We start from the raw sequence: 127996 nt of genomic DNA, 5'->3' as shown, positions 1-127996 counted from the left end.
CGGAATGAGCGCATAGAGATGGACTTTAGACGCATTTCTTCATAAACAATAGATGCTAATAGATTGTTGTAATTAATTTGAGGTGAAAATGATATTAAATTAGTATGCAGGACTTGGCGCTGGCTTTTAATAGCTATGTTAAGTAAAGGATAAAGTCACAAAACGCAGATTTACTGATATGTCCCTAATAAAGGTTCTAATACAGTGGTGTGGGACACTTTGGTGACCTAGACTAAAGCCGCATATTGCATACGGTTCATTACATTTACAAAAATGTCAGCACTCTAGTCACGGAATACAGTTTGGATTACACTGATCAAATCTAAACTAATCAACAAGACCTGATACCTGGTGCATTTATCCTTGTATACCTAGCAAAGATGAGCCTAAGATCGAAATACTACATGATGATACGATGCGACAAAGTGGGTCGAAATCGCCCATCACGTTGTCGTCAATGCAACTTCCCGTATTTCCGTTGACACGTGGATGAAGCGGTGCCTTTTCAAATCTGTTGTGCTGCTCTGGATACAAATCTTACTTTGATCCTCGATCTGTGAAATGAACAACGAGTTTCCAATTAAACATGACTTAGTATTGAACCCAAGATTCAAGACACGCAATCCTCAGAACACAAGGCCATGGTTTAAAAGTATGTCAAAATCAAGTTTCAAACCATCCAAAATTAAAGGAGATTTAAAAGATCAACCAGACAAATAAACCCAATACCCAACACATTGCGGACTAACGTCTTAAAAAAGAGCTAACAAAGATGTGGAAGCAAAGCGATAAAAAGACAGTTGTAAAAGACAAAAAAAAATGGTATGATGGATTAAAAAGAAGTCCGTCGAATGAATGCGGAGTCATAATAAAAAATGAGAAATTTAAAAGCACAGCGACATGGTGAGGAGGGCACAGACCTGGTCAAAAAAAAAATAATAACAACAATAAGAAGTAATAAGAGGAAAGAGAGATAGGCACACAATTGAAGAACAGAACGGAGAAGAATCGTGGTGTGGATATTTAATATTGACGCGTGTTCGAGAGTAAAAATATATATATAAATTTTAATAATAATATCCCATAATATCATATGAATTTTCCAGGAATTGAATGCATGTTGAATTTTATAAATCATCACAGCAATCTTTCTACTTCTTCTGCTTCTTACTTACTTACTTTTTCATAGAATTCAATTTTAAAATCTCAATTTTCAAGTAATTTTTTAAAATTTCTTTATGGAAGTCATCAGGTAGCGATTATACATGCCGCGTAATTAATAATAGACATATTGTTGTTAAAGCCTATCAGACAATCTGTTGGGATTTCAAGAAACATCAAGAAAGATTTATGATTGATAATTTCTGTGCGTTTAATTAGAGACATTGTAATCCTTTGCTGGATATTTACGCAATTATTAAAAGAGAACCTCAATTAAAGGCTTGTTGAAACAGGATGGATTCATGAGGAATGGGACGTGATAAGTATGACCGGATATTTACCAGACTGAGCATTAATTTCTGTAATCAAGTTGAAGATCAATTATTGAAAGATATATTTAGTTCTATCCTGAACAGTGCATGTTGTACGTTAGGGTGTCGCTGTTTTAACGGTAAGGCACGAAGTTGTTCTGATGGAGCCGTGACGGTTTACGTCGATCCATTTTTAAGGAGAAAATTGAGGTTAGCTGAATTGTGTTACTTGGGTATAAATCTACATATCTGGTCAGAAAATATTAATTAACAAAGATACGCTAGATCATTCAGAACATTTTTGGACAAGTCTGGAGCTACGTCACAGAGACAATATCGATCTAAAACTCTTCATGTGCCGCTCATTACATCTACAAGTTTATGATATGAATCTAGTCAAGTTGTGGGCAACCTGGCTCGGATGATTTTTTTGAAAATGCTATGGACCGCATGCCGTGTGTGGTTTCGATTGTGGCTTACCTTCAAGGTATACCGTGGCACAAATAAGGTTGCCTACCACTGATCTAGTCTATCTGATCAACTATCCATTACTATTAAGGAGAACGCTTTAGATTCTTCTACTGCCTTCTACTCAAATCTCACAACTTGTTTAAAGACCATTCCAAATTCAAAGTATTTTTAACAATTCGATCCAAAATTAAAGTTCCAAATCATAAAGACGAAAACAGAACGATCTTTTCAGTCTCTTAACCCACAAATTTATTGAAATGAGTTTTTCTTGATATGAGTCGCCTAAACAAATTCCATAAATTCCACAAGAACAACTATTAAGCTAATTCTGGAATATATTTTGCTGGTCAATAACAACAAAAAAACTTGCCTCAAAATTTGCAAGAAAATAAAATAAACAGAAAAGAAATACGCAAAGTATTAAAAGCCACATTAAACCTTCAAGCTTTAAATAAATTGGAGTTATTAAGATTTCCTTTATCAGCGCAAATTTACGCAACGTGCTCAGCCAATTCAACGGAATTCATTGAGAAATGTGACTTAAAAAACAGTCTGAAATTGTCATGTTCACATTTTGTACAACCTTAAAAAACTCCAATAACAATTTATATCGTCCATAATTTGATTTTATTTATATGGATATATAAGATGTCGCAAAAGATGTTGAAAGTATCATATCGTCATGTATTTTTATATTTTTAATCATCGATTGCTGTTGATCTCGCCTCGAAAGATGCTAACAAACGAGATGTGTATAATCAAGTCAAACTGTCGAACCCTAATAATCATCACCAACCATTGCATTATGTTAATGAAAGTGCAAATGAACAGTCATACCTGATGGAAGAATATCTTTAGTGTCTTTAATTTCAAATTAATGAGTATTGAATAATTAAAAGTAAACAGTAGCTTGAGTTTGGAAAGAGAAAACAATGAAAGTTTAGGTACAGACTTTAAATTTGATAATAAAACAAGTGAAACACGCTCATTTAAATTACTCACGTATGAATGGGGGGTTATTTATAAATTACGTCTACACATAAAGTAGGTGGAGCATTACTTACTTAATTACTGGAACAATGCAACATCTTGACAACTTTGTGGGAAATTGGCATTCTGGATCTAAAGCATATGTAGACAGAGCGATGGCCATAGCATTGAATCATGCAGTCTGGTTACAAACTCCCCCATTTCTCCCCGATCTGTATATCATTATCGAACAACCCCTCAATGTACGCTAAAGAATGATAAATAATTTATGTAAAAAAAGCAAAATTGATTGTAAGTTTCTATCAAATCTCTGGCGCCAATGATTTTTTTATTCGATCGCTTTCGACATTGATCGCATTTTCTCTTTCATGAATAAAAAAAAAGAAGTAAGAAGTAAGGGAGATAGAGAGACACAGACAAAAGAGAAATGAAAGCTTTTGCTGAAGAAAACAATTTAATATCAGGTGCTAAAGATTGATTATTATGATTCGAAGCGACTGTAAAGCAAGGTAAATGACTGTGAAGTGATCAAAGAAACTGCTAATGATCTTGATCCTCACAATCCAGCTCTATATCAAAAATGTTCTTTTTTTGGATCTTAAAAGCGATGTTTTCTGTGGATAATAATAGAAATGTATCTCAGTGTGGGCAACTTACATAAATGATGTGGTAAGTTGAGATGACTGTATAATGACTTATAATGCGTTCCGCACACACAATCTATAAATTATGCCTGTCGTTTTTCTAGTAGCCAACAAGTTATAAAATCGAATCAACAGGGGTCATGCGTAGCATAAATATAATTTTTTTCATGACTCTATACATACACCCAGCATCCATGTAACTCTATAAATTTATATTAATAACAAAGTCCGAGGTAAGAACCGTTAATGAAGTTTTTTGGTTATCATGCTACACTTTTTTTTTATTACATTTTCATTTCATTTAAATTTTTTTTGTATGTAGGAATTTTAAAAGATTTCTTTTTACCTCCGCACCTTACATGAGCAACCGAGCGGAGTGACGGCAATAGAGAGAGAAAAAAAAAGAATTAATTTGCAATCGACACCTTCCAATAAATAATGTGGAGAAATAAAGCTCCTCGTGCATTCTTAATTGATCAATCTATTGAAAATAGATGGAAGTGAGAAAAACATTTTGAGGAATAATGAATGAAATGTAGTCGATTAATTAATTACTGTGGCGCATTTTTCATTTTCTATTGAGAGAAATTGATATATACAGCAATAGAGCATCATAAAGTATTTAAATTGATTGAAATTCCTAAACAAACTGAAGTTAAAATACTCCTGAACGAACAATCGCCACAGGAATACATTTAGCACGCCTTTATGGCGTTTAGAGTTTTATTTCATTTTTTTTTGTGCTGTTTGAGTTTATTTATTGCAGTTGATAGGAGGATTGAGCTGATTTTTTTTACTTGCTTTTGTAAGACATGAGGCGGTATTACTTGTGGCTTTTATATCACTTTAAACAAGGATTGGAGACTAAACTTAATTTAATAACTTTACAAGACCTGTTAGGTATGCTGCATCATCAGAATCATCAATATGTATGGAGATGCGCTGTGTCTACTGATGCTGGACCATAGGTTCAAAATGACTTCTAAGATACAGGAAGAAAACTAGTTTTGACATAATTCTAAAGCTTAATTAGATAAGCAGTGACTAACGACTATTCAGAACAGACAATGAACATGCTCTCAGGGTAATGTAATGCAGTGGCTTATTCGACTCAAAACCTCATTTGTCTGTAAAAAAGCACCGTTTAGGAGGGATGAAGTAGCTAGCCGGTTCATAATATGTTAACGAACCAAATCCAGTTCTTCAAAGTCAACTAAAATCATGATATCATAACTTTTACTAAATGTCATAAGCAGTCATAAGTAGAAATACCTCAAAAATACCCCCGATACCACATTAATTACACCATGCATCTAAAAGCTATGAAATTAGATTCAATTCTAGTCTTTTCCACTCCCAACGTATTTTGAGCAACAAAGTAATAGTTTTAGGCAGCAAACTTCTCCAATTTACATTAAAAAAATACATAAATTTAATTAATCGTACATTTTTATTATTCAATTATGGCAAGGTGCAAAGAATTCCGACTAACTCCATTATTGTCATAACTTTATTTCTTCATTCACCATCCATTAAGGAACACAAATTTAATGCAACACTTAAACATTTGCATTCATATCGCAAACCCCACGACAGTTGATTATTCTGGAACAGAAATAATAAATAAAGAACAGATTGAAACAAGATACATCCATAAACTAGACAAAGTAAGTATAACTAGATAATGAGTATGCGCTATAAAATTGTAGTTAAATGTCTGACTTAGTTGTAGAGAAGTCAACTACGAGTAGTTAATGAATTAATGGATGGATGAATGAAAATGACATTACAACTTCAAGCCAAGTGCCATTTAGACTTCTCGCTTCATATTTAAAAGAAAAACACAACTGTAGTTTATGCCTATGGGGAAATGATATGTAACATGAATCATATAATATATGACATGTATGATACCACGCACTTTCAATATTTATACTTTTTTTAAGCTTAACATCCCACAAAATTACTGTAGTTTAGCATGTGATATAGAAAAACTATATCAAAAAAATGTTGAAATTTTATGGATTGCAAAATTACACCATCGCCCACTGACAATGCTCGTTACATGATTTTTAACATCGATAATGGATATTCTCTTATGAATTTAGTACCTGGAAAATAGAATTAATATTCATACATGCTCGCAGACTTGCTTTTATTTTCAATAAAGACCACACAGTTTTTCGTCTAAGTAGCTACTTAGTATCAAAATATTCAGTCGAATAATAAACACACTCTAGAAAATTTTAACTCCAATAATATATAAAATATGAGAAGAACAGATGATCAGAATGCACTAAAATATTTATAGCAGACGTTTAAATATGATTTGTTGTCTCATTCAAAAAAATTGTTTCAATTTAAGCATCCGCATATTTGCAAAATTGATAGCACCAAAGCTCAATTTATCTCATACAATGTGGCTTTTTTATTTCGTGTGCTCTAATATCGGCGTGTGTGCAGTTGCGAGTCGTATTTTGAAGGGCGGATTTTTCAGATTGAGTTCTGCTGAATTTTGGTGCAGTTCTGTAGAATTTGTCCTGTATTATGAGATTAGAGTTCGATTCATTAGCAGCATGGTAGTTGTTTACTTACTTACTTCGCTGGCGGCCGTACAGAGCAAATGTGATTCATGTCCTCTATCTCAGATGCCACCTGAAACTGGCCCCATCACTGGATTCCGCTTCTAGTTAGGGCAAGCTTGAAGACTGTAGCTAGTAGGGCTAAATTCCCAATTCCAACTTGTTCCTCATCGATATTCACATGCAGCATTATTATTCCCATTTCACAAAAAATTCTAAAGAACTAGTAAACAATTCTATTGCCACAAATCAACCTGAACAAATACAAAAATGATACATACACGTGTAAGGTAATTGAAATTAAACAGGCATGATTTTACTAAATTTAATTGAATTCTGCATGTGCGATCAGACTGTGCCTATATCAGTCATATTGCCAAATTAGTCATCATCAAGTGACTCTTCTGTAATCTTATGCTTGTGTTCCAAACTTTGATTTATGGGACTTGTCACTGACTTTCATGTTAACGTCAGGTTAAATATTATTACAAAACCTTTAAATTGGACTCTTTTGTGATATGATAGCTCGTGCATATTGACTTATTTCAATTTTCTGGAATAAAATAAGATTATTCACAAATTTTTGGATTCTAGTATAAATATCCAACTGAAAATTTAGTATCTCATCAGTTGCTTATTGGGTTTTGAGACAGTCAAGTTCCAAATCAAGTAATAATTTTAAAAAAAATGATCAAGTTTTTAGTTCTTGGAACATTTATCTTCTTCAGCAATATTGATATTGCATTTTCTGGATCTCCAGCTTTCATCCCGACAGTCCCTCTCCCAATATCACCAATCAAGATACCAAGCATAATACCATCTGTTAATTTGGTGCCAATTAAACATCCTGTAGTAAATGATTATATCGAAGAAGCGGAAGCTGAAATAGAAGCTATTACAACCAAGAAACCACAAAACCTTCTGAACGATCCAAAAAACTTCCTTGGCACAGGCCTAAAGCCAAAAAAAAAGTTGGCAAATGTGGGACTAAATGCTGATTTGGATTTGGATCTAGGTTTGGGATAACAAGTTAGTTAGTTACGGCAAGTGGAACAGGGTTAAGTGTCATAAATGAAGAAGGCTTTGCCACGCAACTTTAAAGGCTGAGATAAACTTCTTTTATTGATACCAAATGGAAACCAACTTTTTTTGACAGTCATATGGACGTCGAACATAGGCGACTTCCATTCGGTGTTAATAAAAGAGGTTTAGCGGACCCTTTTAAGTTCCGAAGTCAAGCCTTCTTCATTTGTGTAGCTCGGGATGTTGCGATTAGTTGACCTCATATCTAGTTAAAGCCTTGACAATTGTAAATCATTCCATTAAATATCAATTTCATAACCAGACATTCAGAAGACTATCACAGCCTGTTCCACTCGCGCACATATCAAATAATTGTGAAAACTTTCATTTAATTCAACAAAAAATTTATTCAAATTTCTTCTAAATGATTCATGCTTCTTAACAGCTTATAATTTTCCACTTACTTCTATCTAAATATCATTAATCATCCCAATAACTATAAGTTCCAACTAATTTGAATATGTCTATCTATACCAGTATATGTACCAGCAAAAAATAATAAAACACATTTCAATTGAAATAAAGAATGACAAAAATTTACATAATTTACGATAAAAATGAAAAAAAAAAAAAAATCATCATAGTACCCACACAGTTACAGAAGAATTTCCAACAATGGTACATTGCGGTGCTCGAAATATATATACACACGGTTCCACCGTCGAAAAAAAAAACATTCCATTCAATTTTCATGACATCATTTCCGTTGTTCATTAATTTGCGATTATCGTTATTTTCATACATTTTTCTCTCTCTTCTTTACAATGACGGCCATTGACTGACCACAGTCAGCATTGCTTTTTTTTAAATGAATCAACTTCAAGCATTAAATTGTTCTGAATATGTTTTTTTGTGTTTCGTCGTCGTCGTCGATAAGCTTGCTCGTTTCAATAGGTAAATACTTCACTCGCTTTTGTTTCAAAAAATAAAAAATCATAAAAATTTCCTCTCGTGAGCATAAAAATTTATGCAATTTTATTTATGAAAATGAATTATGAGAAATTGGCAACGTTGCCTTAATTTTTTTTTTTTTTTTTTGTTAGAAAGAATTTATTTGGGATTCTTCACACTTTATCTTTACACATTTTTGATAGTTATTTTCTGGCTTAACTGTTGACTAGTGCGGTGAGCAACATGCTTTGTAAATTTATCATGAATTAACCTTTTAAGTGAACAGATAATAACGTTCATTCTACGAATTCCCTAGTTAGCTGGGCAGCAACTGGGCAGTGAGAGAAGTGTTTTAGAAAGTTTTGGAGATTTTGGAGGTTAGAATGGGTGGTTAGGGCGCATTTGATTATGCTTATTGGATTATTGATTGGGAGGAATTTAGTTTGAAGAATTCTTGACATGATCCTCAAAAATGTTGTACAAATTATGAACTTGTAAGATGTCTATGATCACATGTGCAAATATTGTTCTAGCTTCGAATAATTTGATTTTTCCAGTCTTTGCATATGAAAAATTCCCACAAACTTCGATCTCCGACCAGACGTCATAATTTTTTCAGAAGGCACATGGAACCGGACTCGATGACCTGGTTAAGTAAAAATTGTTTCACAAAACCGGCGTGACTCCTTTGTGGGGGCCAGATTTCAGCGAACCCAGCTCCAAGCCAGAGTATTTAAGGTCTGGGATAACATTTTCCCCTATTCTTTGTCATCTGTTTTCCGGATAGTCTAAGCAAGTCATGGACAACCTGTGTGTAGCCAAAAATTTTTCGGAAATACCATGAACCGTGTGGAGTTTTGATCGATACTTACCATCAAAGTGTGCCGCGATAAACAAATTTTTGTCCACAAATAGTCTTAGGTGTCAACATGTCAATACTGTTAAGATCACGTTTACCATTCTTAGTCGTTTTTGGCACGTAACCCATTTAACACACCAAAATAATCCAAAATTATAGCCAAATAGTCATTAAAACAAATTTATTATACCTTTTATCATAGCAATCTAGTCTAAAAAATTAATAATTCCGATTAAAATAACCATATCAAGTCATACCATCTCAAAAAAAACCCACCATTAACCTCCAAAATTCTAGCTAAGAGATCCATTATAAAATTTTTTTGTGTGCGTGTAGTCGCTCTCTCACTTCTTCTTGGTTGATTAAATTTGCGTAAACATAGACAAATACGCAAAACGCGTATTCTTCTTCTTATCAGCTCATTTTCTTCGGACATTAGTCACAAAGTATTTCTTATGCTCTCTCACATGAGGAGAAATAGCAATAAAACGCCTTTTTTTTTCTTTTGCTCGAGAAATCCGGCATACATGATCGCATTTTTCTTCTATTTTTTTCAATTGATGATCACATCTTATTGGATCTCAAATGGATTGGCTTTAAGAACATCAACCATTGTCGATTATGCGTGCTTATGATAAGAGATGATGAGAATTCTTTATTTATTTCGTTTTTGGAATTGAAGATGATGTGTACAAATATGTGACGTTGTCAAATATATGCGTAATTATTTATTGCGACAAGTAAATATTTGGAATTTTGTTGATTCTGTCGACAAATTCTAAGAACAAATTCTTTTTTGGTATGTATTTATTTTGTGGAATTGATTGTATGGTAGCTGATTAGAGTGTGATATTGAGTGATCAGATTGATTGTAGTATTTGAATTGGATGTATTTACACTTTTAAGACTGTTTGAAGGGCAGGCAAATTCTGAATTTGATCAAGTTTGTCAAATTGCTTCAAGAACTCAAGAGGATTGTTCACTATTGATCCAATTAGAACCCAAATGGCTCAAGTGAGTTAATCAATCCGAAATCCAGCCCTAAACCAGCGTCACTCTAGTATTATCTCGGATTTAAACCAAATCCAGTCCAAATCCGTAGCCAAAACAAACATTTGATCGATTAACCAATTTGTACTGTTCAGAAGTATACAATCCAGGATACAACATCAATTCTACTCCAAAAATCCACTAGTCATCTCCAAAGCACATCAATAAACATTCCAAAATAAATCGTTTCCTCTCCAAAAACATTTCTAAATACCTTTCAAAAAAAAATATCCACAAAAATAAAAATTCCTGCTGAAAGAATTTCACGATAATCTAAATGGAACCAAGCTATATAGATAAATCATGGTCAGTGCCTATCCCTTCAATATATATATTCTTAACATTTTTTTAGCATTAACAGACACACAAAATTCAATGCGGCATTCTAAAAAAAAATGTTTGTAGACTCTGGGAACTTTTGCATTTTTTTCTGTTTTATGTGAGACATAAAAATATACACATCGAAATGAGGACCGGAAGTTAAAATCAAATAATCGTATGTGAGCATATTTCATATGTTGAATGCAGATTTCATTTCCCTTCCAAAAACATGCATTTTTTTCAACATCAGATGCAGAGCTGGAAGTTGAGTTGAATGATATATGCCCGAGTGACACAAATGAAGAAGGTTCAGGCACGGACCCTTTAATACCTCTTTTATGAACACAAAATGGAAGCCGCATATTTTTAGCAGCCATATGGACCAAACCGAGGAATCTTCCACTTGATGGAACAAAGCCTTCCTCAAATGTGTCGCTCGGGATGGAGTCGAGCTGATTTTCCATACGAATTTCGACTCGACTTCGAATTCTGATCAGTGCATGCACATGAATCACGATTCAAGTCATACACTCTTCATGATTCCATAAGCAATTTTGTACCGTCAAGAGACATAGCAATGTCCATCCATAAATTGCTGTTCATTGACCCAATATGTATCTAGCTGACGGCATCAAAATGGAAGTGTAAAAGGCATTTGAAAGACCTTTCGGAATTTACATTTTCATTCATAAAAACTGCATTCGTTGCCTCAATTTCAGCTAAGCTTTATATAAAAAAAAAATAAATAAAAATATTTTCGTTGCTGTTTCATGCATTGTAATTTTCTCAACCTCAGCTATTATCAAGTCATACACAAATATTGATGTTGGGTTGAACGACACCTGAAAAACTATATTATGTATGTAGTTATCGATCAAAGTCCAAACATGCAGTCGCATATCATAGAAAAAAAAAAATGATTTAAGTCATAAATGGAATTATTATTTTTTTGAGGGCGCACTTATTGGATTCATATTATTTTACAATTCGAAGCATCCTCAATAATATTTCATATAAGCAATTTCCGCTTTCCCACGCTCTTGAACCATCACCATCATCCTGTAAGCTAAAAAAGCGACATTATACAGCATAAAAAAAAGTGAACAGCATAAGGTTTTATTTTTTCAAAAAAAAAAAGTAGAGGAGAGGAGAAGAATGAAAGAACACATTGTATGTAGGCTTCGGATGCATCGATCGTATTTTTTAAGGAAATGAAAACAAAAGAACAAACACCCTCACATATCCCGGAATATGAGATCGTTTACATGTTCGTAGAAATTTTTGTTTTATTTTATATTCTAGAGATTCTAATGGATCGAAGATTCGCTTCCCATTTGGGATGGTTTTGAGGTAGTTTGAGGATGTGAATTGATGATTGTTTCGTGAGATACAGGAATTGCATCCTTTTGAGGATTTTTTGGAGATTGTTCTTTAATAACCATGACTTTCTTTTTAATCTGTGGGAACTAGCTGAAGTTGGCTATCAACTAACTTTTAACAATTGTAATTATTGTAACGTTTATTTGAGATTTGAACTATATTTATTGTGCATAGTTGAAAACCCCTTTTCATACAAAAGTTCAATCTGTATTTGAACTTCGATGAATAAACAACTCATTTAGGAATTTAATAATCTTTTAGTAAGTAATTTTAATTGTACTTTACCAACAATTAAGCAGTTAGTGATCTCAATAGCAATTTCTTTGAAGTTTAACTCTTCAAATTCAAGTCAACACAAAGTAGGCGATAGTAGAATCTTGATAGAATTTATTGAAAATCCACACAAAGCCTACTTGAGTTCCGATCTACATTTGTCTTCGTTATGGCTGTTGATTGGAACCTTATGTTGTCCGGAAAATGATAAAACACATCTGGAAGATCTGCAACTGCAAATTTAAAGATTCAATCATTTTCAACTCATTTAAACTGTTGAACATTTCCGGAAACTGAATATGCTTTGCCAAATCGGTAAATCTTTAAATCCAGCATTAAATCATCACTCAAAGACTCCAACATGCTGTAAAATCTCTTAAAAATCAATTTATAACAAATGAGGCTTGTTTAAACATCCACAAATGTTGTCAAAAGGTCTTAACATATCCTAAAAAAAATTCTCATATCTCAAAATATCCTAAAATAAATCACAAAGAATAGGAAATGCCTATTTCTTGTTTATTTATCTTAAAAATGTTAAGCAAAACATTAAGATACCAAATTTTCGACACATATTTATAGTTTATACATCCGCTTCTCTTATTCCAGTTAATCCCTTTGGTTAAATCAACAGCATTGTCAATAATCTGTTTAATCGAAACCCCTAAATTCATCTCCATGCTTAATGCTTATCTCTTGTACTGGATTTTTTTTATTGTTAATTAAATTAAAGGTTTCAATTTTTTATCCTCCTTCTATTCTGCTGCATATTTAATTGAAATGAGATTTTTTGTGTTGTTATAAAGAGGAAACTTCATCTGCATTAAATTGTTAAGCACTGCCACATTAAATCTCCATAACTAATTTGTAAATTTCCCATCTTCAATCATCACAATCGAACTCAAGAATGCATGAAATTAAATTCTTTTTTGGGAATGAGACGAGAATATTTTGATTGTTGTTGTTGTTATTGCCGGTTTATGTATATAGAGATTTAAAGATGAATTGGAGTGTCCATAAGTGATGTTTATTAAATAGACTCGATCGGTGCATATTCAAATGTTGACAGCGCGGCGACGAGACGACAGTATAGTTAGGATTAAATTGCAGCCACTTGGCAAAAGCAACCAAGTTTGGCATGATGGCCTGTCACTTGGTTTTAAGTATACTGCCGCCATGTCCCTATGCTGCCAACTTTTCAAGATGTTTCAATCTGACGGCTTTTCCGGATGTCAACAACATCTCTTCCAAAGACTTCAAATATCAAATGTTGGACATCACCAATGAACAACTCCTATGTAAAATTGATGGTATTTGATGTGGTAGGGACTTCCACACCTAGTTTGACACTTGAAATTCTTTTATTTCTTAAAAGGATTTTCGTCTCTAAGACAGATTTTTAAGATGATGAATAAGAAGAAGTAGAAAAAAAAATAAATAAAATTTTATAAGCAGATAAGTTGTACAATAGCTTGTTAGTTCTCATGAATAAATTTTCATTCTTTCGAAATAAAAGAATTAGAAACGGAAGTGAAACTTAGAGAATTTAGAGATGTACATGAATAAGGAAAGTTCTTTAGTAGAGATTTTCAGATTTTGTACATCTTGGCATAGTAATAATAATAAAAAGAGAAGGAATTAAGTGAGTTGGTGGAAGTATCTTGGAATGTGATTGATGGCGCATATTAGTGACTTAATGTAAGTGACTTAACTTAAGATTTTTGTAGTTTGGAATGAAATTTGCTTCATATTTGACATTTATGAGCAAGTTCTTGTAAGATATCGTCTCTAAATCTGTAAGTTGCAACTTAAAGTAGGATTTTAGACGTACCCGATCGACATTAGAGTATGATACTTAGAGCTATGTGATTAATTTACCTATTTGGTGCTTCGGTACCAATCTATCAAATCGTGAATCAGTGATCATCATCCTAGAAGTGACAAGTTCCAGTTAGATCAGTTAGCAATCAAGTGAAAGTCAAATAGAGTTCAGAAACTATACAGACCATCTTTAAATTCTTTACCATACATAGTAATACTCAGGTATATCTGCTTCATATTGTTCACATACCGAAAATCCCAGAAATAACAAATAATCTCTGGAAAGTTCCAGTTAATTCTCCATAAATCTCATTATTTCACCAATTGTAATCACCTTAAATTCCTTTACCAAGCATATCATTCAGCAAGTAAATAACAAAATTCTCAGCCAAGAATTTATCATTCTAATAAATATTTATTTATTCCAAATATCTCAGAAGGCCATGACTCACGCGATATCAAATGACAATATTCCAGAAAATTTATGGTAACTGAGTCGAAAAAAAAGCAATTTTGTTTTTTGGAATGGACAGTAAGACTCGACTCGACTAGTAGAAAAAATAATAGCCAATAACACAATCATCTGTGAATGGTCTTTAAAAGAAAAGAGTAGAGAATGGCTGAATACAGAAATAACAAAAGAGTTAAGTGGAATAGACAAAGTATAATAATAATAATGAAAGAAGAAGTTAGGAAGAAAAAGAAGTAAGAATGCGTAAAATTAAAACTCATTGTAGAAAAAAAATAAAATAAGAATTCACAGACGACATTGACATCAACCAAAGAGTTCAATTCATGGAGAGAGACGGAGAATGTGAACGAATGTTTGAGAAACTGCATCATCACATTCACAGTAGCTTCGACTAGAATGAGATGTTATTGCGATGCGAAGTGGAATTTAATTAATATACAATTAAAACGCCGACTAAACTGAATTAATTAAGACTTATGATCAAAAATATTTAATTGGATACGATAACGATGTTTGGTTAACAAGGCATTGACTGACCGGAGGATGGAAAGATGGAAGAAGAAAACAAAAAATAATGATTGCATCATCATCATCACTATAATCATTAGTTCTTGTTGAAATAAAATACCCCGAATATTCTTCTACCTTCCATACACAAACATATCGTTATAAATTCCCTTGTACACATATACTTGTGACCTTGGTCATATGTAAGAACCATAAAAAAATACATCATCAAGCGTTAAGCGTCCCCTCCGTCTTGAACGTGTAAAGATTTTCTCTTCATCATCATTATTATAATAAGAAATTTTTGTGTACATAGAGTATGTATGAACTCTCAATTCTCTCATCTTAATATACATATGTATGTAACATAGACAGTATATCTATCGAATATTGGAGGAGCGTTAAAGAAATTTAATCTTGTTGTAAAAGAGAAAAACTATTCCTCTGATGTTGATGTTGCCTGCCTGATCTTCATGCTGATGATGACGATGATCCACGTGTGCGTGAGTACGAGACTAAGAGTGTATATGAAATAAAGGGAATGAAAAAGAAAAATGAATACACATAATATGAACGATGAAATGTTACGAGGTCGTGGAACTTCTTATTTCTTTGCTGGAGTTATTACATGTAATTTTACAGATATCTTTTCTTTTTTTCTTTCTCTCTCTCCCTTCCTTTTTTCTTTCTTTTCCGATCTTTTAAGAAAGAAGCGTTCGAGAAAGTGTAAGAAAAAGTCACGGGAGGTGAATGAATGGAGAGCATTTCTACTGGATTATTGGATTAATGAAGAGTATTTCTTTCTTTGTTTTTTGCTTTTTGCTTACAGTGAATGCTACCGATCAAGCTGTTTTATCAATGATGTACGATATTTTATAAAGTTGAGATCAATCCTTCGTCCTCAGCATGTAATGAAGAACGTTATTAATTTTTATTGAGGAATCTTTCTGTACTTCATTGATGATGAAAATTGGAACTTTTGAATGAGGAGGATAGGAATGTTTGTGATTGAAGTTGGTATGTATGAATCGAACATAAATCGACTATGATGTTACTACGACTAAGACTGCTTTGGCTAGTACATATGTCGTTCCATTGAAGTGCGTAGGCATTGAGATCGCTTAGAGCAGACACAAAGTTTAAGTAAAATACTGAAAAAACTTGATTTGATTAGATTTCGACAAAATCAATACGATCAGAACAGAACCTATTACTATATATCAGCACCTGTCCTGGAAGGCATACGATGTTGTAATGCTCGAAAATCTGGCCTTAGGTCATTATTATTCTAGTTCCAGTCCAGATTCGATGAAATCTGGCCTTAAATGAGAATCAAGTCAGCCTAAGGTCATGTTTTCGGCCATTGCTATGTCGTGTGCTTTCCGGTTACTAACTTACAGTACTCATGTTCGAATCTGGAGCTTAGGTTACAACAAAAGGTTTTCCATTTGACTCTATTGCTGTTTCTGTCACCTAGTTTGACAAGTTATCTGTCTGCACATTTAATTTTCATTCTTTCAGTGCTTTTAGGATGTGAACTCTATACCCTATTTTGTGTACCACAATACCAACTCTGAAATATTTGAAATATCAGGAATATCAATTTTTAATCAATCCTGATTATCCATAACCTCGCCTAAAAGGTTGTCAAATTATTCAAAAACTACTAAAAATTTTTATGTCCCCAGACATTTCGCTGGAAACTTGTTCGTCCCAAAAACCAGTATCCCAGGCGAAATTTATTCAGCTAAACACAGTAGTTCTGATTGATCTAAAGCCAGTATAATGAGATGAAATATGAGAAATCATAATACTTCCAAAAATATCTCCAATGGAGGCACTAAAATTACTCATCATAATTTTTTATTTACCATAAAATTTTATTGCAAAAATGGGAAATTATGAGTTAATAAATTATAGAGTCAGTTGATACCGATTCATACTTGATCTTACCCAAAGCGATCATCAGCTTTAAAGCCTTGCATCAGTTTAAAGAGTTCCAGAGACACTGACACGTCTCATTTTGGTGTTATGTACAATTTTCTTATGCATTGAAGCAGTGGTGGGCAACATGTGAGTCGCGACACACAGGAATTGACTTGAACGGTATGACATGTGTAATATCGGTCGTGGAAAGGCTCCAAGATGTGCCACGAAAAACAAAAGGTTGTCCACCACTGCATTGTAAGCAAAAAATTACAAAAAAGGGAAAAAAGCATTACTTATGCATAAAGCAGAGGAAAGAGAAAGTAGCAAGAAGAAGACAAAAAAAAAAAATAAATGAGATTTAAGGCTGGAAAAACCGGAAATGACGTTTCATTATTGCATGCAATTAAAGCATCTCTCTCTGTGTGTTAATGCACATCCATTCAACTCTTTATATCTTTTTAAACACAATATGTGCCTTTTTTAGAAAATGCAAATTGATTTTGTGTTTGCGCATGCTAATGTGCACTTTTCATTTAATTCATTGAATAATGTAACGGCTGTATTGTTGCTTGCTACTCCAAAATGTATGCATTAAAGAAAGAATCTTTTTTTATATTTTTTTTTGGGTATGGAATAAAGAGTGTTAGAGAGAAACCTGAGGCCAATATAAATTTTATGTATATACATACTTTTTTGTTTGTCATACTGATTTTCGATCGCATGATATCGAATGAGGACTGAGGAAAATAAAGTTAAGAAAAAATATCGTTATAATAAAACATTGTTAAGGAACATTATAAATTTAAATTTAATGAAACCTACACACTCAACACGCTTATATATTTACATCTTGAAACTCACATGATATTTCATTAAACAAAAATTGGAGTTCCTGGCTAGAGGTTCCCTGATCGTGTGAGGATCGTTTGATTCTTAATTATTTTAGAACTTTGATGAACTTAATCACTTTCTTTAGCATACAAATAGCTGCTTTCATGGCACAGACATACCATGACGGTACATAAATAGGGTCTCTTTGCCTGTTTGTATTCCGAATCTTTCATTCAACTAGAGCAGTGGTGGGCAACTTCTTGTTTCACGCAGCACACCTTGGTAATAAGCCTCAATTAAAACTGTACATGGCTTTTGGTCGGGGACATATTCAATGTAATGTGTGCAACTGTAATGATGACACTAGTGTGCCACGACATACAAGTTGCCCTCCACTGAACTAAAGGATGTAACAAGAATAGGTACAGCACTTTACTACTTAAGAGTGAACTAACAAACGGTAGCCTGCGTAAGAGCTAGGTTCAAGCGACATCATGTATCACAATTTATCTGGACGGTCAGAAAAGTGTAAATAGTTAAGAATGACTTAGTTTGTAAAGATGATTGATATTTCACAAATCTACACAATTGTTGGAGTGACCAGAAACAGCACAAAAGCACCCAAATTAGAGTTTCTCTGGAATCGAAGCAAGGTCTTCAAAGCATGAAGCTGGCCACCACTATTAACTTGCAGTTAGCTTGGCGAAAACACGAAAAGTGGCTGATACTTGATTCTAAGCGCGCCGATCGGGTATGGAGTCGAATCGACTAGCCTCGACCTTTCCATACGAAATCTAAATCAACTTCGAGCTCTGATTTCAGCTTCCTGTATCTTCGTATAACTTGAATACTTTGTTGTTTCCAAGATTAGAAAATCCATAAAGTATTATAATGTGAAATGACATAAAATTTATTAATAATGTGGTCATAAAAATTTATCAAAAAATTGTTTCAATTTATTTAGTCTCCGGATAGAAACAACTACTTTACTAGTTTAAATAACTCAGTGAGCTATGCAATAAAAAATTTTGTTTTTCCGTACATTATTAGCTAATTTTAGATTAACGGAGTTCAAATTAGTCGTTAACTAGTTTCTGCTTAATTTTACAACCTATAACAGGAGTTGTTACATCATCGACATTTCCATAACATTGTGCGTGGTTTTATTGCTTGTCAAAATCGGGGAAAACCCCGTCAAATTAATTTTAAAAATAGCCAAAAACACTATTGTTAAACACAGAAAATTCTTGTTAAAACAAAAGCCAATTTAAGTCATTCTAAAAATAAACTTTAACACGTTTTCCAAATTACAGTCGATCAAGACCCCTAATCCGATCCTCAACCAAAACTCCATAGGCCTAAACTCGTTTCTTTCATAATTTTTCTCATTTTCTGAATAAATTTTGTTTATAAAAAAAGAAGTGAGAAAAGAAGATCTTTTTAGCGCATTTTTGAAATTTTTTTCAAAAAGGTAGCTTAATAAGACACTTTGTTCGTTCGGTCGGCTGTGATCGAGATCTCGAAAACTAGACATCGTAGAAAGCTCAAGATTGTTTTAATAGTTCAGTTCCATCGAGTTATTGGGTTATCGGTCATTTAGAAGTTTCAAATCAACACATAAATGCTATAATTAACAATTTTTCATTTTCATATACAACAACAACAAAAACAACAACACGTCTTTTCATTGTTTTCCAGTGTTCTTCAATGTTTTTCGATGTTTTAACAGTGTTTACTGAACAATGTTTGAATTTTTTTTGACCGTTATGAGGTTTGAATTATGAAAATCCGTTAAGGGATGAAGTTCTTAAATTTGTGGAAGTTATATATGGATCTTGTTTTTTAGGCCTGGAAGTGACCTGGATCTTACTGGATCTTGGTTTTTAGGTCTGGAATTGACCTGGATCTTACTGGATCTTGGTTTTTAGATCTTTATCCTCCTGGATCTCGTTTCGTGGGCTAGGAAGTGCCCTGAATCCTACTGGATCTTGGTTTTGAGGTCTGGAAGTGATTTATTAATCAATTATTGATCGCTGGGACAAAAATGCGCTTAAGTCCCTCGATTAATAACACGAGGACTTTTGTAATTTTTTTTTTTGAATTAGAATGAGCCGAGAATGAATATATTGTAGATTATAAAGAAGAAGTCATGCAGAAGAAGATTTCTCTTTTATCTAAATTGACATAGAGGTTTGTTCGTAAATGATGTTGAACATTTTTTTGGGAGCAGTGGGAATTTTGAATTGCGTAAATGATTATATAGGAATTAAGCAAGCACAAGTGTCAGGGTTTGGATTTGATCAAGCCATATACTGCAATATTTAGCCAGTTAAAATGGAAATGAAATCCGATTCCAGGATGGCGTGATTCTAGGATGGTGCTAAATTAAAGAACCAGTGTCAAAATCAAAGTCACCGGACTCTGAGAGCTATGAACCAGCATAACAGAACCTAAATTCTAAGTTTCATCAAACATCATTAATAGACGAACCCCATAAAGTAGTAAAGAAAAAGAAAAGAAGAAAAAAAATCAAACATAACCTAAAAAAAAAAAGTTTGAAAATCATAAAAGTCTCTAATTGATCACATTATGCATGAAAATAAAAATGCATTGAAAATTTATCATTGAACATATCTGCTCTTGCAATACGCGCGAGAGATCGAGAGAATGAAAAAAAAAATGAACCTAACTGAACTCACGTTATACTAATATGTACGACGATGCGGCGAAAGGAAGTGAAAAATTATGAATGATGGAACATTATTTCATTTCAACCACGGATGTCGCTACGCTGTAAAACTTGTTTTTAATTTTCGCTTAATTCATCGAAAATCATCATGCACATCTCGCGATCTCCTTTGGCAACGAAAAAAAAAAAAAAAAACATTAAAAATAATGATGATGACGCTGAATATATCTCGCGTCTCTCCCCCAAAATAATAATAATAATATATACCATATAGTAAGAGATATTCATGCATATATGAGTGTAAATATTCTATATGAAAAATGTGTGCACCATGATGCAATTTTTTTTTTGCGCTGCCTCGTGTTCTAATTTTAACACTTATAAAACAACATGCATGTACGACATAAAGCGTCTAACTCCTCCAGAATGTGTCTTCTTATTTCAATTAATATCTGTAGCTGTAGCTTAAAAATCATTTACATTTTTTCAAGGAAATTTTCGATCGAATTTTTTTTTTTTTCACTTGAATTTTTCCATTTTCCATATGCACGGGAAATAAAATTAAGTGCATTTTCCACAAAGTAGGTATTGAATAATATTTTAAATCCAAACAAAATTCTTCTGTTAAAGTAAACAATTTGAAGTTTAAATGTTAATATTTCATGAAAGATAGGAGGTGATTATCTCAGGAATTCCAAGTTCAACCAGACAATTCAGTAGAGAAAAAAGGTAATTCATTGAATAAATCTTCTTGCTGTGTCAATTATGACCCCCGCACTACTAAAATTTGAAGTAAAAATAAGATGTAAACTGTGTCTGGTGTTTATTATTTTAAGATCTAATTAAAGAGTTTATGCTGTCGTAAAACTACATGAAAATTGGGATATACCCCCTAGAAATATTGAAATTTTTTTGTATTAATGTCTCCCTTGATGTACAGTCTAAATGTACCCCAAGTGGTACTCTAAGTATTGTAGTTTTGATTTGTACCCCAAACAGACAAGGATTATGCTTATAAAATTTAGCATGCTCAATTATTCCGTACATGCAAGGTGCATTGTTATGAATACGCTCACGAAATAGAGCATGCTCAACTATATTGATTGAATGCACCCATGAGTTAGCTCATTTAGGTGAGTATGCTTATTAGTCTGTTAGGGATTGATTGGAAATATCGTCAACTCGCTAATTTAGATGAGTATGCTTTTTGTCTGTTAAAAATTATTGATAATCAGCGTTGATTTTCGATCAATTGGAAGAGTCAGACACAATCAAAGGTGCATTCGCCTAATTAGACAAAAAAAATTAATCCAGAGCTACATAAATCAAGTATGTCCGTATATTGTCATGGATACATTTGGACATCAAATGGAAGTCACCTTCTTGGGGATGCCAAAAAAATTGAACCCACATAGCGGCTAACGAGCAAAACTAAATCGAGTAATCGATCAAAAATCCGACTCCAGATCATTGGAACTCTGACTTGGAGTCGGATTCAGTTTTAATTCGGCATCATGTCAGAGTCGCGCCGCCCTGATACTGAATAGTTAGCTTTGCATTTAGTATTGGACATAGTCAGACAGGAGTCAGCAATAGAATCAGATTCAGGTGACATCTGAGGGAGATTATGAATCACAATTAGGGTTCGATTAAGCACCTTAGCACCTGCATTTCCTGCATTTTAGATGTGCAGGGTTCTGCTGTACCTTATAGCTCGTCCAAGACTGCAGCCTGGGATTTTTTATTTAGTCTGCAGGTCTGAAGTTTTAAACGAACGCTAATCACAATGGATCTGTATGACAAGCGTAAGTAAGCAGTAAGTAAGTAAGTCCACATTCTGTAAAAATTCCTTCCATTTAAATTCTCAATTTTTCATTATTAAATAAGCAATCAACGAACTCCAAAAAAAGAGAAAAAAGAAGCACTCTGATAAAGTTGACGACACAAAAACTTCATTCAGTAGCACAATCGTAATCTCAAAAAATGTATCACAAGTCAATTGACAATTTAGAAAAAAAACCGGTCAGCAACTGAAACAGAAATCACCACGTGTCAGTGAACGGTCAATTTGTGACATGACAGTAGCCTGATAAATTTCTTCTTTCTACTTTTCCTGTCATAAAAACCTCATCGTGAGAGGAAATGTTGAATGTAAACTTATCATGATCATATCAGTTAATATTATTATGGAATCGAATTCACATACGAGGAAGTGAGTCGACAGTAAGAAACACGTCAGAGAAGTGAAAATATTTATTTTTCTTTGAATAGAAAAAAAGAAAATTTTTTTTTAAAGGCAGGGAAAAAAAGTTTTGAGGATGAAAAAGAAGAAAAATTGTTTGTAGCCTACGTAATGAAAATGCCCTGCTTTATAAATAGCTTTTCGTATTTTTATTCAACGATATTTTTTACTCTTTCTTCTTTTCATATATCTTTTGCCATCATTGTAAGACTTTAAATATATATATTATGTATGTTTACATGGAGGAGATGAGAATTTTTTTTTGTTTTATAAACTTGAATTAAGAGAATGTATATCCATAGAAAATATATATATATAAAATTTTGAAAAACACAAAGAAAATTTTTATTTTCACGAGGATCTCACAGGCTGTCGTTGATCTAAAAAATAAGAAGAGAAATGAAAACAAATAGAACAAGTTTTAGAGTTATTGGATGTGAGGCTTGATGAGACGTTTTGTTGTTTAGTTTGGCTGGCTTTCAATGGAATATTTATAATAAGAATTGTGAATTACGTTACTAAACACCTTGAACTGTAGAAGGAAGTAGAATTGATCAAATGCTATAGAAATATAGAAGGAGTTGCTTTAGCATATTGAACGGCTAGACAATTTTCAAATGATTAAGATAAAGTCTGGATTATACTTAGCCCGTTAATTACTAGCGTAACACATATGTAACGCTAACTTTTACGTTAAATTCTCTTTTAATATTGATTTAACTTATGATCTGCTTAAAAGTTATCATGTATTAATGCATAAACTTGCATATTTACTAATTTAAATCACTGCAATATGCATATTAGTAAAGTTAATTAAGTTAAACTTTTGTGTTGCAAAATGTATGATTTTCAAACTCAAAATTTTTGGCCTTTAATCCATATTTTTAACCAGAAATCAAAAGAATATTAAAGTATAACGTCGATTATTATCAAACACAACTTAAAAACACACGAATAGCTTAATTAAATACATTAACTATTCGCTGATAATAAATGTAACATATATGTAACGCTAGGATTTTGACGACATTTTGCCTGTAACATATATGTTACGCCAGTATGTTACAAGTGTTTTATTGATTGAGTCAGAAAATAATTATTTATTTATTTAATGTGATTTAACTAATATTTGAGCGTTGTTGTTTTGTGCATTAGTTAATTAATGTGAATTAGATATTTCTGGACTATAATTTTTAAAGACTAGCTCATTTTAGAGGATTTTTTAACATGAGAATTTTTTTGATATGAAAATTTGTGGTGAAATTTTTTAAGTGGTTTTAGGTCTATTTGAAGGAATGACATGCTTCTTGTGATGCTTCAGGTGATGAATTAAGGTGAAAGGAGTACCTTATACATAGTTTGAAAGCTCTTAAATAAATAGTTAATGAATTATGATGTGCAATGTGAGAGTAAGTTTTTTTTAGTGTTTAACATTTCTGTGCATAATGGGAAATTTAAATATGACTCAAATGATCAATAATTGCACTAGATTAACAGTCGAGCTCTATTTGTTAATTTAAAACGTAAGGAAAAGGAAAAATAAATCAATAAAAATTTCCAAAGGTGAAAAAAAAATGTTTATAAAATCCTAGCGTAACATATATGTTACACTAAATTTTTGTTAATTTAATTAAATTCAGGCACTCAATAGCTTCAAACTCTTCGTAAAACTTATTTTTTATCTATTATGTACCACCTAAATGCATTCTCAAGTCCTAAAAAAACTCCGTAATTAACGGGTTAGTATTGAAAATTTGAGCATTCCATTGCAACCTGCTAAAAAGTTTTAGGCAATTATTAAGTAACACATGATAGTCTATTGTAATTAGCTAGTTGCTTCGCTGTCTGTTCCGATCAATTCCTATTCATGGCCTTCATCAGATGACGCCTGAAGCCAAAAATATTGCTTGCTACCGTTTGCTAATTACCAGTAGCCAACTCCAGTTTTCATAGAGAGCTTCAGCCGACTACACATGCTTTTGTCTTCTATAAAACTGAGCCGAGTAGCACAAGTCAGCTAATTGTTTTGAAATACCTCCCCAGATCGGGAAAAGTCTTGCATTATGCCAGATTTAAATCAATTCCGGTATTAAGCCAGGGTAACTCCGGACAGGATAATCGGGTGGATACAAACATTTTCATAACGGAAGTTTTAAAAGCTTTTTTTTGAAAACGAGTCCAGTCCATGCATCGATCCTATTAATTAAACTCAAATTAAACTTTAGTATGCTTTCAGAATGCAGCATAGCGTTTTAAAAAAGTCCAAGTTCCGAGAAATTGAGATATAATTAGTAATATATTATGAAATTTGCAAAATTAATTACCGTGGTCATTATGACGTAATAAAAGGAATGTCGTTTATCAATGCATTGAACTGAATTCCAGATTAAGGGTTCAAATCCCTAAAGTAAGTTTAAAATTCATACTTCATTGGAAAATCAAATGTTTTTTTTTGAAATCCTGAACTATTTTTCAATAATTTGTAACTTTAATTCTTTCTATTTATCCAGTCTTACATCATGCATCCTCATCATCAAACAAAGCAAAACCCAAATCTCAAAACCCTTTTTTCCCTGAAAATCTCGCTAAAATTGTGTAGAATGACAAAAAAAAGCTCATAAAAATTCGCGAGTGAGTGAATAAGAGCATGTAAAAAAACGGCAGTAAGCATGTGACCATGTGATTTCGTTTTCATTCGACTCTTAATTTATAAAAAATTTTCTTTTTTTACGTTTGACGAAAATTGTGGGAAAATGTTTTGCGAAAAACATGACAGAGGTTGACGTCATTTTCTTCCCAATTTATTTTTTATTTGATTTCATTGCGACTCAGTTCCTTCCTTATTGTCTTTTAGGAAGTGACTTTATTGAATGAAAAGCTTGTTGCTTAATTTTTTATTATTTTTATCGTAATTTTTTTGCTTAAAATTGAAACAATAGTTCAAAGTCTTTTGTTGCAGACTTAGAGGCTCGTCATTTGCTATTTTTGTCAAATTTATCTCGACTAATTATCGAACCAGTCTCAATTTGCAGTTAAATTCTTTTGAACACAAAAAACAAACCTGTAAAATTAATGAAAACATTAGGAGATTATCGACTGTCGTAAACCTCACAATCATTGATCTTTTTGTCAAATTTTAAGTCAATTTGCATATGACTGACAATGAGTGTCACACGTGCCTGCAATTTTGACAACAAAAAAAAATGTTTCAGTTTTTTTTACGATGGATGGAATAATTCACACGTGATGAGTTGGTAAATTTGCAAATTTGATTTATTGCTTGGTTCAATTTGTAATTGGTGCTGCTGTAAGCTGAAATAAATAGAAAAACATGAGCTGTGACGTAACTGGATGTAGAATTGGGAGAGAAATCAATGTCATTGTTGAGGGATGTCATTTTGATAAATTGCAGAGTTGTCTTCAATAGACGAGATCTACAAGGACAATCAATACTTCAAACTTATTGGAATATCGTGTATTAGAGCTTATTTCTTGATCCAATGAACGTTGAGCTGTGTATAGGGTAATGGATAGATTAGGAAGATTTAATAGCTCTTTATGTCATGATATTTAGTAACCTTCGGTAGCTCAATAGGTAAGAGCGATTGGCAAGTAGTTAAGAAGACGTGAGTTCGAGTCCCATTTATAATAATATATAATCCTTTATTTAATTAATGATATAAGTCGGAACAAAAATGAGTCTAGCTTGATATTAACCTCGTCGGTTTTAAATCAAATGTTATAATAAGGTACAATTATTAATATGATATGAGTTATGTTTGAACAATATGAGTTGCGGTCAAAAAAAGTTTATAAAAAGACCAAGAGAAGAGTCCCATTTAGGCTTTATTGTAGGAAGATATTGAACATCATAACCGAAAACCGCAGGCTTGATGACAATCTCAGCATAAAAATTTAGATTATATCCAAGATGTTACAATCTAAAATGATCACCCTCAATCAGTCGCCAAGTAATGCCCAACCTAATACACAATACCATTGAATTTCGCAAAACTCCTCCAAGATTTCATCAAAATCATAAGCTAGATTATTTCAATGACATCTAATTTGATTTAGATAAGAACATAACACATTGTGCGAAAAGAGATGATCAACTAGACAGCATATGAGTCACATACATATTGTGAATTTAGAGTCTACGACTGACCCATGACCCATGTGGCACTGCAAATAAGAAACAACAGCAAAATGTGGAATATTCAACGACGAATGTCAGTTTTTATGACTGCTCTGCTAAATAAGCATGGCATCGATAATTGGCAAACGGTAATCAGCGATAGAGTCAGCTTTAGATGCAAACTTTGGGATGCCATGAATCACAATTGCAATTTTTTGAATTATGCTGAAAATTAAAATCATATAAAATCAAGAAATTGAAACACAAAGCTTTAAATTTTTCTCAATGGATCATATCTATTTTAACATTATTTTTCATTTTTCTTCATAGTTTAAACATTAGATAATTAATATTCAGTTATAATATAATTTTTTTTGCAACATGTTTTATGAATGCCAGAGAAACTAAAGTTTTTTTTTTATTATTCTTCCTCATCTTCTTTCCTTATCATTTATTTACAAATTTACAAAATAAAAAAGATTTTTTTTTTTAATTAAATTAGAAATTTTTTAATATATTGTATCAGCTATTTTGTTTTGTTTTTCATTTCTTTATTATTTAAATTTTTTTTTATTTTATTTAGATGATGAATATGAAGCAAGATTAATGATTGTTAATTATATTTTTTTATGCTTTTTAGTTCTTGTATGCTTTTTAAAACAAAAGATTTCTTCAAAAATCATAATCATAATCATGATGGTATTTTTTTATTATTTAAAATTACACGGAATTTTTCTGTTATTTACTGTATACTTTTTTTTTGACAATGACGTTTTGTATTTTTTTGTGGTTTAAGTTTAACATTACTTCTATTATTTATTATGATTTGATATTATTTCTCCTTCATTTCATTAATGCACGACTAGATAATACTGGAAATTTTTCTTATTATCCTTGTTTTTCATCTAATATACAAAACACATCTTTAATGTAATTTTTATGTTGAGGTTGGTGATTTTTAGGAAAGCAAATTTGATTTAAAATTTTAACGGTTCTATTTCATTTGAATTTTAAACTTAGGTTTGAACATGTTCTTGTTATGAACTTCAGATATTCAAAAATGCAAGTTTTAACGGTTTTATTTGAATTTTGAACTCTAGGTTCAATTTTTAAAATTTTAACGAACTTTTTTGAACCTTTGGTTCGATTTTTGATTTTAACAATCTTTTTTAGAATTTTAAGTTCAATTTTTGATTGTAACGAACTTTTTTGAACTTTGAATCTTGTTTTGAGCTCAAAATTAATTCAAATTTCAAATGTCGGTTAAAATTTTAAATAAAATTTATTCGAAAAAATCCCAAACTCAACATTCTGCAATTTTTTTGTTAATAATGTAATGTACATTTTACATATATTTTTTTCATTTATGTTTATTATTTTTATTTTAATTTTTTTTTCTTCAAAAAATTCATCAAATAAATATGTCACATTCTAAATATTTTTTTTCTTTAATATATGTTTATTATTTTTTGTTTCATATCGTCAGGTTTTTTTTTAGAAAAAAGAAAATAAGGCGTTCTTCATAATCTTTAATGTTTATTTTATATATTCTTTTTAAAATTTCATTTAATGCGCAATATTTTTTTGCTTTACATCCTAAATAGGACAAAAACAGTTCAGGTAATTTTTTTTTTGCTGCCTCCGTCCTCTTCCTTTACTTCCAAAAAAACAAGAAAAACATGAGAAATAAATAAAAAAATTTGAATAAGAGACGACAAAAAAAAAAGAAAGAAATTTCATAGGAAAATGCAATTATCGTCACACATAAAGTAGCAATTTCCTTTGCAGCATCATCATCATTATTATTATTTAGCATCATGACTCGCTTCTCCGATTTCCTCCAAACAAGAAAAGACATAAAAAAAGCAGAAAATAGTTTGAGAATCTCTAAAGGATCGCTTTCTAGTGACAACCATCTGTTTTTCAATTCCTCTCGAGTAAGAATAAGAAAAACATCCAAAAAATAGAGAACCGTAAGTTCCTTTTACAAAATTCTTCTTTTACGTTCCTTTCAGAACATTTATGCTTCATCATAAAGATGAGTAAATAATGGTCCATTGAATTCCTTTCATGCCCTTAAGGATCATTTTCAATAAATTATTACTGGAATTTGCTAGAAATCTCGCTTGACTTGCTCAATTGAGCCAGTCAAGACCAACTCAGGTGTAAATTATTAAAACAAAGCAATGACAAAATTCATGACTGTATCAATAATGAATCAGTTCTTGTGATATTTCACAATTGATTGTATAGGAAATCACATTAAACTACTTGCTTGAGGTGATTTCATAGGTCAGTGATCGTAGAGCTTAAGGAATTGATTGATCATTGTGTAGATTGACTTTTTATGGGAATCAGGAAGTGAGATGGAGTTTTAATGAGGAATTGAGAGGTATTGACATGGAATTTTGAGGTTACGGGTAACTGGGAATGTGTTTAGGGACAGAAATGGATTTGATATTGCATTTTTTGGATGATTTTCAAGTTAGGGAAGTTACTAGGATCAGAAAACTAATGATTTGGATGGAAATCAGTTCAAAAAGTGTTTTCTGGATGTTTTTGAGGTTAGAATAGTCAAAAACTTCAAAATTCAATGATTTAAGATCAATCTGACCATAATTTTAAACTGTATCTTAGTTTTTAACTTCCAAATTATTATTAGACAGTCCAACCCAAGGCAACCCAAAAAATGCGCCTCCAGTCCCTCCAAAACCCACACAAAATTCACACACGATCCAAGTGAGTAAGAAAAAAGGAAGAAAGAAGTTCTCTTTTTTTTTTCATTCTTTTCTGCTTCAAAAACATTAACATCGAAGCATAAAAGAATCTTCATTCTTCATTTTATCGAGAATTTCGGGCTTCAAGTTGAAAAAAAAAAAATATACAAGAGTGCCTTTTTTTCTCGTTTCTCTTAAGAATTTGTTCTTCACAACGCATGTCATTTTTTCTTTTTTTTTTCGAAAAAAGAAGTCTCAACTTCCTGTTTGTAATTTATCAAAAAAAATGTTTTTCTTTCATTATTTGAAAATAGTGATAAGGCATTGCTTTTGTGAAGACTTTAAAAAAAATAGGTTGTCGCTTTTTTATGTAAAAGAATCAATTTTTTATTTTTTTTTGAGAGAAAATAATGTGATCGCTGCTCAGAATATGTGTAGTTGTAAGCATTTTTAGTTGTCACATTATACAGTATGAAAGGAAAACGATCCGTTGTTGCCAGTTTTTACGTTTGATTCACAAATACGATCAGTATATATTTTTTTTCTTACTTCTCATTCTCTCTGTGCCTCTACTGAACTATCAATGGAAGCATATTTATGAAATATTTTTTTTTCTTGTTCGAAATATATTTTTTTTTTTTGAGATTGTGTGTTATTGACTTTTATGTTAGTCTCGACACTTTCGTTGGTTATTATTATGAAGCGCTAAAGCAGTGGCGGGCGATATGTGGTGTGGCACACTAGTGTGTCTCAGTGATAGGTAACCTATGTTGCGTGATACACTAGTGTGTGTCCCAGTAGTGGACAACTTATGTGTCGTCGTACACTAATGTGTCTCAATGATGAGTACCATAAGTGTCCCGACACACAAGTATGTGTCATCCAAGTGTTGCGCAACTTATGTGTTATGTGACACGTTACACTAATGTGTCGCCACATTTTTTTTTTAAATCTTGAAAGGTTTTGATCGACACACAACCAAGTCGTGTCACATCCAAAACGTTGCCCACCACTGCTCTAACCATTTCTATTTCTTTTCTTTCTTTCTAAAAATCTGAATGAGTTTCGTGAGAATTTAAATTATAAAAAAAAAACAGTACGGTTCTGCCCCGAAATTAATATTATGAATGTAAATTTTTTTTCTTCTCAATCTGCCTTCTTATTGCTTTCTTATTTTTTTGTAGGTGTATATGGACTCTCTTTCATCTGAGAAAATTTATGATCGTGAATGTGAATTATTATGAATTTTCATCAGCGTGAAGCCGGAAGTAAAGCAATATTCTCAAGTGATCAATTTATAAGGTACTAAATGAGCTCAATGGATGCTCGAAAAAAAAATCTTCAATCAGAATAAAGGTGCTCTATTGACTTTGACACTCCCTGAGAGAAAAATTATGACTTATTTTTTGAATGAGATGTCTGAGCATGGCCTCTTGGTATACCCTTAAGAGGTATATTTTGGTATAATTTCAGTTTAGGTTGATTCCTGCTGAGGCAATGCTTCTAACCCGAAACATTTATCGTCAATTGTTTGTTTGACTAAAAAAATACTTAAACTTTGTTTCTGTTTGAAGATTTTTTTAAAAATTGATCTTTTTGAGTTGGAATTCCTCTAAAATTGCCTTCCTTGATAGAAATCTGCTTACTTTTTGAATTTGAAACAAATTTGCTCAATTTGATTAAAATTGCGTCAAATTTACAAACGATTCACAATCCAGGAATGCAAATCTAGACAATATAGTTCAAATTCCATAGAATCTCATTTATCCAGCATGAAAATCAGCTTCACAATCTAATAAACTTTCACATAAAACAAAGAGAAGCTAACACACAAACACAATAAAAAATGGATCGCAGGCCAGGCGGTCAAGTGCCATATGGTTACCAACCATATATCCGCCAGTAAATTACTTCTTATTTTTCCCATGATGATGCATTTTAAATTCTGTATTTTTAAGTAGTTTCCACTAAATTTCTTTCTTTTTTTTAGCGTCAAATTTTCAAACAATTTTTTTAAGCCAAAAATGCGCATTTTTAATTGACATAACTCAGTAAAAAAGTGATTCAGGCTGCAAAAATTTTGGAATTCAGCCTGAATAAAAGCTCATTCGAATTTTATTTTGATACCAAAAGCCTTATATATTCAACATTTAATTCCCATATATTCGATTGACATTCTTTTTCATTTTTTTTGTAAATTTCTGCTGATGAAGTTAAGAAAATTTCAATAAAATCCTAAAAGTTGTTCGAGAATTTCAATGGAATTAAGTCAACATATGGCTGATATTCCAATGAAATATTCTCGAGCTATTAGTTGCGAATATCTAACAATTATAGAAAGTGAATCCTTTCATTTATGTATAATATATCTTTTTATAGGAAAAATAATCATTCTTTTCATTTTCTTTCGCAAATTTTATAAATTTTTTAATTATTTTGTGTTGCAGTCTTTGGTTAAACTTTTTTTTTTAGTATTTCAAATCTTCCTCAAAAAAATGTCTACAATAGTTTTATATAAAAACTTAAATTTCTTTTTTTTTTATCAAATATAATTTAACTTCATTCTCATCTCAACGATCTAGAACCTCGTCGTCCTTGACTCAAGGACTTTTTCAGTTTTATAAATTTAGAATTTTTTTCTTTTTTTGTCATAATTTTATTTTTACTTTATCGAAAAATAAAATTAGTTTGAAAAAATAATTACAAATGCAATTTTCTATGCTGCATGCTCGCGTTCAAGATGAACAATACATGTTTTCATTTCAATTTCCTTTTAAAGATTTAATTAAACTTTTAAATTTTTCTTCGTCTTCAACTTTTCTAGATATTATTCATGTTTACATTATGTTTGTATATAGTATGTGGATATACACAAATAAATATATCTTCTTTTTCCTTTCATTTCATTCATTTGTTTGACGTTTTTCAATAATAATAATAACAATAATAGTATTTCTTGAGTTTCACGTGTAATTCATTAAAGATGAAATGAATAGAAGTTTGTGGGAGTTGATTAAGTTTTGGCAATAATGCAATTTTCTTTACTTACTCATAGGAGTTGAAGTGAACGACGAGAAAAAACAAAATTGATGTAAAATTCAAATATTTTAATTATATTTTAGTATATATGTATGCATATAGCTGTTTTATGAGAATTTACATCCATCATCAATATGTAGATCTTGTTGATTTCCTTAATATTCATTTGCTAAAAGCCTTTTCTCCGGTGTTAAATCATTAATGTTACTTGACTGTCGATGATAATGATGATTTGAGATTTGATCCTGACCAGGCGATGATGCCAAATTAATTATATTTAAACGACTATTATTCGCACTAGATGAATTATTATTACACCGGCAACCATGTCGACTGTGCTTTGCATAACATTTTGCACATAAGCTTACACATCCGCGCATTGGCCAATAACATAATAGACAGGGCAATAGGAGTGATAATGCACTTAAGCAACCCCATCGCGATGCTCTTTTATAAGGTGCACACGAGCAGGGATCTTCAGCACAACGTATTGTCTCACTGTCACAATCAAGCTCATGATCTTTTGCACAATGATAATAGAGGCCTTTAACACAACACAAACATGATGCATAGTCAATGATTGTTTCTGCCGAACATAAAAAGTTATCATTACAAATCCATTTATATGGTAATTGACGCGGTCGTTGACACTCCTCACATCGACATCGATTACATTGTGGACACGTTATTGAATTTAATCGATCACTAGCATTACTTATAATCAAACCATTATTGTTTGTTGCATTTTGCGAATTCATAATGTTGTCCTCCGGACAATGACTAAATTGTTGATGCAGCACAGATGCATCCTTTTTACTTATCGTATTGGTATTTCTAAATGATGGCTGTTTGGTGATTGGAAGCAGATTTGGTCGCTGAACGGCCGCCGTTCGATTTGGTAAATTTATTTTATTACTATTATTTATATTATTATTCAGATTACTATTATTATTATTGTTAATATTGTTGTTATTATTTAATACACTAGTGCCATCAATAATGGAAATTGTGTGGCCATTCAATTGATTATTATTTCGATTTGGTACTGTTGATGTTGCTAGCGAATGTCTACTGCCCGGTGTCGTCAGCTTTGTTTGATTTGGATTTGTAAATGGCGTATCCACATACTCATTCGGCAGACGCTCATTCTCCGGTCGAGGTAATTGAAGTGTTACACTATTACTATTACTATTTATATTATTATTACTATTAACAGGTGATGGACTTCGTCTCACCACTGCATTAATTGCATTTGATATTAAATTTGCTGTTGGTGTTATTAATGATGGAGTTAAGGAACGTTGAACGATATTTGAATTTGTTGTTGTTGATGATGTTGAACTTGTTGATGTCGCCGATGTTGATATTCTCTGTTGTGGCGTCATTTCCGTTCTTCTACGTGAAAATGTACTAATTGTTGATGACGTTGTTGATGATGTTAAATTATTGCTATTACTATTATTATTATTATTATTACTTGAATTTCTACAATTTTGTAATGGTGTCAATGGTGCTGTGACTGGTGGTGGAAATGATGGAATCGATCGATGATTTATATTTGTTGTTGTCGTCGTCGTCGTCGTCGTTGAGTTTGATGAAGAATTAATGGAACTAGAACTGTTATTAATTATATTGCTATTCATTCTGCTAATTGATGGAGGATGTGTGCTGATGATGTGAATGGAAGGCGATGAATCTACTGTATCTACGGTATCTGGATCCGGCGCTCTGGGTCGATGAACGCGTGGTATTGATTTAGGGGGCCTCGGAGGCGCCAGATGATTGGAACCGCCATTTCTGCGATCCATGAAACATATGTAGACACTAATAAAGCGCCTTTAAATTCCCAATTCTAGTTCTTTTTCGTACTTTTCTTTTTTCAATTTTCAGTTTAAATACAAAGTAGAGTCTTTAAAGTCCTTCCTACTTTTTTTTTTTGATAATTCTACAAATTTTATCGTATTACAATTGAATGTATAGACTTCCTTCGATGCGGCTTCTCAAATCTTATGAAGTATATTCAGAATTATTCGTTTCTTCTCAATATTCATCATCATTATGTGCCTTCGATTTGCCATAAGATAAGATACTTCTAAAAATATTTTCAAGAAAAAAAAGAGAAAAGAAAAAAACAAAAAAATTAATTAATGATCATAAATAGACATGATAATTATATGATTGTGTCAGATAATCTGATATGATTTTATTCTTCTTTTCGTGCAAAACGTGCTGTCTCGAGAAATCAATTTGTAGTTTTGCAGCCGATAAATTCATCGTTAACTAAAAAATATTCTTTTAATCCTTTGTTGAATGATAATTTGATTGAAATGAAGTTTTGTAAACATGTGAAATTAAACGTAGGATTATCCCCGGTTTATTGTCCCCTCGTTATTATTTTGAATTCTAAATGACCGTTGAATTTCACAATTTAACTTTGATCGTTCATTCATCAGCTTCAGATAAGTTTCCATCAATTTTCCCTCTCAAAATGTAAGAATGTGCAATTATTTGCTGCACAAGATTCAATGAATATAAGAAAAATAACAATAAGTGTTAAGAATTTACCGAATTTTATTTTTTTTTTATTCATTGTTATTTCAATCTATGGAAAATAACAAAAGATTCCAACATAAGAGACTCTATGTGTGTATATACATTTTAAAACCTGTATTCTCAGAATATTCGTCAGAATTCTTTAACATTTTTTTTTCTTACTTCTCTTCATCTCGAGTTGTTTTTGTTGTTATTATTGCTTCTACGACTCTTCACATAAAAATAACGTTTCTAACAACAAAAGAAGTATAAATGAATGTATACGAGAGGAGAGAAGAGATGTAAAGAATGAAATGCCTAAAAGGAAATGTTTTCTTGAGGCCCGTTGTAATTTTTTTAAGGAATAAAAATACCGAGAAAGCGAAAATAACTATGAAAGAAATCATAAAGAAGAGGAAGCATAAAAAGAGAGATGTGCTATGGCGTAAGAATGTATCTCACTATGAATAAATAGCACATTACACAAAAAAAAATGTGACTGTGTTTAGCATAGAGAGGAAAAACAGCAAAAAAGCGGATGTTGGAATGATTGAATAATAACAAAGATTATCTCATATGTAGAATACTACAGTAGAAACAATTTAAATGAACTGAATATAATTCTCTATCTCTCTTTTGTCGTGTCTCATCCATCTCACTCTCTCGTTACTAGTTCATTGCGAATTGTTTTAGAGAATTCTTTATTCATTCAATAATTGTGGAATTTTTTTGAGCGGAATTCTTTTTTTTTTGTATTAAATATCAAATGATGCGAACAAAAATACTAATGAATTTGCTGGAATTTATGAATGAAATATTGAATTGATCTGAAAAAATGAGCGAATGCCGTACCCACATTGAAATTAGAGAATTCTTAGTGATGATGAGATTGTAGTGGATTTGTGATGTGGTTTGCAATCAGAGATCGAAGTTGAGTCAAATTTTGTATGGAAGAGTTGACACTTCACGACTAAAGCCATCTCTACACGACTAAAACCGACTCTACACGACTTCGAGCCCTGCCAGCAATAAAGTTTGGTAAAAAGCCTTATGTAATATTATACTAAGTGTCTGAGTAAGAGATTTTTAATGAAATTCATGGCCTGGACAGGTTTACCACTTAAATTCAAATCCACACTACACAAATATTCATCAGACTATGAAATTACACAAAAATCTATCAGATCAATTCCCAAATTCAATCGACCATCACCAAAAGTCCATTAAAAATGCGCCTAAAATTCACACTCAACTGCAATTTTCTCAAGCACAAAGGCAAATTTCTAAGAACAAAAAAATTAAAATAATGGTACAGAAACGAAAAATGTAAGTACATTAATTGCAGGAAGTAGTGAGAAAAAATTTTTTAATTTGATTTTTTTCATTCTTTTTTGCACGAAAAAAAAGAGACTGGAAAAAAAAGTTATGAATTACAGAACAGCATGCTCATAAAAGAGAAGAATGAAGAAAAATATTTTCGGAAAGAATCTGCATTGCCTGAAGTCTTTCATGGCTGCAACTATACACTTTGTCTACACCCAAATTCCATTCCTGCTAATTTTTTTTCGGTTATGCTTCTCATTTTTTTTTAACTTTTCATTCTTGCCTTCACTAATGTGTACAAGGCTGTATTTTTTTACTCGTTTATTGCTTCCTTTGGCTTTGTCTTTGCATAAAATGAGATTTTTTTTGTTTCACGTCTGACGAAACTTCTTCTTGGTGTTATGAAAAACTTTTTGATCCTTTGTGGATTCTTTTATCAATTGGAAATTGGAAAGATCCAGAAGATTATTGGGATTATTGAATTTTGATGGAATTTTTGAGTTTTTAATGGAATTTTTAATAAGTTTGACTACATTTTATGTATTCTTTAATAACCAAGACCTTGTCAAGGCCGTTAAAAGAGATTCTTGTGACTATTGTCAGCATTAAACCAAAAAGCATTAAGAAAGAGAAAGAAAATTTACAAAAAATTCCAAAATCTTTTCAAAAACGAAATTTAAAGTTTTCCGAGGGAATTTAATTGGTCGGTAGTTGTTAATAAGACATTGTATCGACTTGGCTACTTCTTAACACAATTAATCCACATCTTAACCCATAAAAATCATAAAATTCTTAATCAAAAAACTCAAAAATTTTCAATTTCGACATTGAATTAAAGATTATTACAGCATGTTTGCGGAAACTGTCAAAATTGAAGCGTCGCTGACAGGCTGATAAGCTATCGAGAGCAACAATATGAAGGTGCCATGAATTATTTTATTTTTTTTTGTGATTCTGTCATGTAAGTGGGTTAAAATTATTGGTTCACTTGAATAATCTCGGAAGATTTATGTAAGCAGACTGAAGAGATTTATGAGTTTTTGGTCTTGCTACATACGTTTTTGTCCTTAAAAATTGGAATTGGATTTGATTAAAATTTTGAGAGTTTCTTAAGAATTTGAATCGGATTTTGGACGAGGCAGTCAATTTGACTTGACTTAAAAGCTCCTCTATCGGAATTCACACTTAACAGTCCACAATCTCCCCAATTAATCATCACATCGCACAGCCAACACGACAAAGCATTTAAACAATAAGAACCCCGCCAGTTGTGCATTAATTTCTAGACAGAAACTACACGAGACATTGGAATCTCAATTCATATTTTGTATTCACTCATAGACTGTAAAAAGTCTGCAAGTCTCCAGGTTCCACATGCGAGTATTATCAACAAAAAATAAAAAAATATTTTTAATAATCTCCTCCAGACTCTTGATAATTCACGTGTCAGATTTTCGAGTAAAATCTCTTATTTTATCACCCTAATAGTTTAGTTATTAGCCATGCCATAATAATCTATAAAGGAACTTGTTAAGATGATCGAAATGAAGTGGAATCAACAAGAAAAAAAATTTTCATCAGCGTGTTTAATGTGATAGATAATTGGCCATATCAAAGATTTCATCTCCTTATACATATTTTATTTCTGTGTCAATAAAAATATTTAATTCCATAAGCCATATTTTAGCAATTCCTTCTTCTTTTTGTTATTGGTGATGCTGCTGATATAAATGAGAGAGGTCAAGATTTTTTTTTTGAAATTTTATACATTTTTTTGACTAGAGTTTATTGCTCGTCAATTGTGGACTCGATGGCACGATTTATTATCGTACGGTAAATTGGAGGCAGGTGTGTGATTGACTTTTATCTGGATTTTTTGATCAGCTTCTTAATCATTCATTTTATATTTATAGAAATGAGTGATAAAGATTTATGGATTGATGACTAAGAGAAGATTGGTGGTTTTTGGGATCATTTTCATTTCCCGAACAGCACACAGCGTAAATATTTTTGAAAATTTGGTCACAAGTCAGCGTCACTATTCATGACAAGTCAGTTTAGATCAGATTCAGTAAAATCCGGCTCCAGCCTAGAGCTGGATCAGCATGCAGCCGAATTTCCGACAATTTCACTTTCATGTGCTTTCCGGGAGCAGTGTTAATCGAAATGTCGAACTTTTTTGAAGCTTTCTTAGTAATTTGATTCCGTTTTATACAGAAATCAATCCTAAGACTGTAGGAGTTATGCACTTGGTAGCTTAAAAATTGCCAGAGCTCGAAGTCATCTTGAATTTTGGATGAAGTCGGGAAAACTTTTCCATACGAAATTCATGACAAATTCGAGGTCTTGAAAATGGTTCGTTTCATCCTGGAATTAACAGAGAATTTGTACAAGCTTTGATATGTGGCCAGTAACAGAATCAGATGGAAGGCCTTTTTTAATAACCTAGGCTCCAAGTCAGAGCGTGGTTCCAGTAAGTAAGTAAGTATCCTGGAACTAAAATCATCTTCAGATGCCATCAAAAGGTGACTCATGATTGCAATTGATTTGTACAAAATCAATAATTAAATAAGATTATGACACGTTCTAACTTATGACATCATAAGTGAATGTCAACAAAAAAGAGTAATCTGGATCAAAATTCCTATGCCATAAAAATTTGTAAGCTTTAAAGATGAATCATATCGAAAGCTTCAATACAAATTTAATATTACTTCTTCGATATGCCCTTAATACGTAATCAACCCACGCTTGATAATCAACAAAACAATAAATTAGTAACAAGAATTAAGATTATAAGGATATAAATTCTTAAGCACTCAAATTGACAAAAATAAACTCACAATCTCAAATCTAATTCAATTCATCTCATAAAAAAAAAGAAACTTCAAACAGATCCTTATCTCCGAAAATTTCAATTTAATTCAACTCTACGTGGGCTAACATCCTTCCAACAACATTTGAATCCTTAAAGAGGCATCACCCACACACAATCATCCGGCCAACCATCTGTGCGTAGTCACAGTTCAGTACATTCAACTACATCCACTTTAAAATTCATTGATAACAAGCTACGAATATTATAAATCCATTTATTTTTTTTTTTTGGGCAGATATGAATTGAGAGATACGCAAAAAAAGTAAGAAACTTTCTACCTTCCTTTCTACGAATGATGAAAAAATATAAAAGTAGCAAGAAAAAGCTATTTTTAGACATAAAAAATTTTGTTGTTTTTATGTACGGAGGAGAAATAAAATTCATTCATGGAAGAACCTATTCATTCAGTCAATAAGTGGGCGAGTGGAGGGAGAATCACACAAAAAAAAAGAGCAAAGAAAGCGAAAATTTGACGTAAAAAGAAACTTTCCGGTGGATAGAACATTTTGGGATGATTATTATAGTCTCAAAAAAAGGGGGTGTGAGCTAAGCAAGGCAAAAAAAGAGAAATTTTCCTTCTTTTTTTGCCGCATGTCATTCTCGTCTATTTTCATACTTCCTTCATTAATAAACATGGAAGAATGCGAGTTCTAAATTTGGATATGTCTACATGCCACGCATCATAACCAAAGTAACGCGAGCTACTTCTTCCATTCACTTTACATCTACATTCAACATCAATAACAAACAATGAAGGATGATAAGGATGGAATTGGAAGAAGAATGAATAATAAAATAGAAAAAAGTTTTGTGCGGAGGCGGCTTTTGAGTCCAAAAAAAGAAGAAGTCAAGAAAAATGAATGAAAATTTTCTAGGAAAATTTGTTTTTGTCGTCTCTTATTATTGCTTCTCGTGTACACATCCACCCATACATGTGAATGATATTCAGGAAATTTTCAATGAAGACTATATCGTCATATATGTACGACAAGAGTGAATGAGAGCTACATAAAGTCATTCTTATTATTATTATTACATGCTGTAAGAGATATGGCTTTCATAATAACCTTGGAATAGCATGATATAGAGAGATATGCTTGACGGTCGTTTATGCGGAGGCTGGAATCTACTCATTTATTTTTTTATGTCGTATTAAATTTTTCTATAGCTACACATTTACTAATGCTGCTAATTCTGATAATGTCTTCCTTTTAATGTTGTGGATTGTTAGTGCTTTTAATGTTTATGGAATGAGGTTGAGTGGATTAAGATTGGAAATAGATCAAGTGGGGATGGCAACCTACTTAAAAATTGGAATTAGCAACTTTTTCTAAAATGGCGCGAAAAAAGCTCAATTTTGAAGTTTTTGAATGAAATTTTGCAAGAATCTAGCATTTTAAAGCTGTTAAATGAGCAGACAGTGATGAACGACTAATAAAGCCCTAGAGCTTAGCTAAGTCGATGATTCTGCACAATTCCAGATAAACTGGATTCGATCAAGTCTACTCAATATCAAAAATGACGTAAGATAACTCAGATTAACTCACAAAACCAATTTTCAAGTTCAATTGCATTGCAATTAAGCGATTAAAATCCAATCAATCAATCCCAAAGTTTTCAAAAAAAACAAGAATAATTCACAAATCGATAAGTTCAATGAACCCAATCAGCGATTACATCAAGTCACTCGAAATAAGCAATTTCATTCAATTCAGTTGACAATACAACTCAAAAAATATTCAAATTTAGCAGATCCAAATTTAGCCTCAACCGCCACCATTCTAACCAATTATTCCAAAACCCCCATCAATTCAAGTTCATGAAACGCAAAAAATTCCGCCTATTGCGAAATTTTTCTCAAATTTTTCCTCCTACATCGAAAAAAATTTTTCCACTTCCAAAAAAAGCATGAAGATGAGGACAATAAGAACAAGAATAATGATAATAAAAACAAATAAAATTGTGTGTGAAGGCACACAAGTTGAGGAGTGAAAAAAAAAGTATCTAGCAGCAAGAAGCAACCATAAAAGATCTTCGCATTTCATTCCATTCGTTGAGTACTTAAAATAGAAATATTTACGCGTAGGTGGCAGGCTTTTCCTACCCAAAAGAATCAAAATGTGTGGAAAGAGAGCGCAAAAATTGTAGATACATGGAGGAACAGGCAACAAGATGTCTGTTTGTGTTCATACAGTTTTGAGCATGCAGGCATCCGAGAGAGAGAGTCCATATGTCTCTAACTTTACATAAGTCGATGCATCGAGCGTGGGTTGCAAAAAAAATAAGAATCTGTCAAGTACCTCCGATTTAACCGTTATCAGACAAAATGAAAACTTGTTTCATTTACCCATTCATTCATTTTTCATTCATTGATTCTGCCTGTACATGTATATATACGTTTCATTCATTCATTCATTACATATATCTTATCAGGTGCTTCACAATCAATTTGAAATCTCATTCTCTCTCGGCTAATGGCTTTTTAAGTCACTTGCAATGATAGCTAATCTCGCATATAATATGAGTATATACATAATATATATAAAAGGAAGCCTTATAATTATCATTTCCTGTATTCTCTCAACAGCGTGCGCGTTCCAACTTTAATTTTTTTCATTTTTTTTCTCTACGTTCTCCATTATATACTCTTCATTTCTGTGAAATCAACAGAGATTTTTTTTTTATATTTTAAACGAAAATGGCGTGTTTCCTGTTTAAGTTGTCGGTCGTCTTTTTTTTATATTTCTTCTTTCTCTCTCTCATACGCTTGTACGCTGTTGACGTTTTCCGTTTTTCACTCTGTCTTTTTTTGGTATAAAGCATTATTTCGTTAACTGCATTTTGATTACATTACAGACTTTTTTTTTTTGCCTTTTGCAAGAAGGTAAAATAAATGTTTCTTTTATGGCTCGAAGGAAAAATTCAAAAAAAATGAATTTTAAATGCGAATTGCTTATAAAGTTGGCAATAACATAGCATCGTATATATACAGCACAATAAACAAATTTAGTCAATGAATTTCATTGATGATCGAGTGAGTGTATATATATAGCTGTGGCAAAAAGGCATATAAATATAGAGACATTAAATTTAATAATTATATCTAACTATATGCTAAATATACTAACAAAACTGGCAATCATGCCAGTCATTTTCTGTATGCTCATTATAAATATTCATTCATTTAGTAAATTTAAATAAAATATCGATGAGAAGATACAAACTAGTTGTGAAATGATGCGGGAGGATTGGGGATTGAAGTGCATTTTTAAGGTTTTATTGAGTAACGGTTGTTTTAAATTTGAATTTTCAAATGTCATTTAAAATTTGAATTGTAATTAAAAGTCTTAATAACGGTCATTTAAAATTTAAATTAGAACTTTCAATTGAATGAAATTTAGAAGACTTAGTAAAATAACGATCATTTGAAATTTGAATTTGAATCTTCAATCGAAATGTCAACAAAAACTATTAAAACATCAATTCCGATCAATTCAATCAATTTCACGCCAAAAACAGCCACAAAACTTATGATCAAATATTTACACACTACAACCCGAATCAGCAGCTGTAAAAAGTTAAATCCAGCCATGTCATATTGAAATCCATAAATGGATTTTTATCACAAAAATTACACTTTTAGCAAAAAAAAAAAATATGCAGGCAAGAGAGTGTAAAATGGAAATATCAATGACATTCATGGATATCGTCGTTGAAATTACTTTACCATATACTTTTTATATTTATTCGAGATGTTGTGAATTGCGCGCGAAAAAAAAAATACAATGTGTGAAAACACAGTGTCGATCTTTCTTCCAAAATATACAGTACTGCTTTTTTGTTGTATTACTGTACACAGTCGTGAATTTTTATTGACTTTCATTAGTAATAAATTCCATCCCGAACTACGCAAAAAAAAGTCGATTTTTACTCCAAACACACCAAAAAATAAAGGAACTTGTACATATTTTTGCAATAATCGAAAAAATCAGCAACAGCAGTATGATCAGTTCTTATTTGAAATGAAACAGAAATCTCCATTAAGTAAAAAGCGCGAATGACTATAATTGTGTGTATATACGATCAGTTTTGCGACGTTGCCAAACTCTTTCTTCAGCTTTTTTTTTTTTTTTTTTTTCGAGATTTTAATCTTTCTTCTTATTTAATATTTTTCCTCCTATACTTCGATAGACAAAAAACCATGAAACATCTTAAATAAACGAAAAACATCTACAAACATATGTGAAACATACACACGTCGGTCGTCGCAAAGAGCGCGGAGAGATTGCATCATGACGACGGCGACGACCGAAAGTTGAATTGAATATTTTTTTTTTTTTGTTTTGAAAATAAAAATGCGAACATTAAAAAAAAAATTGAGATTAATACACAGAAAAAAAGTAAAGCATACAACTCATAAAATACATAAAGTGGCTATAAATAGCTCAATTTACATTAGGAAAAAAAAATTATAATTAAAAATTAATGAGCGAAGCTAGACATACAAGTTCTTTATCAAGCTTTCAAAAATCTCTCATCTGAGTGGGACTTCTTTGTCAACTAAGTATGTTCATGACTTATATAAATATTGTGCTTATTAAGCCTAGCACAGTCAATAGTCAAATAATTGCGATATCAAAAAAATTACAAATTTTTTAAGTCAACTGCTCAACATATTGCGTATGGTTGAGATTTTTTTTCATCTCAAGTCTATATATTCACATGTGTACATGTGCGTACGCGAGTATATGTGTTGTGCGAGTCTCTTTTTTTTTGTTTTTAAAAAACCTCTCACGTGTATTATTTAAAAAAAAAAGTTTTCATTTTCTGAATGAATTTCTATATATTTATATATATATATTCTTTTCAAGATGCCTTTTAGTCGTCGTTCATGCATGCGAGTGTAGTTGTTTTCCTGTTTCTCGTTTTTAAATGCTAGTTTTTTTTTTCTTATTTCGTGTTCCAAGTCACAATTAACACACAACACATTGAAAGTCATATTCTTTTCTCAAAAAATGTGTTTCTATTTCTTTTCTATTAATATTTTGAATGAAATCGTATGTATACATGGATGAGAGGATAGAGACGAAGAAGAAGATGAATAAAAAAAAAAGAAGTCAAATTTTTTTTTAATTCAAGAAAAAAAAAATCTTAAAAATCATTATTATTATTTATTTTTCGCTCTTACTCACTCGGTGGGTCTGAAATTGTGTGCGAAATTTTTTGTACATAGAGTACAAATAATAATAAATAAATAAGACAAGCTGTCGAAAGTATTGTATCATGATATCATCTCTCTTTTTTTATTTTCATTGATGAGTTCTTATACTTTTTGTTGTTGTTGTTGTTGTTGGCTCTCGTTTAATTAGTATCAACTAAAAAAATTCTATTTTTAACACACTTCGATCTTGTCGATGAAGCTTTTTAGAATATCCACACATTTTTTTATGAATAAATTCACACATAATATGCATTTTATGGACGTCATATTAATATGAATAAATTATATGAAGGGACAGCAAAAAATAAAGTCCATTTGACATACACACAAGGTTTATTGACTTTAATGAGCCTCGTGATTTTTTATTATTTTTTATTTTCATACTGTGTCTCTGATATGATTCAATAGGAAACAGTATTTAGCATTCTAACGGCTTTTTATTGCTTCTCTTTTCATTTTAATTGACACTAATTTAACAGCAAATGCCTTTATTTTGTCATACAATCACTTTGCCTTTTTGGTATGTCACAATGGGTGTTTTTTTGAATTTTAAATTAACTTCATGTTTGCTTTTAAATGCTGACTGGAAATGCTTGAATATGTTTTAAATTTTAAAGAGACACTATTAGGATTTGAAAGTTTATTTTGAGGATTTTAAACTAATTTTAGCAATTTTGTATTAATTTGGAATGTTTTGCATCAATTTTGAATGTTTTGAATCAATTTTGAATATTTTTCAGCAACTTTGAATGTTTTGTTTACAATTTTAAATGCTTTGCATCAATTTTGAATGTTTTTGCATCATCTTTGAATGTCCAACTTCAATTTTGAATGCTTTGCATAATTTTTGAATGTTTTAAATCAATTTTGAATGTTTTGCACTAATTTTGAAACTGATCAATCAATTTTGACTGATTTAAACAATTTTCTTAAAACTTTTATTAATTACTAAACTGTTTTATCACTTTTTAGACACTTTTAATGCATTTAACTGATATATCAAAAAAATTAAGAACATTCACAAGCTGTAAGAATCCGAAACTCCATAAAAATCACTTAAATACCCATTAACATACTCCCAAACTAATATATAAGTCACAAAGTAAAGAAAAACACATCTCACAATTCTAAATTCATTAACTAAAGTCTCCCTTACATACAAGAAGATGTAAAACAAAAAAATTAGTTATCGTCAATGGTTTATTTGTTATTTTTATGTTTCCCATTCATTACAAAAAGGCCATTCGTTCTTTTTAATTTATTTTAGAAAACTTTTTTCAATCACATCCAACATGTACAGTAAATACATTAGTTAGAGACATACATAAATAATTTTTTTTTTCTTTTGCCTCTCTTTTTTCGTTCAGTTTAAATTAAATCAAAATCAATTGAATTACTTGTCTCTCTAAAATGACTACATGAAAAAAAGAGCTTGAGAGCTGAGGCAGCAATAGTTGTTTAGCGAATGGGGAGGCATCAAATAAACTCGTTGATACTTTGTTTCAACGATATTTTGACCTAATTTACGCAACAGTCAATGCTGAAGTGATGTAGGCAAAAAAAAAACTACTTCATTCAAAATTCAAAGTCTTTTCGTTGAATGAAAACGAGAAAAAAAAAATTTCTTTCATTCTTCTTTATTTTTGCTTGTATTTCTTTCCCTACCAACAAAAATATATATATTTTTTTTATTTATTTTGACGCAAATTTGTTTGATTCAATTTCAAAAATAGATCCTACGATGAAAAAAAAAGAATCTCATTTTCATTCTTCAATTTCATTTGGCTGAGTTTCTTTAAAAAAATAAAATTTTTACTAAAATTCAATGAAAATATTTTAGTACGACACAGTTACATGGACCCTTCACATTATAAAAGTAAATACGCAAAGTGAGAGCACAAAATTGGATCATGTCTCTATGATCAGGCGTCATCACCTATTACATAGACACACAAAATTAAAGAAAAAAAGAAAGATTTTTTGTAAATTTATTCAGGTTTATTTCACGGTTGGAATTTATAGTGGCGCTATTAGAAAATAAGAAGAAAAAAAAAATTAGCGGCAAAAAATAAAAAAAAAACTCTCCAACATCATCATGATCATCAGCTTGCAAGTACAACACACAGCGACAATATATAACAAATCTGAGAGAAAATTAACGAACTAGCAAATACACGAGCCAAGGTTACTCGCCAAATGCCGCTAAACAGATGAAAAAAAAGGAACTAAAAAAAAATATTTACAACAACAGCTTCAACAGCGGTTTAAATGGCTATCATACAATGGAAATGACGAGCAAATCGGCATTCATAAAAAGCAACGTGTTTTGTTAATAAAGTTCCAATTTTAGATGTAACACATACGGTTAATTTACTTTTGATGCTGGACATCCTACATTTCGAGATTCGTGCGGGTCAATTGATAATTAATCTCCAAAAAAATAAGCAAATTTGTTTTAATTTACTGAATAATTCTGACATTAACTCTAAAAATTCCACAAAAACCTCATCAAAAAGCTTCTTACGTCACACAAACAAAAATCAATGAATTAAACACGCAAACTGTTGAAAAGCAGATCTGATCTTACAATATTCTTTTGTAGGAAGATCACAAGGAATATGTGCAGCAATTCCAAATCTTTCAATTCATCGTTGAATTAATATCTGCTGTGCTCAGTGAATTTCTTAATTGTTATTAACACAAAATTGAAACACATTGAGAAATATGGGCTGGTGTATGCAATACACCTTGATTTCGTTATTGTTACAGCCAACAGAAAACTGAAAAAAAAGTCATTTGTAAGCGAGTTTCATTGTCAATATTTATGAGCCTACACAACAACATTAAGCCTTTTTAATTATTTATTTGGAAAATTGATCCATGAAAGTTGAGAAAGTTTTGATACTAAATTTATCTCTATTCTTGGAACATCTAACGCCTCTACACGATGTATTCTAATTAACATGAAATGTTTGTGACAAATTTGTTTTAATTTAGTTGAATAATTGATGATTTTCTTAGTGAAACTAATTTAAAAGTTGAAAAGATGAATCATGTAATTTATTTGATGAAATTCTGTGGAATTTCTTATCTTTAGAAACCTAATATCTTTATTATTAAGAGCTAATTTTTTTGCATCAAAGAGTTTTGAATGCAGGTTTCATGTTTGGCTTTTAGTTATCACTTTTCACTCTATTAGGCGTGAAATTTCGGGGGATTTTTTTACTGCAAAAACACGAGATATTCTCGTCTGGAATTAAACAAATTTTTCAGATTTTTTCACAAAATTTTCAAATTTCACTCCAACCTTCCATTTGAGTCACCATGCGACATTTATGTCATATAAAATATTTGCAAAAAGCAACAAACTTCTTATCTGTGTCTTAAATTACCATAACAGACTCTAGTTTCAACAGTAACATGAGCTCAAATCTGATTATCCCACAGCAACAGACTTAACAACTTCAACTTACTTTAAATAATAAATAAACAACAACTCAATTGATTTACCATGGACATTTATCATTAAAAAAATCCAATAAAATGTCTATGCATGTCTTACAATATTTAATAAATTGTCTATCTTACTTTAGTTAACTGCAATGAATAAATTAACTCGTATTTTTTGAATAAATTACATTTCTGGTTATGTACCTAAGTGTCTTATGTTGGCTAATTGTCTGTTTTGATCATTATTAATGTAGATGATTGGTTATTTTATTAGTTGTAATGTTTTTTTGCTTGTGAGTCTTGCAATTTAACATTATCTGGGAGTTAGTAGGTAATGGAAGTCTAGATATTAATCTCCAAACACGATAAGCTGTCAATTCATTGAAATATTGTTAATTCTAATAGATTTTGAGTTGAAATGAGTTAATTTATATTTGAAATTGGCAATTTTAGGTTAGGTAATTGAGTATGGCACCCCTTGCCCAACTTAACACATCACATCTCACTCATCCATCAAAGAAATGCAACTTAATAAGTTTGTTTTCACTTTTTCAGACATAAACACAACAAAAGATCAAGGAATTTATATCATATCTCATTTTACAAATTTCCAGGAACGTCAAGGCACAAACAACATTGCAGACAAAATGATCAAATTAATTATTTGCAAAATTATTAAAATGAGTTAAAATCATTTGTTACAACTACGGCATTTCAAGGGCTTCAACTTATTTAAATTCATATCTCTCACTCAGTATGCTGCTCCATTCAACTCTTTTTTTTAGCGCAGGGAGTTGTAGCTGCTTTGCCTTTTCTGTTCAATTTAATTCAATCATAGTTTATAATAAAAAAATATATATAAATAAATATAAAAACTTAATCTCGTGCGAGAGTGGCGTTGAAACTTTTTTGACTGACTGATTTGTATTGTGGATGGAATTTTTTTATTCATTAGCCGCAGTCGAACACAAAAAAAAAATAACGAATTGACTTAGGATATAATAATTAAATATTTCTTCATCTTCTTAATGCTTTTTTTGTCAATGAATGAAAAATCTCGCAGATTCGTGAGAAACTAACCCTTTCATATTACATAAATGCGCGCGAGCGGCAAGTTCAAAGTTTCGTCATGAACTTGAAATGTTGAAGAAAAAAAATATTAATGAATTAAAGGAGAAATCAAGAAGAATTAAATAAATAAATGATTTTGTTATGTGAAAAAAGACAAAAGATTTTGTTTTTTTTTATTCTCATTCCTCAAAATTGCCTTTTAATCCGAAAAGCTCTCTATTGCCACATATAAAAATTCTTTTTTTGCCTTTTTTTGTCATTAAGATCTTTTCAGTCAAGCAAAAGAATTTAAAAAATTCCAATCGCTTTTGTTGAATTCATTCTTAGTTTCTCTCTCACTCACTCATTGTGTTTAGTATGTCTTGTCATGCGAACGAATAGAATTGGAAGAAGAAGAAAATCGGGACGAATCATGATTAGGAAGTGGCTGTTTTTTATATTCGCACTGAACCGGTTTCTAAAAAAAAAAATTCTTTAAAAAAAATATTTTTTTTTAGATGAAAACTTATTTAAATATACAATAATATAATGAGTCTAATCTTTAGCATTGCTGAGGTGAAGGTTCATCTATTTGACAAGATTCCAGTAGAATTTTTTGTCGATTATTTTCCTACTAAAAAAAAATCGTAAAAACAATTTGTCAGATTTCAAAAATAATCGTATTTTTATCAAATTCTAGATTGTAGATTCATCTCATCACTAGATTGATGACTTAATCAATTTGAGTGAAATTAGGAAAAAAATTTGATAAGAAATAAAAGAAATGTGGAGCAGTCAAGACTGTATAGTACTCCAAAAAAAAAATTGTCAATTTGACGTCTGATAAAGTTTGTTGTACACAATTGCAAATGTTTCGTATCAGAATTGTGATTTATTTATTTTTCCGAAAATTGTAAACGATGCCGTCGTCATGTCTCTACGACCTGCAAATCCCCTCAAAAAAAATAATAAAAAGAAAATAAAAAAATTTTTCTTCATGTATATGAACATTTCATCGACACACTCATTAAAGTCACAAATGAGTTAATCATACATACATTAGCCGATCGCTCACATTTATTATTTTTTGAGAGTGTAACAATAAGAAGAAACTTACTTTAAGCAACTCAAAATTCTTCATTTTCACATAAATATTTCTTATCAAAAAAAAAGAAAAAAAAAGGTTTGTTTACTTTAGAGCTCAATATGATGCTGCAAAGAAAAGATTCTTTCGTTATTGCGAGCTTGTGTATACATTAATACACTCATTTTGCAATAAGCAAAAAAAAGAGGCGAGAAATGGAAGTGGAAAAGAAATTGAAGTTTTTTTTTTATTACACAGCGCGAAATATAAACAAAATTTGATATTATTTAAGATAAAGTTGTGACTTGAAGAAGTGATTTTATGTTGTGCGATAAGCAGCTTTTTAGTCATACTACACATATTAAATATGAAATTTATAGCAAATAAAACAACAAAAAAAGAATTATTATTCATTTACTTATCGATTCGGTATGTGGAATTTGAGAGTACTTATGTTGAAATAATTGAGAATTTGGGAGAGGAAATATTAATAAAAAATTCCTTCAATGCCATGCCTTTTTTGGAGGAACTAATTTTTTAAGGAGTTTTTAAGTTTTTAGATACTTTAAAGTTGTTGATTTATGATTAGATTTAGCAGAACTTGACAAAATCCATACAAAATTTGAGTTAACTTTGAGATCTAAGATTTTAGATTTTTAAATAAAGCTTTAACTAATTCAGCATTCACTAAAATGTCCGAAAAATTCAATAATATTGAAATAATAGAAAAGTTTGAGTTCGATTCTCATTGAATGTATTGTTATGGGATATTTAGAAACTAATTTGTTTTTTGCCAGTAAAAACATTTAATTAAAGTGTGAAAATGAGTCTTAATCGTCAAAATCATTGAGTTCGAATCTCAAATCTTAAACCAAAATATTAATTTGATAGATTGAATGGCGGTACATAACTTTTTTGCTATCAAAAAAATAAAAAAATTGATGAATTTTTTACATTTCAAAAGATAAATTTAACTTTTTGCAAATCAAATCGAATTTTTTCCGATTCCAATCAGTAAAACCCACAAGAAATAGACAATCCTACCTAATTCTCCTCGAAAAAATACATATTTTATCAAGATATTCATGAATAAATGCGTATTTATTGTTCAATTTTTTTTTATTTCCAGAAACCTTAAAAAATATATTAAATTCATTCCCCAAACTTCTTATCAACGTTATTTTCTGTCTACATTGGAACTTGTGTACTTTAAGTCATAAATTGTAGTATTTTAAACTTTCCATTCCATCAATATCGACTCATTTTTGTGTTAAATAAAAAATACGAAATGAGAGCTTGCATGGATATGAAATATAAAAGAGTTTCATACTCTAATTTCCACGTGCTTTTAATGCTTTACTAAAACCGCTTCAAATATGAAAATAAATAAAAAAAAAAAGTTGTATGTATGTTAGGAAAAAAAAAGAATTCTTTTTTGATGTTGATAAGAAAGAAAAAAAAAAAAACACGAAAGAGTTTTTCGATGTACATATGCTTTAAAAAAATACGTGCTGATAAGAGGCAATGAATTGATGTGAATGATCGTTAAAGTTTAAGCGGTGTGTTTTGTAACGAATATTTCGCCGGAAATGAAGAAATCATATCAGTTTATGTCTAGATTCGTAAAAATAATAAAAAAACTACTATTAAAATTATTGTAACTTACATTTTTATACTATAAGTAATCCACCGGCGATATGTAGCAACACTTATTCAAAAAAAATATATAAATTTTCAGTTCACACAACTTTTTTTAATCCAAGTGCTATTGCTCTTTATGCTTTTTATTTCTCTTCCTTGAACTTCTTTCAAATTTTAAAACTGTTAAACTTAATTCGTGTATTGTAAATGTAATCCAGAAATTTATGCGCTTTTTTTTAATTTCTTCTTATTCTTTTTTCTTCTCTTATTTTTCCTCTCAGTTGAAATTATATTTATACATATATATATAATATATATATATATAAAAAATTATTATTTCGTGTCTTTCTTCTTCATTTCTTTTGCACACTCAAAAAAAGATTTGTTGACGTGAATTATAGAGTAATTTTTTTTTTTCTTTCACAAAATTTATATCCTCTTCCATTCAACTTTATATATCTTCTCTCTTTCTTGTTGCTTGTTGTTGAATTCTTCTTTATTTTACTTTTTTTTTACTCAGATTATACAGCACATATATATAATATTGAATAACCAAGCAGATATTTCTTATTTTTTTTTTTATTTCTTCTCTTTTAAAGTAGGCGAAATTCACTTTAATTAATAATTATTTTTTCTACTTTTTTTACATTCTTGACTGTAAACTTTCACTGTAATTTTTTTTTCACTTTTTCTTCGCTTCCTTTTCATTTACTTATATTTTTTTGCATGTATACAAAAAAATAATTATTTTTAAATTTTTTTTTTATCAGGAAAAAATAACACTTTTCATAAACACAAAAATTTTTCTTCTCATTTGGCTTATTTTTTAAATAAAAAAAATTTCCCGAAAAGTGTAAAATTTCTTTCGAATCCAAGTTTATCGCTAAACACGAAGTAAATTATTATATTATATTTTTTTCTTTCTTTTTTACGTTTGAAGACCGCTTTCACACACTCAGGACGTTTTTTTTTTTATTTTTTTTTATAAAATATAAAAATTTTTTCTTTTCTTTTTTTCTTTTCTAAAAAAAAAACACTGTGTCCCGTACAAGAAATATGTCTTAACCATTCAAAAGTTATTTTATGAATGAATAGTGTGGAAAAAACATACAGGAATGCATGTGTAGTTTAAAAATATGAGAATTGAGAGAAGTGTTTTGGACTTCGACGCAACTTTTTCTCTTTTTGGATCTTATTCGTGTTATTTTTATCAAAATTTTCGTAAATAAATTGTCAATTATTTTCAAATTCTTAAAAGTTCTTCAAATTTCACAAATTTCATTAAATTTCAAAATTTTCCAATTTTTTTCAATGAATTTTCAACTTTTCTATCTCAAAAGTATGCTGAAGTTTTCGAAAAAGTGGGGAAACCTAACACAATCAAACAAAATTGTCAATGTATGTGTGAATATGAGCGGTATTTGTGCATGTATTACATATTACTCACGACCACAATCAAACATTTTTACGTATTTACTTGAGAGCTCCCACACAAATAATTTCAAATTCATTCAAACCTTCCATTCATGTAAAAATCTGTGTTTTGCAATAATGAGTTATACTAATATGGAAATCCATGAAAGTTTAAGTGATTCTTAATAATCTCATCGATAAAAATCTATGAATGAAAATTCTCCCAATATTCCAAAATATTTCCCCTCAATCAATACGTGTGATTTGAATTTTTATGCATGTGTGCTACTCTCTGTGAGTAGAAAAAATTTTAATTCATAAAAAAGTTTCATATAAAAAAAAATTTTTTTTTTTTGTCATTAAACTTTTTTTTACAACTTTTTTTTTTATAAATTTTACAATTAAGCAATTAAAATGCTCTCATAATGTCAACTTTAGTGGCTCTAAAACATTATTTAATAGTCAACATCCATCAGGCAATAAGTCAAATTCTTATTTTGCTGGTTGTAAAAATGCCCTCCATTTGGCATCACATTGAGACGATCATACACGAATAACTAACACAACAAAAGGATTCAACTAACAAATTTATGAATGAAGTCTACGAAACTTTTTTTTTTTCTTCTTTTTTTTCCTCTTTTTTTTCTTCTTTCATATATTTTTTTTTTTCATGCCTTTTAATGCGTTTTTCGCTCGCACAAAAAAAAACAAAAAATTTAAACTTAATGAAAAATATTTTTTCTCATCTTCGGGTACGAATTTTTTTTTTTGTCTACTTTGGATATACGTGCTTGTGTATAGTTACTAAGGGACGAAACAAAATTTTCATTCATGACTTTTTTTTGTTGTGGGTTGATTAAATATAAAGCCACAGTGATAGAAATTGAGAATGAAAATTTAGAAAAAAAAGATGAATTTTTTGAAGGTCAAAATGAAAAACTTTTCATGAATTTCACGTGACCGTCGACCGTCTTCTTTATGACTTTTTTTTTATCTATTTTGTATTCTTTTTTTAAAATTACAACTTTTTCGCAATGACATATTTATATATATATTTTACTTCCGTTGAGATAATTTAGAGTGTAGTGTATGTTATCGTGATATATTGCTCATATTTTTTTCTTCATTCACGTTTGTGCCTTTTAAATATGAATTTTAAAAATTACTCATTGAACGTGGATGAATGAAGAGCATTTTTTTTGCTTGCTGCTGCATTATTGAATGAACTCAGCTATTTAGAGGCGTATACATTCATGAACTTTAAACTATATGTTTTACAATTGCTAGTAATCGTGCATGAATATGAATACAAATTATAGTTGTGGTGAAATGAAAATATTTTTTAGCAATTTTGTGGAATTTTATAACTGTAGAGCAGTGTTGTTCATACTTTTATGCTGTCCAAACCCTTACAACTGAGTACCTTAGTAAGATCCGATGCCGAGACCAAGACCTACACCAAGATTTCCCGATGTCGAGACAGATACTTCGGGGAAAACTTATTTGGTAGTAAGCCACGATCGAAACTGCTTACTTCGCCATGGCCCTTCTCAGATGACACCTAAAGCTGGCTCTATCTCTCTAGCTTTCGTCTACCAATTGTCAATACCAAATGCAATACTGTTTCTGTCGACAGACAGCTTCATAATCAAAATTACACACTGGATTCGTTTCATGGCAAACCCAGAATATATGATAGTGTACCGCGTCCCACAGTTTGGCCAACACTGCTTCAGAGTATGATATTGCATTACCAAGAAAGGTTGATTATAGAAGTTCTATAAATTTCAAACAATTCACCACCCAAGCCTGTATATTAAATTTTAAACAATTTTAAAACTCAAGTGATTGTGCTCAATGAATTCTTAAAGACAGCCAACACATTTCACCAACGATTTCTCAGAACTCCAGTCTTTCAATTACAAAATTTTGAGTAGGATTCGACCCCATGTCCTTTTAATTTTCAGTTACATTCTCCGAAGTCATCTATCTAAGTCTCCCGGCCAAATGTCATATTTATCATGTAGATTTACCATTGAAATGATGTCTATAACATTAAAGAATCACAAACAGAAAAAAACAGATCAAATTCAGCAAGTGCAATGGTTTACTACTCAGAAGAGCACCCACATTCGTTAAAATAAAAGAACTACATCCCAATTTCGTGGAAGTAATGCATTGATTGACTAGTAGCAAAAATATTCACAATCATTCGAAATCCTCCTACAAACTCTTACAGCAAAAAAAATATAAACCATTTTGCAAAGCGTATCCCACACATGAATGTAACTCGGTACTTTATTAATAGATCTGATAACGAATGAATCGTAATATTTGATTTAATCAGACTCAATACATAAAAAAAAATTGTTATAAAGCAATCTTCTGTAATAAAAATTATATAAGGGAAATTGTATATTTTATCAGCACTTTTTTTCATATTTTTGGGTTTTATGATTAGTTAATAAACTTTTACTAGGACAAATGCTAAATCCATCTAAGTCAAAGAGAAGATTCTTGCTTTAAATTAGGATTCAGACAAGAATCGTAGGACTGTGGCATTTAAATGCGCAGATCAGCAGTTTTGGACTGTGTCTTATAGTTTGTCCAAGGCTGCAGACGTGCAGTTTCGAGCTGTACCTTATAGTTCGTCCAAGACCCTAGACCTGTAGTTTGGGGCTGTACCTTATAGTTCGTCCAAGACTGCAGACCTGCACTTTTGAGCTGTACCTTATAGATAGTCCAAGGCCCCAAACCTGCAGTTTCGAGCTGTGTCTTATAGTTCACCTAACACTGCAGACTTACAGTTTCGGACTTTACCGTATAGTTCATATATGACTCCAAACATGCTTGTTTTCCCAGCATGCCTGCATTTTTCGTTGAACCCCTCTCGAAACTAACGCTATAGTGTGATGAGCAATGAACAAAGCACTTCATTATGTTTGCTTAAGTTTATTAATTAGCTAGGCATTTCTAATTTAATAAATGAACAACACAACAAACAAACAATTTACATTTTTCGTTATCTATAATTTCAATTTCCGTTTGTAAAAAAAAAAATAAAATCGATTTTCTACAGTAAGCAACTTATCAATCAATTCGATTGAAACTCACAGCTATTTCATGAAAAAAGGCATGTACTTTTCAATGAATCTTTTATTATTATTTTTTTTTTGCAGTAAGTACTGATAGTCATTGTACTTGATATGAAGTTTAAGTATAATGACATAATTCCCTTTAAGCTGCCATTGTAATCTGCCTTTCGCTGTTCCCTTGACCTTTTACTATAGAATATATTTTTGTTTTCTGTAAATGGGGTATTCGTGAGGTAGGATTTTTTTATTTTTTTTGAATTGATGCATCGTGATGATGATGAATGGAGTTGTGATTATCTTGAGAATGATAGTTGATATCAGACAGGAATTGGCGGGATTATGAGAATTATCGAGTTTGTTTGTGAATTTTGGATTAAATTACGGTTTTTAAAGCTGTATGCCACGACACAGAACAATTGGCATATTGAGGTGGTTGTTAAGTGCGTTGCTTTAATGTTGTGAGCTAAAGTGACTGCAAGATGCAGTAAATAAGTGCTTTTGATGCAATCCTTAGTGGTACAATGTGGCCAAACACTGTTTTCGACGGAAAAGTGGGTCGAACTTAGCCATCACGATGCCATCATGGCAACATTGCGTCTTTTCGTCAATACGGCGGCAAAGCGATGTTGTGCTCTTTAGGAATCACTCTAACGATCATAAACTCTGGTTTCAAGATGTCCTTTTGTTAATTTTGATATTGCATAAGTCAAAAATGCAGTTTAATTGTAGCCAAAATGCCCTAGAACTCTTAAATCGATACGACAATTCTTAAATCTATATTATGTTCATATAACCTTCAGGTATGCAGCGCACAATCCTCTTTCAGGGACTCTAAATTAATGCCTAGTTTCCTATCATTATTCTTGAATATTATTATACTTGCTATTGGATCTGTCAAGTCATAACTAGTAACTACGAGTTATTTATGTATCAGCCCGCTAATTAACCTCCAGTTTCCTATTTAACACTATTTTCATGAAATTATTATCAATTAACTTCACCTCAAATCACCTGATTTCAAAATCTTTAATTGATTTAATCCAAAACAAGTTCCATTCTCATTATCACCTGCCATAATCTTTAAAATTAAATTGCAAAAATAATAAAAGTTGAAAAATAAAATGAAAATTCATAACATACAAGCTTGAATGTGAGAGAATAAAACTAATGAAATCATCATCAACGTTTGCCCATTCGCAGTTTGAAACAAGCAAGCAATTGTATGGTGCATAATAAAAATGCTCAATAACAATAAACATCTTTTTCTCTACTCCGGATATCCGTTTTCCATATGGTTTTATGTCATTACGTAGATGTACGTTTTTTATACATATTTTCACTCTCCATTCTGTTTCTGAAACATTCTTCTACATGTGAGCGCGAGAGTTCTCATTAATTTGCACAATAAATTCTTATATCTTATATACAAACAAATATTTAGATTATTTATTTTTAAAAAAAAGATGAAATAAAAGGAAAATCATTATGAATATGTAAAATATTTAAGAATAGAGATGAAGAATTTAAAACTATATTAATATCACTGTGTATAACTAATTTGCATTTAAATCAATCGTCTCATAAAAATCTTTTTTAGCTGATTTTTGTGAATTTTTGTGGAGTTTTTGGAGTCATTTTGAGTTTTGGGTAGTGAAATTCAAATTTAGGGTCGATTTCTCAGGTACACCCATTGATAAATTGTTGGTACGGGACAGTGGAATCATTAGATGCCGTACCATACCGTACTATCAATAGAGAAATCATCTACAGGCAAAATTTTAAGCAAATAATTTAGAATTCTAATGAAATATTGATTAAAACTCCAAAATTTTAGTTATTCCAGTACTCGAAAATGACTTTTCCATACAAAATCCGAAAAAACATCGAATTCTAAGTTATTTCTATTAAGTTTGACATTTGATGTTTCCAATATTGCTTCCAGAATGACTAATTTTGGCCAAGCTTGACTAAATAAGTAAAATTCGATCTATGCTCACTTCGCTAGCCGTACGGGTTAGTTGTGATCCATAGATTCTCTCTGTGAACGTCTAAAACTACCTCTTTTGCTGGTTGCCGTTTGCCAATTGCCCATATCAAGTGCTACACAATCTCTATTAACAACCTCTTTTCAAAAATCGAAGTATAGCTTCCCTAAATCATCACAGGTAGCCATTACTGTCCCTGAAAGTTATAACTGCATCAAGATCTATCTAGAATATTCTAAAATGCAACAAAAACCAAAGGAAATAATTCAATCCATCATAAATTCTTATCTCATTGAAACAAGAGACAATAATAAAAATCACAGACAACGATAAGAATGCGCATTAGTCTTCTAACTGTCCAAAATTAATTTATAATATCGTTTTTCATAAAAAAAATCATCTAATTCATTTGAGTCAGTAAAAGAAGATGAAATAAAATAAATAAATAAATGAAGGAGTCAGTTTCATGAAGAATAGTGAAAAAGAAGAAACAACATAAGGCAAAAGAGGCAATAAAAGCAAAATGTAAGCCAGCAGCATGGGGATTTGGAATGAAATGAAATATAAAAAAAAACCAGTAGCTATTTACGGACTAAGTTAACAGAAAGCAAAATAACAACATCAATAATGATCTCCAAAATGAGATTAAAATATTAAATAAAATAAAAAATCTTTCGTTAGCTCTCACTAACTGCCACATTGTTGTTGTAGATGCATGGCAGCTTCTTTTCTTCGCACAACAGCACAAGGTAGTAGTATCAAGCAAGAAAAGAAGACATGAAGGAAAAAAGAGTTTAAACCATGGAAAATATTTATAACATTTAAATATATCTTTTGCATTCTCTCTCACTCACTACTGATTGTGAATAAATAAATGCTTTATATGCTTTAAATAGGGTCTGTAGAGGCTCTGAGGAGTCTGTAGAGGCTGTGAGGAGTCTGTAGAGGCTGTGAGGAGTCTATTGAGGCTCTGAGGAGTCTGTAGAGGCTGTGAGGAGTCTGTAGAGGCTCTGAGGAGTCTGTAGAGACTCTGAGGAGTTTGTAGAGGCTCTGAGAAGTCTGTAGAGGCTCTGAGAAGTCTGTAGAGGCTCTGAGAAGTCTGTAGAGGCTCTGAGGAGTCTGAAGAGGCTGTGAGGAGTCTGTAGACGCTCTGGGGAGTCTGTAGAGGCTCTGAAGAGTCTGCATATGCTTTGATAAGGCTACAAAGACATTAATCTTCCCAAGGAACATCTCCAAACCTACTCTGTCAAGAACATAAAATATATTGTCAATAAATTTCATTCTGAATAACATTTTTTAGTTCTTAAGCATTCTAGTTTTTTATGAACCACAAAAAATAGCTTGATCACTGCTTTCTATTCGAATATTCGAAGCACGCACTTCTTAATCACGCGGACGATCACGCAGCAGTGCCATTGTAAACATTAAAAGTTCACAAAAGGACAACCATAAGTGTTAAATTAAACACCAAGAATCCCGTTACTGAATCCGGTTTTGTCTCAGTTTGTAAAAAAATAAAATTTTAGACAATTATTTTTTTTCGCTATAAATAAAGCAAGTGAAATGAAACTTTTGTCTCATTTTCAGTTTTACGTATCTTGCCGTTCCTGTTTTGAAAATCAGCTTTTTTATTTTCGGTTTTGTGCTTCTTTCGTATTATGTAATATTAATCGTCTTAAGAATAGGATTACCATTTTAAAGATTTAACTTGACATAATTTTGTAATCAACTGCTAAATGTTGCCATATTTCATTGGAAGTTATTTTGATTGTTGGATAGCCATTAATGGCATTCTGACGGTTGAAAAGAATATTTTAAAAAATTCTAATAAATCCGTTTTGGACTTTAGTGACTCAATTATTATTTCTTCAAGGCCACACACTTCCAACTCATCAATATCGGTCACATATGTACAGTAGTTTCACCTTTTACAAGACCCAAATGACTAGCAAAATGACTCTTTTTTTATCATGTCAAACAACTGTCAACATTATCTCAATTTTTCCATGCAATACATTATCAACTTCCTCCAAATTTTTTATCTAGCAAATAACAAATAAGTAGTATCATTTTCGTGAAGATGACTCCGAGAAAAAATATAAAAGTCAATAAATTATATTAACAACAACAAAATAATGATCGTCAAAATGAACAAGCAGCAAGAAGAGACAAGAAAAGAATCTTAATTCAATATAAGAATTCTAATGTGAATATTTTTTTTCCTGATTTTGCACACCTACGGATAGTAGTAATCAAGCAGGAAAAAAATTTTAATCTTGACACGCTACCTTGTTATTTGACTAAAGCTACGATAAGGAATGATTCGACAGAAAAATCAGCTAAGCATATTGTTTCTAAGTTTGGATAAAATATTTCAAATATTTTTTTGTTTAGACATGCCAAGTGGTTTGACTTGGGGACTACAGCTATGCAATCATGGTTTTGGTAATGTGATGATATGATGATAAATTTTTGGTGTTTAAGGCATGAAATTGGAGTTATTTCTTAGAATTTCCATTAAATTTCTATTAGCTTACATACTTAGCAAGCTGCATAGATCAATTGTGATACATGGCTTCGCTTAGTTGGCGTCTAAAGTTGCTACATCGCTGAATGCGCATTGCCAATTACCAATGTCATGAATGACTACCCAATAATGCATCCCCTGAAGAAATACAAACAAAATAATTACTACATACCTTAAAACTTGCTCCATTTTCATCCTCATCACCATCTGACCATCAATAAACTCAAAAATCTTTATTTTCTTGATGTAAAACATTATAAATTTTTATTTATTTCTTGCATCAATCTTGATTCATTTCGATCTTGATTAATTTCTCATTATCATCAAAAAAAGGAATTAAAAATATTAATAAAGAATAGCAAACAAAAAAAAATCAGCATATAATTGGTTTTTTACAAAATTCCAAACAACTTCTTCAATTCAACCATAAGTGTCCAGTCGGTCTTGACTAACTCATCACGGAAATAGTCCTTGCATGCATCAATGCTCTCACGTGATATCTGTAAAGGAAACAACAAAAAAAAAGAGATTAATTCTATTTTCAAATTTCAGTTCATTGAATGTTTTATTTTCATCCCCTCAAGCACACAAACCGAGAAAAACAATTTTGCTCTGGTTTAAAATTAAATTCTACATAAATAAAAGTCCTTGACACGTAGTCATGGATGCAGGAGTAATGCTGATTTTATTGTGACCCAATTTTTGGAATGAAACGTATTTCTATTTTTAGAAACCGAGAGAGAAATTCCCCGTCCTGTTGGAGTCTATTTTCATCGAGTTCCCTTGACACGTCGACAACTTTACGAGGATATTTTAAAGTCTGCAGTGAAAATGTGATTAATATGCTTTATTGTCATCGATTTGTCTTTTTTGGAATTGTCGAGAAAGTTTTGTTTTTTTAATTTATTTGTGCTTTAATTGAGTTGAGGTTTTAGCCATAAATGTCAGAAGTTCGGAAATTAATTTATATAAAATACCTGATAAGTCAAGGGTTCGAGTCTCATATTAAGTTTGAATATTAATTAATTTGTTCTAATGGCTTTTTTTTTTTTATTTTACAAAATCGATCATTTATGCTTTTAAAAATGCGTCTATATCACCCAACATCCATCATACATCATCCAACTCTTTACAATCCTGGATATGACCTAGTTTTCCCATACAATCTACTTTCAGTTCAGTTCGTTAACCCAAATACGATTGCATCGTAATGGAAAAATCGTTATTTGTACGTTCGAAGAGAGTTTTCTGTGATGACGTCAGGGAGAAGGAACGAGACACAGATAACATAATATAGTGATGGAGGCAAAAAAGTTGAACAGCATAAAAGCCAACAGCAAACTAATTTAATTTGATTGCTATGGCTATAAAAAAAGGGAATATAAATGCATAAAATGAGGAATTTATCATGCTACATATTCAAGTAATTTATCAATGAATTATAGTCCAAGACATTACAGAGCATTCAACCAAAACTACCAACCACAATTTATATTTTTAATCATTTTTTTTATTTAAAAAGTGTTTGGCGAAAAGGAAATAGTGGGTGCTTACCGCCTAAAACTAAATTCACATATTAAAAAGACTCTATATGGTAAGTGAAATATTTTATTTAAACTTTCTCAAAGCAATCATGGCATCGAATATATGTTTTAAATATAGCGTCAACTTTAAATGTCTTCAATATACCATGAGATATAGAAAAAAAAAACGACATGCAAGTTTCATGGCATGACATGTAGGTGGAAAATATGTGGAATTTCTTCAGGCGTTTGACGTGGTATGGTTAATTTAGTAACTTGGCTTCATTACCAATAAGCTTTACATGTCACAAAAAAAAATATTATTTGATAGTAAGAAGTCTCTACTTTTCATCTATTTTTGGATACGACTCAAACATTAAGCCTAATCATAATTCCATGACTACTGAATTTTTTTTCTCTTTAATTTTTGTTTTTATGTTCGTCATTGTCGTTTGGGTATAATCGTATGTATTATTATAATGTAGCACATCATCGGAGGAGTGAAATGGGACTGATTGCTTATGATGACTAGAGTGGGACTGTTTTCTTAAGAATTTAAAATTATATGTGGTTGACTGAGGAGTTGCACAGAAGTTAGGGAAATTATGCAGTGTCGACTAATCAACCCTAACAGTCTAGGTTCGAATCCTGAGAATGTTTTGTCAGATTCAATTGATTTTGCTGTCTTCTAGTCTTATCAACTTGATTTGTGTATTCGCGACACGTCGTGCGACATAAAAATTGTGGCTACTCACATTGCAACACTAGAGTTCAGGAAAAACAAAATTCTATTCACAACCAACCATCATTTATGGAACAACCCAAAAAATAATTTTAATTTTAAAGTAATTTTGACTGTAGGAAGGAAATGTGGAATGACAATTATGATGAAGAAGAAGAAAGTAAATAAATAAATAAATGAACGGAGGCACAGCGAGACAGATAAGTGATGGAAGCAAATAGCTTTGCAATTGAAAAGGATGAATCGTTTTGTTGCTGATGCTTTTGTTCATGAAGAAACGAGAATGTGAGGGAAAACATAATTATGTTGAAAAAAAAAAAGAATTGCTGTGAAATTGGATGACATGGGCGCATTTCAATTTGAAGCTAACGTCAATTGTAAGAATTTTACTAAAGTTCAGACGTGTGGGATGTTATATCATTTGCTGATATTTTACATATTTTACTCCCAAAAATCTTACATATTAATTCATAATTGGAACCCATAGTAATCATAATATTACATGCATTATTATTAGACATTTACTTAATATTCTGTCAATACGCTCGGAGGCTGAGTTCAGATGAAATAATTACACAAGTCAGTCGTTAAGGAAACATTGACAACTGAGCTAACATTTAGATCAGAAATAGGTTGTTGTGATTGTAATGATATCATTATTATATATTTCTTGAGGATGTTTGATGAACATTTTATTTGTTGTGTTAAGAATGGAGCTGGAGGGTTAGGAATTGAAGCATAAGGAATATCTGGGAAAGAACCCCATCTGAATCTATGCAGATTCATCAAGCTCGAATAGTGCAAATCGTTTATTCGATCAAAATAACTTGTGATTCTGACTTGCTTAAGATCCGGCAAAGTCACGCTTGTTTTGTGCCAGATTTTGAATCGACTAAGTGAGATTGAGTGCGGATCTTCATTCGATTTTATTGTTTTAGGAGTGAATTTTACTTTGAGTTTCTGAGCTTTGGGATTAAGGCTGGGGACTTGCTAGGCCATCACAGCGTACTAAACAAGTGCCTCTTTTATCTCCGTCCACTATGTGGCTTGGATTAACAGTCTCCCATCACGACAAGGTGAAGTTGATACATGTTGGTGTTCGGCTAAGTGCAGCAGAAGATATATGTTACGCATTTACACGCAGACAGCTATAGTCAGTTTTAGATGCAAAATGAAAGAAGCAGTGGATAACAGATGATCTGTTCGACCAGCTATCTAAGTAAGTAAGAATCTAGACTTATCAAAGCAATTGAATACCTAAAGCATTTGATTCTAAACTAAATTTACAGCCAAACCGACCAAAATCCTAACCTCAATCTACCCAAAAATATCGCTTCCATAAATTCAATTAAATTTAATTTCCCCATTACACTTCTGTACAAATGAATGATGAAGTCGCACATTCTCATGGGAATCAAATTGAAATTAATATGTGTAAATGCGTACGATTAAGCATGATAAAAAAAATTATTTTATTGTTCTCACGTTCATTCAAAATATAATAATATAAGAGAATATTATTTTATGCAACACTGAATTGAAATGACGACGACGACGACAAAAAAGAAGAAGCTCATGAAGGTGACGGCAAAGCTATAAAACAAAAAAAAATAACACAAAACTTCCAGTTCACATTTCCGATGGCGAATGAATATAAAAAAAAGATAGTTTTGAGATATTCCATTCATTTCAAGTCAAGCTACACACAAAATATTTTCATTCAACTAGAGATGAGAATGAAAAAAAAAATATTATTTTTGTGTCTTGTGAATGAATTCTTTTCTGTCAATTTAATGAAAAATGAGCATACCAAAAATAATACTTTTTTGCTATTTTTTACACATCTTATTTTTTTTTTTTGACTCGACGTCCATCCATCCGTTCGACTATTTCATGCATTTTGATTCTCTCTTTCTCCTACAGATTCAAGCATGCAAATGGTGCTGCCACTGCTCTATGTTGATACAGAGGAAAACTGAATGAATGAATTAAACAACTCATTTTCCGGTTTTTGAAACATATACGAGAGTTATAAATGTAGAATATATACATAACAGCAGAGGAATATTGTGAATTAGTCAGTGTTGTTATCGGAGTGGCTGTCTGGATTGGATTAGAGGATGGCAAAGCAACAGATCGTCTAGAAGTCTGTTTCTTTGATATACATTTGCTAAGAGAGTGTCCAGGGATCCCTGTTTGGATAAAGTCCTTCAAAATATAGGTTTTTTGAGACAAAAATCTCAGCACCGATCCTCATCTCTAAAAATGGCTTCCAACGTCCCTAACTCTTGCCATAATTAACGTTATTGATCTCAAATGCAGCCTCTGGAGCTTCGACTAGCTCAGATTTGAGCTAAAACTTGTTTGATGTTAAGAATTAGCTTTAATAGAGCACTTAATGTAGGACAAAGTTCGAAATCTACAGCAACTTTGTAAAGAAAAGTCTATTCGAGTTCGTTTGGCTCAGTGTCGACTTTGAGCTTTAGTGTAAAAACAGCATCAAATTAGAGACAGTTGTTCAACCCTATTTCTTCTTCCGAAACAAACATTAAGTGATTAACTGACTGATAATCAAAGAATTGCTCATCTAGAACATAATATCACCAGAAATCCATATTTATCTAGCATCTAGATCAACAACACTGACATAAACGTTGTAACATCGTAATGATGAATAAAAATAAGTACATATGTGCACGATACATTCTATGTATGAAATTCCATATTTCTGCTGACGTTTTTGAAGATAAATTCCTTTCAACAATTACAATATCGTGCACGCTCTATGGAATTTCTTTCTTAAAACCCAAAAAAAGAAAGAAAAATATTGAAAGAAATTTAATTAACGTTGTGTTGATGAATGAAATGTTATGGAAGAGACAGAAATAATTGAGCATGTGTCGAAATGTTCGAATGACACTTTCTTTGAGTGAAAAAAATTTCATTGATGAAAATTGTGAGTTTCTTTTCTTTTTGGAAATTGGCAACTGGAGATGATGACACATTTTTTTTTGTCAGATAGCCATTGAAGATTTTTTTTCTCTTTTTTCTGCTGATGCAGAAACCTACAAAATGTATCGTTGAGATAGATACTGTTGACGATAAAATCTGTCGTCAGTTTCCTGCATCAACGACTAACATGAAGAAGATTTTTTTGTCGGTTACTAATATGTGCTTGGAAACAGAATGTCTTGTGGTTAAGTTTTGAATTTATGGAGTTTATACTGAATAGCACAAATCGATTAATCGGTCAAAAATCCGGTTCCAGGTTGTTGTGGCTCAGGCTTGATACCGGATTCGGTTTTGCAACAGATCCGGTACAGTAGCAGAGTCACAACGGCCTAATGAAGGATTAAACATCGATTAAATGGTTTGTGCTAGTCTTTTAACTCTAAATCACTCAATAAGGCTCTTATGCACTCAATTTCCAACCCATAGACTTCCATACTGATCTTCAACCCTCCCAATTCCACAATCTTTGCCAAAAATCTCCACCACGATTCAAAAACAAAACTGATAAAGCAATTTTAAGTGGAAAATCCATAAAAATTTCATATTACATTCAAAGATCTAAAGTCCACATCGAAGTCAATCACACAAAACTGCTTGCTACGATTAATTAATCACGTAAACAATATTGATTGTTATGCATTTCATTACTTCTAGAATGAAGCTTTCATTTTTAGGACCAAAAATAATTATTTGCAATTATGCAACTTTCTAATAAGTGAAACTAATGCAAATATAAAAAAGTTTATTGAATTAAATTATTATAGAGTTAAACAACAAATTTAAATTAAGTCTGACTAGACGACAGTTACGACATTCCAATGATTCTAATTTCAAAATTAATTTTTTCATTCATCAGCATTAAATGGAAATGATTTGTTGCATATTTTTATTACATGTTTAATTTATGTGATGCTTCTTATTCTTAAATGTACATTTGATGCCTGGTTTTTGATACTTTGTATGATGCATTAAGATCGTAGACATCTATGGAAGCGGAAAACGACAAGTTATGAAAATAATGTGATTTATGATCACGATTTATATGGATTTTTTGAGATCTTGAAGTAGAATTTTTTCTTTTAAATAGGGATTTTCATTATTTGAGGTTATGACTCAACCCTATGAAGCATGAAGAAATGATTCAACAATCACAGCTATTTGTGCACTTAGATTCATGCCTAAGATTGTAACATTTAAGACTAAACACTTGAAAATATGATTTTATTCATGAAAATCCATAATTTACTCTAAATTCCACAATAACATCCGATGACTCACAACATCAGCACATCAAAAAAGCTGCCTCATTAACGCATCAACTTGCTAAGACCATGAAAAGTCGAGTGAAAAAAGTTATTTTCATCCACATTAGAAGAAAAACATCAAAAAAACTGAATCTAAGTATTATTCCATATGTTTTCATTCATAATTTCATCGATTCGTTGATGAGATTAGCAATAGCTTAATCTCACTCAGCGTCGTAGCTTCAATGACTTCATCTAATTATTTTTCAATGAAAATAATATTAAAGACATGCCTTAAATTGCCTTCGAAATGGCACACAAAATAAAAACACACAGTATGTGTGCAAAATTAATTAAATAAATTGACATTACCGCCCTCGATGACGCGTCGAGTCAATAAAATAGAGAAGTAAAATGAGGCTACACAAAAAAAATTTGGTGTGAAAGGGCAAAAATAGAAGAAAACAAAAAATTTATTGCTTTGGAAATATTTTTTTACTGCCAGCAATTTTGTTGCTCCTCTGAGTCGCTATGTGCCCATCCTCCCCTTAGCGTGATCTATCTCACTCACTCTGTGTGTGTTAATAGTCAGTCAGTCAAGTCATTCATTCATTTTCAGTCATTTAACCATCTTTTCTTCCCCCTGGAGTAATAAAACAAAATTTATCACACACATAGAGCCAATGACGTCAAATCAATGTGGCGAACGTCGACGACCATTGTCATCACTCTCCATCTCTATCTCCACCCGAGTGTTTGCGTATAATTTCATAAAATTAATTGAAATTTTTTTTGTTTTTTGTGTGTTGCTCTGCGTTCTTTTAAAAATAAACTTTTATGCTAATATCGTGTGTCCACAATATCGTTTCATAATTTTTTTTTTGTTTCACTTTAATGTAAAAATCAACAGCCCAAAAAAAGAGAAGAAAGAAATAACAATGTGATAATTGGATATTGTAGGTGGATGGAGTATGGTGCAGTTTATGTAGTAATCTATTGGTCAATTTTAGACTTGATTAATAAAACATAAATTAGAGATTTATTTGTTCCTATTAAGTGTTTCCTACGATTTTTTTCGGAAATCTGTATGGGCTGTACTATCTTAATATTGAAGTTTTTTATTTTTTTTAGGTTATGTACATTTGGCAAACACGTGTTTAACTTATGAGGATGAAAAAAAATATATTTAAAGTTCCTCATTTAAAGGTCCGACAACATTAATCTATGTCATTTTTATTGAGATTCTGTTTATGTTTTTTTGAAACATTTTTTGGTTCTTATTTTGGGTATTGCGATTCTGTTTCGTATAGTTTTTGCATCTAAATATTTAACATGCTGTTTATTTATCTGCGATTCTAGATAGAATGCCTCATTTGACTACATTTTTGACACAGATCGGCTACCACATGTGTTTGATAATGACTGCAGTTAAAGTTTTTGGGTTATTTAGGTATCATTTGTTAAGAAATTAGATTTTTGGAGCTGGATTTTTGGATATACGATGGATATTTGAAGCTGACTTTTGATTTGGATGTAGCGCAATCGTTCCTCAATGTAGATGAGTCGATATGTCATTTTGTTGATGGTAGAACATCAAATGACGTGGATATGCCCTGAAAGCACCCAAAATTTGCTGCAGCATGCCACTCGTCATAGAAAAGAGCATCAACTCAAAAGTATTAAGCTATTACAACTCCAAATGCATCACCATCTGTGCAATTTCACATCCATACCTCTCAAAATCATGACATTCCAAACCTCATCTCAAACTTAAGTGATTACCAAACAAGATTAAGCAAAAAAAGTGCAGTTTTTGTAAAATGTGGGAATGAAGAGAAACACAAAAAAATTTATTTTAGCAATGCATGAATATGTGTGGAATTGGAATCACTATTAGCAAAACTTAAAGCAAACCGAGCAAGCCTCCGCTCATTTTCATCATATTTAATCGACGATGGAATTTTTTGCATTCAAAGTATTTTATTTTATATATTTTCTTACGCAAGCAAAAAAACAGGCAAGCAGGCAAAGCGTATGTAAGAAGAAAATAACTCTGATATTTTTTTTAAAGTAAAAAAAAAATCTACATATTATATTTTAGTTCACGTGAGTGTTTTTATGTGCGTTGGATTCAACGCTGGTGATTATAAAAGTGTGGGAGAGAAAAGAGACTCCATATAACGTTATACATCTACTATTAAGTGTATGAATATTTTTGCTTGCATTGAATGAAATTCTCATCTTAAAAACAACTTTCAAAATAGTCTCATTTACCACACATGTTCAGTCTTTATTGAAATTTACAATAAATCTAATTGTTGACGCACTCAAAAATGTCATTTCCTTAAGTGCATTGCATTAAAATAACTTATGATATTGTCTCATCCATTCATATATCGTCATTGTATGTCTTACAAAACAATGGAACAAAAAAAAAAATATGCCTCAATTTATTTAAGCCCATCATAAATAAGTCATTGAGTGGAGATATAAGTTGAATGTGAAGAAGAAGGAGACAAAAATAAAAAAAAATAAAATATTTTTTAATCCCACATATCACAGACAAAAGCAGAATGTACAAGAGATATCGAGAAAAATCATTCATTTTAAAATTTTTTCAAAAAAATAAAAATAATGTTACATTCAGGATGTGTTTAGTCATATAATTCAATAGTTCAGTGTGACATTAAAATCACATTTTTTAACTAGCATGGAAATATGTTATGGGAAAGTATAGTGACGCATTTTTTGAAAATTGATTGTTTTTAGAACATTGGTTGGTAACTTGTGTGAAGTCAATGAACATGAAAGTGTGTTTTCAAATTTCAGTATTGACAAAAAGTGAACTTAAGAAATCTACAAGCAAAAAAGAACTAATAACAACATCGAAGGGAAATTCTTTCATGTATCGATTTGAATTATCATAGGATTCGAACCTTTAAATATTGAAGATTGAGATGCAATTTCATTTGTTAACACTGAATTAAAGTAAGCAAAACTGCATCCATAAAGTAAACACCAATTCCTTGATCCTTAGTTTTCTACCCTCTAAAATAGTGCTGTGCAAACTTTTTTGAGCCATGGTACGCTCTAGATAAGTGTAAGCAACCAATGAGTTATGAAAATGCTTGAACCGTATTTTGTGGGCGGTTTTGGTCGAGGATTAGTACCAAGGTGTGCCGCAAAAAATAAAAAGTTGCTCACCACTGCTTCTAGATGTAGAACCCCTGCTTTAACCAATCTATTTCTCATTATTAAAATCATTCCACCTCCAAATTAAGAAATTAAAATCAGAGACTAAAATGAATGAAAAAAATCTTTGATGAAAAAAATCATTTTTTTCCATGATGAAAAAAATCATGATTTTTTTCATAATACGTATTATTACGTAGAATTTAATCGTAAGCTTCATAATTACGTTGAATTTCATCACGCAGGGCAAAAAACATTGTTTAAAATTTTTCTCAAAAGTTTTGTGTCAATCATGATGAAAATTTTGAAAGTTTTTTAGCTCAAATATTGATTAAACTAGAGTATTTTGAAACATTACATGTTATTTAACTATATTTAATAAATTATTGTAGTTTTCTGATGTTTAAAGTACTCAAATTTATCATTTTTAACTTAATATTTGTGTACTTTTTCAATGGATTTATTATTGTTTCTCCATGAAAAAAATACCAAACTTCGTAGTTCATTTTCACAAATCTAACTAGTTTAAACACTAGAAAACTACACTAATTTATTAAATATAGTTAAATAACATGTAAAGTTTCAAAATACTCTAGTTTAATTCAATATTTGAGCTAAAAAATTTCAAAATTTTCATCATGATTGACACAAAATTTTTGAAAAAATTTTAAACAATGTTTTTTGCCACTGATGAAATTCAACGTAATTATGAAGCTTACGTGATTAAATTCTACGTAATAATGTACTTTTATGAAAAATCATGATTTTTTTCATCATGGAAAAAAATGATTTTTTTCATCAAAGATTTTTTTCATTCATTTTAGTCTCTGATTAAAATTATAAATCACTTCCAACCCCACAATCAATACCAAAAGACAAACTTCTGACATTTCCATCACACCTCCAGTAAAAGTGCGTAAAGATAAAAGCCAGTCAGAATATCATTTTAATGGACGGAACTCAGACAAAAAGGCACATACATAAAAACCGTATTCTAATGGACACTCAGGCACAAATATTTTTTATTATCACTATTATGAATGCCCACAATAAATACATTTAAATGATGATCCATCCCAAAGAGGCCCTCACAGCTCTGTCACTGAACTTACAATTTTTTCATGAATGAATTCTTTAAGTTATTCCTTTCACAAAAAAATAATAAGAATAAAAGAAGAATGAAATTTATTTCATTCTGCGTCGTTGCTGTGCGTTTCGGTAGAGTAATGTGTATGTCTCATTCACTCTATAAATGGATGATGTACGAGACACAAAATAGGAACAATGGAATTTCCAAGTTTCCCCTTCATTCATTCATTCATTCATATATATTTATTTTTTTCTCCATTTCATTCATTAAATCATGCCATGTTATTTTGTATATATATAAAATGTAAAGCAACAACAACAGAAACTAGTGAAGATGACCACGACTATGTGACTTGGAAACGCATTTTTGTTGTTTGGGATTCTAAAAAGTTGGAAATTTGAATTCTTAGGGTTGAGGCTGTTATTAGTGAAGGGTATAGATCGGTTCTAATGACTTTCATGTCTTTGGAGCAGTGTTGGTTAATCTGTGTGCCGCGACACAATAGTGTGACATGAATGAATCATCATGTTGTGTATGATTCTGATCGAGGCTTACCACAAACGTGTGTCGCGAAACATGAAAGGTTGCTCACCACTGTTTTAGAGCTTTTGACACCAAAATTGACTGCAATCTTAAGACAAGAATGCTCAGCTTCCTTCAAACATCAAGCCAAGCAAGGACAATCATTGACAGACATTCAGACAAAGTCCAAACACCAGAAACCATTAAATTTCAGACAAAATACGCTGAAAAAAAATTTACAATCTTTATAGTCAACGAGTTTGTTGTATTCTTCTTAAGTACACCCGTCCATTCTTAAAAATTCATTCGAAAACGGATTCAGAAAATAATAAAAGAAGAGAAAAAAAAAGTCTCCAAAAATGTGATTTGAATAATTCCATTTTAAATAAAATAAAAAATAAAAAATTAATAGAAGCTCCATAAATTATTTATAGTTCAACAATCGAAGCCATTAAGCAAAAAAGATCGAATCTTTTTGGTATGGTTATTGGTTGTGTCGGTGAGCGGATATTTGGAATGATATTCACAACAGTTTAAGTCATTTATGCCGCCCACTGTACGGTCGTAGTCGTCGTCTCTTTCCCCCAACTTCATTCATGATGTCTCACAGTTGGAATGTATTTTTTTTTACTCTTTTTTTTGTGGAGATATGTCGATTGATTTCTTGACGTGCCAATTTTATATCTTTCCGGTCGAACATTTTCATTATATTCTGAATATTTTTATATTCATGCCAGCACTTTTTTTGAGGAAAACAGAAAGTTGTGTTGGCATATTGATGCATTTTGTCTATTTTAAACTAAGGTTTGTCCTGAATTGAAGGACTACAGCCCTAAATTGAAGCTTTACAGCCTTGGATGAACTTTAAGGTATATACCAATCTGCAGGGTTGAGATCTTGGTCTCAAACCCAATTTTTGCAAATTTTTCAAAGGAAATTTGACTTTAAACTTATCCCGGAAAGCACATGGAAAAGAATTGGACGGAAATTCGACTCCAGCCTGGCTTGACTCTGCCTTGAGGCCGTCTATACTGTGACCAGGACTAAATTTAGAGTCATGCTAGACAAGGATCGAAATTTCGGCCATTTCTATGTCGTGAGTCTTCCAGATATTAACAAAAATTCTGAAAAATTGGGATTTGAACCCATATGCATCAAGTATTTAGCAGACATACCCAAAATATTGAGCATTTACACCTTTTCATTGATTTAACAATTCCTACAAATCCTACAAAATACAATTTTAACCCATCAATCTTCAAAATATTCCCCAAAAAAGTCCTAGACAATCAACTAATGTACCGTATAAAATACATATCTTCCCTCTGTCATATTCCATGCAGTATTGTATTAAATTTAACATATGTATTGTGACACATATGTACACACATAAATATTATAAATTTAGAAAAAAAGAGTTTCGCTTATAAAATTAATTTTTTTTTTGCTGTACATGTTGATTGTTGGAGTAAGCGAGTAATTTATTCTAAAAATATCCTCCAGAAAGAGCTTGTGTGACTTGAAAACTTGTTTTTAACATTTTTTTTTCTGTTGTTGAAAAAAATAATTTTTTTACGTTCTTTTCATTCTTTTTAGAAGAAATTTAATATTTATCAAGAATAAAGATCCATATGCATTCTTTATAGTGCGTAATTTACTTTTATGTATCAATATTAGCAAAAATTCATCATGATTTATATCTCAATTTTCATGCAATTTAACGATTAATCGATTCTTATTATCGTAATTGTGATGAAGAAAATTCCATTTGCGATCATAATTAAATGCAAAAAAAAAACTGTGAACATGTACTTCCTTATAATCGTCCATTATTTTTTTGCACAAAACAGTCAAGTTGTTTGGCGATTTTTATGCAATTTTTTCCAGTTTTATAAGAAAGCGCATTTTTTGTGGGGGTTTAGAATCTTTTGGATTGATGTTGATAGGGATGATTTTTAAGGAAATCGAGAGAATTGGAATTTATAGGTTTCAAGACAGTCTAGAATCTAAATCGATCAAAAATCCAGCTTTAGGACGTCATGACTCTATTTAGATACGACACCATGTTAGAGTCACGACGATCTGGTGTCAAATTTTGGATCAATTAAACTACTGATGCGATTCGGATGTATTGCAATTTAAGATTACCTTAACCATTACTTTTAAACCAAACTTTCAAAATTATCCACAACTGAATTCACCAAGTCATCAACCTATTCATCTGCTGTATCCCAAAATCGTCTTAAATTCGACTTAAATATTGTTTAATCTAGCAAAAAAAGAACTCCTGACAGCTACAACCTTGAAATACCTCCATTCCAGCGCAAACACAAGACTTATACCACAATTAGATTATTAAGTCTTGCAGTCTCAACAATGTAATAACAAACGACCCATCAAAAACATCTTATGTCATATCTGTACACGATTCATACTGAAAAAAATAAATAATATTCTTTAGCGATTCGAGCATATTCATTCATATGCATCGTTGCTTCGAATAAAAGTTCCCATTCAAGACACTCCATGAGAGATCACGTACGGACAAATAGGAGATACAAGAATTAAGGCACATTTTTAATCTGTTGGCTTGAGAATAAAGAAAGACATAAAAGACACATCAATCTCATTAAAAGCAAGGCATAACAAAGAAAAAAAAAATTTTTTTGCAACTATGTTGCATTTAGTGCTACGATATGTTGTATCTTTTACGCAGCCATTTGTTTTGAATTTTATTACCATTTATCACACATTTTTTATGCAATGTTATAATGCCATAACAGAGTTCTGCCTTTCCTTTCAATTCTTTTCATATTTTTTTTTGTGTCTTTCTTTTCCAGACTTTTGCAGCACAAAAAAAAGAGCATCAGAAACGTTAAGGAATGAAAATTAATGGCTGTAACACTATACTGAAACCAATTAATATCCAAGTTGCATCGATAAATTAAGAACATAAGGTATTGACTTATTTTTTGTTGTGTGTGCTTGAATTACGCGACGAAGATGCTCAATAATAATGATAAGGGTACTCACCTTGCTAAGCAACATGTCATTTTCATCAAAATGTCTACCGAACATTTTTGGTGTCTCGCCGGGAAGGGGTTCAATCTTGACGCAAACTTCTAAACCTTTTCGAGCTGTTGGGACGTTCTTGTGATTGTTCTCGATTGATGCGACGATTCCTAGGGTTTCAATCTGTAATGATAAATTAAAGAGCAATTTTTAGTGATTTTTTGGTATTTTTCAAAATTTAATGTCAGAGTTGCACAACAGACACTTGTGACATGCAAAAACCGTACAAATTCTTGATAATTTAACAAATCCATACAAATTATCAAGAAATTGTACGGTTTTTGGCTGTCACAGGTACATGTTTTGCAACTCTGGTTGCTGTGATGGAAATTCGAGAATTATTTAGATTTATATCAAAAAGTCACAATCATTTTAAGTATCGCTATTTCCTACGCATAACTTAAATCCACAAAATCCCCATATTCCAAGAATTATTGATTCAAACTACTAAATAAGATCATCAAAACAACATAAAAGCATCATCTAGACATCCTCAATCACCTTGTTTGGTTGAAATTTAAATTCAAATTTTTTACAGTTAAACACAAAATGAGAAATTTCTTATTTTGATGAGAAGAGGAAGACGAAGACTCAAAACAAAAAAAAAAAATTATGTTGTGCGTAGAGAGAAATTCAAAAGACGCAAAAGCCAAAAATTCTATTTCAAATGATATATATTTTTTTGAGAAAGAATCACACGAAATTTTTATAATGAAAGATAAAGAAGAGAAACGAAGAAAAGGAAAGAAAAAAACTTTTTTTTTTATGAATGGTGGATATATATAAATTTTTTTGAAGAGTATAGAAAAGAAGAAAATTAATTAACATCCGGTTTTTTGCCTTTTTCTTTTCTTTGTACGATTTTTTTTATAACCTAAATTTCATGATGTAGCAAAAAAAGCTGAAAAATGCATCATTTTTGAAGGTAGATGCAGAGGCACGACATCGACGTTGATTTAGAAAAGTGGTGGGCATCCTGTGTGCTGCGAGTCCACCAAAAAATTGCTTTAAATGTCATGAACCGTATATCTTGTACGGTTTTGATCGAGGTTGATTTAGAATTAATTTCATTCATTTTAATTTGACCCAAAAATGTTGAGTAGATTTTTTACAATTACGCAGAGTGAAACAGATGCTTTCAATCATATAGCAATTCGAATTTATAACATTAGCTTGTTTATATTCATTCATAAGATAGAAAAAATTCATCATCGTCATATTCAGACTTAAAAAAATTCATTATTTTCTAGAAATAAATTAAAATTGCGGTGATTTAATCAGATTTTCTAGAATTTTTAAGTTAATATAGGTTAATATAGGCAGGTTGTATAGGTCAATTGTTGCTGTAGTTGGCTCTATGGCTTGTCAAGTGCAACATCTTCCCTATCAACAATTCCCTTCAATTCTTCCAATTCCTGATAAAATCACCCTAATAACCCTCAAAAAGCACCAAACAAATAAAGTGCACAAAATATCGTCATCTATAATTTCACTTGAAGTTCATTTTTGCGGTAGTCATACAGCAAAGTGCATTTTGATCACATCTGCATACTCGGTTTATAATTCCGATTCCACAATAAAAAAATATAAATTACTTATAAAATGCACATTTAATATGAAAAATTAAGTGAATTATGAAACTTTAAACTCATATTTCGTTAATAATAAACAATAACACCACCAAGTGGATTCTGATTTCATTTTGTGCTGTCACCACAGAACAAAAAAATAAAATAATGCTATAGAATCTTTCATTACGTTAGGCATTATATTAATGTGGAAATAAGATAAACTTGTTTGCAATATATATAAAAGTAAGTGAAGTAATCGTTGTGGGTGGATGATTGAAGTGCATTTTTATTATTTGCCATAATAAATGAGATTATGATGGCTGTGGGGGCAATCTTATTTTGAGTGGTCTGGGAGTTAACGATTATTGCAGATGTTCAGTTTAAGTAACGTTTATGATGATTTTGAATGTTAAAACAACGTTTTTAAAACTTCAAGTTAATATAAACGTACGTAAAATGACGTAATGTTTGTAAAGGTTTACGTACGTAAAATGACGTAGCGCTTGAAAGGTTTACGTACGTAAAATTACGTAATGTTGGTTAAGCTTTACGTACGTAAAAATACGTAACGTTTATTGAGCTTTACGTACGTAAAATGACGTAACGTTTGTGAGCTTTTACGAACGTAACGAGCTTTTAACGAACTTTTGAGCTACTAATTAGCTTTTAGAGACATTTTCAATCATTATTTCCAAAAAAAATAGTCAACAAATGTTCATAAAACCTGAACTTTCTGAGAATTCCTGAGAACTCTTTCAAAATATTTAAATATTTAAATTCAAAATGAAAACAACCGTTAATTTATTCAAAAAAATAAAATTCACTGTTTAATGGCAATCACTTCCGATCAACTTACAGAACCAGACATTCAAGCCCAAATAAAAGTGCACATATTTTATGCAAAACAGCGCAAAATAAAGTGAATATAAAAGTGCAAGAAAAACCTCAATTTGGATGCTGCCCACTGCTAATATCAATGACATTTGCTTGTTAAGTTTCAGCACACGAGCATGAATTCAATAATATTGTGAAGAGAAAAAATAAGAAAACATTTTTTTTACATTATTGGAAGCGAAATCCCGGATCGCGACTAGTGAAATTGATACTTTTTTTTATGTCTCATACGTAAAAGTTTTTTCTTCTTTTTAAATTTCATTCAGAAAACCCACAATTACAAGGTGAAAACGGTATCAAGCTTAACCCAAAAAACCGCACCTAAGTAAATCAAATAAAAATATCAATTCTGTTCCACAACCCGACTTTTGTCATCATAATTATAAGCCATCATCATCATACGATCTATCCGTTTTAATTATGTCTAAATTTATACATTAGAATGTAAATTTAAGAATTATGGCCCACAACTTGCTGTGCTGTGTTTGTTTGATCGCAAAAACAAATGTGGATATCTTTTTTCAATGTCTATTTTCGCTATGCAAATAGTTTTTTTTTATGTATTCACTTTGGGTGGGTTGATATTAATGACTTTTGCAGACATTTACATTAGCCGACTAGAATTGGATGTTCTAAATATTTTTATTTTTTGCTGAAACTGTACACGTTTATTGTTTTGTTGAGAATATTTTGGTATGGAGCTAGAATGATATTAGGCGAAATTGACAGTTAATAGCTTTACAGTAAGCTTTACTAGGTTTCTGACAATGTCAAAGGAAAAATAGCCGTCAAGATGTCATCAATGCAACTTTACATCTTGCAGTCAACATGACGACGACTTGTGTGACGTACAACAAGATCAGGAGTGCCACGAAGAATTTTCTACAGTCAAAGTGTGGCGTGACTCAAAAGAGTTTGGACAACACTGGACCACAATGTGCTGCTTGAGGTATAATCTTAAATTTGCAACAATTAGCGAACCTTTCATGATTCTTGGACATTACTAATGCGAAACAAACCATTACTACACCTTACTGTAATGTTGCTGACCTACAAGCTTTATGAAGCCACAGAAAAACTCTAAAATCATTCTAGCTCCAAGCCATAACAGATCTCAGCAATCAAAGAAATTTCCATAAGATCCAACTGGATCTCAACAAAGAAATAAAAAAAAATTTTATTAGTCCATCCTCAACAATTCAGTGCAATAAAATGCGCTTCCTCAATCCACTCCAGAAGAAATCCATTTCATTATTATTTAAATACGATTCAAAAGATACTTATACATGCGGAATGAAGGAGAAATAAAGAAAATAAAGAAAAATGAAGAAAAAAATCAAGAAGTCAGATTCATAAAAGAAGGAAGAGTGAGAAAAAGAAAAAGAGACACAGGCACATACAGTGAGTGACGATGAATAAGAAGTTGGAATGAAAACGAGTATCAAGTTGTTATAACAGCAAAAACTGACTTTAAAAAGAAACTGGAAATTTTATGACCATTATAGAACGGAAGTTGGAGGATGGGCAGAATAATCGTATGCATATTTGAGCGTATTTCTAAAGAATATTAATTTGAGTTGCCTCCGGCATGCTTTTTTTTTTCTTTATACACATTCTCTTCTTTTACTTCATATCCACATCATATAAACTTCTTTGAATGTCATGATGTTATTAAAAAATTTAAAAGACATGAATGATTTTTCATTCACAGCACAAATGGACGTTGGCATTAATCGAAAAAAATATTATTCCTTAATTAAAATTTACAAAAAAATAATTGAAATTTCAAAAAAAGAATGCAAAAAAATTTCTGGCAGCGGTGGGATTCGAACCCACGCCCCCGAAGAGACTGGTGCCTTAAACCAGCGCCTTAGACCACTCGGCCACGCTACCATTTTACTCCGATGAGCGATGCTTGGCAAAACGCTTATTTTGGTATGTTGTACTGTTCTCTTCGTTCCATTTTCAATATCGTTTCATTATGTTTGTGTGCATCTTATCACTACTATTCACGTGCGTGTGCATTGGAAACAGTAAAGACGATTATTTTTTAAGCTCTTCAGCTTTAGATTTTCTATTTATAGATTTAAAAATCAAATTGGAAGTTTAAAACAGCAAATATCATTGATTATCACAATTCATAAGGTTCTGACTATCTTCAGATTATTAATGACTGACCGGTCAGTTAGTCAAAACGAAATCACATCAAAATCTGAGGATTTAGCGTAAGGGTAGCGTGGCCGAGTGGTCTAAGGCGCTGGTTTAAGGCACCAGTCTCTTCGGGGGCGTGGGTTCGAATCCCACCGCTGCCAGTAATCTTTTTTGCCATCTCAAAAGCTATCAACAATTTTTTTGAGGACAGCAAAAAAACGCTCACTCAAAAATAAAAGTTGTCGCCTTCGCGTTTAACTTAATTTAATTTAATTGCGGTTGTTTATGCATGTCACACACGGTTATAAAGAGATCTATAGTGAAAAACTGTTTGGGTCTTAATGACATTTTATATAGTTTGAAGTGAACATTCGCGTCATTTATATTGTAATATTATAAAAAACTCTTTTTATTCGAGTGGGAATAATAATACAATTGCTTTTCATCACCTACCCAACCCCAATGTTGTGTATTTAAATGAATTTAAGCTTATATGAATAGAAAATTTCATGCATTCTTGTCCCAAAAGTGAATAAGACTCATATTAGGTAAAACAAAACAAAAAATAATTTAAGGCATTAAAACCCTAATCAGCACTACTGGAATTACGATCATTATGAAGGCAGAAAACGTTTGTTGAATAATATTAAGACTCTAAATGGATACGAAAGATGCATTTGGTTGCTAAAATATTTTTATTGCATTATAAATTCGTGATTAATGTTGTACAGACGCGCTAATGTCGTCGTTGAGGTTTTTTTTTGCGAATATGAAGATTATTGCTGATTAGATGAGATTCGGTTGATTGTCAAAATATATTTCCTGAGTAGCAATAGTCGGTTGAATGGTCAAAAATCCGGTTCCAGGCTGTCGTGACTCTAAATTTGTGAGTCAAGTTAGCCTGGTGTCCGATTTTGGATCGGATTAACCGATTTGTACTATTCGAATTTGCTAAGAACCGATTGAAATTTGTATGAAATGTTATACTTCACAAGTGGTAGCAGAAATTGGTTTTTAGCCAATTTGAATGAATTCAAGTGTAATTTTAGTTTCATTTGGTCAATATCAAGGATTTGGGCACATTTAGCACTAAGAATTCTTAAGATTAGAACTGATTTAAGCAATTACATGGCATTGACTCGACTTATTTGAATAAAATTCCATTCAAGGCTAAACTAAACCCTTCTAAAATAACAAACTTAACAGTCAACTCTCTTTTCAGAACATGTTGACTAAATTGGACACGATAAACGCTGAAAATTCCTCATTTTATTTATTCGCTTGATTTGTAAACATACAAACAAAATACATTAATATATAAAAAAAAATCTAATCAATTCGCTATACATCTCCCTGTCTCTGTCTCTAATCGCATTTTTTTTCAGTATACGGTATATGATAAACAGTCACAACATATAGACTTCTTAACAAAATGAAATATTCTTATTTACATTCTTGCCTCTATCAAAAGCAAATAATCACAATAAAAAAAAGTTTTAAAAATGTGATGTGACTTTTCAATTTCTTCCTGCCGTACGTCCACACATTTTTTTTGGAACATTCTTTCTTTGGAAGGAAGGTTAAGTTGTTTGTTTTGGTTTGTAGCCTACATATAATCTTAATTAGTCGCTTGATTTTATGGTTGTTCGACTTTTGCCGCTCCATATTATTGATTAAAGTGCGTAAATCGGGTTGGAATGCGTTGAATTTGAAGAAAAATTTAAAAAACTTTTCGAGGTGAGAAAAAATCCGCCATTTTGTTTTTAAATTTTGAAAATTCGTTATTTTTGGTGTGAATCATGAAGTTTAGAATTTTAGGTTACATTTTAAAGAATCAGACCCATCAAAATTTAAATGCCTTCAATAAAAACTTTAAGTCAACTTTAAAAATCGCTCACGTGTTCAAAATCTAATTTTACATATAATTTTTTTGCGATCAATTCTCATAGATAACAATTTATTTCGTAAGACTCAAAACCAAAACATACACATTAGTAATCTCATTAACGGAATCCAAATGTCTAACATGCCCACAATGGAATTCCTTTAAAGAAATAAAAACTGGCTATATTTTAGAACTCGTACGATAAGTACACATAATTTTGTTATCAACTTGTGATACACCTGTGTCAATATAGAAAAATTCTCTCTTTTTTTTTGCGACTTTAACATTAAATTCGTGTCAAATTATTTAGAAAAAGGCACATTTATGCGAAGAATTTTTCAAATACTATGTGCTTGATAAGATTAAGAAGGAATACGAATTAAATTGAATTTAAATCCACATGAGAATGTCTTATAATTTTCTACAATTTTGTGAGACAACACAGCAACTCGTAGACACCTTATTTTTTCATATAAGGAATCGAAGAATGATATACAGCAAACAAAAATGTGGGTGTAGATTCATTATTCAAGTATTTCTTTTGAAAAAATGTCAATATATTACGTTCAATACATTCCTTCAAAAACAATTAACATTCTTTTTTGTTTAATGCAACTTCCTTTCTTGCAAAACACTCGTGTCTCGTCAGATTAACTGATTGGATCGCTTTCATTATTTATGAAATTTGAATTATTTGTGGATTTATTTTACAATTCTGGTTGATATGTCTCTAACTGACCATGAAATGGGATTCTTTTAGACGTCTTACAGACATTTGAAGCATTAAGCCTTGTAGTCAAGGCATTATAATTTGCATGATGTGATTTCATTCTGTAAATGTTGATAAACTTTTGTTGCTTCTTTGGGGATGAATAAGAAGTAGTTTGAAAAACATTTGTAGGGTTTCAAGTTTCAAATTGTGTCTTGACTTTAAAACAATCTCAAATTATGAAATGTGTCTTAACTAAACCTACGATAAATTGTATAAAACCCTACAATTCCAAATAAATTATTCAAAAACCTTTCAATTCTTTTAAAATTATCCAAGACACAAACGCTTTAAGCATTTAAATGACTTTAAATCACAATTCTAAAACGTATTTGTTTTAAAGGAAGCAATCTAATAAGAATTACCATCAAAATCCAATCAAAAATTGAATACAAAGAGCAATTTGTCGAAAGGAAGAGATTGAAATCTCTAACATATAATTTAAAAAAAGAATCAATATTATGACACAAATCGATTTATAATAAAATGTTAATTTTATGGATTCTACTTAATCTTTTTTTCATTTCCCAAATGTCATAAGTATATAGTCATATAATTAACATTTCAACATTTCAGTTCCCTCATTGAACTAATGACGAAAGATATCTTTATACCTTGTTAAAGTGTTGGGCGTCCACTCATCTAATTGTTTGAAATATTGAATGAGCATTTTAAAAATGGATATCGTAATATTAATGAATGACTGACAATCGATAAAATTTTATTCTTCACGACTCTTTTTTTTTTTTGAAAAAGGTGTTAGGTGCCTTAAAAACTTCCAATATTTATTCAATTCATGTAATTAATATTCAACAGAAAAAAAATGAGAATTACTTCATTCAAACTCAATTATTCATTAAACAAATAAGAAATCGTTACTGAAATTTATACAGAAATCAATGGGATGTCGATATTTTCATTCATTTTTTCACGTACATAATTTCAATGACGATATTATTGCGCGAGTCAGATGATTAAGCTTCCTTTTGATTTAATTTTCATATATTTGTTTTCATTCAACAGAAAAAATGCTATGATGACTTTAGAATGTCTGGTTAGTTGGAAGAGCGCATTTGAAAAATTTAACGAATTTTTAAAATCCAAAAAAATTTAAATTTTAACGGTCAAAAAATATTTGAATAATTTAACCATCAAAGCCTTTTTGAATAATTTAGCGGTCAAAGTTTTTTCAAATAATTTAACGGTCCACACATTTTTAAATCATAATTTGACATTTTCAAATAATTTAACGGTCGGAAAAAGTTTGAAATGGATTTGAATTTTAAATTTTTTAAAAATTTAACGGTTTTTAATGAAGAAAATAAGACAAAATGCAGTTTCTTCAATTCCTTCAACAGAACGTCTCAAAAAATGATTTTAAAAAATAAACAAAAAATTCGCAATTCATTCTGAGCTCAATTTTTGATGAAGGAATAATTTGCAAAATCACGTACGCTTTAATAACGATAATTGTTAATGTATTTTATGCTACTTCCGCCCCAACAAGACTTCTTTTTAATAATAATAATAATGAGCAGCTCAGCATTATCAGACATTAAAATATTTTCTTCATAAATTAAAGATGAAAAAAAAAAAATGAATTATTTGACTTGATTCTGTTGAAATATTATTACTGGCTTTTTATTGATGAAAATATATAAAAAACGGAAGTCTCATTGAAAGGAAACACATGGCGCAATAATAACAAAATTTTATCGTCTTCTATTACCCTATATTATTACATTCTAGTCATCATCTTCGGAGAACATCAGAGGAATTAAAAATTTATAAATTTTATTTTTCCTCTGAACGAGAAAAACAGAAAAAAAAGTTGTCAAAATAGGAAGGAAGGAAGTAAGTTAATAAATTTTTTTTTTGTATTTTTCGGGAGGAAGGAAGTTAACAAATAAAGGATGCGCGTAGTAAATTTAATACTATTTGAACGTTAAACAGAGCTCTTTGATACAGATACTCTTGATGAATGTTTTGTTGATTTAGGTATGAAAAAAAACCGTTCGTTTGATGATGACAATGATTTACTATTGTTAGACTTTCTAGCTTGACATGAGAATTTTTTCAGAAATGTTCTTTGCATTTGAAGTTGTTTGGATAGAACAGTAGTTTTCAAAGTTTTGTCGGCGACACAATGCTGTGTCACACATTACTGCCGACACACAACTGACGACACATGATTGATTCACACACAACTGGCGACACATTACTGTGTCACACATTATTAATGGTATTATCGACACAGTCTTGTATCGCAACAGTATTGTCGACACACTGCTGTGTCGCAACGGTATCTTAAGTGTGTCGTCTGCTTAAGAGTTTGAAACTCAACTATAATTGTGTCTGGCACGAAGTTTGAAGAGACTTATCTTACGTTTTGCATACATTCTGTTGGTGATTGGACCGTGGTGACAAAAACCCACCGTAAGAGTCGAATCTTTGGTTTCTGAAAAACCAGAATCTAGAACCCGAAGTCGGCATTCGGCTTAACTTGACTTTGAGTCAATTAGGATCGAAACACTACATTGCATGCGATTCAATGACATTTCCAATAAAATTCAACGCCGCAGGAGTGTGCGACACACAATTTAAACAACATTGCTTTAAAGAGTGACACTTCGCAGAGCCACCGCAATCAAAACTAGTTTATAGTTCAATTCCGACCATTTCCAATTAAATACCGAAGAACAAAACCAAAAATCCATCAAAAAATTGACATCCAATTAGGTTAATACCGATTAAGAATCTACAATCAATCCATACCATCTGCCAAGTCAACATAATTAAAGATAGTGACGCATTTCATTCTGTACATAAACGAAAGAAGACAAGAACAATTTTTTTTCAGCTTCGGAAGTAATTTAAAATCCTTAATAATCGGATGTACTTAATTTAGCTTATTTGTTATGACTTCATGGCCTAACCGAAAATTACTTCCATTGAAAAACAAACAATTTTACACCAGCAAGCATTAAGAAAGTCTCATTTTTGTGAATGAAAAGGCAAAAACAACACAAAAATAAATTTTTTTGTGAATGAAATTCAACAATATCAATGGTAGTAACTTCCGCTGCATACACCTTTAATATTTCTTTCCTCTTCTTTTAGTCTTTCGAGTCTCCTTCCATTCATTCATAAAAAGCTGTTTTCATTTCATTCATAAAAACTATAAAAACAATTTTTTTTTTCTTCCTCTCCTCTTCTCTTTATGTATTTTTTTGTGAATGTAGTTCAACTCGTCAGTCATCTATTTGCTTATTTTTTTTATTTTTTTTTTCTTCTCTATATATACATTTTTAGATATTTGTTTCTCACCCCTCTTTTGTAGTTTTTTTCATTATTATTTTTTCATTTGACATCTGTTTGTAGTTCGAATATATATGTTAAAATATTTTTTTTTTATTTTATTTTTTGAAAGATACACATTGAGCTACTATTAGTTTTTGTAGTAAAATAGTTTTTTTTGGAAGCACTTTCTTAAAGTTAAATGACTTGATAGTTTGGAATTTGTCGGACTGATTATTTGTCTTTTTCACACAGAGTATGATCACAGATTAGACCATACTCTTAGGTTGATTGTGCCTTTTACTAGAACCAGTTAAACCTAAACTTGACCTAAACCTCGAAATCATTTTCTTGAGATTTTTATACGTAAGCAAAATCTTACGTAAGAACGTAAAGATTTTACGTAGGATCTTTACGTAAGAAAATTCTTACGAAGAAATTTTTACGTAAGCTAATTTGTACGTAGAGATTTTTACGTAGACAAATTCGAACGTAGAAATACGTACGTCAAAAGTCCTACGTAAAGATTTACGTAAGATTAAAAAAATTTGACCGTTAGACACTTCAACAGCTCTTTGATCGTTAAATTTCCAAAAATTAATGTGTTTTGACAACTACCTAATCAGAACTCAAAGTCGTCTCGGATTTTGTATGAAAAAGTCGACTCGAATTGATTTGACTCCTTTCAAAATTAACGTTGACTTCAAAATTTGCCTCAAATTAAACAAAATAATAGAAATTTCATATTTAACATGCGCTCCATCAAGCCCTAATCCACTAATCATCCACACTAGTTTCCTCTTACTTGAAAGTGTGATTGCTTATTTTCTATACACAACAATGTACATAACATCTTGAATTTATGTATAGAAAGGCTAAAAACTTATTTAAAAATGTGTGAATTGATGCTGAAAGTTGCCCTGCCGCTAAAAGATTTGTTGTGATCTATTTTACCGAAGAAAGATTTTTCATTTGAAATTCGATTGGATAATGTAAACTTTGGATGTGCCGACTTGTGAATCTCCCAACCATACGGCTTCTATGACTTTTTGTTCTATGGCACAAATTCGGAGAATTTTTCTTTTTAATTTCCATCGCCAAAATTAATGATTTTTCGGAAATTCATCTGTTAAACTGTTGCAATGATGCTACTTCAAGTGAAAATGGTTGTTAAGTTAAAGAGAATTTAGACTTTGTTTGCAACTTCAAATAGATTTATTTGCAATAAAAAATTGAGAATCTTGTTTGAATTAAAATCATTTTTTTTTTCTTTGAATATTGCAATTTGGATCATTATTTCAATAAAGCTTTGCTATAAACAAAAGATTTAGTTAATGAAGTGGTAATCATTTGGGTTTGAATTGGGAGTTCAGTTCTGTGAACAAATTAAAATTGTATTTAACGGATTTTATGAATTTGAATTTTAATAGTCAATCTGGTTTTAGCGACAATTTAATATTTGAATTTTTAATGATAGTCCATTTTAAATTTAAATTTCAACGATCATTTGATGTTTGAATTGTAGCGATAATTTGATTTTACCTACAATTTAAAATTTGAATTTTAACGATAATTTAAAGTTTGAATTTTAACGAATATTTGACATTTGAATGTAAACGAATATTCAAAATTTGAATTTCAAAATCAATTTGTCGAAGAAAGTATTGGAAGAAAGTTTCGTTAAATATTCAAATTTTTGAAAACCGTTAAAGATCCAATCTTTGGAAATTCGTTAAATATTCAAATGTTTGAAACCCGTTAAAAAAGAATCTTGAAATTTCAAATTAAAAATAACCGTTAATTATAAAAATGTTAATTGATGTGACCTTTTTAATCATTTTCCACAATGAACTTGAACTTTTACCGACAGCTTATCATGAAAATCATAAATATAGACATAAATTATTTCCACAAAATTGAAGTACAAACCTAAAATTAAATACGCAAACATCGCAATTACCAACCAAGCCTTGAAACTAAAGTAAATTTGCAAAATAATCTTATCATAAACAACATGTGTGCTCTATATCATCCACACACAAAAATTATAGAGCTCTATTTAAATTTAGATACATAAAAAAAAACCTACAAGTTTTCAAGTTTAAGGAGATTTACAGCTCAGTCTATAAGCATGTAAGCATGTATATTAATTATTTATATATGTAAGTTCGATACATAAATCTTTCAGACTTACGTAAATAACTAAGCATATCTCTCAATTTTATCGTCTTTTTTTATATTTTTTCATTCACAAAAAAAAAATTATTTCTCGAATATTCAACTAACACACAGTAGAGGATGATGAGACTTACACATACAATTTTACTTCCTTCCGGTCTTTTATATACATCGAGAAAAATGCCTCGTACATAAAAATAAGATCGAGAGAATCTTCCCCTTTTTAAACTCAAGATACTTATTATTTTACAACAACAACAAATTTCATTCATAAAAATCCACATTTAATTACTAGTTGTAGAGTTGAATAATAGAGGAATTAGCACAATATATAATAAAAATATTGTATAAATCAGCTATTGAAAATGAGAGGAAAAATGCAAAAAATTACGCGGGTAAAATTACATTTTCATTCATAATTCTGCTTTTTATGAATGAAATAAAATGAAAGGAACAAAAAATCTATGAATGAAACTGTGTACAACAATGAAAATAATATATTGCATGACTGTATTAGAGACAAAATTGTTGTTGTTGGCTGTTTCTCCATCATTAAATAGTCTGTCTATATAAATAATATTTTTTAACAGCTCAGCTCATTCATTTATTAATTTAATTGACACTATGGATGTCGTAAGCAAGGCTTCTATGATTCTTTGACTTTACTCATTTTTGACACATAGAGTCCATAAGTATATTCACCAATTTTGCTTCTATAAATAAAACTACGGGGAAAAATATAAAAATCATTTAAAATGAACCGGATAGTTCTATTAATCAATTGTTCATGAGAGAGATACGGGACAGGAACGGAAATCTTGATCTTTAAGAGAGTCTCATACAGCTCAATATCATCAAGTCTTGGAAAAGTGTAGAAGTAAATGGATGGGACTTGTGTGACAGTAGCTCTTCACTTAAAATAACAAATTGTAAAAATATTTATCGTATTAATTATAATCTTCTTTCTCTTTGCTATGCTCACGTTCAAGCAGCGAGATAAATGACTTTTTTTATTTTATTTCTTTTCATTCGTTTTGAGGGTCTTGGATGGTTGAATTATTATTATTATTATTAGTTAAAGTTTAGATTGACGATGCAGTTGAATTGGTTTTATTGAAAAAATTGATGCTGGTACATTTGATAGATTCAGCAATTTTGTTGAATTATGTGCCATAGATTCGATATCAATTGACAATAAAAATTTAAAATAATCAAAAACAATCTGAAGACACTTAAAAATAAATTATATTCCAATAAATAAATCTAAATCGATTTAATTTGTCCAAAAAAGTGAAGTTTGAAAATCAAACTGACAAAACTTATTTGAATTTTGAGAAATAGTTTGAGTCTTAGCTAGATTGGAATCCAAAATGACCGTTATATTGTCTACAATGATTATTTTATAGAAAAAAGTAAAACTTAAAAATCAAGCTGACAAAAATAATTTGAATTATTCAGAAATGGGTTGAGTCTTTGCTAAATTCAAATCTAAAATTATCGTTATATTTGTTATAAATGTCTCCAAAATGGCAAAATGAATTTTCAAAAATGGTTTGAGTCATTGCTAAAATTCAAATCTAAAATGACCGTTATAATATTTTAAAATTACAAAACATAAAAAATATCCAATTTCAATCCATTATCACAACAAAAAATACTCCCATTTAAACAAAGATCATCAGCCATGAAGGATTGTATTACGAAGTAACCTCATTGCACAAATTGCAAAATTGAAAAGCACTTCAATTATCATTACACAATTAAATTACTCCCATTACTATAATTTCACATTGAAAAACGTGCGTATCTCTGAGCCTTGACTTCATTTTTCCTTGTGAAACTTCACTTTTTTATATATATATTTATATCATCATCGTTTATGTATAAAAATGCATAAATAAAATGTGGAAAAAATTTCAATTTTTTTTTTGTTCTCTTTTTTTTATTTAGTATCTAGCCGGAAACGTCAATTTATTATCAATTGATGACACTTTTCACTTCAAATGTAGTAAATTCGATTGAAATGCAAGCGAGTAAGGTAAAAACAGCTGACCGTAGCTAGCGATTGACATTATTTTTGTTGTATAAGATTCATATAATTATGTCTAAATTACAAGTCTGACACACATTATGAATGAAAAAATAAAGACACAAAAGTTTTTGTGAATGGCACAACAACAACAACAGCAACAACAAAAAATAAAAGTTTTTTAATGTTCATTGAGAAATAAAAAATTCATTCATGAAATATAAAAAATGAAAATAAGACGGAGTTTTTACGCATTTCATTTTAGCCGCATATGTTTTCATTCATAAATATGAAGTTTAAGTAATTTTAGCATTAATTTGAATTATTGGTCAATTGTCTGTCTGTCCATTTGTCTATTTTTCGTGCAAATTTCATTCAAAAAGTTTCGTTAAAAAACGAATAAACTGTCAATTTTCAAAGACACAATCCTAAAACTTTGAATAATTTTTAACCGTTAACTTTCAAATATTTTTTGACCGTTATTTTTCAATTTGAATCTTTCCGCTCAATTTTGAGTGTTCTTTAGCCGATAAATTTCCTAATAAATTTAAAACTCAATTTGCGCTTTCAACGGCATCAAGTGACCTAATCAACACAACTTTAAGCTTATTATATCAAATTAAAATCATGTTTTCATGTATACATGCTTAAGATTTTACGTATTTCTCAATGAATTTACGCAATAATCAAAAAAATTGAAATAAACAACAGCCTCGAAAATCCTAGCAAAATTATTATAATACGTGTTATTTTCATGAAAAAATATACGATCGCCGTATGACGTATGAGCTTATTATTTTGCATTTGCTGCATTGCATTTATCACAGTTTATATGATTCCGGATGTAATACGATATAATACTGTGTGTATACTTTGCCAAGTCATCTTTCACTCGACAAAAAAAAAAGGCAGTGAATGCAGTAAGAAAAAGAATATAATATTCATTACTTCAAATGAATTTATTTCGGATAAAAAAATTATTATGAATGTAATTCAATATGCATGCTTATGAATTAAAATAAAAATGTTGATAAGCAAGTAAGCTGCTGGCAAAAAAATATAAAAGAGTCTACGTGCAGTATAATAAATGATTAAGAGACTTTTATTCCGCCATTTAAAAGCGAGAATTTATAGACACATAGTGTAAGATATTTATATTCTTGCCGATGGTTTGCAATTACTTTTATGGTCGTTTCAGATATCGTCCCTTAGTTAAATAATTAGTTAGTGTTAAAAAGAGGAAGAAAAACGAACTTTTGACGTTTGAATTTGATTTACGTACGTATTTTGGGAGTTTACGTACATATTCTGACTTTGTACGTACGTATTTTGATGTATTACGTACGTTGTTTGATGTACGTACGTATTTTGCCGTTTTACGTACGTATTTGGTCTTTTTACGTGCGTATTTTGTCTTTTTACGTACGTATTTTAAGAATTACGTACGTTTTTCCATAAAAACTAAACTTAATTTCCGACCTATTTTGAGTATCATGAACTCCTAAATTTCGTGAATCTGATCTAATTCTGATGAATTCCACGATAATCACTCAAACATACTCAAATAATAGGAAACTGCCTATTACAATGTGTTCAAAAACGATCAATTTTCATGATAAATATCTAGTATAAATATTTATTAAATCATCATCCGATCAGCTGATTCCACACTTTTTGCAACGTGATGCATTTTCAGCAGCTAATCAATCTTAATTATCTAAATCTATTCAATTAAACTAGCTTATCTAATTATGATCATATCCGATAATTTCTAGTACAAAACAATCTCAAGGAACATCAAATGTATTCTAATATGCACAAGAACTTAAGACTCATGAATTAATATTATTTCTTCATTTATATTCTTACAAAATAAATGAATGAATGATAAATGCAGAAAAAATAAGAAATAAGTGTCTACGTGTATCGTATTTAATTCTGCTATTTAACTCTTTTTTTTATATGCATTCTAAGCATTATAATTTGTACCTCATTGCGATATACGATATAAAGCGAGTCTCACATTGATTATAAACAGAACTTTTTTTTAATTCATTATGCTTCAGTGTAATTTAAGTTTTGTTTTTTGAATTTCCTGTTTGAATCAAGTCTAACTCATCTAATTATTACACGAAACCTCATCAAAATTAATCTCAATTTTGTTTTTCACTTTTTTTTGGCCACGTTATTACTCTCGACTTTTTTTTTTTAATTTTCTTCTCGTTCAAATTTGACTCCGGACACCATCATTAAATGTCCGAAACAAAAAAAAATCGAAGAAAATTGGAAACACCTGTTGATTACTTTAAAGGAAGGGAGGCAAGAGGCTCACAATAAAAAAAGGCCCTGTAATTATCATTTAACTTAAATAAATCTCATTTCGTTCCATTGAGGCATTTAATTGGAACTCTTCCTTTTCAAATGAAACTTGATTTTCATGATTTAGTGCCCGATAGCCACAAAAAAAAACAAAGATGTTATACATAAACAATGATAATAAAATTCTGTGCACCTGAATTTACCCAAAAACTTTTACTCTTTCGTGTTCTCTTTTTGTTTTATTTTTCAATTTTATTATTAAGATAATTCGGGCAGGTTCTTTAAATTTTGTGAATGAAGAGATTTTGACGGTTTTTTAGGTGCGTAATTCAAGAAGAAGTTCGTTTTATTGAAAGCTTTAAAGTAAATTTTTAACGGTTTTTACGTACGTTTATTTAAAGCTTTTACGTACGTTTTTCTGAAGCTTTTACGTACGTTTTTCAAAGCTTTTACGTACGTTTTTCAAATATTTTACGTACGTTTTTCCATAGCTTTTACGTACGTTTTTTTACAGAGCTTTTTTTTTTTTGAAGCTTTTACATTTTTGAGCATTTTTTAAGCCAATTGTAAGTTAAAAATTGCTCATTCACAATCAATCCAAAGCAACAAAAATAAATATTCTCAAAATCAGCAATAACCTTCCCAAAAATCAGAACATAAAAGTGACAAATTCCAATTAAATCTATCGCTTGCAATCTCTCCAGTAAAAAAATTGACATCCTCAATAAAAAAAGAGCATCAAATAAAAATTTTTTTCAGACGAAAACAATTCCAAGGACAGGATGTAGAATAAGAGTCACAGCAACAAAAAAAAAAAAAAATTGATAAAAACACATTTATTTTACACTCACCTCAGTTTTATCATCTTTCGTCTTTACAACACATATGGGCGTACCTTCCTTCACAATTCCAGCTTCAACTGTTACACCCATTACAATTGGATCGCGCGAATTGAATATATATTGTGGCAAAATCTAGCAATAAAAAATATATATGAAGAAAAAAAAACAGAATGAGTGCATTTCATCACTTTTAAATTAAGTTTCATTCATAAAAAAAATTTAATTTCATTTTTATGGCCTTGATTATGATTGTTGAGAGATGAAAATTGCTGAAGTTTTATGTCAAAAAAAAAGTTAATTTGCTTTTATATTGCTTGAAATAATGATATAAAATCATTAATAGCTTTATGTACAAATTTAACGATCTTTTCAAATTTAAATATTTTCTTTGACGAAACTTCGTTAAGATTTAAAATTGAAATGTCCGTTAAATTTCAAAATTGAAAAATCTGTTGATCATTCATTTAAAATTAATTGTTTTATCAGAGCATGAATCAAATTCAGCCAGTGAAATGTAACCTCATAATTACTCTGATTTATTTAAAAACGTTTTCACTAATAAATTAATGAAAACAATTAATAATGAATGAAGAGCGATTGATTGTTTAGCAATGAAAATAAACAGACCAAATAGATCAATGAACAACGAAAAAAATAAGAAACTTAAACTACATTTACATGAAAAATAATTAATTACCTTCAGTTTACATGGGAAAACAGCAATTGATTTAAATTGATCTCGTTTCTGTTGCTTCAATTCTTCTCGATAGGCAGTAAATTTATCGAATAAATGATAGATGATGTCAGCTTGGAATATCTTGACGCCTAAATTGTCTGCCAAATCTTGTGCATCACGTTCAATTTTGACGTCAAATGCCAAAATAGTTGCGTATCTGAAAAAAATTATCAAGGTTAAGTTAATTAAATTGACTTTAAAAATTAAAGGAACCAAAAAAAAGTAAAAAAGTATCAAAAAAAGAATTTCTGACCCCGACGTGACTTGAACACGCAACCTTCAGATCTGGAGTCTGACGCTCTACCAATTGCGCTACAGGGCCATTTTCAGAACCATTCAACTTGTACGGTACTGATCTATATAAACCTAGTGGCTTAAGTCTCATTACTATACTTAAATCACAATATTCTATAGACCGGTTTAAAATAAATACCTAAAGGCAATAACATGGAGTTCGATGAAGTAAATTTATATTGGACTCTACTTTTTTTGATTCTTTTGAAAACCTTTCAGTTTGGACAGAGTATGGTTTTATTTTGAAGGTAATGGAAACTTTTTGCATTTGGAACGGGATATATTATATTTATAGAGATGTATATTTTAATTGCTGTGGATCTATGGATTCTTCAGGTGAGATTTGTTAGGATTTTGAGTGACTTAGCATTTTTTGGGAATATTTGACGCATAATTTTGAGGATTTAGGGTCTTATGTATCTTCTATTTTTAAGAAATCAATTCTAATGCCAGGAATATTTGGCAATTTAATATTTTCAGACTATCATGGCATGTATCTTACAGTTCTCATATTGGAACAAATGGAAATATGTTCACCATTTTCATCCGTTCCAAAAGAATTTCAATGTTTCATTCTTGAAACTGAAACATCAAAAATGTAAAATTTCAAATTGACACTAAGGAAGTACAAGGATCTCCATTTTTTGAGTCGTGGAACGTAACATACTCAGAATTCTCAAATTGACCTGATTAACGACGACAATTTGTGATTGATCTGACGAAATTCGTCATAAAATTCCACGAATCATAAAACATTTACGTCACACGAATTTCCTCTCGACAAAAAAGCATGCATTACTAAACTTCCTCTACTTCCACTTAATAATTTTTTATGATAATAACGTAATACTTTTTTAAATGGCTTTAGTCATTACGAAAGTATCCGAAAAGAAATTGTGCCATTTTTAAAAACTTCAATGAAGCGGAAATTGTGCGTTGTCATACAAATTATAAGTCCATTAAACAGACATTATTGCATCATGATTTGAAATTGAAGATAAAATCATTAAAAAATAATATTTTTAACTAGAATTGTTTCCTGACTTCTCTTGATGAGTTCTTAAGAAATTGGAAATGTTTGAGATAGCAGAAAAGTGGCAGGACATGATTACGTGTGAGTTTTGATATTAAAAACGTTGTTTTAGTCACATGACATCTGTAGAGACATTCAGTGAATGATTGATTCGAGGAATAACTTAAATCAGACACTAAATTGCTTAATAAAGGTATTTTGCGTGTCGGAACGAATCTTCTCGGATCAGAAAAGCTTAAATAAGGCATTTATGACTTGAATCATAAGAATCAGATAAAATAAGGCAGCACATGCTTAAAATCAGACAATTATGATCCAGAATCTTAATAAATTGCAGTAAATTGATTCAATGTAGATCCAACTTCAATACTCACTCAGCTTGATGTTCCAACATAATCGAAGCCTTCATTACATCACGTTTGACTACTGGACCAATCCTAATGCCAGCATACTGTAAGAAATAATAAAAAAAATGGAAAGGATATAAAATAAAAATTTACGATTTTAAACTATTTTGCATTTTATATTATCAGATAATCAAGTTTTTATCGCTCATGATCAGTAGTCCAATTAAATACGTAATCAGGGCAATGCTCGTTTAATATGCTCGATTATATCATCGTCATCGCGATGATTGTTACCAATTTAGCTTTTTTTTTTGCATTTACCAAAACGTTTCATTCATTCATATTACGCCTGTGTTCATGCCTCTAATAAATTGGAATTTAAATTTCTCAAAAAATGCCTTACACATTTCAGCATAGCTTGATAATTTACATCAAATTAAATTTATTAGCATGATTTTGAACGCCAACATTCAGTCAATATAAAAAACTATTTAATTAGTTTACAACACAATGAAATTCATTCATAAAAAAAACCAGCCAGCGAGAAGTAAGAAGGCAGGAAGAAGAAGAAGAAAATGTTAATGAACGTAAAAAGCTAACACAAACCGTAGCAAATTGATTTCCATTCATTTAAAAAAGTTTCTTCGTTTTCTAGAAACTGGTATAGAAGTTGATGATGTAGTTTTGAGTTAGTGACTGAAATGCAGTTTGCTAATTCAGATTAAATGGATGCTATATTTCAATTTGTTCATTGAGTAGGATTGATGGAAAAATTTGAAAATAACGGATTTTTTGAATTCAAAATTTAGAGCCTTACAAATTACATTGAAAACTTTAACATTTGTATGGTTTTTTGAACATTTGTATTGTTTTGAACATGTAAACATCTTCTAAATTCTTAATAAAAGCAATTCAGTCAGAAAAGCATCTAAAGTCAATTTTGACTCACGATAATTCCTCTAAAAATGTTTATTTCCATCTTAGTTAGCATTGCAATTAAATTTTTATTAAATAATTCACTAATGTTATCGCGAATGTTTTCAATATTTAAATTCCTGTCAAAAAACAAGTCATCAGATGAGTCGTTCAGCTTCAAAATTATCACAGTCAATGATGGAATTTTTAAAGTCATTGTTCCACGAAATGAAACAGTCTACGAAATGAAGAAAATTATTTATTATGTCATGATTGAAAGTGATGAAAATTTCCCATATAAAGACATTGATATTGATGATATTTTGGCATCAATGAGACTATTAAGGACAAAGACCAAAAGTTTATTGAATGATTCGGACTATTTAACCAAGCAATTCAAAAATAATGAAGAATTCCTGTTGACATTTCGTCGATCACTCGATTCACTGCCAAAATCCAGTGAGATACTTTCCGGACCAACAGAAGATCAAATTATTGAAAAAACGCAGCATTTACCAAACTTAAAGCGACCGCCAGTTTACAACATTAATCATTTATTCCGACAAGACGATTTAAGGAAGATCTTCATCACATTAGCAAAGGAATCAGCCTACATTCTATGCACAAAACCTCATTCATTTAAAATATTAAAATATTATCGCGAAAAAATCAACAAATATATGAATAAGTACGAAAATGCCTATAAAGTCATGTATAAATTAGGATTTTCACAAGATAATGTCAAGCATGCGATGAAGTTAAATGCTAATAATTATAAATTAGCTTTAGATTGGCTGATTGATAATGTTAAACAGCATGAAAATTTAAGGCTATCAAAATCACCAAGACAATCATTAATATCCAACAAACAAACATCAATTCTGTCATCAAGCTTTGATCTAGCATCTGCCACAATCGTCGATCGTCTTGATGGATTGCTTGGTATTGTTGAATTTTATGCCGAAATGAGCGAACAAGTTTCTGATGTTAATCTAAAGGAAATGGTTAAGATGGGCTACGATAATGAGGAAGCGCGCGAAGCTTTAAGAACGATCAGAAATAATATCGGTGCTGCTTGTGAATATATAGCAGGTGATGTGAGTGGAAGCATTATGGAGTTACGCGTGGGACTTGATCTATCATGTCCAATTTATGATATTCTTATGAAAACACCGGATTTACAGCAGCTTTTATCATTCTCGGAATCATTTATTTATTTCAATAAGCTACTCGAAGATCACATTATAGAATGGGATCCCGAAGAAAATAATGGACAACTTTTGCGTCGAGTTATTATAAAATATCATGAAGAAAAACATTCGTTGGTAACAAATCAATTTAACAGCCCAACAAAGCCCGCATCATCAGCATCGCCATTAACATAATGAAATAAAAAAAATATATGTATATGTAGATATTTTGACGATCAAAATCAGTTTCTTTAATATTCATAATAATCGTATCTCATTCAAATTTTTAATTAAATGATATGAAATCAGATCATGAGAGAGTCGGCTCTTTTTGATTATACTTTTTTTATTTTATTTTATGTCGATGAGAAAATATTCAATTTGGGCTTGGGGTAGGTAACTCTAGATAGATCTTGGAGTTTTGGACATTTGGTCACTGGTATATTAGAACAATAGACAGAGGAACGAGGGGAACAAATCAACAAACTCTCCGATGATGGAAAATCTTGTATGCAAGATAAACTAATTAGGCTAGTCCTAACAGGGAAAGAACGTGTTCTCGACAGCTTGCTCATCCTAAATAAACAAGATGAACTTGATCGTAAGCGTTGTTCTCAGCTTACTCTACATTTAAGAGTACGTTCTCTGTCAGTTATGGTAGTTCTGAGATTTTTGTCTAAGATTGACCCAAGTATCAAGTTCATAACTAAACGTACGATCGACTAATCGGACCCTTTTCCACTTGAGTTCGAGTCCATTCACACGGTCATGTTTTTGAACCTTCAATATTTAAGTTTTTGATAAGGTAATTTGGTGTCGTTGCAGAGTTCAATATTGAGTATCGAGTTATATGCAGGGTAAAATGTCAATAAAGTCTCTGTGACAGCAATATTATATACTACTGTTGTGTGGACATGTGATCGATTCCCATTAGAAGCCGATTTCTCTCAATCATTAAATAAAATGTTGTCAAAGAACAGTTGAGTGCAGTGGTCTGGCGCACCCTCACTCGTTAAACAATCATTAGCCGCGAATCGCCCTAGCGCAGCTCTGGATCTTAAAGATCTGAATAGCTAAAGGTTTTTTTTTTTTTCAAAGAACAGTGCTTACGCTTACGCATATAGTAGGCTAGTTCAAAGAAATAAATCTAAAGAATTGAAGAATCTAACTTCTGTATCTGACCAAATTATTCCCAGTCAAAAAGCTTTCTTCGTCAAGTCTAGACATATTTGCTCAAAAAATGCCTAAATCAAACAAAAATCTTCATTATTTCTAGCAATAACAGGTCTAGTCATATGATAATTTCTGTTTTATTGGTCAATATTTAAAGAATGATTTAAGACATTCAAGAAATATTTCGGTGACACAAAATCTAAGCGATCAACCCTTGATACCGCGGAAGATTTAAATTTTGTGACACCTTTAAAAAGAGAAGATGTAGATGAAAATAAAAAGATCATTATTATTATTGTTTTTGTTGGTTTGCGTCAAATTATAAACCGTAAAAAAACTGAAACGCATTATAAAAAAAAATCTTATTTTTTTCCTCGAACATGTCCGAAATGTCTATTAGCAATGTGGCGTCTAAAATCTTAGATCTTAGGAAAGAAAAGAAAAAAAAAAATCTCGTGGATTTGTGTAAACAATTTTAGCACCAAGAATCGTCTTTCATATAAAATAATTGCCTGTACAAATGATTCATGCAGTGCTTAATAAAAATTTAAGTAATTAATAAGTTTTTTTCAAATGACATTCTGGCTGTCAAATCGATAAAATTCTTAGCAGAGTCGTAAAAAAATTGGCATTTATTAATGAAAGGAATAAAAAGAGAATAAAAATTTGTGACTTGAAAAGCGGCGACGGAGCCATTTATGCCACATAAGCAGAAAAATATATATATTTGAATGAGGTAATATCCGGTTTCAAGACCCATTTCCTTTTCACGCTATAAAACAACAATTAACATTCATCTTCTTCTTTCGACTTCTTCAAGTTCCCTAAGTTTTTAAAAATTAGTCAGCTCTTTCTTACAGGAAAAAAATACTTTAAAAATCTCACGATCATTGGAGCAAAGAATAATTATTTCCAACTTCTTGACTACGCACAGTTATTATTCATTCCTTCATTTCTTTTTTTCTCTCTCCTTCCATTCATTCATTCATTCATTCACTCGTTTATATATATTTTTGCTGTTCATTCACAAAATAATAATGAAATGAATGAAAAAAAAGTTGATCGCCGATGCATTAAAGTGTATGAATTTTTTTTAAAAACAAAAAGAAGCTTTTTCTGTGCAATTAAGTAAGAAGAATTTGAACATTTTGTAGGTCTGGATGTCTAGATTTTGACATTCATGAATGAAAGACTACGATGAAGTGACTCAGTGGAGCAATAGATAGGTAGACTTGGTATTTGAAGACAAAGACTAGCAGTGATGATGAGTTTGAATCACATAAGTGCATGACCTCCTACTCAAATTGACTTGGGGATGTAGTTTATAGTCATACAGCCCTTTGTTATAGCTATATGTGATCCAAAACTGTATTATGTGGCTTGGTTTGAATCTGAAGCAAACTGAACAAGTCCCAATCTAAATTAACCTTCCGTATCACTGTTCAACCCTCTAACTCGGGTTCCTAATTACCATCAAGTTACAGATCCCAATCCATATTAACCTTCTCCAACACTCTTCCGCCCCCACCTCGGGCTATGGTCTTGCTCCTAATTACCTACTACTATGATCTACCTATCTATCTACTAAGATGGGATTAGTCAAGTCCAAAAGTCGGCTATGATATCCCACCCAAAAAATGCGCCCCAAATCCCCATCCAACTCATCACAAAACCCTTCCATTCCCATTCCATTAAGTAAACGTTGGGCAGTAAAAAAAGATGAATAAAATAAATGAAAAAGCCTTGCATGGATTGGTGTCATCCAGCAGTCAATGTAATAAATCAAGCGTCAACAAAAAAAAAATAAATAAATAAAAACAACTTTTTCTTGCAAGCCTGTTTGCTTGCGTTGCCTCCTTATTCGTATACTAACATCGACCGACCTGCGGCCTGTATAATTTCATTCATAAAATTTTTGCAAAATTTATGACTTTTTGTCGCGCTTTTTTTTTTTTCCTTCTTCTCATTTTTCGTATTTCTTTATTTTTATTATTCACCATTTATTAATGTTCCTTCATTTTATGCATTTCCTTAATCACGAGGCAGTTGACTGGACCAATGCTTATATTTCTTTTTCTTGGCTTTCAGTGTTTCAGGTTGAACAACGTAATTAGCAATCAACCAAATTGGTATACAATACATAAGAAAAAAATAATCATCATATGGCATTTTACATTCACAAATGAAGGTGACACTTTTTCGCCCACTCGCAAAAAAAATATTGAATTGGAAGTAGAGAGACAAGAAGAAAAAATAACAGCATATACATTCTATAATATAAACAGCAGAACTGTTTAGCATTATTTTAATTTTTTTGATCGTATGATTTGAAATATGTGTCTATAAAATATGCTCGTATATCGTTAGCGACGTATTAATTCATGGCATACCCTCCTTTCTGACAAACCCCTTTAAAATGTTTAATATTTTAAGGCTATAATTGAGAGGATGAGATGTTTAACACTGAATGAATGGATCGCGTTCTTTACGATATTGGATTTTACTGGATAAAAATGAGATTTTTGAAGATTTATGGATCACAACAGGATAGATAAACTAGCTTTATTTTAACATTTAATGATTTAAATTGTATCGGAGATAAATTTTGGTATCACATGATGGACATTTTGCCAAATTAGATAAAGAATTGAGATCAAGTCAAAAAGGAAATTGATAAATTATTGTAGTAAAATCTTAGTATTGAAGGTTCAAATCCTAGTAAATTGCGATGAAAGTTTTAGTTATTCGTTATTCCATTTTTTTGCTAATTTTTATTATCGACTCAAACTGAGATTCTTCATTTAATCACATACGAATTATAATTAATTTTTCAATTCCTCAACTTACAAGACAATAACGAGCTAGTTAATACAATAAACAAGCATAAAAGGTCGAAGTATAAAGTATGTTGCCCCCTATCTCGAATGTCATTCAATGCCTTTAGGATAAGAGAAGTTCAAAAACTTGTGTAAAAGCTGTTAATAAGATACTCAACATGAACACCTACAATATATTTTTAACTACATGATACTAATTAATTAAATAATTTTTAAGTAAGCTAGGTGAGATCAGAAGCCGTCATACGAGTAGACACAATAATCATAATTGTACTTGAGACATCAAAAAAAGAGAATCGCGCTAAAAATTAATTAGAAGCGGAAAGCGTTTTACATATTATGTATCCGGTTTCAGGCATTATCTCTTTTTTTAAAAAAAGAGTAAAAAGAAAAATTTTATTTTGCCAAGTCAGAACGAATTCTGACTAAAATGTTGTTGTCTCTGACGATATTATTGCCAAGCACAAAAATATATAATTTTGAGGAGCGACGATAGCGACACGACAGATTGAAACTCAATTTGATGTTACTCATTATGCTGATACGTGACAATTACATTAAACGACTCTGCTTCCCGTCAATCAAAATGGAATTTCATTCAAATTAATCCACGTTGTGTTGACTGACAAGTGTTTCCATGTGTGCTTTTCATACATCCACTGTGTGTTATTTTATTTCTCCTCTCCTACGTACGATACCTACATACCCACATTCGACTCATTCACAAGTATCCAACTGTTTTTATAAAATAATCTAGCATAGATGATGGTTTATTGAGGCTGATCAAGGCGCATTTTTGGGAAGGGGAAGAGCTAGGGTTGCTATGTCTAGTCGACGTTATCGTGTCTTGAGCTAAATGTGTCAGTTTTTGGTGCAACCATTAATCTAAGTGTATAGTTTTGGAAACCAACTTCAGATTTAGGTTCCTGGATAGATCAATGATCATATAACCTACAAACCGCATCAGGAAAGCTCAAACTAACCGAAAAGATCACCTAACCTCAAAAAAATCAAGATAGACCAGAGTTGCACCTGTCACAGACGAAAACCGTCCAATTTCTTGAAAATTTGTATGGTTTCGTAAGAAAAAACACGTGTATTGGGTAAATTGTACAGTTTTTGCATGTACATTAGCCTGTCTGCAACTCTGAGACAGACACTCAAAGTGGATACATCTGAACCTTCTACCCTCACATAAATGCCCCAAAACACACTATTTGCACACGCTTATAAAGGAATTTTGAGTTCATTCAATAAATTAAAAGCTAATGAAGTGAAATTTTCATATTTTTTGACAAATAACCACCACAACATCAACATAATCAATGTTAAGTACATGCCATTGCAAAGAAAGAGTAACAATTAATAAAAATTGAAAAGAAACTACGTGAGCAGCAAGAAATTAATAGATAAAAAAAAATAAATAAATTTTACACCTACAGCCATCCATATAATTGATTAGCACGAAGCAAGCTAGCAAGCTCTATGGATATCGTCGTCATCATTGTTATAAGTGAAAATATTTACAGAATTCCATGAATGCAATACATCTTTCATGAAAAAAAAGACGATGTTTATATATATGGACATACATCATATTATTGGGAATATTGACAGAGCAACAGATATGTTAATTTTATGACTAATGTAGTAAGAATTCTTCAATAATAATGTACACACATCATATATCATGTGATGTATGAAAATATAGCTTTATATGGAAAAATACAGACATTGGGGCATCGTAATTGTTGATAAATGTTATATAACAAACATTATTGAGTACTCGATTGAATAAATGTAGACATTTTGCCTCAAAAATATTTACTCTAGCAAATACCAGAGCACTTTTTCGATGAACAGAACGTTATTAATTATCAACGATGTTTGATATAACAAGCTACTTATTTTACTAATTGGTTGAGCTGTTTAGCTTTTGGGGATATTTTTGGATACAAGAATCATGGTCTTGTTGATGAAATTTGACTAAGATACAGGAATGGTTTAGCAGACAATAAGCTTATTCACCCAAAATAGGGTGCTTATGACTATACTCAGTCGTTATGATTGAGGATACTCTCGAGTATGCTCCTTGTCTAATCGGAGTAGTCAACTACATTGGACCTTTTGGTTGGAATGTCTAAACTTAACTAAACTCAATTAAATTGAGATATTTAAGCCGAGAAGCATCAAATCAGTTGACCGATTGGGAATTCGACAACAAGACAGCGTAGCTGTGGATTTATATCGAATCCAACACAAAGTCCGAGTCATTCCGGAATTGGGACAGATTTTTGATCGATTAACCGATTTGTCCTACACGTGTAGTCTCAAAAGTGCAAAAAAATGGCACATAAATTTGATCTTAAGATGACCAAGTGTACACATCACTTAGCAATTGGGTGATTCTCCCGAACGGTTGCATTTTGAAAAATGAGCTTTTTTAATCCAAGGTTATTTGTTTATTGATCACAAAAATATTTTTATCAATAAGTTATGAATTTTTATAAAATAGTTCTTTTCGAATTTTCATAATTTCAAAGTAGAAAACTGATAAAAACTATAAAATTAATTATACTTCGCATAATATATTAAAACTCTGTGTAAAACTTAAGCACAAATGAAGAATTTTACTTTTTCGCTTTCAAAATTTTGTAATTTTCTCATGGATTAGGAGAAAAAGTTTGAAAAAGGTGCTTTGTGACCAAAAGTTGACGTTCGGAGAATCGATTTTTCTCCTTAGTTAAGCTTTATTGATTAACTTTGAAGCATAAATATGATGGAACAGATCAAAAACTATCAACTCATATGCATTTCATGACTGAAGAATAAGCATTTAATGAATAAATATTGATTCCCCTATAAAAATTTTCACAAAATGCAACTTTTGGTCACAAAGCACCTAGCCGAAGAATCAAAATATCTCTTAAAATAAGCTGTTTCAGAATTGTGTAATTCAATTATATGATAGAAAATGTGTAATTACACTTGAAAAACTGAAACTTAGAATAGTTTTAGTGCAAAAATCAGAAAATAATTCACTTTTAAGTTAATTTTTTTCAATTTCCCCTGTGGAGAATCACCCAATTAGCATCTGAATTTGTTTGTTTAAATCTAGATCTAACAAGATCAAAAACAAAAATAACTCTCGAAAAAAAGTCTTAATTAACACATTTTTTTGGTTACCTGACCTAATTTATTACTCAGTCTTCGTATATTTTCATTTCCGGTTAGTTTTAAACCAAATCGTTAACATTTCTATCCCAAATTCCATAGCAATGATGCTTAGAAGCTTTTAAGTCTCTGTCATAAAGAGCAATCGCACGAACATTCCAAAAAATTGTCAACATCTTTAGGTGCACACGTACTCAACTCATTCATAATACATAATCTGAATAAATCCATTCATCAATCAAACAATTCTCACACTTATCAATCTATCTTATAACACCCCAATCCGAGGTAAACATCCAGCATACACTGATGTCACCGGCCTTTTAATAAAACGACATCCAATTGATAAAAAATCACGTCCAATGTGTTGAATTTCCCATTTTTATCATCATTCCACATACTTAAATAAATGAGAAGGTTTTTTTTTCTAGTTTGCACATGATATTATATAATGATTGTTAAAGCTCTGGAAATGTAAGAAGAAGTCTTTCTCGCTTCACAAATAAACAACAAGCACAAAAAAATTGCAAAGAAGAAGAGATTCAGCAGAGTAGCACGAAAATAACCTTCAGAATATCACAGTTGTAGAATTTTCATTCATATATATTTTACTCTGACTGTACCATTACCACTTTACAGTATATCCAATGGAAGAAGAAATTTTTAATGCAAATGTGTATACAACACTTAGAAAATTGTTGATGCATATAATGGAATGGATTGTCATTCATAGTTTTTTTTTTTGTGAATGGAGTTGCTCTTTTCGTTCATGCGATGATGAAGAATGCTAAAAGCGTTAATTTAATTAACCCATTCATGAAATTTTTTCACTAGTTTGTTTAATGAATGAATTTTTTGGTCACAAAGCTTTTTCTTATGAATTAAATAATTTTGTTGTGACTTGTTAAGTGCTGTACTGGCTGTGGCAATTAACGGAAATTAATTAATTTTCACCTTCAGTCAATCGATTAAGGCATGGAATGTTCAAATATTTTGATTAGAGCCAGCAAAACTATAATCGAGCTTTTCATTTAACACTGAGCTTTTATGAAAGCTTTTCAAAATGTAAAAATTCGTTAAATAAATTTTGAGTACTCACCGGAATTTTAGATGCTTTTAAGAATTCCAACAAAGCCTCCAATGATCCCAATGTTGATGCTTGGACAAACACACCTTGATCACTAAGCTTGATGCTGCGAAGAACCGATGCAAGATCTTTTGCTACCATTCTCCTGTGAAATTAAATAAATGAGAAATTTGTGTTAGTTTCATTTCTATCTTAAAATGCATTAAAAAGTAAGTGGTCATCATTGACTGCCCAAAAAAAAGGAGATTGAAAATTTCAAAATTCAACGGTCATAAAACATTTAAATATCCTACGTAAGGCACACGCCACGCAACAACATACTCACTTATAATAATCAACTTCATCAGGTTCCTGAGCAATTTGCAAATTGATACCGGCAACAGCTTTTTCGAGTTCCTTAGCAGCAATTTTAACACCCTGTGCTCCAATCACTTCCTTTTGTTCGATGTAATTATTCTTAACACGCAATTCTTTCATTGGATGTGGCATCAAGAGAGCACGAATTTGCGTAACAATTGGACCTTCTGTTCCAGCAATAATCATTGTGTCTCCTTCTCTTAATTTTCCATTAACTAAAATTGCATCGACTGTTGTTCCTAAACCTTGAATAGCTTTAACTTCCAAAACAGTCGCTTGAAGTGCTTCCGAATATGCTAAACGTTTTGCGAGTTGATTTTGTGAGAATTGAACTATAAGCATCAATAAATTTCCCATTCCTTCGCCTGTAATAGCACTAGTTGGCACCAAGCTAACAAATGTTCTAGTATCTGTATTTTCATAGAACAATGCAGCATTTAAACCTTGTTCAGCAAATTGTAAAATTACTTCCTTTGTTCGTTTCTCAAATTCATTTTGTGTATTTTGAGCTTGAGCTTTAATTATGTCACGAACATCCTTTCGTTGCATCGTTTGCCAATCATACAAACGATCAATTTTATTTAAAGCAACTACAAATGGTGTTTTACGGGATTTAAGCAGGTTTAATGATTCTATTGTTTGAGGTTCCAATCCGTGCATAATGTCGACGACAAGAATAGCAATGTCACAAAGTGATGAACCTCGATTTCTTAAATTACTGAAACTTTCGTGACCAGGTGTGTCAATAATTAAAAGACCTGGAACTCTAAATTCCATTTCTGATGCACCCTTAACATGCTTTGTATTCTCCTTAAGAGCATCAATTGGAACATTTGTAGCTCCAATTTGTTGAGTGATTCCACCAGCTTCTCCATCCTGTACATTTGTTCGTCGCAACTTATCGAGAATCTTTGTTTTGCCTGTATCGACATGTCCTAAAACGCAAACAACGGCTGCACGCAAATTGTCTGTTGTTCTCTTCCTCTCAGCTTCTACTTCACGTTTTTTAATTCTGACATCTGGTGGATCTTTCTCATGATGTTCATCTTTGGTTGGTTCGTCGTCACTTTCGTCCGAATCGTCCTCATCGGATTCAGTTTCTGTATCAGATTCATCGTCTGAAGATTCCTCTTTTGCTTTTGAGGCTTGCTTCTTTTCAGGTTCTAAAATAATTAAAAAAACGGTCAAATTAAATTCAAAAACTTAACGAAAATGATTTTTGAAAATTTAACGAAAGTAACGATTTTGACATTTTTGATTTACCTGGAGTTGCTTCTTGTTTATCTTCGCCGTCCGAATCTACATCCCATGAGTCCTTAATTTCTTCTTTAGGTGGCTCTGGAACTGCTTCAGTTTGTTGTTGTTCATTCAGTTTCTCCTGACTTTCTTCAGTCTTTTTCGATTCTTCAGTTGGAGGAGCTTCATCCTTCTTATTTTTTGTTTGACGCATACTTCTTGCCGATGGACGTGCTTCACGCTTTTCACCAACGCCGGGAACATCAACTCCTTGAGCTTTTAGACTTTGAATCATCGCTTCCGCACGAGCACGATCAGCCTTTTGCTTAGCAGTCAATAATTTACCTTCAGCCTTTAATCTTTCTTTACGTTCCTTTTCTTTTTGCTTTTTTTGCTCTTTACGTTCCTGTTCAATTCGTTCTTTTTCCTTTTTCAGTCTATCAGCCTCTTCGAGTGCCTTAATTTTTTCCTCTTCTTCACGTTGTAAGCGTTCATCTTCTTCTTGTTTCTTTTTTAAGGCTTCTTGCATAGCAGCAACAAGTGCCTTGTTAGGTCCTTTCTTCTTTTTAGCAGCAGCACCTCCTGCTGGTTCAGCTTCAGCTGGTTTTTCAGCAGCTGCTTCCGCAGGTTTTTCAGTTGATTCTTCTGGTTGTTCATCTTTCTTCTTTTTCTTGTCTTTTTTCTTTGCTGGTTGTTTTTCAGGTTCTTCAACTGGTGCTGGTGGTGGCGTTTGTTCAACTACAGCCGGTGTCTGACCTTTTTTCTTATCCTTTTTCTTAGGTTCTTCAGCTTTTGTTGGTTCCGGTTTTGGGTCTTCTTGATATTCAGCTAGAATTGCATCCCAATCTTCATCATCACCACCCTTCTTCTTTTTTCCTTTGCCTTTCTTGCCACCAGTCGGTGCCGGTTCCTCTTCAACAGGTTCCGATTCCTTTTTATTTTTATTCTTTTTCTTTTGATTGCCTTTCTTATTAGTCGATTCCTCCTCACTTTTAACGTCATTTCCGCCATCGTCAGAATCTTCAATTTTAAGTAAATTAAATGCCGAAACAGTAGTTGATGGAATTCCATCGTCATCAGCATTTTTCTTGGATTTTTTCTTCGATTCTTTTTTCGATGTCTTTTTATTGTTTACTTCTTGTTCATCTTCACTTTCAGATGCAGCAATTTTCGCCTTATTTTTTGACTTCTTAGACTTATCGGCAACATTTTTTGCTGCTTTTCTATCGTCCTCATCGGAATCATAAGCTACATTTTCATGTCTGCTATCATTGTCACTAAAATTTAATTTTTTATAAATGTGAAAGTTTGTGGAAGAAGAAGAAATTTCACAATATTTAATTTTGCAAATTTATAACAATTTATATTAAATACACAGTTTTACACCTACCTAGCTTCCTCAATCTCAACATCCTTTGATCCTTTCTTCGGTTTTCCCATGATTTCTCTCAGTAAATAACTTTAAAGACGGAATTTTAAATGAAAAAATTTCTTTGCTGGCAACTTGATAAACACACGATTTTTTAGCAATGTTTCTAGAAATACACGCGGTTTGTAATCCTCACTTTGTACTGCTTGCTGTATTACGTCCTATAAATCACTTTAACTTGAGATTTTTATTATTTTTTATGGAGCTAAATTTTTATTTACTTTTTTAACCCAACCTTATTAAATCGTTGGATTTATTTTAATCCGACTTGCTAAACATGTGATTTATTTCAAATTTCAATTGACCGTTATTTTTCTGAATATTTATCTTAATTATCTCATAGCATCTATATCTCCTATACAATAGTGTATTTATAGATTAATTAACTATTTTTATCATTAAAAATACATATAAATGCGCCTTTTAAATATGTTTTTAAAATTTTATGGAACCAGTTCTTGTATACCTTAGAACCTTCGGGGAAGTGCCACAACTTCAAAAATTAAGTTTCTTAATAAGAAGAAGTTATGATTGTTGTTGAATTGTAAGTTAATTCAAAATTATTACGCAATTTAACAGAAACACATGTTATAAAACAGCTGTTTGTGAATGATTCCCTACCCCCTTAAAATTAGCAAAATATGTTACAAAATAATTTTAAAAATATGACAGAACATGCTATGATTTAAAGTATATTTCAAAAATTATTTGTTTTAAAATCCAATGTCTTGTGAAATTAATTAGAATTTGTTGATTTAAAAGAATTTATATTTCCGTTAAAAGTATTTTTAAACTTGAGGGGGTGGAACTAAGTAGAAATTTTAAAAAATTCAAATAATTTTGTAACGGATTTTGATCATATCTTCGGCTATTTTGACATAGTTAATTTAATTACTTCAAGCTTTGGAAGTATAACTTAAAAGTATTCTATAATAATTACAGCGAATTCTTCTTAAGTGACTTTAATTTGATTATTAACATTTTTAAAAATTCAACCGTCATTAGAGATTTAAAATTTCCTCAGATTAAAATTAATCGCAGGATTAAAAGAACCCGAATTAAAAAGTTGAATTAGCCTGCTGACGAAATTCCTTCGTTCCAGTGATACGCAGTAGGTAATTAACAAAACAAGCAGTACAAAGTGAAAATTAAAAGCGACTCATTTTTCTAGAAACATTGCTAAGTCTTCATACCTTGTAAATCAAGAATGCCGCCAAAACGCAAAAAGGCTCAAGTTGCTGATAAAAAAGAATCTGCAGATCCAGTACCTGGTGTAAGTTACTAAACATAATATCTATTAGTTCTATAATTCATTAATTATAAAATTCATCCTCAAAACAGCCAGTTTCGAAGAAACTCAAAAAATCAACCACAGAATCTGTCATAAAAGTATCTATCGAACACTGTACATCCTGATCAGTGTTTAAACGCAAAGCCAACGAGGTCTTTGCAGAATTAAAGAAGGCAATTCCTGCCGAATTTGACTCACAACTTATTTTGAATGAAGCTGGGAAGCCAAAACGAGGATCATTCGAAATTTTCGTCACAAAAAATGATGGAAAGAAAGTACAAATTTGGACTGGATTATCAAAAGGACCTCCTCGAAAGCTCAAATTCCCAGACTACGAAGAGGACTTGAAGGATCAGTTCCAAAAAATCATCGATGAATAAATTCGTGTATAGAGTAAGCTTATTAAGTTGTCCGTATGATAAAATTTGAGCAAACCTCATTGAGAACTCTTATTTTTAATGTTTTTGACAATTTTATAAGCCAATCTATGCTGTATTATTCATCGATACCCACTTGTTGCATTTTGTTACTTATGTCTTAAATAAAGTTAACTGCCAGAATAAATTTGAATTTTTGTTCCATTTTGTTAGCTGCAACTTCACTTCAGTCATTTGTTTACAAATATAACAATTTCTAATATTAATTTTATAATCAATTTCTGCTGTTAATACGGCTTAATTAATTATAGTATGTTGACAAATAAAGTGTTCTTGCGTAAGAACAAGCGAGGGAATGTCCTCAAGGTATGTATCAATATATTTCAGCTCAAAATTGTGCAAACATTTTAAAGCACATTTTTCCTCATGATTTCTCAAAATAATTTAGATAATTAGGGAACATTACCTGCGGACTGACTTATGGTGTGGCAGTAGATGCTGTGTGATATGTCCACATGAAAAACATGACCTTATATTATCGGAAAATCCAACATCTAAAAGTTCAATAATTAAGGAACCGCATTACTTGCTTTTGGACACAAATGTTATTCTTGATCAAATTGATATCTTTGAAGAAGACGTACTGAGTAATGTGATTGTCGTTCAGACAGTTATCGATGAAGTAAAGCATCGTAGCACAGCAGTTTATAAAAGACTTCGAGATATTTTGATGAATCCAGCAAGAAACTTTTATACATTTGTCAATGAGCATCATCGCGATACGTACATTGAACGTGAGCCAAAAGAGTCGTCCAACGACCGAAATGATCGTGCGATAAGGAAAGCTGCCATTTGGTATCAAAATCATTTGAACAAAAGTTTCAAGGAAACAAACAAGTCAATTGTTAAGATTATTTTCTTGACTGACGATGCTGACAATAGGAGAAAAGCACAAGATGAAGGAATTGAAGCATATTCAGTAGAAACTTATGTTAAATCTTTTACCGAATTTCCTCATTTACAAGATAAGTTGTGCTTAAAAGAATATGCAACTGATAATGACAAACATCCTGTTTTTCCACCGCATTTAACTGTGGTTCAAATGCACGACGGGATCAAGAGCGGTAAATATTATCAAGGTTCATTTATGGCATCAAGAGAAAACTTTTTGGAAGGAAATGTCAACGTCGAATGCTTCGAAAAGTTTGTAAGTATTGAAAAGTCAAAATAAAAACATTCTGGAACTAAACTAATAATTTCTTTACTATAACAGGTTCTCATCCAAGGACGAGAGGCGCTCAATCGTGCAATTGATGGCGATACAGTTTGTGTAGAAGTTTTGCCTGAAAGTGAATGGTCAAGTCCAAGTGAAATCGTTTTAGAGGATAATGAGGCAGATCCAGTGGATGAAAATGTCGAGGAAAACGAAGACGAAAAGATTTTGAAAGAATCAGCAAGTAACAAGGCTGAAAAGCAGCCAACTGGCAGAATTATTGGAATTATTAAGCGTAAATGGCGACAATATTGTGGAATTTTAAAGCCAAATGAGGTACAAGGATCAGCTCGTCACATTTTCATACCAGCAGAGCGTAAAATACCTCGAGTACGAATTGAGACTAGACAAGCGGAAAAATTGTATAATATGAGAATCATTGTAGCAATTGATCAATGGCCAAGACATTCTCGTTATCCGCAAGGTCATTTTGTTAGAATTTTGGGTCCATTGGGTGACAAGGAGACTGAAAATGAAGTGCTACTCATCGAGCATGACGTTCCACACAGTAAATTTTCACAAGAAGTTCTCAGTTGCTTGCCATCTCTACCATGGATCATTACTGAACAGGTGAGTAATTTATTCAAGATCCATCCAGTCAGAATAAGCATCAATTTCATCATCATCACGATTAGATGAAGCACTGACATTTGTTGACAAGTTTAATATCACATTTTCATTCTGTTGCCGTTCTCTCAGCTGTAATCCACTTTTACATGCAATCGCAAGCTTCTTAATTGGTTTCGATTGATTTTTCCGTATATTCTTCAAATTAATTAATTTATTTAAAATTTCAGTTTCTGTAAGCAGACAGAGAAAATGATAAAATGTCTTAAAAAGAAGCAAAGACTTAAAATTTTGTTGACACAATTTACTTTTATCTTGCAATCTATTTAATGTGGCTTCCTTCTCATCGAGTTGCTTTTGAAAAGCTTCAATTTTCAATTGCATCGATTCCGAATAACTTGACAAATATTTTATTTGTGCTTGTTTCCTGTTCAGTTCCGAAATGATTTCATCGTATTCTTTACATAAATTTCTAGTCCATAAATAAGAGTGTTTCCGATTAAATATCACTGAAAAGCATTAGATCCTACTCACATGTTTTTCTCGCTTCTATAAAGCTCTGCAACAAGTTTATTCAGTCTGTTATTAAAGTCTTTTAAAGCTTCCAAAAATTCTTTTAAATTTGTCGATGTTACAGCTTTAATGCTGATAAAATTGTCCGAATATGCAGGAAATTCAATCTCATTGTTGACTTTTCTGGAATCAAAATTTTCTTAATTAAAGCTGATATCCTTAAAAAGTTCATATTCACAAGCTATTACTCAACATTTCCTTTACTACGAGTAATTTTGATTAAATTTTCAAACATTTCTTAATCTGCAATTTTGAGAAAATTTGATTTAAAAACTTCAGAAATAATCTTTTTATCTTTCAAATGAAATAAAAAATGATTGCTTTGTTGACTACCGACGAGAAAAAAATCATTAATTTTAAAAAATCTACGTTTGTCAAAATTGCGTAGAAAATAATTCATTTTTTGATGAAAATTTCCTAGAAATATGTATGAATGTAAAGATTAGATTCATATTAAAGGTGCAGATGTAGACATGTGTTGATAATTTGTGTCATTAATCACGTCTGTTGCTTCATGAAATTAAAAATTGTCGTTAAAAATCATTTTTGAATATTTTGTTTTCAAAAATTGTGTCTCTGCTAATCAAAAATTGAAGATCAAGAACGCATAATCAATGTTAACGGACATTTTATTTTGAATTCGTGTCTTGGATATTTGAATTTCAAAAATTCGTTATTTTTAAATTAAAAAAATACGTTAAACTTCCCTATGTTTCTTGAAGTTTTAAATCCAATAAATCCTAGAACAAAACAAAAACAATCAATCAAAGCAAACAAATTAAATGTTTTTCCTTCCTCTTCATATCTCAGTGCTTCCTATTTTTCATTATCTTAAGAGAATCTTCACATAAAAATCAACATCCCTTGAGGATTTCCTCTGAATTTATTCTTTAACAAACTATTTATTTCTATTTTATCATCAACAGGATTACAAAGAGCGTGTCGATTTGAGAAACATTACAATCTGCAGCGTCGATCCACCTGGTTGTACAGATATTGATGATGCATTGCATAGTCGTTTACTGCCAAATGGAAATTATGAAGTTGGAGTTCATATTGCAGATGTTAGTCATTTTATCAGACCTGGCACAGCGATTGATAAAGAGGGTGCATTACGCGCAACGACTGTTTATTTGGTTGATAAACGTATTGACATGGTACCCGAATTGTTGAGCTCAAATCTTTGTTCATTGCGTGGAAATGTTGAACGTTTTGCATTTTCATGTATATGGGAAATGGATAAGGATGCAAATATCGTCAATACAAAATTCCATAAAAGTGTCATCGAATCAAAAGCTGCATTGACATATGAGGAAGCGCAAATCATCATTGACGATAAAAACAAAAATGATGACATAGCAAAATCTCTTCGACAATTGAATCAATTGGCTAAAATATTGAAACGTCGAAGAATTGAGAAAGGGTAATTTGACTTGGAATTGTTCGAATGTCAGATTTAGGGGACATTTTTCTGTTTACTAAACTACTGTAAGGCTAGCATTTTTCTTGTCTGTCTGTTATCAATGACACAAACCCTTGATATTTTGTTCAAGTATTTTTCGACCGTTATTTTTCAAATATTTATTGACAGTTATTTTCAAGGAGTCACTAATTTAAATATATTCACAGAAAATGCGTCTAATCTGACACAACTGTCCACATGCTAATTTTATAACCATATTCTATTTTTTCACGTATTATACAGAGCACTTGTATTGGCATCGCCTGAAATACGATTCCATATTGATAGCGAAACAAATGATCCAATTGAAGTTCAAGCGAAGCAATTGAGAGAGACAAATTCAATGGTTGAGGAATTTATGTTGCTGGCAAATGTTTCGGTTGCCGAGAAAATTGAAAAGGAATTTCCGGAACATGCGATGCTACGACGTCATCCCACGCCACCCCAAACGAATTTCGATCCACTTATTAAAGCAGTCAAGCATCAAGGCTTTGACATAGATACATCGTCTGGTAAAGCACTTGCAACATCACTTGATAATATCGAAAAAGATGATAATCCATATTTCAATACGATGTTGAGAATATTAGCCACAAGATGTATGTTGCAAGCAGTTTATTTTATAAGTGGAACATTGACCCGCCCAGAATTCTTTCATTATGGTCTTGCTGCTCCCATTTATACTCACTTTACATCACCCATTCGACGTTATGCTGACATAATTGTGCATCGTTTGCTTGCTTCATGCATTGGTGCCGATTCCACTTATCAAGATTTACTGGATAAGACAAAGAACTCCTTGCTATGCAATAATTTAAATTATCGAAATCGAATGGCTCAATATGCTGGTAGAGCATCTGTTGCCCTAAACACACATCTATTCTTTAGAAATCGTACAGAAGAGGTTGAAGGATATGTGCTATTTGTGAGAAAAATGCTCTGCAAATCCTAATTCCAAAGTACGGATTGGAAGGAACGATTTATCTTACTGGCAAGAATACAAATAGTGCTGTAAAGTTTATATACAATGAAGAGGTAAGTTAATAAATATACCCCAAATAACTTTTTCTTTTCTTCTATTCAGCACGTAATGTGATTGTGCTTATAATGTTCATTTTGGTGCTGATTGAATGACTTTGAGTTTATGAAATGATTTCAGTTACTTTGAAATCTAACGGCTTTTTGATATTTAAAATTTGGCAATTGTGTCTTGGATGAAAATGTATCTTTGATATTTAAATTCCAAAAAGTCGTTAAATTTTTATTAAATTTTTTCTCAAGCCAAAAAGCTTCCAAATCACATCAACATCCACGAAAACCTGAATCAATTTGTATTCTAATCCATTTCTATTTTTATTATTCCACAGAATCAATCACAACAATGTGGTAGCGTCATATTTCATTCATTTGATCCAGTCATTGTTCGGTTGAGTCTCGATTCCACAAACATCCAACATGAAAAGCTTGTTTTTGAACTTTTAAAACCATACATTGAAGGTTTTAGTATTCAATTAAGCGATAAAATGGATATTGACAATGCATCTCAAGAGCAGTCATCGGATGCAACAAAAAGAAAATCAAAAGAATCACAAGCTGGTAAAAAGGTATCAAAAAAGAAGAAGTAGTGATTGTAAAAGAATTCACCAAACTAAATGAGAATAAAAGAAGAAATATAATTTTTGTGTCAAAAACTCGCACTCGTGTCGTTAATTTGTCATAGAAACTTGAAAAACTACAAGTGATATGATTTTTTTCCCACTCATGTTTCGTGTCATTTTTTGTTGACTTTTTTAATTCAGAAGTAATTTTTGATTGACATTATCACTATCAGTATGAAATGTGTGAAAATATCGCTAGTATGTGAATTCCTTTAATAGATAATCTTCGAAATGTCTCTTTTTGTTGTCACTTACGCGATTATTTTACAAAAATAATCAATTTTTCAATCTTTATTCGCAGCAGCTTGTGCTGTAAGTTATTGCTGCACTTAAACTAAAATAAGTTTTGTTGTAAAAATGTATACAGACAGTTATAAGCATACAGATAGAATATTATGACAGTTTTAAATACAAGTTGTCACTAAAATGTCCTAGATTGTAGTTTCTTGTTGAAATGAAAATTGTCTCCTGCAAATATCAACAAATTGTATATTTTACTTCATCATCGTATAAAAAATGAATCTTTTATCCTGTTAGCTTTTAGAAGGATCAGATTGTCGCACTTTGGGTGCTACTTTCAAATTAAGTTTTAACGACTTTTTCAAATTTGAATTTTAACGGTCCTTTCGAATTTAAATTTTTATAGCAAACTTGCTATAATATTGAAATAAAAACAAAAACACATTTTTCTCACAAAACAACATAAAACTGGTCATTAAAACAAGCAGGACGTATCAGGTAAGTTATTTAAATAATATTCAGAATTATTATTAATTCAATGTTTTAAACAATTCCTTATTTACAGGAAATAAACTAGAATTAATAAATCGTCAAGCTTTAATAAAATACCTAATTATTGAGTTGTAGATTTAAAAATAATGCAATTCAGATTTAAGGTCAATGTGATTAGTTTAGAGCTTTTTGAGATCCTTAATCCTTAATCAGTGATCATTAACTATCAAAAATTATCTTAATCCAGTTTATTTTTTTATCTGTAAAAGATAGCAATAAATGGATATTTTATCAGAGAATTATACGTCATAATATCAATCAAAAGAAATACTCCAAGCTCTAAATCACTAACAATAACAATTCACAGAAAACCCTACAAAAATATTATTATTTTAATCCAATACTCGTGTAAACTTGAACCGGAAAAACTGCGACTCTCCTGCTGCGAATTTGATAACAGCGCGAATCTAAGAACAATATTTGCATAGCTCGTGAAGATATATGGTAACCAGGAGATAAGACAAAAATAACCACGAGAACCGTGTTTAAATGACCATGACTGTGAAAATTACATTAAACCACTCCAATTACGAAAAATGCATGAAAATAAGACGATCTGTTAATTTGCTAAGGAAAATGCGCAATGTAAAGCACCATTGAGATCACTTTTCACTCGCTAATTTAACGTCACTTACTTACTTCACATCTAACACTCAAGCTGGAAAATATAATGCAATATGAATGCTGTAAATAGATGGTACACAATGATATTAGTATATAGGAAAGTAAGGTTGTTGATTCATTGTATTTTTATACTTCATAATTAATCTGTTGCATATCTATATAGAACGTATATTTAGTCTCTGAGAAGCTAGTCATTGTGTTGAGATTGTGACTCCATCTACATGTGAAATATTCTGCTGGATGTTTTCTTTTTAGAACATAACTGAGATTTTTAATTGGTAATTTGGGGATTATTGGACATTATGGAGTGAAAATTGGAATATCGATTGAAGGATCTTGACAGAAGTGACTGGAATATCAATAAGAACAAACCAGTAAACATCCAGTAACCAAGATACAGCCGATTATGGTGAGATACTAAAACAGCCACAAAAAATTCAAAATCCTTTCAACCACATTTTTTTCTTACTTGCAAAACTTTACTATTTGAGTAAGCAGTAAGACGAACGAGAGTCAGTTGAATATATTCTCTTGTCGTGAACACACGCGAAAAGCACATTGTGACTGAGTCACTCGTTCTCCCCCATCGTAAATGATGCAAATGTGAGATAACAAAAAAAAAATAAAATAAAATTTAAAAAGCATTACAAGAAAAGGAAAGAAAAAAAAATATCAAAAACATCTCAAAATCAGTTATCGAATAAAATCAAATAAAGTGTGTGTGCTATAAAACGGAGCTTGATTTAAGAGGTGTGCTCACGTGCCACATTGAGTAGTATCACTTCCTATCATAAAAAAGAAGTATATATAGTGTATAATTTCTAAAAATATAAATAAATTAAATGTAAATAAATCATATTAAAGGCTACAGTAGTTAAATAACAGTTTATGAGCTATAATATTGTATTGGGATAAAAAAGCAAATTGATAGAGGAAGGAGTGGAATGAATGTGGAAATTTGAGACATTTGTCTTTAAGAAAATGGATTTTTCTCTCATCTCGTGTACAATTTCTACATAAAGTATAGAGGAAAATATAAAAAAAAATGATAAAGATAAATTTATCTTGAAAAAAAAATCAGAAAATGTTTAAGTTGTGAAAAAGAAAATTAAGTAAAGGAAAAGAAATCAAATGTGTAAAGAAGTGTGCGTGCAGTTCACCAGATCTATTTTCATTTGATATAGCGAGAAAAAATGATGATCCGCTAAATAAAAAAAGTCTTACAGTGATTTAATAATGTTATTATTGTTGTGATTCTTTGATTATCAATCATATAAGTAAATATTTGTTAATAAAACAAAAAAAGTGAAACCGACATTCAAAGAAGGAAACTGCGCAAAGATAAAGTAATTATTTCATTATCTGTTTTTCCCTTGGGAATCATAAAAAATTATACTTATTAACATGAAGTCATGAATTTTTATGTACGGAAAAATTAAGTCAATTTATTTATATAATTACATGCGAAAAAAGTAACAAGAACAAAGTCCGGTGAATAATTGAAGAAAAATTGAATTTTCATGCGTTCGGATCGATTTTTTTACGAAATTGATGAGATTTATTCAGATTTTTTGATGGGTTTGTCGTTAAAAATTCAGCATAATGTTCAAGGATTCTTCTTTGTACTTAAAATTTTTGACATGCAAACAGATTAAATTAAGAATCTTAAAATTGGTCAAATTCAAAACAGTTTTATCAATTGAAAGTGAGAAAAATGTGTTGAGTTTAGGAAATAATTTGGATTTAACAGTAGAAATTGCTCTAATATTGCCAATTATGTCAAATATTATAGCTGAATTGTGAAATATTATAGCTGAATTATTCAAATATTATGGATGAAAATTCAAATTTTTTAGCGAATGTTTGATTGAATTTAGCAAATTATTCAAAATTTAGGGTAATCAATGTATTTTTGGAGGTATTTTACCCTTTGAAAACTTTGAATGTCAATATTTTCCTAATTACAGCATGAATAAATGAGTTTTATGTACCAAAATGTCAAATGATACTGCAGAAATCATATTTCAAGCAGAACTCTTTGTATTTTTATTCATTTAAGCATAATTATTGATTTTACCTGCATTTTTTTCGTTTTTGTTTTTGGAGGTATCAAATTTGTTTTTGGAGGTAAAAATATTTATTTTTGGAGGTAGTTCAAAAAATGACCGTTACAAAATTTTAGGCAGACAATAGTACCAAAATACAATATAGTAATATCTGTAGTTAATGTATGTAATATGAGTGGCATTTATTTTAACATCTGTTTAGTTCCAGTTCTTTTTTTGCCTTAAGATTCTTTCGCGAAAAAATACTTTAGAAAAAAAAATTGTTAATCAATAATTGGTGAGGGGTAAAATCCCCGAAAAATATTATTCCCACAGCCCAGCGGGATAAAAACCCCGAAAACCGCAAATTTTTATATGTTCCCTGCGGGATAATATTCCCACTTAGAAATGTACGTGGGATTATTACCCTGCCGGGAAAATATTAATCCCACATATATTTTCAAGTGGGATTTTTATCTTCCAGGAAGATAATATTTCCACTTACAATTCCAAGTGGGAATATTATCCTCGTGGACCACGATTAAAATCCTGGTTTAACTTAAATCCGGGAATTAAAAGAGTCCTTGTGGATAAAAATTCCACTTGTATTTTCAAGTGGGGTTTTTATCCTCAAAGATTTTCTTGAAGATAAAAATTTCGCTAAAGTCGGTGGCTAAATGTTCGCTTATTTTAGCGAATATTGTAGTATTGTAGAAGGTTTAATTCCAGATTAAGTTCTTGGAAGTGACTTGGACTCAACTGGATCTTGTGTTTATGGTCGAGGAAGAGACTAAGACTCTACGCGGAAGAATTATGTCAACAATACTATTTGATGGATAGGTAAGATAAGAAGGGAGTCAGAAAGGATTGAGGGGAACACTTGGCTGGAAAAGCGCAAGCTTCTGATGACTGTGGTAATATTAGGGGCCACTGTAATACTATTAAAGAGCTTGGTACACATTCAGTAAGAAAACAGGCGCCAATAAAATCAAAAGAGGAAAAGTCTTGTTCACTTTTGATGAGCAGACTGCTAGGTGGAGAGACCACTTTGAGGAAGGAACAAAGAGATGGAACAGTTGTTGAAACAATCGACAGTCCCCAAGCTTTTCCAATTAAGACGAAATCAGCAAGCATGAAAGAAATAGTTGAGGCAGTCAAGAAACTGAAAATGGTAGCAGATTGCGATGCTATTCCTTATGAAATCCTTAAAGTGGATGCAAATGCCACGGGAAAGATGCTCAAGCCATTTTTTGATTAGATTTGGTCCCTAGAGTAGTGCATAGAGGATTGGAAAGAGGGTCTCATCGTAAAGCTTTCTAAGAAAGTGGCCCCTAATATTACCACAGTCAGCAGAAGCTTGCGCTTTTCCAGCCAAGTGTTCCCCTCAATCCTTTCTGACTCCCTTCTTATCTTACCTATCCATCAAATAGTATTGTTGACATAATTCTTCCGCGTAGAGTCTTAGTCTCTTCCTCGACCATAAACACAAGATCCAGTTGAGTCCAAGTCACTTCCAAGAACTTAATCTGGAATTAAACCTTCTACAATACTACAATATTCGCTAAAATAAGCGAACATTTAGCCACCGACTTTAGCGAAATTTTTATCTTCATGAAAATCTTTGAGGATAAAAACCCCACTTGAAAATACAAGTGGAATTTTTATCCACAAGGACTCTTTTAATTCCCGGATGTTAAACCAGGATTTTAATCGTGGTCCGTGAGGATAATATTCCCACTTGGAAATGTAAGTGGAAATATTATCTTCCTGGAAGATAAAAATCCTACTTGAAAATATATGTGGGATTAATATTTTCCCGGCAGGATAATAATCCCACGTACATTTCTAAGTGAATATTATCCCGCAGGGAACATATAAAAATTTGCGGTTTTCGGGGTTTTTATCCCGCTGGGCTGTGGGAATAATATTTTTCGGGGATTTTACCCCTCACCTCAATAATTTAGTCGGTATAAATTGCAGTGTTTTACCTTTCTAATGTGCGTTTTTTTCATTGATTCTCACTTTCGATTAAGTATGTCCTCTAATTTAATTCGATAAAATTAATTAAACATTTTTTAATCCTGTTTTTTGCTAAATTTTTGATTTTCTTCTCATTGACATCTCGTCTTTTTGTTTGGTTCCTCATAAAATCTCTTATTTTTACAAACAGATCACTTCAATAGCCAGCGATACACCTTAATTAATTAATTTATTTAAAAACTTCAATAATATTTACACAAAAGATACGATAAACAAAACCGTTTTTTTCGATAAAATTCAAAAAATTTCCGTTAAAAATACCTCCAAAAACAAATTTTTTTACCTCCAAAAATACATTTAACACGTCATTTTTTGGAATGCTGTTTTCTCGACTATTAAACAATAAATACTGTTAAAATCTTCATGAAAACACAGAAATAGATAGAAAATATCATTTTTGGTTACTCATAATGAAGAAAAATGAGTATTTAAGGACGAAAATAATCGACAAAAATTGGTCCAAATTTTCTTCATTCTAAGACAAAATGGCTGTTGAAACAAAAACTTAAAAAACTTAATTAAAGAACTGCCGAATAGGAAATATTGTTTACTAAAACATATTTTGCCATCAATAAGATGATTTTCATGTGTTTTCCAAAACATATAACGAGCTAGAATTAAAAATATTTGCAAAATAAAAATTGAAGGCAAAATACCTCCAAAAACAAAATACCTCCAAAAATACATCGATTACCCTATGTCAAAATATTTGTTCAATTTCGAAAGTTCAAATTTTCTAGCAAAAAATCCGTTAAACTTTAAAAGTGGTTCAAATTTTATAGCAAAAATTCCATTTAATTTGAAAAATTGTTCAAATTTTATAGCAATAAATCAGTTTAAGTTGTCATATTATTCAAATTTTATATCAAAAGTTCAATTGAATTTTGCAATTTTTTGACAAAAATTTTAGCAAAATTTGAACTTTGCATCATTAAACACTCATCAACTGCAATAAATTCCAATTTTATACCAAAATAATCATCAAATATCAAGCAATTCCATAAATGTCTCCACACAACCACGACTTTAAAATCTGAACTTGAATTCCTTACTACCCAAGCACGAAAAAAAATCCATTACAAAAAAAACTGCCAACTCAATAACAATAGAATCAATTTGACACTAAACCCTAACCTGTGACAACATTCCGTCGATTTAGCGCAAAAACTTTATTTAGATTGAAATGCAAAACTTGAGTGTCTATTTTAAATACATGTTCATTCATGAATTTTGTCTTGAAATTATAATTAGCTTAAAAAGTTTCTTTTTCTTTTCTTTGAATAAGAAAATTGGGACTGAATGAACATCATGTCAAAATTGAAACTTGAGGTATTTCGAGTAAAATCACACATTAATAAATAATATGCAAAATAACGACAAGTTTTGCCATCCAAAAGGACAGCAAGAAAAATTTTGCCAAATTAGAGGTTGTTGCTGCCAATTTGAAAATAAACTTTTTGTAAAGATTGCTAACAACGCTTTGCTGAGTAACTACAAGTATGCTTTGAGATGATAGCAACAGCTATATAGCTACCGTTGCTATGAGAAGGAATAAAAATTCAGATGAAATTTAAAGATTGTCGAACTAAATATTTAAGTTGCTGGGATGAAGCAAGGACTTTTTCGTGGGTGGGTTTGTGTTAGGCTGGAATTCAGGGAACAGAAAATCTAAACTTCTGTGAATTTAATGCAAATGGGACATTTATCGCAAGGACAGCATCCAGCATTGCTCTGCAAGGTCCTTGATTCATGATAACTTGAAAGTTGTCAGTTTGAATCCTTAATGCAATAAATGAACACAGAAAGAACATTACGGTACCTAAAAGCAGTCGCTTTGCCTGTTAGGATTGACGGAACTAGGGTTTTCAATCCCGGAATTGTATACATATCAATCCAGGGATAGAATCCCGAGATTACATACATTTTGATCCTGGGATTGAAAATACTAGACGGAACAAACCACATCAGTCACTTAATGCAAAGGGAAGATGGAAATGTAAATTGAATTCATGATCCTTGATAGATGTGGTTCAAATAATAAGCATTGCAAATTCCACACAGTCAGTTTGGTCGATCAAACATTAATATATCAATAACTTAGAAGTTTGAGCACTTGGCTGACAATTGATAGGTTCAAGGTTCAATTCCCACTAAGGACGACTCATTAGATGAACTCCTTGAATGCACCCTCATCCACGACCATACAGAACAGCAAGCAAAAGAATAAACGAAGTAAATTAAAAGCATGCTCGTATGGAAATATATGCTAAAGTTAAGCATCGGTTTTAATATAATTTCTTTAAAAAAAAAAAGCAGCGAAAGAAGTTAAACTGTATATGGACTATTCATGCACACTTGTTGCATTCATTGAAATGAAAAACTTTACTCTCTTTTCCATTTTATTCACCACCTCCCTCCTCATCCACCTAATGCTCTCTTTTTCTCTTCTGTACATTATTCGCTTAACAAACTGTTGAATGTGAAAAAAATAGAATAATAAAAAATGTTTCTACCCCGCTATAAGAACGGAAGAAATAAGTATGTGATATGGATGACGATGATATGCTGCTCATGTACACATATTCAGACAATTAAATTCTCGTATATGTAAATTTTGAGGTTCTACATGCAACCTTGCACACAGCATTCATCTAGATTCAATTCAATTGCTGTAAGATACCACGCTTATTTCATAAACTTTTCCATAAAATTGTTTGTATTTATAGCTACAACTATCTAATGATGTAGTCAAATATTGACCAAATCGCTTAGTATCGGTAATTTTTGCGCGATGATAATACATGCAGAAACAAGATGTATACTGTAAAAAAATGAGTAGCAAATGTCCCATGATTTAAAAAATTACACACTCATTCTGCATTCCATCTCACTCTCTCGGTACACAAGACAATCAACATCAAATGATAATCGCGAATATAATCATTGAACATTCATTTCATTGAGGCATTTACACTTATTTTTTTAATTGTAATTTTTTGTTATTGCTTCGAGCACATTTTTTTAAGCGTACTTTCCAATCAGCAATATGGTGTTAATTGTATTCTATCTGTGTGTCTGACTGGTCTGAATGGAAACACACTTTGTTATTGAGTGATGATTATGGAGATTTTTATAGTAAATATAGGAAAATTTTTGGGATTCTGTTTGATTTTTGACTTGAAAATTCTTGCTTTTATCGGTATTTTTATGATTTTAATCTTTAAAGGTAGCAATTCAGGGATCTTTTATAATCTTTAAAATTATAGCAACTAAAAACATTGAATTTTATAGCAACTTGTTATAAAAGCTTCAACAAATTTTGGCAAAGCTTAGATTGTTTCAAAAAAATCTTAATAATTGTAGAAAAAAATTTGCCACAGAACCTAGAAAATTATAGCAAATATCGTTATTTAGCATAAACAGTTAAAGAATTATAGCAAAGCTCCATTTAAATACCAAAAATTACAATTTTAATCAGTTGGAATTAATGTTGATCAATGTCATTCCTTAAATTGCTTCTAAAGCTTGCTCTTTTTCGGTCAAAAACAATCAGAATGTAAATAAAATCCCAAATTTCCTATAAAAATTTCAATCAAATAAAAAATTCCAATCGCGACATTTTCTACTCGCAGTTTTATTATTTCTCATATTTACATGCTTCTGACGAGACTACACAGTGCAATAAAACCTTGATTATTACGCTGAGTGTTGTTGTTTTGTTTCGTTAAGATTTGTAATTGTAATTTATGCATCAATTCAAGGCATACATGCCGATCATTAACATTTTAGGTTGGTAACTGTAACAGCATTAATAAAAATAATAAAAAAAGCAACTATCATTGTCGATTATTAAATAATAAGAAGTAGAAAATTGCCACTTTCGAAGTTAGCTCTATGCTTCTTCACTCATTGACTTTCAAATATACAGTTTCTATTTATATAATCAAGAAAACGTCATCATGATGAAAAGTAAATAAACTTGCAAAATTAATAATAATTTCTATCTAGGAATATAAATGCTAGTTGTATTGTTCTAGTTAAGTTGATCAAATGAGAAGTGAAAGCGCATTGTTGACGTTAACTGAATTGATTTATGGAATTAACGAGTTAAATTTTAATTTGAAAATTTAACGAATTTCTAAATTTTAATGATTGAACTTCAAGGTTCAAAAATTTAACGGGCTTTATTCATTTAAAAATCAACAAAATTGAACTTAGTTGAACATTAAAGTTTGAAAAATTAACATATTTCTATAATTCGAGAATTTAACGAAATTTGAAGATTGAACTTCAAGGTTCAAAATTTGAACGGACTTTTCAAATTTGAAGTATCAACAAATATGACGAAACCAAAACCTAACCTCAATCTTGTCCAGCAACCAGTTTTAAAAATAACAAAACAAAACAAAAAAGACTTTTTTTAACTTTTAAATTTCATTCAAACTTCGATTGACTGACTTTGACATTTAAAATTTCATGAGAAATCATCAGTTTTTTGCTGCTGTTATGCTTCTTAGCAACGCAATGACTACTTTAACCTTCTTGCCACATCTATTTTTATACTGCAAATTAAACCAAAGAAAAATCCTTTGATAAAGATTCCAAAAAGAAAATTGAAAACCTTCCAGCCACCCCAAAACTAAACTAAAGGCAAAGCCACACAAAAACAAGCAAAAAGACCGCAAATTAATGAAAATATTAGCAAAGCGTGAATATATTTTGTGTTTTATTATTGCAAATAATGTTTTATAACCATTTTAATGTGAAATTTGATACGGCGATAACGTTCATAGTAATTACTAGAAACAAAAAAAAAATATGAGAAATATTAAAACGCAACGTTGTAGCATTGAAGGTTGACTTGCGTGGGATTGTTTTATTGCTCATCTCTTTTTCTTATTTCACATTTCTGCCCAGTCCAAATATACTTATTTTTTTCTTGTAATCAACATACCTGAGCGTAAAAATAAGATCTATTTTTATTATAATCTTTATTTAAATTCAGAGTTGTTGTTTTAGGTTTATTGGATGTAAATCATTCAAAAAGACTTTAAAATATAAATTTATGAGCATTTTAAAACTTCAAGGACGGATTGTCGCTAGATCGTTGGGATTATTGAGATATTTTGAGGAATTTTAAATGATTTCTAGGACTATAATTCATTTATTTAATCTTGAAACTTACAACAAACTATTTTTATGGTTTTATGATGTAAAAAGACTTAAAATTGAATTCCTTTGCAACAGTGTTGACACCTTGGTGGTAGGACACGACCGAAACCACAAAATCCTGAGCGACACAAATGAAGAAGGCTTCGTGACGTCGCTCGGAAATAACACGCGATTCATGACACTTCTCGCTCACAATTGTGTCCACGTAACACAGTTTGGACAACCCTGTTTCACATCTTTATAAGTTATTGGATTCCTCAAGCAACAATGTATCTATTTCCACTAACTTTGATGTTTACTAACTCTTTGGAATTGTTTGAGTATTTGCCAATCTACAAGAGATCCTTATAGCTTTAGATCTGAGCTGAACTTTATCTCATTCAATAGAATCGACTCTTCCAGCTCCACCTGCTATTGAACAGTATTGATTTAAAATTCAATTGAATTCTAACCAATAATACTCATAATCCAACCCCGATCCACAGATCCACAGTGAGAAACATTATCAGAATGAAAAAAATTATTCAGAATGAGCTTTGAAAGAAATCTTCGAGTGACATAAGAGCAAATTGAAATGATAACAAATCAAAATGGTACGTGACAGAAGTAAACGAACATATAATGTGTCATGAAACGTGAAAAGTCTTGGTTTTATCAAATAAAAGTATTGAATTTTTCTTACTTCCTTTAAAATAATTCAAATATTTGCTGAACTTTTTATTATTCTTTACTTTATGTAGTTCCATCCATTATTCTTGGGAAATGTTCTGTGAAGTAAATAAGATGGAATAAGAGAATTTAAGCTGATTTCTTTAAAACAGCATTCGTAAGCACAATGAATATTTGTAAGCTTGAAATGTCACTATAATAAAATGTATACTAGCTGAGTAAACAAAGCAGCTTACTTTGATTATTTATTGATAATTTATTAAATAATAAGAAATAGTAATTCATCCGAGTGGGACAATGCGGTAAACCGAAATGGGTCGAAGTCAGACGTTAGGGCAACATCCAGTAATGGACAAAAATAAGTTAGAACTAGTCATCAATTGGACATCAACCAGATTCAACGAATTTTCCACTCGGGATCGCGGCTTACCGATGATACGTCAACGTAGCAGTTCAGTAGTGAACAATTTGTGCTGCTCGGTCCACATTTCAGGATAAACAGTCATTTAAATGACTTATAGCCGAAAAACAATGAATGATTTACCCGAGGGAATTTGTTAGATGCGTAAGTAGGCTTGAAGGATGAATAAACTTACTCAGAATACAAAAAATGCTTTTTTTTTACATTTTAAGCACTTGAACAGCTCCAAGGCACACTGAACAAGATTCATCTTATATTTTTTCATGAATTTTAATCTCCTTTTGTATGCTCA

The 127996-nt window shown here is 31.0% G+C and overlaps 5 protein-coding genes, 1 long non-coding RNA gene and 3 other non-coding genes across 10 annotated transcripts; 5 read left to right on the top strand and 4 right to left on the bottom strand.

The window, feature by feature from the left end:
* Window positions 1–30761: 30761 nt before the first annotated feature.
* Window positions 30762–52640, bottom strand: sty (sprouty signaling antagonist). The gene is made up of 2 exons (XM_070635542.1): window positions 51606–52640; window positions 30762–34493 (listed from the first exon to the last, which is right to left on the bottom strand). Exon 2 carries the CDS (start codon window positions 34207–34209, stop codon window positions 32557–32559), a length of 1653 nt encoding a protein of 550 aa, XP_070491643.1. The 5' UTR covers window positions 34210–34493; window positions 51606–52640; the 3' UTR covers window positions 30762–32556.
* Window positions 52641–60857: 8217 nt separating this feature from the next.
* eIF5B (eukaryotic translation initiation factor 5B) lies at window positions 60858–108892 on the bottom strand. The gene is made up of 9 exons (XM_070636227.1): window positions 108702–108892; window positions 107339–108588; window positions 106044–107238; window positions 105731–105863; window positions 95370–95446; window positions 93630–93825; window positions 92942–93064; window positions 74959–75120; window positions 60858–61100 (listed from the first exon to the last, which is right to left on the bottom strand). Exons 1-9 carry the CDS (start codon window positions 108749–108751, stop codon window positions 60993–60995), a joined length of 3294 nt encoding a protein of 1097 aa, XP_070492328.1. The 5' UTR covers window positions 108752–108892; the 3' UTR covers window positions 60858–60992.
* Window positions 79274–79355, bottom strand: TRNAL-AAG (transfer RNA leucine (anticodon AAG)). Its single transcript has one exon. It is a non-coding gene; the product is annotated as a tRNA-Leu (tRNA).
* On the top strand, window positions 79693–79774 carry TRNAL-AAG (transfer RNA leucine (anticodon AAG)). The gene has a single exon. It is a non-coding gene; the product is annotated as a tRNA-Leu (tRNA).
* TRNAW-CCA (transfer RNA tryptophan (anticodon CCA)) lies at window positions 93918–93990 on the bottom strand. The gene has a single exon. It is a non-coding gene; the product is annotated as a tRNA-Trp (tRNA).
* On the top strand, window positions 96503–97642 carry LOC139087904 (ubiquitin-associated domain-containing protein 1-like). The gene has a single exon (XM_070636878.1). It carries the CDS (start codon window positions 96503–96505, stop codon window positions 97640–97642), a length of 1140 nt encoding a protein of 379 aa, XP_070492979.1.
* Window positions 108893–109947: 1055 nt separating the features above from the next.
* Window positions 109948–110411, top strand: LOC139086980 (selenoprotein H-like). Its single transcript, XM_070635656.1, has 3 exons — window positions 109948–110013; window positions 110082–110145; window positions 110248–110411. Exons 1-3 carry the CDS (start codon window positions 109948–109950, stop codon window positions 110409–110411), a joined length of 294 nt encoding a protein of 97 aa, XP_070491757.1.
* Window positions 110412–110629: 218 nt separating this feature from the next.
* LOC139087626 (exosome complex exonuclease RRP44-like) lies at window positions 110630–115974 on the top strand. The gene is given in 7 exon segments (XM_070636491.1): window positions 110630–110774; window positions 110857–111615; window positions 111682–112251; window positions 113748–114244; window positions 114527–115209; window positions 115212–115318; window positions 115651–115974. Coding segments are annotated over 7 exon segments (2928 nt in total). The 5' UTR covers window positions 110630–110720; the 3' UTR covers window positions 115909–115974.
* Window positions 115975–116775: 801 nt separating this feature from the next.
* Window positions 116776–127843, top strand: LOC139087644 (uncharacterized). Of its 2 annotated transcripts, XR_011544147.1 has the most exons (4): window positions 116779–117458; window positions 117521–117766; window positions 117856–118703; window positions 127355–127843. It is a non-coding gene; the product is annotated as an uncharacterized lncRNA (long non-coding RNA). The 2 variants fall into 2 exon arrangements; XR_011544146.1 differs by having other exon boundaries at window positions 116776–117458; window positions 117521–118703.
* The last annotated feature ends 153 nt before the right edge of the window (window positions 127844–127996 follow it).

Source organism: Chironomus tepperi, unplaced genomic scaffold (genome assembly GCF_022539635.2).
Source record: "Chironomus tepperi strain 1889 unplaced genomic scaffold, CSIRO-AGI_Ctep_v1 contig_11, whole genome shotgun sequence".
Classification (NCBI taxonomy): Eukaryota; Metazoa; Arthropoda; class Insecta; order Diptera; family Chironomidae; genus Chironomus; species Chironomus tepperi.
Note: the sequence above shows the minus strand (reverse complement) of the source record. Positions and strands in the feature narration are given on the sequence as shown.

Bases quoted from the DNA above. Each gene is read 5' to 3' on its own strand.
- LOC139087904 (XM_070636878.1), top strand. From the start codon at position 96,503: ATGAAGAAAATTATTTATTATGTCATGATTGAAAGTGATGAAAATTTC.
- eIF5B (XM_070636227.1), bottom strand. From the start codon at position 108,751: ATGGGAAAACCGAAGAAAGGATCAAAGGATGTTGAGATTGAGGAAGCT. The intron at 107,239-107,338 runs GTAAATCAAAAA...TAATTATTTTAG, and splicing joins TAAACAAGAAGCAACTCCAG to AACCTGAAAAGAAGCAAGCC. The intron at 105,864-106,043 runs GTGAGTATGTTG...TTAATTTCACAG, and splicing joins GATGAAGTTGATTATTATAA to GAGAATGGTAGCAAAAGATC.
- LOC139086980 (XM_070635656.1), top strand. From the start codon at position 109,948: ATGCCGCCAAAACGCAAAAAGGCTCAAGTTGCTGATAAAAAAGAATCT. The intron at 110,014-110,081 runs GTAAGTTACTAA...TCCTCAAAACAG, and splicing joins CTGCAGATCCAGTACCTGGT to CCAGTTTCGAAGAAACTCAA. The intron at 110,146-110,247 runs GTACATCCTGAT...TTTTGAATGAAG, and splicing joins AAAAGTATCTATCGAACACT to CTGGGAAGCCAAAACGAGGA.
- sty (XM_070635542.1), bottom strand. From the start codon at position 34,209: ATGGATCGCAGAAATGGCGGTTCCAATCATCTGGCGCCTCCGAGGCCC.